We start from the raw sequence: 144,179 nt of genomic DNA, 5'->3' as shown, positions 1-144,179 counted from the left end.
TAGAAAATTTAATCTTAAAATTTCAACATGTATTAATGAGATTTCATTGTATCTGATTTGAAATATATACAAAATGTATGATTACTTCCTGTGAAGTGAAACCTTTTGTACTACACTGCTGTACCTGTGGGAAATTGTTTGTAAAATTGAAATATACATCAGGTAGCATAGTTTGGAAGCTGTCAACACGGACTATTATTGCAGAGAGAGCTTTCAGTACCTTTACCATGCAGAGAGACATCTGGCAGGTCAAGACATTGAAGTCAAGTGTGAAAGAGGGGGTTGAGGAGAAACAAAGAAAGAAACAGAGACAAATGAAGCAATGCGGAGTAAATGAGAAAGTGTAAGACTTAGAGAATGAGAGTATCAGGATGAAAGAGAGAGCGGAACAAAATGAGGGAGTAAAGGAGATAATGACAGTCCATCAATGTAGGTACTCCCAGTGCATTATGGGGTGACATGAGTAATTAATGAGCGTGTCTGAACGCTGTAGACTAGACCCTAGTATTCCCTCTGACTGCTCCAGTCATGAATGATGGTTGTTGCCTGGCTGCTCTGGGGGCAACACAGGCCTCAGAGATGGCGATGGATAAGTCTGACCTGCCACTAGGTCTTAAAGTCTACATCACCAATCCATCAGTCAGAGTGAGACGAGGCATCTAGATAGACACTCTAGGCCTGAGAGATGAAGAGATGCATTCCTCATGAGGAACGCAAATTAATGTATTCAGCAACAGTGGTGATTATAAATGACCAGTATCCAGACAGTGTGTAATTATGCTCACTTCATGAGGCTGATGAGGTTGCGGTGGGAGGAATGGGAAGAAAAGTTTTTCAGAAATAGTCAGTTGAGACAGAGGCCAGTTTCTTTGGCACTTTGCATTGGGCGGGTCATGTATGTTTGTTTGTTCATTGATTTATTTTTTTTATTCCTCAAAAACTCGTACGTAGATTTATTATGCTACTAGTACAGAGTACTATACCAATTTAGCATTGCACTCCCATACCATTGTTGGACTCACAATGGACAGTTTAAAAAACGGGATCAAAATCAATGCAACAGAACAAGAAATATTGTCTTTTATATTCCACCCATTCTTTTTCCTTGTCAAAACCTGGCGCCTACTTTATCCATAATGCAACTCGACCATTGACAGTTCCGAGTTCTGAGACTCGGGTGTACTAGTCTAGTAGCGGCTAATGTAACGTTGAGCCAATGGAGATCCCCCTTGAAACTCTTTGGTTGACCTTTGAATTGGCAAAGGCTAGAGCTTTAGTATAAAGCATGACATTTGCAGTAACCCAGATTAGAATTATAGCCCCTAATACACCTAGTCCTAAAGTTATAACAGATACAGATGGTTTGGACATGATCTGTTTGATTGATTAATTACTGGCGTCTGTTGTAAAGCCAGCCAGCCAGCCATCAAAGCCACCACCTCAACACCTGACACCTATCTCAAAACCAAGCAAAAAGTCAATAAAAAAAAATGAAAGCGTAACTTTTAAAGAAGAATAGAAAGTTAAGTGTTTATTTTACCTTAGTAGCCAATGCCAAGCTGCTGTTTTTGTAATTAAAAGAATATTTGAAAAGAATACAATATTGCTGTAATTTGTGTTTCTGAGACACATAAAAAAATAATGATGATTGAAATATTTGTTTAAATTAATGCAAGGCAATAGTTTTATTTTTCTTTGTCGTTAATTGCAGTCATATTAATACTCATATTCCTCGAAGCACCGGCCAATGATTCAATGATTGCCAATTGAATCTAATAATGAGATAAACGCAGTACTAAGGCTGAGTGTACATGAAGCCACTCACTGTTTTAACCACACCCTCAACCTTGTTCTGGTATATGGCATGAAATTAAACATTTGAACCAATCAATCAAACCATTACATGCCATTAGGCAAAAATTCTTACTCTAGATATATATTGCTGTAGCTAAATTTAAGGAAGTACTTCCATCTGCATTTAATTCAATGTTATGTCTCAATATAACAGAGGACTACTATGCAAATTGCAGCCTCTCCCAAATTGACCATTTAGTTGATAGTGCTGCAGGCTCACTGCAAACGACACTCGATTCTATCGCTCCTCTAAAAAAGAAGATAATAAAACAAAAAAGGTTAGCTCCACAGTATAACCCCCAAACCCACAAATTAAAGCAAACATCACGAAAACTTTCCAACAACCTGGAAGAATCTCATTTAGTCTGGCAAGATAGTCTTAAACATATATGAATGCCCTCCGTAATGCCAGAGCAGCTTACTACTCATCATTAATAGAGGAAAATAAAAACAACCCCAGGTTTCATTTCAGCACTGTAGCCAGGCTGACAGAGAATCACAGCTCTATTAAGCCATGTATTCCTATAGCCCTCAGTAGTAACAACTTCATGAGCTTCTTTAATGATAAAATTTTAACTATTAGAGAAAAAAATCATCAAGTCCTGCCTTCAACTGGTGCCGACTTGAAACACAGGAACCTTGGAAACAGCTGTAGAGCCTGATGTGTGTTTTGGCTGCTTTGCTCCTGTCGATCTTCTTCAGCTGACTTTGACGATTAATTCATCTAAGCCATCAACCTGTCTCTTCGATCCCATTCCAACTAGGCTGCTTAAAGACGTTTTACCCTTAGTTAGCACTTCTTTACTGGATATGATTAATCTGTCTTTATTAACAGGCTATGTACCACAATCCTTTAAAGGAGCTGTAATTAAACCGCTTCTTAAAAAGCCCACTCTTGATCCGGGGGTTTTAGCCAACTATAAACCCATATCTAACCTTCCCTTTCTTTCTAAGATCCTTGAGAAAGCAGTCGCCAATCAGTTGTGTGACTTTCTAAATATAGTTTATTTGAGTATTTTCAGTCAAGATTTAGAGTGCATCACAGCACAGAGACAGCACTGGTTTTTACAATTACAAATTACCTTTTAATTGCATCAGACAATGGACTTGTCTCTGTACTTGTCTTGTTAGATCTTAGTGATGCGTTTGACACCATTGACATTACATCCTATTACAGAGACTGGAACATGTAATTGACATTAAAGGAGCCGCACTAAGCTGGTTTAAATCCTATCTATCAGATCGATTTCAGTTTGTACATGTTAACGGTGAGTCCTGCGTGCACGCCAAAGTTAGTCACAGAGTTCCGATTCTATTCACCTTTTATATATGGCAATATTATTAGGAAACACTCCATGAACTTTCATTGCTATGCAGATGATACCCAATTATATCTATCGATCAAGCCAGATGAAACTAACCAGTTAACTAAACTTCAAGCATGCCTTAAACATAAATACCTGGATGACCTGCAACTTTCTGATGTTAAACTCGGACAAAAGGTATTGTACTTGGTCCCAAACACCTCAGAGACACATTATCTAAACATATAGTTACTCTAGATGGCATTGTCCTGGCCTCCAGCAGCACCGTAATGAACCTCGGAGTTATCTTTGATCAGGATTTATCCTTTAACTCCTACGTAAAACGAACTTTAAGGACTGCCTTTTTTTCACCTACGTAACATTGCAAAAATCAGGCACATCCTGTCCCGAAAAATGTGTGGATGCATTTGTTACTTCTAGGCTGGACTACTGCAATTCCTTATTATCCGGCTGCCTGAATAAGTCCCTTAAGATTCCAGTTGAACCAGAATGCTGCGGCACGTGTACTGACAAGAACTAGGAAAAGAGATCATATTTCTCCAATATTAGCTTCTCTGCACTGGCTCCCTATAAAATTCTGAATAGAATTTAAAATCCTTCTCCTCACCTACAAAGCTCTTAATGGTCTGGCATCATCGTATGTTAAAGATCTCATAATACCATATTATCCTACTAGAACACTGTGCTCTCAGAATGCAGGTTTACTTGTGGTTCCTAGAGTCTCCAAAAGTAGAATGGGAGCCAGAGTGTTCAGTTATCAAGCTCCTCTCCTGTGGAATTAGATCCCACTTTGGGTTTGGGAGGCAGACACCATCTCCACATTTAAGAGTGGGCTTAAGACTTTCCTCTTTGATAAAGCTTATAGTTAGGGCTGGCTTGGGTGAGCCCTGAACCATCCCTTAGTTATGCTGCTAATAGGCCTAGACTGCCGGGAGACTTCCCATAATGCACCTTCTTCCTCTCTCCTTCTCTCCCTCTCCATCTGTATGCATTTTTATCCCCTTACTGCATGCTACTAACTCAACATCTTCTCTCTCCCGTAGTTTTGTGCTTTCTCGTTTCTCTCCTCTCTCTTTCTGTCGCTTTCAGCAGGTATTTCTCCCTCCGGAGCTACAGAGACTGGATCTGCGGTTGTGGGCCACCTGCTTCCCCTGTGTTCCTGCCCGACAACTGCTACTACAGTTGTAGAAAAGGTTTCAGTCGTAGTCATCTGGACAATGTTTTCAAATTCAATACATTTCGGCTCCCATCCGAAAGTCATTCTCAATTGTGAAAATTGAATTTGAAAACATTGTCCAGATGACTACGACTGAAACCTTTTCTACAATGGAACACTCCTGGACGAATGAGGAACTACACTGTCCTGCTACTACAGTTGTTGTTATTGGCTCTGTTACTAATACTGACATTATTTTTCCTATAGCTGTCATTCCTATTATTACTAATTTATTAATATCTACGCTACAACTACTATTCTACTTTAAAAAAAAAAAATCGACGTGGTATTTTATTGTGCTCGCTCTCTCTCAAAACCTAACACGGCAGCGGCGGATGGCTGCCCACCATTGAGTCTGGCTCTGTCCAAGGTTTCTGCCTCTTAAAGGAAGTTTTTTTTCTTGCCACTGTCTCCAAATGCTTGCTCATGGTGGGATTTGTTGGGTCTCTGTAATTAATATTATACAGAGTACGGTCTAGTCCTGCTCTATAGGAAAAGTGCAATGAGATAACTTCTGTTATGAATTTTACGCTATATAAATAAAACTGAACTGAATTAATCTGCTAAATTCAATAGACCTTATTTCAGCTCCAGGTGCTGTCCATATTATGACCTTTTAGATGCATCATTCAAGTCATTTATATTGTTAGATCTACCTTTAAAATTCTGATTCTGAAACGTGCTTTAAAATTTTATGTTATCCATTTAAGGGAAATTACAGATTTATAGTAATTGGGATCAACAGCGTAGGGAAATCAAGTATTTTGCACCATATGCAAAGTGGACTTCTTAATCGCACATATGGGGTTATTCAGCTGTTCTGAAGAGGTCAGTTTTTTCAGCACAATGAAACACGTTAATCTCACAACAAAGTTGTCCTTTATACTACAAGTTTTGCTGGAGTTTTTACCTCTTCAGACTTTTTACCTTCTATGTGCACATTAAGAAATCCCTACTCTATCATTCAACTTTTCAAAATGTAAAAAATGTAAAGCAAGAGGAAGCATTAAAGAACCAAAGACAGAGGTACCCTGAACGTTCTTGTATACAGCAGAAATCGCCATCTCAGACAAGTAGGATGACTGTTTTCTATTACTGTTCAACTCACATCCCATAAGTCATTTGCCAAATACTTTTTTGAGTATTTGGCAAATGACAAATAACCTTCCTGGATACCAAATACATATATTTACCCAATATTCACTTTCTGATACAGTGCAAGAGCTCTTACACTCTCCCTCCTGCCTTTTGGCTCCTCTACCAAAATGTGCGCACACATTATGTGTCTCAGAGGGATACAGAAAGAAACTAATTCCTTATTAGAGTGTGCACAATGTGGTGATGGAGTTCCCTAATTATGTTGTTGTTTTCCTACTGAGCTCCCTAACTAATTCATAATCTAGCCTGTGGAATTGCCATGGTTAAATGCTGAAGTCTCCAAGCTGAGGCGATTAGCACCCATTTACTGAAACAGAGCTGAGGAAGAGCAGTGAGATGTATCAGACTAGAACAATGCAGCCAGATGAGTGCAAACTTCTCACCTAGGGGTAAATTATGGAGAGAGTTTGGAATTCATTTATAATCAGAGTTTAGACACTGGCAGTATTGTGTGTCATGGTGTCTATTCAAATGTGATGTAACACTCACACCGGAGGCTCGTGTTTGGAGCATCTTTGCTGCCTATGATGTTCATGTGCCAACACTCCTCTCACATTGGCTGCTGTGAACCTGTGACATGCTAGATAAGGAATGATGAAGAGGGGATACACTATGGAGTGGAGTGGTATCTTGGATACCTGGTTTTGCAGTTTAAGACTACCTATTTATTAGCTAAATGCTGCATTTAACCTTTCACAGCAAGAGCCCTAAATGTCAGAATATCAAGATGAGATTTTACCAATTTGATTCAGATTCTGGTGTAATGTGAATTTAATTTGAAACACTGCTTATCCAATATGTCCCTCCTGTACCCTGTTTCATAATACAAAACCAACATAAACCTACAATACTTCTCTGAAACCTTTAAACAAGCAATATTTAGTACAGTATATTCACCTTATGACTACCGGTAAACTCTTAAATATAATTACCTACGGACTGGGTTATTTAATGAATGGTACCAGTTCAATAAATGCTTGGTGTGCTTAATGCAAGCAAAGATTTGGCATAACAACACAACAGCCACCTTACGGTGCAAGACCCACTTCATCAGGTCAAGTGTGTGAGACCCCGACTGGTGCTTGATCATTTGCCCAGTTGCCTTCTCTTGGCAAAAAAAAAAAATGTTGTGTTTTACTTTGCTTCTGGTCAATTATGGCTGTGTGTCCAAGGAGAAAATCCTGCAGAAACATTTCAGTGTCACAGAAAACATTTTGTTGTATTGCTTTTCCTTCCTTTCTTGCCCTCTTGCCTGCTGTGTTCAGCTCAACACAAACACACATTATCTCTTTTTGTCGCTTGAGCACTTAAAGCCTGAAAGTTCTCTTCATGTCCCTCCACAGGACAAAGAAAGAAATGAATAGCAAACAAGCAGTGCTGGAAGTGGCCATATTCTACTGGCTTAACATGTTTTAGCTTGCCCTGTGTGCTGCCACTCATTTTTGACAAGGCTCTGGCTCAGTGGACACCAGAAGTGCTCCACAAAAAACTTGTCCCAGCTGAATATTACCCTTTGGTCTGCGGGAGGTAACTGATGCTGTGACAGACTGAAAGCTATTTCTTTGTGCCTGGTCTCTCCCTGGTTTACCAGTTTACTATAAGCACTGGTGTGTGCTTGTCCACTCTACTCTGTTTGCCAATAAGTGTACTTACTGACACATGGCCGTCAAACTTTCTACCACCAGACACCACTGTGGTTGGCCTCCAATAACAAACTCTCCATGCCCAGGAGAGAGGAGGACCATCTAAACTCATGTTGTGCTGCCAACAGCTTGGAGCTGACCATGCAAAAAACTGTGGAGTTGACTTCCAGAGAGGCCTTTTGGATTCCTGTGGAGTCCACAATTTCCAGCAACTTTAAATGAGGCAAGACCATCTGTTCAAACACAAACGCCAAACAATGCATGTTCTTCACACAACAGCGCAAGAATCTATTTTAAAAGGACATTTTGCTCTGTGTAGAGTATTCTCTCACGGAAAGCTTGAGTGGGCATTGAAATCTGATTTTGGTGTTTAACATCTCTACCATGAGATTAAAGAGAGGTGATGCTTGTGACCGAAAGGTTGTTGGTGTCTCGTTTGTACTACTCCTAGGCTGAAGTCCAATGTATTGTCTGCACCACTGAGCGGATAATTGGCTGCCAGCTGCCTCCTGAAATTAAATGCACTAAGCTAGATAAGGGAATCACATGTATCCATAACACACAGAAAACCAACTTCACAATTGCAGATGTGCAATTATGCTATTTAACAAGTACTACCATATGTCCACAATCTAGTCTTGCATAGCCAGACATATCTCCACACTTCGTCGTCTGGCTGAACCCATTATCATTCTGGTATAGGCGGAAAAAAATGCTCTGGCTTGTATTTGTTTAAACCAATCACAATCGTCTGGAGCGGAGCTAAGCCCAGAATGCAGCAACGGTGTCCTTGCAAAATAGTGTCGCGGGGAACTTGTTATGGTGGAACATTTGCACGTGGGGAGGCGAAAATGGCTAAAACAGGTAAAAAAAAAAAACACGACAGCCAGTTACTTCCTGTCAAGTTACTGTGACAGCAGTAACTTAAGTTAAAGGTAGTCGTGACTACTCTGGTCAGTTAGAGAGGAGCACCAGTGTTACATTTTGGTATCGTGGCGCTTACAAATTCTGAAATTCATTCGAGTAGTGGTAATAATAATAGAATTGATAGGAAGGAACCTAGTCATAGGAATAATAATGACAATAATAGTAACAAAGCCAACAACAATAACTGTAGCAGCAGTTATCGAGCAGGAACACAGGGGCAGCAGGTGGGCCACAACCAAAGATCCAGTCTCTGCAGCTCCGGAGGCAGAAATACCAGATTACTTTATCTGTTTTAAGGACTAAACTTGATAAAAATTCAGAATAAGGACCAGGAGCGCGGTACACTATAACAAATAGAACTGGCTGTCGTGTTTTCCATATTGGGTGTAAAAGACTAAAAACAAGGCTTTCGAATGGGTTATAATTTAGTTTAGGTTTAGGATTGATTAATAGGCTTGAGTCGAAGATGGCTGCAACTCCACCTCCTTGGCCGGTGCCTCGAAGAATGTGTATTGATATGACTGGGCGGAATGGATTCCTTAGGCTAACATATTCTTCATGACCCAGCCAGGTTTCAGTAAGACAAAACAAGTCAATATGATACTCTGATATTAAATTGTTCACTAGAACAGCTTTAGATGACAGAGGTCTGATGTTAAGGAGTCCACATGTAATTCTCCGATTTTGTTGTGCTATTTCAGTGTTTTTTATTAGGTTTTTATGTATAACTCCTCTTCTGTTAACTTTTGATTTTATTATTTTAAGTGGTAGGGGGCAGGCACCGTCACTAAGGAGTTTTGGGTGGGTAACTGTTCTGGAAGCGCAGAGAAGCGTGTAGGACTGAAACTACACTAATGTACTTATGCTGTATGTGTCAGCCAACCACAAAATTTTTTGGAATTTTGGTGGAATCATTTATCATTTGTTCTTGCCTGCAGGAACAATAAATCAAATGAACCCTTCCAAGCACTGTGTGTGTTTAGGAAGTAAAGATGCACATGCCATGCCTGGCACCATTATTATGCCGGCGTTACAGAACTACCCATGGAAGTCGCATAGCCTGTTTGACCTGCTGTTCGTGTTGTGGGAATCAAACTGAACATCATGTAACATTACAACTTATTTTGTCATTTTACTTGGGAGATTTTTTTCAAGAAACGAGTGCCTGCCAAAAACCCACAGCACTCAAAATCAGAATGTCAGCTGCAGCAGAAGTTGACGTTAGCAAGCAGCAACTAAACAGTTTTGGAAAGGCAGTGGTGTTCCCTCCAGCACAGATTAAAAGCCTACAGGTCTGTGCTGGGCACAAACACACTGGAACAACAGGTTGTTGTATGTGGGTTTTGGCAGCTGCACTGAATCTTTTAGTGGTACAGAGTACAGGACCGTACTGGCTTACTTTCACCCCTGTGTACTCCTGACATTGCTAGACCCTATACAATCTAAAAGGAGTCATAGAATAAAAACTACTTGTAAAACCTATGGTTAATTATTGACACCATGTTAGAGAAGTCTCAAACTTTATGGTCATTTTTGAGATTGTAATTTATTGTCTTGTATAGGTTGCATACAGTGTATTGTAAGGAGTTGTTAAGTGAATATTGTTGCTCCTCTATACAGAGGATGTAAATGGTGTGGACAGGACTTGAAACATCGTTTAATACAGCCCAATATAACACAAATTACAAGGGACAGACTCAAAATATGCCGAAGCATTGAGTCAAGTCAAACTTGAAACTAGTTTCAACAAAAGCTAGTAATTTAGTTTATTGCAGGTTATTGCATTGCATTACATCATGCAGGTGTTTCTGTTTTTCTGGTCATTCATCACATTGTTTTAATGAAGTTGGAGCAACATAGGCTGGATGTGTAACACCTGCCTTATGCAACTCTCAGGCTCTGGATATGATCTTGTGAAGAAAGAGATTCTGTTCTCTTCTTTCTTCTTCATATTTCTACCACAAACACACTCATGATTTATTGCCAGTGGATTACATTTTATTTTTCCTTTTCTTCAAAACCAACCCTTATACTGGCTCTATCACTTCCTAATTGGGTTTAGTTATTTTCATATCCTCCACTGAACAGGCTTTGAGCTCAGCGAAAAACGAGGTAGAGAGATTGTTAGTTACGTATCGTAACTCCAGATTCTATGAATAAGGCGAAGCCTATACAAAATAGAACGTTAGTTACATATCATAACTCCAGATTCTATGAATCGTAGCCCTCTAAGAGCTGTCGCTATTGGGTTTATCCCCATCGTGAAGATTTTCTTTTGCACCCCTGTGCCCTGCACAGGCCCCCCTCAGGTCCGCTCCTGCAGTATATATCAACTGCATGACCTGAGCTCTGCTCCCAAAAATCAGCATTTACTTCAGCCAATGCAAGTGGAGCAGGGGGCCTGAGTCTTAGAGGGCTACGCCTATATTCATAGAATCTGGAGTTACGTTATGTAACTAACGTTCTATTTCGTATAGGCTTCGCCTTATTCACCTCATACAGCCCACTAATCCGTGATGGTGGGATCGGCATGTGCGTAAAAGCGGCAGATCTGACAATGTGTCATCTGTCGTCTAGCACATTTCAATGAGTCAGGAAGGACTCAGACACATAGCACAGATGGAAACAGATGAAAGGGCATTGAGAAGCCCAAGATGCTACTCCGCAGATGTCTGCCACTGCCATCCCTCTGAGGAGCCAAATCGTTATCTATCAACATCTGAAGATAGGTTAACATGAGCAGCAGAGGACATGACATGGGATCTGAGCCTCTCTCTGCACACCAGTGCTGAAAAGCAGACCATCTACCCGCATAACATGCTGTAGTAGAAGGGTCTCTCGTGCCCTGGATAGTGGGCACCACTGCAGGTGGCAGTCCTTACCTTTCCAAGAGCTCCCGTTTAGCAGCCAGGCCCACATCCGCTGGTCTATCACTGGAAGGAGAATCGCACCTTTCAGCTTAGACAATGCGTCTCTGTGCCATGGGAGCTGCCACGGTTTCCATGCACACCATTACCGGGAATATTTCTCTCCAATGTGCGCTCACTGTGCAAAAAACTGGATCAACTTCAGCTACGGGTGAGGAAAAATACTTTTATTCATCTTCTGTTTTATGCTTAACAGAGACATGGTTGTGTGACTCACTCAGGACCTCAACTGGGAGCTGAACATCAGCTTCCTCACAAAAAAAGCCCAGCAGAGGATGTATTCCTCACAAAGAAAGCCCAGCAGAGGAAAATTCATCCTGAAAAAAAGACAATGATGGTGCACTTCTACACCGCCATCACTGAGTCCATCCTCACCTCCTCCATTACCACCTGGTGCACTGCTGCCACTGCCAAGGACAAGGGCAGACTGCAGCGTATCATTTGCTCCACCAAGATTGGCTGCAATCTACCTTCCCTCCAGGACCTGTAAGCCTCCAGGACCCTGAGGCAAGCAGGAAAGATTGTGGCTGACCCCTCCTACCGCGGACACAAACAGTTTCAGATACTCCTCTCTGGCAGGAGGCTGCGGTCCATCTGGACCAAACCTCACGCCGCAAAAACTGTTTCTTTCCGTCTGCAGCTGGCCTCATCAACAAGGCCGGGACCACCACTGACACTGACCCTGCTCCTGAAACTGTGAGGAAGTGACTGGGCTACGCCTGCCGCACTGTGTGTGTGTGACGGCGAGCCTCTGTGTTTGGGGAACATATGTCTGTGTACAAACAGCTGCAAAATACTCAGTGGGGGCAAAAGCGGACTGACTGAGAGGAAACTTCTCTTTAGAGGAAAAAGAGCAGTTAGAGCCCTGAAAATGGCCATTGTGTTTCTTTTGCTCAGCTAAATTGAGACGCATTCCTTGCATCACGTTATTGCCACTGATGTCGGTTTTTTTGAGGCGGCCTGGGATGACCCAGGAGCCCGCTAGTTGCTGGCTTTTACCAGGGCAGTGCAGAGCTTGTTGTGTTGCAGGGCACTTCCTCCTGAAGCGGGCATCTCTTGCAGCATGGGCTTGTGTCTGCCGAAAAAAGCTTTCGGAAGTAAGCGGGATACCGGCGCTCTCAGTCTTCCGGGGCCAGAAAACGCTGCCTCTCTGAAGGGCCAGAGCTCCTTGAAGCGAAGCCATATCAGGGGATATCTGGCTGATGGCTCCTGGTCAGAGACTTCCCCGCCTAAGAGACTGAAAATGTCCTGAAAAAAGGCCTTAGCGGCGGGCATATGGCTAGCAAATGTGTGCGGAGAAGGAGAGAGCTGCAGTAGCGGGGGCTCCTGCCCACTGTGGGGACAGAGAGAACTGCCATTGTGGAACTCCGGATTCCCCGTCATCTAACTCCAGGATTCACAACAGGAAGGTGGGAGAACCATCGGACTCGTGCCCACCATCGAGGTCGTCCTTCGGGATGTCTTGGAACTTGAGGTTGAAGAGGTCCAGCTCTGCTTCCGGTGAGACAGAGCTCCGTGAAAGTGTCCGCTCGCCGCTGCAGCTCCTCCGTATGCAAGCAAGCACAGAACTGGCAGGCAGCCTGTGGTATGCGATAGCCCAGCATGGACAACGTTAATAGCGACAGCTCTTAGAGGGCAAAGCCAATACGAAATAGAAGGGGAGAGACCCAACACAAGATACGAACTAGTTCTAACCAGTCTGGACCAGCACTTTTATAAAAAATTTAACATGTAAATGGCACACAGTAATAATCAATTCACAGGTATTAGCTAGTTCAGTTTTAGAGCAAACAATGTTCCATCTCCATCTGCATTTCTTTTGGGTTTATATGGACATGGGGTTGTGGCTAGACATCAACTTGGCTTGGGTCTTAGATATGTGTTTGTAGGAAAAAATGATGACTGGACATTGTGCAAAAATTAAATAGCATTGTTACAGTTTATTATTTATTCTTTCATATCTGTGGCTTGATTTTTATATGAATCCCTCAATTCAACATGAGACAACACGGAGAAGAGATTTCTTAGGAGTCAGCAACAATCCTCCCTCTATTCAGTTTGCATCCCAGTGTGATTTTCATCACTCCTCGTACTCCTTTTTCTTCTCCTTTGTATCCCCATCAAGTAGGCCAGTTGATGTGGGACAGCAAAACAACTCCCTCCCCTTTTTACACACCTCTCAGTGGAACGGGTAGCAAGCTCAGAACAGAGCGCCAGGAGTTCAGGAATCATCTTATCCCAGTCTCTAACCTAAACAGTTTGTGCAGTGCCGCTTGCCTTGGGGAACGGAATTTGAATATGTTTAACAACGCGCCATTTTTGCAGTGTCAGTATAATGTTGAAAGGATCGGTTTTAAAGTGAGTAGACTTCATCTTAATTGCTACTTGAATGGCCTTAAACCACATTAAAATGATCAAGTTGCAATTTAACTAGGCTAAAGATGAACAGATAATTAAACTGTTAGGTCTTTTTGGATCATTTGAAAGACACGAGAGCTAAGAGGTTACACAGTGGAATTACTTAGATGAATATGTGATCTTATAATAGCGTCACCTGTGACATTAAGTGCTTTCCTCTGATTTGAACCACGGGCAGGGGGGCAGAAAATCGATTGAAATTTGTTTTCCGGCAGTGTAAAATTTTTATGTGTGTTCTGTTGTGCTTGACCAATGACTTAGGGAACAAGCCTGTCTCCTAGAAAATACATGTATATACTTCTAATTTGAGAGAAACGTAATTCCATCCGGGTGATGTTTACTATCAACCGAATGTGGGAGCGCTTTTAAAGAAGTGTTCATATAGAATGTATATATCTGCAAATTGTTCACTGACATATTTCATTTTGTTTTTCCTACAATATCTGATCATAGCATTTTGATCAGATATTGAAACATAACCATTTTTATGGTTTCAGTCGTAGTCATCTGGACACTGTTTTCAGAATCAAGACGTTTCGGCTCCCATCCGGAAGTCATTCTTAATTGTGAAAAAATTGGACGGGAACTAGAAATTTAAGCTACTCTGTGTTACATAAGCCCTGCCCTCAGGAAGGAATCTGCCTGAGTATCTGTTAATAGCTAGTTTCACCTGAAACTGACCTAATAGTTTCCAAGATGGCCCAGTAATCAGCAATCAGGCCTATTGTTTTCTGCCTGCATCCACTTCATCACTGTTAAGTACCTGATTAGCATGTGAGTGGCATGACCAAGGTGATAATACACTCTGATAGACTTTGGGCAGATTAAATCTCAGACCACCATTTCTGTTCAAAGAGGGGTTCTCTTTCTTCACAAAAATGGCTTCCTTGACGCCCCGTTCAAACCAACTCTTCTCTCTACTTAGAATCTTCACCTCGCTGTCTTCAAGTGTGTGGTTTGTAGCTTTTAGATGCAAATGCACGGCGCTCTGTAATCCTGAGTTAGCCTGTCGTCTGTGCTGATAAAGTCTTTTGTGAAGTGGCTGTTTGGTCTCGCCTATGTACCGTTCTTTGCAGTTTTCCTCACTGCACTGAATGGAGTAGACAACATTGCTCTGTTTCTGTGTGGGTAACTTGTCCTTAGGGTGAACAAGTTTCTGTCTTAAAGTGTTGCCTGGTTTAAAGAAAACAGGAACATCGTGCTGTCTAAAGATCCTTTGTAGTTTTTCAGACAGTCCAGATACATAATGAATGGAGACACCGTTCCTCCTTGGTTCTGTTACACTTTTGTCCTGTTTTTTGGCTCTTTTAACTTTGTCGATAGCCCAAGTAGGATAACCACAGGCTGGGAGTGCATTCTGGACATGCCTTTCCTCTTTCTTCTTACCCTCTGAACCTGTTGGGCTCTGTGTTGTAATGTCCAGATAACACCCAGCTTGTGCTGTAGTGGATGGTGTGAGTCAAAGAGCAAGTATTGATCCGTATGTGTTGGTTTCCTGTACACTTCTATCTGGAGCTTTCCGTCCTCTCCTCTGAGTGTAGAACAATCAAGAAAGGCCAAGCGGTTCTCTTTGGCGTCCTCACGCGTGAACTTGATGTTGGGGTCCACAGTATTGATATGCTCTGAGAACGCTTCCGAGTCTTGTTTCTTGATTTTCATAAAGGTGTCATCCACGTAGCAGTACCAATGACTTGGTGGTGTGCCTGGGAACGAGGATAATGCCTTCTTCTCAAACTGTTCCATGTACAGGTTGGCCACGATGGGAGAGACCGGAGAGCCCATAGCACAGCCGTGAATCTGTCTGTAGAAGTGTCCCCGGAATTGGAAGTAGGTTGTGTTGAGACAGATGTCTAATAGTTTGCATGTGTTCAGGTGTAAGCTTGGTCCTTTGCTGCAAGGTGGAGTCCTCCTGCAGTCTTCTCATCACCGCTGTCACTGCTTCTGAGGTCGGGATGAAAGTGAACAAGGACACAACATCATAAGAAACCATAACGTCAACTGGGTCCAACTGGAGATGTTTCACCTGGACGAATGAGGGACTACAACGTCTTAACAACGTCTTTTTATGGTTATGTTTACGTACTCAAAGCACTTGGTTAAAGTTAGGGAAAGATTCAGTTTTAGCAATTTAATATTGAGTCAAAAGTGACATAAAGCCTGACACAGGACGTGTTTATGTTTTAACATTTAACCAAAACCATGATCTTTCCCTAACCTTAAGCAAAGTGCTTTTGTTGCCTAAATTCAAAACACGTGGGACTGTGATGCACACCCTGTCTTCCAGTGTCAAAGTTCTGCATTTTGTGCACCCACCATCCACCCTGACGACTTGTGTGCAGTACAAAAACATTGTACATAATCCAGGCAGCAGTTACGTTTCCCAAAAAAACGTATTTGTGGTATATCAATGTAATCTCTAGGAGACAGGCTTGTAGGCAATGCTATACACTGGGTGTGACAATTTCAGCAAGACACAACTTTAATGCATTCTGTTGGTAGATTTGGAAAAAAAGAGAGAGAGAGAAAGTACAGAGCAGCTTTGCTGTATAACAGCACATTTAATTTTTCCTCCTATGAGCAGTTTTTCTTGCGTACCAACATTTCTCATTTCCTCCTGGTACTCATAATATTTGTGCTCCCTTGAGCCTTTGTTCTCACTTATACAAACACAGTGGCAGAGACTCTCTTCAGCCCCACCTTCCTCTTTTCTCCTGTTTCAAGTCATGGCTGGATCTACCATTGGGGTGTCCTGTTGTGCACCCAGTAAGCCAGTGGGCTAAAAGTCCTGTTACTGACCGATCAAACCTCCAATATGTGCCCTCAGAAGAGGAGGTGTCTAATATGGTTATTTTATACAGATCTAAGGTCTGTATTCTGCTCATATCATTATTGCGCAACAGTGGGAAACTGAGTCATTTCAAAATAAGGTCCTTTGACATTAAACACCCAGTGGCCCACAGGTCTTAATCCAACCATAGCTGTAATGCCACTGCTGTCACTACAACTCAGCCCACTAATTGACTAAATTATTATACAACATTAATTAGAGCAGAAATGGTAAAGTTTCAGAAACTAATGCTGACCCACCTCCAGAAAGAAAATACCCAAATGTATGAATCATGTATGTCTTTTCTAAACCTCCATATGAACTGAATTTATTTCTTTGTAAACCTCCCCATGGTCTTCCAATTATAAAACAAATTACTAATTTAGCAACTCTTTTCTTTTAATTTTATCCTTCAGTAAGCCTTTGGGCCATTTAATTTATGTTATTTCATTCCCTGGTAATTAACAATGATTCAGCATCCTCCTTAGAGCATCACTTGGGAGATGAGTTCACACTCAGAATCCCCACATGTTTCGACTCAAGCAAGCCTAGATAAAGCACTTATAATATAATTATATAATTTGTGCTGAATGACATTTAGAATTTATGTTTAATTTTGTGTAGTTTCCCTTTATGGTTACTGACATTTTCAACATATTGGGAACATATTATTTATTTATTAACTGTTATAATGTGATTCATGTCTAGGGACACAAACCACTGAAGGAAGAAGTACAAAAAAACACCTGTTTTAGTCCTCTTCACCCATTGACACTACCCTATTAGCCATGTACAATTTAAATTTCTGTGGTATTTCCAGTTTGGTTTAGTTTCATTGCTTGAAGAATATATTTGCCAGCTGTACAGTCTGTAATGTTCAGAAGGACCACTGGACATGGTGACAGATTTTATATTTATCATACAAGATTATATGGGTACAACCTTATATAAGTGTACATATATAACAAGAAACAATGCTGGTGGGATTAAATTTAAGTCAAAGCACAGAGGTGACAGGTGAAGACATTAATGTTGGTCAATTCACTTCACTTTATTTCAGAGATACTGTTCATAGATAAAAGATATCAGATATGGAGAATATGATATGAACCCTGTAGAGAGTCATAAATTACAAAAGGACCAAGCTCTGGGTCATCCAGGTTAATTGTTGTGAAGTGCTGTTTTGTGAATACGCCAAGCCATCAAACTGCACCTCTGCTGATGTTTACACTTAACAACCACTAAATCATTTTTCATTGGTGCATGACAGCGCTAAAGCTTGTCATTATACCTCTCTCTGTTTGTGTTTGCTATCTGCTTAGTTTTTCTCCAGAACATGACTCACTATGCTTTTTTGTTTGAGCAATTTTCTTTTTATTACATATAATTACTAATCTGCTTATTAATAAGACCCTACTGTACCACTTCTCTGTATTACAGCAACTTCAGCGTCAGTATCCTTTTTAACATTCACAGTAACTGTTATTCTAATTATACATACACACAAGAAAGAACATTGGCAGTGCTGATGTGTTTAATGGTAATAACTGTTCCAACGTACTCACATGCAACGGTTCGTAGATATCTTAAGAAAAGTAATGCACCATTTTTCGTGCATAATCCTAAAAGTGTCCAGCAACCAGCAACGGTCGTAGTTTGGTTAGGTTAAAGGAAAAGCTTACGGTTAAAATAAGTAAGTTACATTACGATCAAAACCTGATCTCCCAGGTGAAAGTCCATCCATCCACCCCATCCACCTCCCTATATGGACTTTGACGCTCTTTATACTTTGTCATCTGACCTTCTCCTTTGATCCTGTCATAATCACTGAGGCCACTACAGGTCGCCTAATGATGATGTAACTGCCTCATGGTTCCCTAGTACGTGGGTTATATACGAATATTAGTGCATTGCTTTTTGGGAATTGTGATGTGAGTGTGTTATTCAGCTGACAGTGTTCAAGTTCGACTGGTACATTATCACCCGCTGAGTGGCAAGCCAATCAAATAAAGTGTAATAAAAGCCAGGAGGCCATCCACATCTTTATTTTTAAAGATGATATAGGCTTTTTTCACACCAAACATTTTGACTTGTCATAGCATGAACATTACAGGTGTAATAAGTTTAATGATTAATGATTGCTCTGTTACATTCAGGTGTTCCACGGCCAGGGTCCAGGGTTGTGGTCAAATAGTCTTTTTTGCTTAGGAAGGTTCCTAACTGAGTGAAATGACTGAATATCTAAATGGCAGCCATGATAAGAGCTGTTTGATGCTAAGGAAAGGTGCTTCAGTGCTTCCTTTCATATCTCCTTTAGCATAGGATACATTGGACTATCCTTTAAGAAAGGAATGGAGATAATGCCGTCCCACAATTCCTTGCATCGACAACATTTAAAGCGACGCACCATTCAGCCGTTCATGTAAAGCAGACTCACAGCAGAGAGAGAGGGAGCGTGTGAATATGGACAGAAGTGTTGAGGTAATATAAAAACGTTCTTTGATCATGAAGCCTAATGTTACTCTTCTGTGGTTTATCAGTGATGTGTATGAAATACACTGCCGAGTGGAGTCTCTGTTAACAGTAAACAGAGAGATAGATCCGTGTTATATCTGCTTGTCACCTCTCTGAAACATCTGTATCCTCACTGCGCTGCATTATTATAAACTCTCGCCCTGTCCGGGCACTGTCTCTAGCTCTTCATCTCCTTGCGGTTCTCATGCATTAGTTCTGTGTTGTTGACGATGTAGTTGTTGTCGCTACTTTGACATACAGGTGTTCATATTTTCTGTCTGCTGTGGTATAAAATGTTCTCAAACTGTTGTAAATTGTTGTTAAAAACTATTAGATATAATGAATTAAAAAAACATGAATTTAGCGCACCATTTAGTATGATGTCATTATATAGACTGACCTTCTCTCAGCACCCCCAACTGTGACTGACTTCCAACGTCCCTGCCTGTATTCGTTTTATTATTTCCATTTCAACCTTGTTAATGATGTAATATTTTTCCCCGGGTTGTCCACGTTTATATTGTCTGCATGAAACAACAGGGTATAACGCACAAGGTGAAATAAGATGCGCTTTTTGTAGTCCATCTTTGGAACACTGTAGTTTCAACATGGCAGACCCACGTCAATAACATCCCCCGTCGCATAATTACATCGTCTAGTGTAAGTGCAGTCGGATTCTCTTAGCACCGCGGTTGTCTTCTCATATGTCCTCATGAATTCTCCTTCACATCTTTCCTTGACCTTATGATGATTCCATTGAAGTCAAGGAAAAGTGTTTTAGGAAAAGACATAGGAGGGACTTTTCGAAAGCAGCCCTGGTATTGAGTGTACTGACTGAAGGTTTATAATATCAGTAGCTTATTGGGCTGGGACATGGACATTCGACATAGCTCATTATTTTTAATTAGCCCCACCTTTTTAGTCTGTTACAGTTGGCTTTAGACAAGACTGCTCTGTGTCAACAACCATTTGTACCTGCCGATAACATTTACCACTACAACCAAAAAAACAACACTAGATCAATGGAAGACAAGGAAACTGTGTGCATTTATAGATACATGGTGGCACGGTGACCAAACCTCTCCAGCCTGCCACAGCTGGACTGCAGAGGAAACACACCTGCACCCTGATTAGGGAACCCGAGGCTGTAGTATGCATTGTGCAGACAGATAAACGCGCCTCATTAATCCTCAGTCACAAACCAGGGTGATGCTGAAAAGCAATGCCTACACAAACGGGTACGCATCCATAAACACACTCACACACATGCAAGGCTGTATGTTCTCCCATATAGTTATGGAATCTTTCTCCCACATATTAATAAGGAGGTGAGAATGAGAGACAGTTCGATTCTGAGATTGCCTATTAAGCCCTGATAGAAAGACAGTAACACATCAAGTTGTGCACACCGATGTTCTGTTGTAGGTGAAGAATCCACCCACATACCCAATGAAAATTACCATAAAACCCCACTAAAAAGAAAACGTGACCTGCTGTTACTGACACTTTCCCCCATATTTTCAGCATTTGTAAAATCAGCAAAGAATTCTATCCATCACAGAGTAAATGACAGAGCACATTATACAGTCTCCTCTCTCAGAACAAAGCCTGTGGTAGAGCTGCTTAAAAACACTCATCCATAATGATGATAAATCTTCAAACAGAGACTGTTTACAGTGAAGTTGGTTCTAGATCTATGTTAACATTTGGTGATAGATCTCACAACTTAAGGCAGTGGCCCAAAATAATGAGGGAGGTTGTTTAAGGTAGACTTGGGCTAATGGGTGGTAATGAGACCAGCCCAAAAGAAAAAAGAACCACATTTGACTGCTTCACCCAGCTCTTTCTCAATACTTTTCATTTTTGGAAAGTCAACTTCGATTTTATTTCTACTTTAGGCTTGGAGGCATTTGTTTTCCTTTTTTAGCATGCTCACCTACCTGTAGCAATTAATATGAATTTTTTTGGGGGGGATTGTATGCTGATGCACTGATGTTTTGGGAATACAGACTGCAAAAGCTTTCATGAACTAGCTTTGTGTCATAAATCACTTTAGACAGAAGACAAATTAATATGACTGCATCACCGATTATTACTTTTTATCGTGTTACAGTTTTTTTATGAATGCCTGAGTTATGGCGATGTGCAATGATGCAGCAAAAATGTTTGCTAGCCTCAATTTAAGTAGATTTCTCATGTGTTATGGCCTTGGCCAATGCCCGACCCATGTGACTAATCTTTCCAGTGTTTTGCATGTACTGTATGTTAAGTAGAATGTGTGATCCCCTGTGTGAGATTGATCCCCATGCCAAGATGCCACCCATGTCACTTCCTGGCTGCTGGCCTGAAGACCCTGATTGGAGAGGCACCCAGTCCAGCTCTCGAATCCAAAGGAAGCAATTTCAGTAGACATGCTACAGTATAAATTCTCGGCCAAGTTATCAGTCACTGTGGCTGTGATTTGATGTGAGCAGCACGCCACTGGGCACTGGGTCTCTAGATCTGTCGATATTCGATAAGTGTTAAACACTTGTATAGTTTAGACTATTGTTTTAATGTGAAACTGAGGTACTCGCTTAACTACCTGTGGACTGGGCCAGGTTTAGTTTTTAAGTAAAAGTACACACACACACACACACACACACACACACATACACAGTCAAACTATGTTTAGAAATGCTGCTTCAAATGTTTTTGACAGGTAAGGGTAGGTCAGGTCAGATGTTTTATTTTATTTTATTTTTCGATTCTTTTGTTTAGAGTCTGGTAGACCTTGTTAGGAATCCTCTTTTGGTTGTATTTATTTGATTTAAGCAGCACCCTCAGGCCCTTTATCCTTTGTAGTTCGCCTCCATTTTTTGTTATTTGTAAATCTAAGTTACAAACGACCAATCCATGCAATGAATAACTTTATTTTACAAAATCAAACTGGTTTTATGTTTATTTCCTTTCCACTAGAGAGCTGGGTCGTAACACATGATAGAGCACATAATTGCAAGGGTGGTGGTGTGTGTGCAGCTGTCTTTGCATGTGGGTGAGAGATATGAAAGCCTGAATATATGAATAATTTTGTGCATGTGTGTACTTTCGATAAGAAGAGAATATTTTGTGAGAAAGAGCTTGTTTGTATGTTGGAATTTGCATCAAAATAAACTGCTTAGTCAGTGACTCAGCTGTGTTTCCAAAAAAAAAAAATCAACAGTCATGCAGCTTTAATCCCAAATCATTCAACTTTGTGCAGTGGGTATCAACTAAGTTCTTATCGCATATGCCCTTGTTTCATTTTTAAAGTTTTAAAAAATTGAGAATCACAGATCTACAGTGATATTATTATTTCATTTTGATGAATTTAATAAGGCACATGAGTGTGGTTAGATTGGATAGTGGACCAATGATTCTTTTATCTACATGATGTGTTATGCATGGTATTGCATTAATATGCAATTTAAGGAGGAAAAGGCCCATAATGGTTGGATTTCATAATTACAAACTTGGGGATAGTAATTATTTTCATGTTTTTCTTTGCCATTTATAAGCTGAATTAAAAATTGTCAGTGGTCAGTACATGATGACTGAAAGAAGAAAGGAGCTTTTGGTTCCTTTTTTTTTTTTTTTTTGTCCAAGGTGGATTGTCGACCCAGTATGAAGAGATAACAGTATGAAACAGAGTGTTTCAATAGGAGCCCAATGATGACCAGAACAACACACCCTGTTCTCCAGGCACATACTAATACAAGAATATATACATATGAAAATCCAAATGATACTTAGCATTATCAGTGAAAGTGATGCTGTTACCACACACCACAGGCGACCTCTCTCTCTCTTCCTCTGCTCATACCCACACAACAGAGAAAAGATGGTGCAGCAAGACAGAGTGATACAGGGAATAGCATATTTATTTTCACTCTGCTTCCTCCCTCTCTTCCTTGCTTAAACACTCAGCTGGATCCTAGTCTCTATTTCTCTGTATTTTCTTTCACTTTTGCTCTCTCCCATAGCTGCCAAGTAAAGATTCTCTTTGTTGTTTATCCTCCCACCTCCTGCTACCAACTGTGGGTATTTGCCTCTTCAAACTGTCTCCCATTCTCTCTGGACTCTCTCCCTCTGTCTCACTTTCAAACCCCTGTGAGTTTCTAGACACCCTGTCTTTATTTCTTTTACTCTCTTTCTCTCTAAACTGCTTTCTCTGGGTGTATTTACTCACCGTTACATAGCATAATGGTCGCTTAACCAATCAGTAAATTCCACAATGGGCAGAATTAGTTATGAGTTATATTTTACAGGCAAAGAACAGAAGTAGTTTCAGGTTAATTCCGGTGCATTCATGCAAATGCAGCTTTGTTCATATGCTCCATACATATGGGACCATATGAGAGCAAACATCCTGAGTTCAGAAAGGAAACTTTTTTGTATAAATTCTACACATCAAACCTGAGATATTCAGGCTACAAGGAGGAGCAGGCTAGAACTGCAGCTAGAGAGAGTGTTGACTGACTTCAGAGCAGGACAGATGTACTCTATATGTTACAGTTTGCTTGTGGTCTCTCTTGTCTTTGGAAACAGAGTTAAAAATATAAAAGCAGAGCAGGCCAGCTATGCATCCATAGGCACTGTGAATAATTCAGTGTGTGGGACGCTTGGACAAATGGCACTTTGAACACAGAAGTAATAGCGGCAAGGCCCCGGGGAATGTTGTTGTGGATGCACCATAGGAAATTAAGAATGCAGGGACAGGAAGAGCACATATACAAAACAAACACATACCACATCCAGCCCACAGAACTGGTCTGATGATCTGATTGTTTACTGCATTTTTTTATAGCAATTTTTTATAATCTACAATAAATTGTTAAGAAAAATGTCTAATTTATTATGTTTTATAAACACTATACTTGCAACTTTTTTTTCAAATAGTAGTAAAGGAAAGACCTGAATAAATTAGTGGAGAAACATAACAAATGCAGATGCCTCCTTGTTTCAATAGGAGCATGAGGGAATATGTTTTGGAAGAATCGTCCCAGAGACTTGTAGAATCTATGCCAAGGAGCACTGAAGCTGTTCTGGCAGTTGGTGGTGGCCAAACACTCTTACTAACTTGATGTTCTTCTAATTTGTTATCCATCTGTATTTGTCCTGTTTGTTCAGTTTTGCCCTGCAGCCAGTGGGAGTCAGATCTTGCATTGCTGTTTTGGCCTGGGAAAGAGCAAACTCCTGCAAATACTTGGTTGCACTAAATGGTACAAGGCCTGTGTGTTTTACTTTGCGTTGCGACTTTTTCAGATATAAAAAATAAACTGATCAAAATGATGGTAATAGATGATCCTCCTGCTGTGGTGAAGGTTAAGTTATAAAATGACCGCTGACTCCATAGTCATTTTTATGCAACTTTGGTTAACCTACTGCAAGCAGTATAATTTTTTAAAACCAAGAATTTGTCAGTATCCCTTTCAGACATTAAAACATAACTACAACATGCTCCTAATGACAATGCTAACATACTGATGCTATGTAGGTATAATGTTTACCATGGCTACTATCTTAGTTTAGCATGTTACCATGCTAACATTTGCTGATTTGCTGATTAGCCCTAAACACAAAGTACAGCTGAGCATGAGGTATAAATCAGATTTGTTTTTAAAATAAAACAAATTTAAATTACCATTTACAGTGTAAATACTGTACTCAAACCATTTATAGTTTTTTAGTAGTAGTAGTAGTAGTAGTAACTCGATGACAGAGACAAACAGATAGGTCAGGAGTGAGAGTGAGTATGTCAAGGTCAGTAATAGAAAGGCAACGGCATATTCTTATATGCTTGACTACTCAGTAATTGAATGTAATTATATGCTGTGGTCCAGCAGGGACTTAAGCTGGGTGGATCTGAATTGTGTTGGAAATGATAAGTGTGATTAAATTTGACGTGAGTATGTGTGATCTGCTGGTGTAAGAAACTCTAAGCAGTTTTCATTTTGCCAGTCAGATAGGTATTAAATCCTGTGCAGCACCTGAGTCAAGCCAAATCAATAATACATTGGCTGTCGAATAGCACTGGTTAGACTGCAAAGATTAATATTAGTGATGAGAGTGGCTTTCATTGAGATGACATCACTTCCTCCATGTGTCAAGGCTGGGGAGGAGATGCTGCAGGTCACAGTAGGTGGGCTACTTTATGCGATACAAAAGGAGAAGTTTGACAGGTCAAGGTCAGTCTTAAATATAATTTTGATGCTGCAGAAAATTATATTTCACCTGCTCTGTTTAACTCGTTTCGATCACTGAGGTTTATTTTTAGCCACGCTAGCGGCACAGCTCTAGGGGTGGCAATGTCAGTCTGTCCACCACTTTCAGATCAGATCAGATCAGATCAGAAATACTTTATTGATCCCTGTAGGGAAACTCTTTGTTACAGTAGCTCGTCTTTACGTCAGTGCACACAGGAGAAAGTACTAGAAAACGATATGATACACTATAAACACTATAAAACAGGTCAGAAATAAATTAAGTATCATGTCGGTATAAGTATAAGATAAACTAAGTGTCAAGTACCAAGTGGGTTTACTGGTTGATGATGAAAGTACAGTCTAATACAATGTAACTCCTTATGTAATAAATAATATTAATAAGCGGGGGACATGTACTGTCGAAGAGTAATTGAGGTATATAGTATCAGTAGCAATAAATAAGAAAACTAACAAGGGAAAACTAATATTGCACGTAAGTAGAACACAGAATATTGCACAATTATTATTAATTATGGCGGAGATGTAAAAGCTCAATGTCCAGTTTAGTGACCTAGGGTCAAACAGACTAACCCTTAGAGGGAGGAGTTAAATAGTTTGATGGCCACAGGCAGGAATGACTTCCTGTGGCGCTCTGTGGTGCTTTTTGGTGGGATGAGTCTTCCGCTGAAGGTGCTCCTTTGCTTGATCAGCACGTCGTGGAGCGGATGGGAGACACTGTCCAAGATGGCGTGTAGTTTGGCCAGCATCCTCCTCTCTGACACCACTGCCAGAGAGTCCAGCTCCACCCCCACAATGTCACTGGCCTTGCGGATCAGTTTATTGAGTCTGTTGGTGTCCGCTACCTTTAGCCTGCTGCCCCAGCATGCAACAGCATACAGGATAGCACTGGCCACCACAGACTCATAGAACATCTTCAGCATCGTCCGGCAGATGTTGAAGGACCTCAGCCTCCTCAGAAAATAGAGGCGGCACTGGCCCTTCCTGTAAACAGCCTGAGTGTTCTTGGTCCAGTCCAGTTTGTTGTCTAAGTGTACTCCCAGGTACTTGTAGTCCTCCACAATGTCCACACTGACCCCCTGGATGGAGACCGGGGTCACTGGTGCCTTGGCCCTCCGTAGATCTACAACCAGCTCCTTTGACTTTGTCGCATTGAGCTGCAGATGGTTCTGCTCACACCATGAAACAAAGTTACCCACCACAGCCCTGTACTCCGTCTCCTCACCACCGCTGATACATCCCACCACAGCAGAGTCATCAGAAAACTTCTGAAGGTGGCAGGGCTCTGTGTGGTAGCTGAAGTCCGTGGTGTAGATGGTGAAGAGGAAGGGAGAGAGGACTTTAATCCAGACTGAAATATCTCAACAACTATTGGATGCAGGTCAAAGTTTTCATTTATCCTGTGAATCTATTGGATGGATTGGCACAACATTTTGTACACATTCAAGGTTTCCAGATGATGTTGCCTGATGACTTTCGTGATCCCCTGACTTTTCCTCCACTGTCTGAACACCTATTGTGCAGTTGCAGTAGGTTATCCGAACAAAAATATTTCGTTCAAATACTTTCATCTTTACAATCTCTGTTCAGTGAAGAACATCAATATCAGCATTATTTGTGCTTCATGTCCTAGCCCATCCTAGGCCAAAGATTACAGGAATAGAAAATTAAGCATATTAAAGCTGAGACTTGTGGTTTTCCTGGTTGAATACCAGGAAAATATTATTTGTTTTATATTTTTTAAAATGAGAACTTGATTCATTTTCACCCACAACTACAATATAAGATAATTACGCTACAATTTAGGGGGAGAATCCTATTGTGATGTTTCAACTTTTCAGAAAGATAAATGAAAGAAACCCTGTATGTAAAAATGCATTGCTAGTCAAACAGAAGCTAACCCAGAAGTGAAGTAAAATTAACACCACATTTCTAAATCTGCAGGCTGCCTCAGTTATTGGTAAACCCATAACTGCATACCTTGGGTCTTTAGCCATCCTGGGCTATATTAAACCCTGTGTAATTTATTCATTTAATTCAATTTAAGCACTCGACTCCCTGGTATTTCTTAAACTATTTGTTTTTAACAATGATCTGGTGTCAAAATGTCAAAAATGATAGAAAGCATTGTTTTTCTAATGTTTTTCTATAAAAGGTTTATAGGGTCGCTAGAGACCCAAGTGTTACATTTTCTATTAACAGTATGCTGGATGCAAGTGATAGCGGGTAATGCTGTGTTTTCCTGTTTGGCCTCATAATGCCACTGTTGTCTCACTGTTACTATGAAGAAATACAGACAATGATGAAAATGTTTGTTTATATTAGCCTACTGTCACAGTAACATGATGGTGCAGCACCAGGGTGTAAAAATATAGTGCAGAGCAGCATTTTCTTTGATATTGGAGGGTTTTGATGACAGTAGCTCAGGAAATTAATACATACCTGCTGCCACTGATGATGAAGAATTTAGGTTTTTTTGCCATTTATGAATCAAAACAGAACTGGAGCATGAGAATGACGAAGCTAGCCCCTACGACATGAGTTTTGAATGAGACAATGGTGAAGATACCATCCAAGCACTCCCAAGAGAAGTTGGGACTGATGAGGGAACCTTATATTGTTACCTCAACTACCTCGTTCTTGCTGCTATAAACGTGGAAGTACTTTGAAAGTACTGGAAACTAGAAGATCTCACAAGCATCGCGCTTGGAAAACCTTGACCTTCAGCTGTTGAAGCCATGGCTGGAGAAAAGGAAGAGGCATCAACTTCCAACAGCTGATGGATGGATTGTTTGACCAGAAACAGAACCGTTTCAGCTGAGGACCTCCCTCAAAAATACTGGAGATGCCACATCTGTCCATCCACACTCAACCGTACAACAGTGAAACGGTGAACCACGTTGCAGTGACCACAAGCAAGTGATTGTGATTAGTGATTACTGTGCTGACTAATGAGTGTTGGGTAGGTATGTCTATGAGAAGTTACAGTAGGCTATGTAGATAGTACAGTATAAAGATGAATATAACATCTTATGCTGAAATATATTATGAAATTCAAAAAAATAAATTCTGGCATCAGGCCTTAATTGAATTACGGCAACACATCAGCTCCCACCCCATTTTCTTTTCATCACAAAGTTTTGTTTGATGAGGCACATGATTATTTCCATCTTCAAATTGCACACATAAAACACATTATCACAATCCCCAGAGACTGCACTCTCTTTTCATCCTTTCAGCCCAGTGTTTTAAAGATTTATTCAAATGATTTGTTGATCAAGCAGTGACTAAGGCCATGTCCACTCTATGTGGACACATTTTAAAGTGCCTTTTATGTGTCAAAAGCTTTCACACTAAGTGTATAAAACAGTGGTCTGATTGAGGGTCATAAATGCTACCTGTCAACAAAGAACAGTCATTTCTGGCCTATTAGTGTTAATTCTTAAGGGGAGACACTACAGGTGAATAGGGTAAAAAACTAATAGATACCACCATGAAACTTCCCCAATTGATAACTTTGATAACAAATCTTTTTTGTACTATATGTATAGTGTAGTAAAATAAACACCTAAATGTGTATTTTGGGCATTTTCTTTCCAGTAGTCTGCAAGAAAACATGTCATGGAAGCAAATTAGCCCAAAATCTCAAAATTGACCAGTGCATGAAAAAACTATGTTTTTGCCTGGGGTGTCTCCCCTTAATGAAAACTTTTTACACCTGTATTGTTAATGCAGCTACTGTATGTTGACATACAAAATAATATAACTTTAAGCTTTATTGAATTTCAAAACAAACAGTTCTGATCTATAAATTATTCTAAACAATTCAGAAATGGCAAAAAATTGTGTGTTTGTTGTTGTTGATAATATGTTCCAAAAAGTTTACAAGCAATATGATTTTAATATATGGCTTAATCTGCGTTATATAAGTGCTGGGTGCTAAAGACCCGAGGTATGTAGGAAAAAACACCCATGCATTTAAGGGTTAATGGCCAAAGCATGATAGTCAATCCCAATATTATCATATTACTGCATGTTGGATGGTGTGTTGCTGTAATTGTTTTGTTGGTTTTTTTTGTTTGTTTGTTTGTTTTTTTCTTGGCAAATGACCCTTTAACACTCATTACGGCCCCCTAACTTCTGAAACCTACAAACTTGTACTGTTCGGTACATAGGCCTACATCTCTATAGAGGAGCTTTCTTGAATGTTCTAATATACCAGTGTCTTTGAAATTCATAACATCATAGTGTTTGTCTTGATAATGTCCTTTCAGAGGACCTATAATATCATGACAAGGATCAGTTAACCCACCAAGCAACTAATAAAGGAAAGGAAAGGAAGTAAACTCAGAGTCCCATCAACACACAACACCACACTCTTTTTTTTATTTCACCTTGCCTGTTTCTCTGTCTTTCATTTCACTACTGTAATTGTGTCTTCATGTCTTTTTAGATTCTTGTGATTTCAATTTCATTTTCTCTGTTTCTCCCATTTCTTAAAAAGCACTATATACCTTGTGTTTATTTTCATATTTGTGTTCACATGGGATATGTTTGTGTGCGCTTTCAAAAATGTGTGTGTGAGTGTGTATTACTGTGTGTACATGAGCAAGCATATATCAAAGTATGCATGTCTTTGCATGTGAGATTATGTTTAACTGTCTGTGTTGTGACACCCAACCTAGGGTTTGTTATGTACTACACAGAAAGTGAAAGATGGGAGGTAAGTGAGGGCAAGTCAGTGATTTCTTTTAATTTTTCCGATGTCAGAGCCACATGCATGCAATTTGCCGAGCAAAGGATTCACACATCTTCCTTGCAGAGGTCTCTGAACTGGTTAAAAGCTCTGCTGTGGGAAGGTGCTGGACATTACTTTGCCAATATGCTGGAGACACTATATTGTTAAGCTGTTGTACTGAAGTTTGCCATCCTTTATATACCAAACCAATGTCATAAGCACGTTGCAGTTTCCCATTAATATTAGCAAAGCCATTTGGGATTAAACTCAGTAAACAAACTGGATACTCTGGAATGAATGTGGAGCACATTTGCAAAAGAAGCTGTAACTTTTTGATGTATCCTGTATATTAATGTGATTGTGTTTTCAAACATTTTGACCCGATGAGGCTTTAGCCAGGATCGAACTTGATGTTAAACTATTGAAAATAATGGGAAGGACAAAACTTTCCTCCATTTGCTAAAAAACAATTCCTTCCTTCCTTTGTGAACAATATAAACCAAAGGCAAAATAAGAATTCTGCATTGTTATCAATGATTCTGCTGCAGAGTCTACAGTCTATCACCAACTGAACAGAGATAACATAGGTGGATATTCATCCATTGAACAACCAAACTGTTCTTATTTTCTATTATTTGTATTTATGTTTTTCAGGGCAGTGCATCAGCGTGACAGAATAAATGTGTTTTAGTTTGACGGTGTAGTCCCTCATGTGTTTTAGTTTTTTTTTTTTTTTCAAAATATAGCCATTAATTTTATGAGTTTTGGCAAAGGAAATTTGTCTCCAAAAAGTCTTACATCGTAAGATTTAAATTGCCATCATAACAAGCATTTTACATATAGTTTAGTGAAGGCATCGCAGGGCAAAAAGTTAAAGATTACCTGAACATGTGGGCACACAGAAAAATGTATATCTACTGGTGTATTGCTAATTTATATCTAAGCTTTATCAAATCAATGCAACCTAAAGTAATTACATATACATTGACACTATTTAACAGTGCTCCCATATTCCATAAGTATTGTGGACGCCTTAATTGAAACATGGCAACACATCAGGTACTCCCACCCCATTTTCTTTTCATCACAAAGTTTTGTTTGATAACACATGATTATTTCCGTCTTCAAATTGCAGCCTAATTTTTAAAAACACATTATCACAATCCCCAGAGACTGCACTCTCTTTTCATCCTTTCACCCCAGTGTTTTAAAGATTTTTTCAGTTGAGATGTTAGTCAAGCAGTGACTATGTGGATACATTTTAAAGTGCCTTTTATGTGTCAAAAGCTTTCAGTTCACACTTAGTGTATAAAACAGTGGTTTGATCGAGGGTCATCAATGCTACCTGTCAACAAAGAACAGTCATTTCTGGCCTATTAGTGTTGAAACCCTTAATCAAAAAACTTTTTTTACACCTGTCTTGTGTAAAGCAGCTATGCTGACATACAAAATAAAACAACTTAAATACAATTAAAAAGAGTTAAAGAGAGAATTAGAAAATAAAAATAAGCGGCAAACATAAAAGTCTTCAGACAACAGAGTTGCAGCAGACCTGCAGTTTTCTGGGAGTGTGCCAGATATATGGTGCATAAAAACTGAACACTGCTTCTCCATGTTTAGTTTTGACTCTGGGGACAGAAAGCAGTCCTGTCCCAGATGACCTGAGAGGTCTGGATGGTTCATAACATAGCAGAAGATCATAAATGTAGTTTGGCCCTAAACCATTAAGTGCTTTCTAAACAACAATATTTTAAAATCAATTCTTTGACAGACAGGAAGCCAGTGTAAAGACCTCAGAACTGGATTGATGTGATCCACTTTCTTAGTCTTAGTGAGGACGCAAGCAGCAGCGTTCTGAATCAGCTCCAGCTGTCTGATTGATTTTTAGAGAGACCTGTAAAGACACCGTTACAGTAGTTGAGTTGACTGAAGATAAATGCATGGACAAGTTTTTCCAAATCCTGCTGAGACATAAGTCCTTTAATTCTTGATATATTCAGTTTTATCTTTGTTTGTGTGCATCCAATCGCTGATTTGTTCAATGCACTTACACAGCTTTTATATGGGATTATAGTCCCCTGGTAATATGGTTATGTATTATGTTTTCTGCATATTGTGTTGTTTTCCATAATCTGAGCTAGTGGCAGCATGTATAATTAAAAGTAGCAGTAGAATGATAAAAACGTTATCTCCACACAAAATACACAAAGGTAACTGACTTCATAGCATATTAGCAGTTCATTTTATGAAACAGTTTTTACCCAACTTGTGACCAGTGTCCTCCAAAGCTATTACACTGGCAAAGTCCTGCATTCGTAATTTGATTAAATCTCATTTATCCATTCTTATTCTGAGCAGGGTTGCAGGGGGTTGGAGCTTCTCCCAGTACACCCTGGTCTGGCAGTCAGTCTAACACAGGGACACACACACATTTCCAGTCACTCCTAGGCAAGTTATTGTAGAGTTTCCACTTCACCGTACCTGCTCTAGACTATGTGAGGAAACAAGAGCACCTGGAGGAAACTGACCAACACAGGGAGAACATGCTAATTCCAAACCTCATAAAGACCCACTCGCTCAATGGGTTTGAACCCAAGAACATCTTGTGCTAACCATTGAGCGACCCCACCACCCGCAGTGTGCACCATCTCCACACTGCAGTCTGCATCATCGTTAAGAAAAGCCGGGCCTTAATTGGTATGCTAATGGTGTTGGCTGCTTTGCTGTACGTTAGACTCAAATGGGCTGGGGTCTTCAACCCTTAAAGAACGAGAGTCTCAGGAAACCAACTTTCACATCCAGTTGTGTCAGTTCAGTTGGATCATGTTTAGAGTTGAGTAGGTGCAGGTAATAAGGATTTAATACTAAATATGTGCATCTCGGTATTCAGACTTCAGAGCTACCTGGGGACTTAAAAGTACAGTGTGCAAACCATGTTTGGTTTGCATTCAACATTTCTGACCGAATGCCGTGTGTGTCAAGGTCTAACAAATATGCTGAATGCTACAGTACATAAAATATTTGCAACGCCTTGAATGTTTTGAACCTTTAAATCACATTGTTTCTATTGCATCATCAGTCTCCTTGTGTAAGCACACATGACTCACTAGCACGGTGAGAATAATACCATTTCCATCTTTGTACAAAATCAGATCTCAGTTTTTTAGCAGGTTAGACTAAAGGCCTTTTCAGACCAAACGCAAAAAATTGGTGCGTCAACTTAAAAATTCAAGTCCATCTATCTCTATGAACCTATCCACACCGAGTCCGAATCAGCAAATTTCAGATGCCAACAAAAAGGAGACAACCAATAAAATCATGACTTTTGCTTACGCGATCAATAGATTCAGAAGTTAATGTCATAATTTAATTCACACTCATCAAGTTGGATATTGATCGGCTGGTCTCACAGCATAGTGCTCTGTTTGACAAACAACATAAAGATTACCAAGACAACGGACTCAAAGACAACATCTGGGAAAGTATAGTGGTTGAACTAGCTTGTGATGGTTGAGTAGCCTACAAAAGAGCCTCCATATTTGTTGTCAAGGTAACGCATAGAAAACCATTTTCAAGTGCATTAGATAACGTTATGCTATGGACATTAGCTATATGTGTCAGAAAATACATTGTTGTGAAAGGTATACCTTGTATATAACCTGACCATATAGGACAAATGATAATGTTACATCAATGAATGAATGAATTGTGTGCTGGTGCAAAGCTTTAATTTTTGGTGGAATGTTCCTTGGTGGAACGTCATTCCCAGTGTGAAAAGGCCTTAACCCAGATGTTTTCACTCTGTCTTTTTACTTTCTCCATGCACTTCTTCGCTTTCACCTCTCACTCACTGCTTTCACTACCCTCAGCTGTGGTGCAGAGGTCAGCCAAACAACTCCATACCAAAAAATATTCCACTGCTGCTTCCTCTGGCCAGTGCACCTCAGCAGACAGCACTATCAGACACACTGTAATTGATGTCAAGTGGGCGATCTGCAATGCATAGCAATTTTAGCACTAAACTAGAATTAAAACAAACATTATTTTATATTTTGTAGTTTGTATATTTTTTAGTTTGACACTGAGATTTTCATTGTATGGTCACAAGATGTCACAAAAGACAAAAAATTGTAATTATGAATACATGTGTGTTAACAAGCAGCCACTGATGTTCTTCCTCCAGAGACTGGCATACAATGACTGAAGTATGGTTGCCAGCACAGGAGCAAGAATGCAAGTTAAACTGAACAACTCTTCAGCCAGCACCATGCCAACCCTCATATTTTTTGTGTCTGGATTTTGTTGTGATTCCTGGCTTTACCAACCGATCTAAATCGTGGATTATGCAGCAGGAATTCTCACTGGCTCATAGTGTTTGCAGTTGTGTCTTGTAATGGCAAATTGTGGCAGCTTAAATGGAAGGCAGGCACTCAGTCTTAGATTGCAAGTTTGCAGCAGTTAATGAAGCAACTGCCATTAAAACCACTGAGCACTTAATAGCAGGATTAAAACAGGTACAAATTGGTCTGGAGTCTTAAATGCCATTGGAAACAAGAGCTTTGTGGTCACACACATCCTTATTGTCAACAGTGCTTAAAAGAAACCAAATTCAGGCTGTGTTTCTTGACATATGTAGGTGCACATCACTTGTATGTCACAGAATAGAATTCTAGTTTGGCATCCTTCCAGCTGTGTATAATTACATCAAGCATCAAACCGTTTCCTTTGATTTTTGTTTTCTGTGCAATATGCTGCTCTACTGTTGCTTTTGCTGGCAACAGCACAGAAGCACAAACACATCAAATAGCTTTGTCTGAGACACATTATGTTGTTTTCAAGAGTGGAGGTGAGATATTGCATCTGAGCTTGCATCTGTCCAGGGACATAAACAATGATAGATCCGCCCCCAGGACTGATGACAGATGGACAACAATGTGCTCACACACACTCACACACACACCTGCTTTATTCTTTTTACACTCCCTGCTTACCCACTGAGGTTTTTAACTCAGAGAACAGAGAGGGAACCATCTATGCTAAAAAGAAAAACAGCCAAATAGGCATACAGAACGTTGAACATAAATTTCCCTCTTCTTCGCACAGAATATGACAAAACGCTAATGACTGAAAGAGATCTATGTAAGTAGCCTGCTCATTAATAGATATCCTTCTCAACGACTGTTCTGTTTACTGTTGCTGGCATCAACCATGGCACCAAAGGCTATGGTAAACACAAATAAACAAGTGGGCAGTTGTCAGCGGTGCAATCTAATTTAAGAGAAAGCAGAGGATAGCTTTACCCGCTGCAGGGCAAAGCTCTCTTTAAACTTTTCGGCATATCCCAAAGTCAGCTTTAATAATTGTCCCTGAAAGTTAAGTAAAGTTTTTTTAATCTGCAGATGGTCACATTTCTTTAATGACAGGCCCAGGGTAACAGCTGTAATTACTACAGCTATTACAGTCAAAGCAGGAGGATTATATTATTGCTGTTATGATTTAAGATGGATTTCTACTTCTGCATCACGGTGTTGCAGTCTATGTGCAGAGGTTCCATTGCTCCACAGGAGGCACCACATAGCCTTTGTTCTCTCCTACATGTTCCCGGTGCTGGATATTGTTGACAGTGAAAATAACATGGCAAAAGTTAAAGAAAGGCTCGGTTTTTTTATTTTTCCAGTAATGAAAAAAAAAACACATTTTCAGTGTACTTTGTGCTTTCAAGCTAACAAGATTACTTTGAGCATATAATTATTCCACTGCCCATTAATCATCTCCTTTGCAATTACTAGAAAAAATATGTATTTTTTATTTATTTTTTTTTATTCAATTCAAATTAGAATTCAGTTCAAATTAGTATTCAAGTTAGTTTATAGTAGTTTAGCCATTTTCATTTTTTCCAACAAATTCACCTTTGACAATCATCAGGTTTTATCTACTATGGGATTTGCATCACGGCAGCATGGCAAGCAAAGTAGCCTCAATCTACTTTTTATTCCCTTTTATCGTTGCTCAAATAAGAAATACCATTCTATTCATCACCCTCCAAAGCCTGTTACAATAGGTGAAGGACTGAAGAAAGAAGGATAATTAAATCAAGACTTTTGCTTTGTGACTCAGATTTTGGTTTACCAAAATGGTCTAATTCAATGCTGGATTCCATCCATTTCAACATTTGCACCTAAATGGCAGTTTAATCTGCACCTGTGAGTAAGACCATAAAGTATTTAAGCTCCTCCACCTGGGGAAGTGTCACACCCCACCTGAAGGGTAAAGCATAACATTTATAGGACCACTCAAGATTTCAAGGTGCTTATCTTATCCCAACTGTGTCACACTATCAAGGTTACGGTTCAATCAGGCCAGGAGCGCACCATCATCATTTGCAGAAAGGCAAAATGCTACCCTAATGTTATTGAGCAATGCACTCTCCAGATATTGGAGATCTTTTTTGGAATCCAGCACTCTGAATTTGACTCCATGCCAAGAATGTTAACTGTACTCATTACGAGTGTAAGGGCCCATATGGCTCGCAGCAGCAGCAATGGCACTTCCTGTACTTCCTAAATGATACCTTTGAGGTATGCAGTCACAGTCATAGAGAACTGATCGATCAACTTTATGATGCCTGAATAATGGTACCTCAGAGAGGGTAAATAGCAGGTTGTTCAAACACAAGAAAAAAATTGTTCTCCTGATTCTGAATTTCATTTCAGTTGGCTGGAAATTATTTCACACATAAATGTTCTTGCATATATCAAATAAATGTGCATGTGCAGGTTTGTTGACAGTTAAAACACTCACCAATCAGCTCCCAGCAGCTGAACTGCTTTAATTAATCGCCTAAGAGTATATGCTGAAAGACTTACAACACCTCCCAGTGATACATTCAATTTTGCCTTGAGCATAAGTAATTGATTTCTTCCAATGAAGACATAACTCTCTTTTATGGATGTTCTGTCTAAAACTTACTTCATCTTCAGTGTTCACAAGGGGCCTTTTAAGTACACACAGAGAAGCAAATCATCACAGTAGTACCTTTCATATTGCTAATGCCTCACCACAGCTATGATAGAACTCAAAGCGAAATGTGAATTTATCATGTCTTCAGACTACAGAGCACAACAAAAGAATGTGAGCCTAAGGAACTCACTTCAATCATGTTACCATTTTTTCAACCACTGATATATAATAAGTGGCATGTATAGCATTTGTGTTATTGTATGACAGGGAACTAAGAGCTACGGTCTGTATTTTCCTTGGTTAAAGGCTTTAATTTAACAGGTTAAACCCATTTATTCAAGCTATTTTGAGTTTTATTATTTATTATTATATTTACCTTTCTGAGTTAAGTTTTTCTTGTTTCCAGGTGAACAGGTAAGTCCCCTTTGAAATTCTGTTTTTGGTTAACTGGTTAAATTCTGTTTTTGGCTCTTCAAAAGGGGCAATATGTAAGAATTGAGACTACTGTCCAGCTAGCTCAGTTAGCTGTGTGGCTAACTGTCCTATTTGCTGACTGAGTCTGGAATGGTCACCAGAACCAGAGCCAGGTGAGCGGGCAGCGGAACCGGGATCAGCAGCCTCTCAGTTAACACAACCAGACCGGGACTGAACACAGCCTCCGAGGCCAGTTTGATGACAGGGACTCTGACTCCGGGAACAGCGAAGGGCGGGTCCAGGCTCTGTGAATTAAGGATTTAATTCGACCAAACCAGAGTTAGTGATTGTTGGAACCACTGACTGTATGTAAAGATGGACGACATGACAGCTTCCCACCCTATACTGTCTAGCTGCAGTATAGGGTCATACCCCGCCGCGCTCCGACTATGGCTCCAAATGACGTCACCAGCGCAAGATGGCAACAGCCATGTCCTGGATATTTTGGCTTCATTTTTGTACAGTGGGAGGAAGTGGAGATGCGTCGTCGATCTTTATATACAGTCTATGGTTGGAACAGTGGGACGACTAACCAAGACGGCTTTGGTGAGTTTTATTTTGTCTCTGTCAAGTTTGAATTAAGTGTGTTTTACGATAAGTTAACAAGGCAGTTAAGCTGCTCTCAGCTTGGTGAAAGACAAAAACATGAATTCAGAAAGCGTACGGTTGTATTTTTCTGTTTGATAAGGAAAATAGGTGTAAGAATATTTCCTTTCTTGGCATTTTGTGAGTTTATTTTGTATATTTTTTAGACTAAAATAGCTAAGAGAGCTTGTGTAACGTAGCGAAATGAACCTTTTAGAGGAAAAACACAATCAAAATTCATCATTCAACTCAAATGTCACATTAGCAATTTAACTCCATTAAATGCAAGGTCATACTCAAGGAGGATATTCCTTTTACTTTCAGTATTTCAGTTCAGTTAGCTCAACTCTGACAGTGAGGATAAATCCCCAATCCTACTGCAACAGCAGCTCAGCGGTATTTCAATAAGTCAAACTGTATGCAGGTGATCCATTCACTGGGATGTCTTTTCAATACTTGTGGGTACGAATCCCTTGGGTGAGGCTCGCCATCTGGTGTCTTGTCCTTACGTGCTGTGTGTGAGGCAATTTTCTGGAAAACTCCCCTGTAGGGGAAAAAAACCTGGCCTGAAAACCACCATACAGAAAATGAAGTATTTTTATTAACAGCAGTCCTTGTAAAACTTCACAATTAACAAAATGGCTCTTTCATTTACACAGTTTAATCAGTTTTCAATCAATTTAGACAAAACAAACTCACTCACAAAATGTCAGAAAAGAAAATATTCTTACACACTTTTCCTTTTTAAACAGAAAATTACAACCACACACCTGAATTCAAGTTTCTCTATTTTACCGAGCTATGACGAGCTTAATTACCTTGTTAGCCCATCGGCAAAACACACTTCATTCAAACTCGACATAAACAAAGTAAAACTGTCTTGGTTAGTCTTTCCACTGTTTAAAATTCACAAAGTTAGATGTGAAAATATCCTGGCTCACACTTTTACACACTGTAAAAACGATGTCAAACCTTTTTTCTAACCTCACTTAAAACTTGCATGAAACCAACAGAATATGATTTTAACATGTTGTTTTATTGCCATAAATTATTTTATTTCATTACTACTTATGACTATTTATTGCTCTGTTTGTAACCTGGGTTACACATACTATAAAGTATTTTGTTCATTCATTTGACACTTGACCATCATTGTGCTTGCTTTTCAAGAAAACCATCAACCATGTCAGAAGAGAAACTCACACCATCTCCACTTTATATTTTAATGAAGGTTGCTCCCATAGGGAATAAAAGCTAGAGTTGAAATGGAATCACTAACTGGCATTGCAGTAATTATTTCACTCATGTTCCCATGACGAAGAAGAAAGGCCATTGTTTCTCTTCGTCTATTAATTATTGTTCATCGGGGGTCACTGGTAGTAGTGAGACAGAAGTAGCCAAACAATACGTTTCTTAAGAAAACTTATTCCACAACAACTTTTTCAGATAGTGACTTGATATGATGATATATAAATCATCATCAATACATACATTTAAGAATTTCTTCCCGGCAAAGTTCTGTTTCCACAATCTGAGGTCTGACCCACTCATGAGCCTGTTTAAATTATCTTGCTAATCACTAATTATCTATTAAGGTCTGGCACAATCAATTCATTACTCACAAAAATTAAAGTAATCTATCAAAGCCTAGGTCAGGGAAGGAGTAGGAGATTACTTATCTTCAATTAACCTATAAGGTAGAGTTGTTGCCTGCAACAGTATTCAAGTATAATTTTTTGATTGTTTTTGAATGACAATGTCGGTCTGTTGAGCTGTTGGTCAAAAGTTGGGACATTCATGTTCCCCTCAAGATGAATTGCAAAAACTTTAAGTTAAGTCCCTTACGTTTTCCTCTAGCACCATCATCAGGTCAAAGTTTTATTTTGTCCAATACTTTGGTTTATTAAAAAATACCTGCAAAAAAACAAATTGTGTTTAGTGGTAGTTCGCAAAGATTAGCATGATAACACGCCGGCGAAAATTGTAAACATTACACCTGTTAAACATCAGCATGTTAGCAATGTCATTGTGATCATGTTACCATGCTAATATTTAGCATTTAGCTAACAGCACAGCTGTGCCCAAGTACAGCATCACAGAGCTGCTATTGTGGCTGTGACTCTTAGTCTTGTATGTCTACTGTATACTGGGATTAAAGTGACTACAATAGCCTATGCTAACAAGATACAATGATCCAACAATGAGCAGTTGGCTACACTGCTACTGCTACAGTGCTTGTAGTAACAGCCCTATTATAGTCCTTCTCCAGTATTGTTCCATGCTGAGTTGTACCACATCATAAACCAGTATCTGGCAGTGTTTCCATTGCCAGCAGAAAGCTTCAGGCTGTCTACTGTCTACTGGTAGATGATTTTAATCCCTTCCCAGTCGATGCTGTGGCCAGTTTTGGTCTAGTGTTCACAAACAGCTGAGCTTGTCTGTTTCCGATAATCATTCAGTCTCTTGTCCTTAGTCCTGGACCTTGCACCAATGTGATGTTCCTTATTTGTATGTGATGTCATACAACACTCTAGTTTTACTCTCAGACGAAGTCCTATCTGTAGGATGTACCAGCAGAGATCTTAAGGTGTAATGATTTGTGGTAAGTGCTGACAAGGAGTCACTCACAAGGAGTCAGCATTTACCACAAACCACTTATTTAACACCTTAAGCAAGGAGACTATTTGAATCTGACCAGAGACCATCTTTAAACAGAGACATGGGTTACTTTCTCCTTTGACACTATAAAATACCTATATCCCTGTGCCCCCAAGCACTGTATGTGAGGCCTCCCTGTTCTTGTTCCATACCTAAAGATATAGATTACTTTCTTTGTGAATGTCATATTGAGAGTCCAACTAACCAAAACAAAATTATTGTTTTTCATTGTAACTGATAAATAAAACTTCTGCTCTGATTCTACATATTATTTGGCAAAAACATCAGTAAATCAAAAGTCTACCAGGGACTGAGGTGGTGGCGAATAAACTGAAACAAGAAAAGGCAATTTCACAACCTTAGCAGACACAGTGTCCTAATACAAGCTTAATACAAGTAGAGGCTGGAAGTAGAAAGCTAAGATACCCAGCAACAATAAGAAGAGTAAAAAGAAAACCAGAGAGGACCAGAGCAACAACATGGCATGCTCTTAAGTAATGGATTTCATTACTCGCACTACATTGGGGGACATGTCATTGTTTGAATGTGTTGAATAATTTAGATCTCTCATTGTGTTTAGGAGAGTTGTGTGATAAGGTGGGCGGGGTGTTCTGATGGGTCGTGGTCTGGGGTGGCTGATTTTGATCTCCAGGGACAACATCAACGTAAAACAGACTAGTCACTCTATGACAGTGATGAAGCGATTCTTTAAAACTGCATATGTAAGCAGATTAACATTTATTAGCATCTAAGTGGGTTGAAAAAAGGGACATCTCTTGTGGATTGATAGCTTTCACCCCACCCATGTATACTGTTGTATCTTTTATCTTAGAGCACAGATTTATCTCTTGATTACATGTGTCAGATTACTGTGTGGTATCTACAAAATAACAGGCACCCTCAATGTACAAAATCCTGTCACATTTTTTAAATTCTTTCTATATAGGTAGATTTTGAAATCAATCCCTTGTTCACTCATTCACTAATCCCTACATCGTGGACACTCAATAGTTTACTTAATAGTGAGCAATAAATTGAGATTTCAGACATTTACTTATCATCATCATCATCATCATCATCATTTCATCACTGACAGCTGTTCCTCTATCAAATAAAAGCCCTCCATTCCATTAATGACTTGCACCTGGCCAACAAACTGAATGAGTTCTACTGTCACTTGGAGAGACAATGGGACAGTCCTGACACCATCCCCTGTGACTCCATCCCCCTGCTCCAGCCTACCAGCTCCACCTCCCTCACCATAGCAGGGGCCTGGGCCTCTCCACAAGTGCCCACCCCAGAGGCCCCCCCTTCCCCTAGTGCAACAACCACTCTTTCTATCCTGGAGAAAGATGTCAACAGACTGTTCAGAAGGCAGAACCCCCGCAAAGCAGCTGGGCCAGACTCTGTCTCCCCATCCACCCTGAAGCACTGGCCTGATCAGCTGTCTCCAGTGTTCACGGACATCTTTAACTCACTGGAGACATGCCATGTGCCAGCCTGTTTCAAATCCTCCACCATCATTCCCATCCCCAAAAAAGGACCACAGGACTTAATGACTACAGACCCATTGCCCTGACCTCGGTGGTAATGAAGTCTTTTGAGCGCCTTGTGTTGTCCCACCTCAAATCCATTGCAGACCCACTGCTGGAGCCCCTGCAGTTTGCCTAGAGAGCAGGTCTGTAGATGATGCAGTAAACATTGCCCTCCACTTCATCCTCCAGCACCTGAACTCCTCAGGAACCTACGCCAGGATCCTATTTGTGGATTTCAGCTCCACCTTCAAAACTATCATCCCGGCTCTGTTGCAGAACAAGCTCACCCAGCTGATTGTGCCTGACTCCACCTGCAGGTGGATCACAGACTTCCTGTCTGACAGGAGGCAGCACGTGAGGTTGGAGAAACATGTCTCTGACTCCCAGACCATCAGCACCGATTCCACCCAATGCTGCGTTTTTTCCCCCTCTCCTCTTGTCTCTGTATACCAACAGCTGCACCTCCAGTCACCAGTCCGTCAAGCTCTTGAAGTTTGCAGATGATACCACCCTCATTGGGCTCATCTCTGATGGCGATGAGTCTGCCTACACGTGGGAGATTGACCACCTGGTGCATTCAGAACAATCTGGAGCTCAACGCTCTCAAGACAGTGGAGATGATTGTGGAGTACAGATTACTTGTCTTCCTGTGTAACTCCCCAGTCGACACTGTAGAGTCCTTCTGCTTCCTGGGCACCATTCTCACCCAGCACTCACAGGTACAAGAAATCAGGGTGCTTGACAGAGATACAATGACAAACTGACAACTGAACAAACGAAGGACACAGACTTAAATACACTTAGGTTAGGGAGACAACGAGACATAGGTGAAACTGATCAAGACACAGGTGAAAACAATCAAAGCAATCAAAGACAGGAAGCAAAACTAAAAGATACTTGAGGGAAGGAGACTATTACAAAATAAAACAGGAAATAACAGAACACAAACCCCAAAACCATAACACAAAGATCAGAGTGATACAGGCAAGGACTGTGCTGATATAAGATTCAAAATTGTATTACTTTGCATCAACCTTAAATAACATGTTATTCTAATAATTTGAATATGCTAATAATTTATGGAAATTAAAAAAGTTTTAGATGGGACCTAAAACAGTCCAGGATCAAAACTTCTCAATCCTTTTTAGCATACAAATACCCAATGGTGATTTGGTAATTAAAACTTTAATTAATTCAATATGATTGTAGGGGTCTTGTATAGAACACATTGAGCTCATTATGCAGTAATTACGTGCAATTTGAAGTCTATTTCACAGTTGAGCAGGCTACTGAACTTTGTTTCTGCTTGCAGTTAGCTGTTTACCAGCACAGTGAGGAGCAATGGACTCTGGGTAAATTCTGAGTGGGACTGGGGTGAATGTTCATTACAAGGGCCAGTTCTGGTTTAGCTGGAGAAATTAAAATGGCTTAAAGTCTAAATATGCTGTGCTTTGTTTATTACACATCAGCAGACTGTTGCAATGATTACCTGAGCAGCGGATTAATTCTGCTCTCTATTAGACTGTGTATTTTATACTATGTAAAATTATAAAGAAAACAACAGGGTATCTTTCAGGTGAAGGTGTCAGATAAAGTTCCAGTAATTATACATGATTTGAAATGGCATCTGCAATAACTTTCTACATGAGGGTGTATATGTGTGTTTTGTTTTGTATGTATACTGTGCAGATGAGAGTACATGTGTGACGAATTGATGAAAGGCGGTGCTGTCATTTTAGATTAAGTGGAGTGGCAAGCCTCAACGCTTCATCTTACAGCATATCCCATTTGATCGAAACTCCCACATACCTGCCAATTTTATAGCTCAGTACCGCTGCCTTTCAAACATTGCAGAGAAATATATGTTTTTCCAGCATTCTTTGGTTTTGCAGCCAAAATACTTCATCTATACAAGCTGATAACATGGTTTGGAAATGTTTGCCAGTGTATTGAAAGTCAAATAATGTAATAATAATGGCTTAACATCAGTCATGCTGGATAAGGAGGGCAAACAGTGGGTTCTAATTGTGTGCATCACTGTTTGCCTAGTGTTAAGGAATACATCTATGTGGACATGGACAGCAAAATACCATATTAAGGTCTTCAACCTCAAACTTTAGCTTTCTGTTATGTTGCGTTTTTCTTCCTTTACCTATCCTCTTTAAATGTTTACAAAAAATACAGTATCTTAAACAATTTTTTACCCTGATATTGGCAGCAACTGCAGATTGTGACGCAGGTCATTCCACCGTCAGACAGTGTCAGTCGGTCCGTCTGACACTGTGGTCCAAAGAAAGCTGGCAGGTCACCATTGGGATTGCAATAGTTATCTATGGTTCCCAGATGATTTTTCTCTATTGATTTGTTTGAAAAACAAAGCTGGCAGGTCACCATTGGGATTGCAATAGTTATCTATGGTTCCCAGATGATTTTTCTCTATTGATTTGTTTGATCAATTGTAGGCACACCTTTCATTTTGCGCCACCATAATGTCACAATTTGCCCTTGACCAGCATTTTAGTCCTTGACAAGGTATCTTGAAAATACTCATGGACAATTTTTTATTTCCATAAGTTTGCATGTAGTAGTTTCTCGTCTTGCTGGATCTTCACCATAAAAGTGAAAAGCCATTAAAACAGTACAATATATCACACAAAAAGCTCAAAACACACAAAATATAACACGTGGAACACCTTTATCCCCATGTTGGAATGGAAAACAGATAACAGTGAGCAGTAGCAGATTTTCTCAGTGAAATTGACAGAGGTTTCATTAGTGTACAAAAAAGGATTATTCTGGCATGAGGACTTTGTGACGTAAATTCAGTAGGGCTGCAGTTTGGCTGAAATTCCCAAACAAACCTAAATGGAACAAAGCACCACTATTAGAAAAAAGGACACTGGGAGCAGAACAAAATGAAAAGATGTACAATAACAGTTTCTAAAAGGGTGACAACCATTATAAAACATTTATTGTTCAGAGGGCAACAGATTAAGAGGCATTATTGAAAAGACATTTCCACTTGCTCATGCTTATGCATCCATCACACAGCAAAATCACTAAATGGCTGTGTCATAGTGGTGTAAAGCAGTAACCTTCTAAATGTTAAATGGACTGAACAGAACTGCAACACAACCTAAATCTAAAAAACTTTGTTTCACAATCTAAAACTTGTGTCTACAATAAGCAGGAAAGCAAAGTCATGTAAAGATCTACTTTGTTCTCTTTTAACAGTCAATGTCCTTAGACACCTTTGATTCTTTGGTGGGAAAAGTTTAAAATGTTAAAAGGTACTATGTGGAGTTTTTTTTACCTCTAGTAGCGCTATGGAGCAATGTTTTTACGAGTGTGTACCCGTTTTGTTTATATCGCATGAAGATGCACGTGCATATGTCTTCAATGATCAGATGGAACAAAGTGAAAGGGATGACAAACTGACTCCTGTTTGCAATTAATTGCTACACATGATGTCAAAGTCATGCTAAGAGATAAAAGATTTAAATTTTGCTATCAATCTACATTTAAAGACCTTTGACAATATGATCTATGACTGTTACATTTGAGGGAAGAATCCAGATATGCTATGGTATAACATATGCTTTGGCAATGGCTAGCCATTGGGAGGGAGTAATAGGATCCAAATAGTCAATTTTAATTACCTTGGTAGTACTTAGTATTTTATTTTACTGGAAGGTAGAACTAAGTGTCATCAGCGTAGCAGAGTACTGAGATGCCTTGCTTTTCAATGATGGAAGCCACAAGGAATTTACATGTAGGTGACAAATTAAAGGAAAAAACAACATAGATGAATGACGGTGGTGTGGAGAACACCTAGAACGTCTAAAATCTGCCACAGATGTTCAGTTGGGTTGAGATCTGGTGACTTAAACCAATCATTTTTATACTCAAAACTACTCAGTGAAGCCCCATGCCCTGTATGAAAGCATCTGCATTTGTTGTTTTTCTCCATTCATTTAGTCAGGTCTTTCCTTTAATTTGTGACCGGTCTGTACTGAGAGAAGAGGATCTGACATAAAATGGACACATACGTACCTAAGTTAAGTTCCGTAAGTAAAATTACGTCACGTGAATTAACTTGACTAACAGGATTTTCAACCAGGTGATCACTGTTCATGTCCCAAACCAAAAGTCAGCATTGACTTATTTTAACTTACGTACTGTGGAAAATATTTTCCTTGATATAGACAATCAAGTTCAATAATGATTCAGGTTGTGTTGCTAAGTGAAAACACCGGCCTGCCTGTATTGCACCTAGTATGGAGAAGCTCGCTACCTCTCCCATGCAATGGCACTCCTAATTGTGTATGTACTTTTGAGCACACAGGGCAGAATGACCTTCCCCTTCCCTGTGTTCCAAGTGCATAAATTAACTCACTCTTTGATTGCAAGTAATATGTTTCCTGATTAATGCATACAGTGTCATAACAAAGCCTTTATTTTAGTTATATAGTTTAGATTATACTGTAGATTATTAAAAGTGTCATTTGATGGACATACATGAGAGTTGTGAGAATATAATATGCATGCTCTCTGTACACACATAATACCAACAGTTGTGGGCTTTGATGTGTTTTGCCGAAGGTCGGAGGGTGCTCGTTTGTTGCAGAGTTATGATATGATTCATTTTAATCAAAGATTCCATTGAACAGAGCCTGGGAAGTTTTGTGATAAATTTCTGTCTGATAGAGACAAAAAATTTCCGTGTTTTGATTATGGACCAATAGGAATCCCAACAACCAGCCAGGAAGAGCATGTTTTGAAAATATAAGTGAATGTACAACTGAGTCTGTTCAGTTGCTTCGTGAACAAACTCGGTTTTACATGTACTATGTTTTGATATTACAGTAAAATCTATATTGCATTGAAGTGTTTTTTTGAAGAAGAATTAAACAGTGTGTGAGAGGACCTGAAGATATCTGGCCCAGCTGAAGGTTTTTCTCCCACAGTACGTAAGTCAAGTTACATCACGTGTCTTGCTAACAGGACTTTCACCCAGGAGCCAGCTGCTTGTGTTAAGTTTATTTTTGAAAAACCTTCAGAGAACCTTTCCCGAAACATTCCCAGACAGTTATATTTGTAAATACAGTAGTGTGAAAAAGTGTTTGCCCCCTTCCTGATTTCTTATTTTTTTGCATGATTGTCACACTTAAATGTTTCAGATCATCAAACAAGTTTAAATATTAGTCAAAGATAACACAAGTAAACACAAAATGCAGTTTTTAAATGAAGGTTGTTATAATTAAGGAAAAACAAAATCCAAACCTACATGGCCCTGTGTGAAATAGTGATTGCCCCCTAAACCGAATAACTGGTTGGGCCACCCTTAGCAGCAACAACTGCAATCAAGCGTTTCGATAACTTGCAATGAGTCTTTTACAGCTCTGTGGAGGAATTTTGGCCCACTCATCTTTGCAGAATTGTTGTAATTCAGCCACATTTTCGAGCATGAACTGCCTTTTTAAGGTCATCCCACAGCATCTCAATAGGATTCAGTTCAGGACTTTAACTAGGCCACTCCAAAGTCTTCATTTTGTTCTTCTTCAGGAAGGAATCAGGAAGGGGGCAAACATTTTTTCACACCACTGTACATACATACATACACACACACACACACACACACATTTAGGGCCGAGCACAAAAGTGCAGGGAACCTATTGTTTTGGTAGAGATTATTATTAGGGCCCCAGTACGAAAGTGCCAAGGCCAGCAATCTTGTTAAATGCTGTTGTCTGTCCCTTTTGGCACACAAAACTATTATTTCCTTTGTGTTGTATTAATGTCAAGCCAGGGAACCAAGTAGGCAGGGGTAGGACCCAAACACAGGTGAACAAGCAGAGTAGGTGCAGTTTCAAACATTTAATAAAGGAAAAAAGCTTGCACTGATTCAGGCAGGCAGTGATCAAAAACCAGGAAATCAGTCCAACTACAGCAAACGAATCCAAAAAGAGCAAACAATAAACGAAGTCCAAAAATCCAGGTGAGGTCCAAGCAAACAGAAATAAATCCTAGGCACTCAGGGGAAACACAGGAAACAAGGCTGAGACACCTGACATCGATACCAAGTGCAAGTGCAAACTGACACTGAACAAAGGAAAAACTCTGACTAAATACACTTAAGTAGGGGAGACAACGAGACAAAGGTGCAATTAATCTAAACTTGAGGGGAAATCAAACAAAGACAGGAAGTAAAACAGCAAGGCACAGGAGGAGAGGAGAACACTTCAAAATAAGACAGGAAACAGGAAAAAAAAACCACAACTATGACACTTTGTTTGCTACTAACTGGAGCAAACCCAATTAAGTTCACATTCTGAGTGATTAAAATAATTCTTAGTAAAATAATTCAGTTTTATTCTTCTAATATCAGATGTTTAACACACCAGTGACCAGTTTCTATGTTTACTTTAAAAAAAGGAACCTTTTGGTATTTCTTTACACTAATCAGAATTATTTAATATTTTATTTCTGTTTACTTTTTTATTGTGTAGTTTGTTTTTTACAAACAATGTTTGTACTGTGAATGTGATTAATTCTCCAACTGTATAGTTGTGTATAATTCAGATTATTATATTTATGCTGTCAGTCTCTCCATTTGCCTTAGTAGACCTATTTGTTTCTCTCATTTTAAATCATGAAATGTTTTTGTGCCCATTGTCAGGGAGGCTGTGGCTTGGTGGTAGAGCAGGTCGTCCACCAATCGGAAGGTCAGCAGTTCGACTGATGAGCAGTTGGCACCTGCTATCAGTGTATGAATGTGTGTGAATGGGGTGAATGTGATATGTAATGTGAAGTGCTTTGAGTAGTCTGAAAGACTAGAAAGGCACTATACAAGTACTGTCCATTTACCATTGTAGAATGCAATAGTGTATGTACTTGACTCACATTCTTAAATGCCTAGTGTACAACTGTAGACACCACCTTTAGATAAAGCATAAGTTAGTTAAGGGCAGTGCTAGCAACTGCCTGTCAGTGATCAAACCAAACAACCAATCAAAGGCCACATGGTCAGTGTTCAAAGTGACGAATCAAAGGAACAGTGACATCAGCCACTGTCTATTCCATCCTCGCCTCCAAAGTCTCAAAAGTCAATTTGTTGAGCAGTTGAGAGCGTGTAGGGAGGGTCAAGCGAGCACTCATCCCGTGCTTGCGGGACCACATTTGTGCACACTGAGCAGAAATGCTCCCTCGCAAGGATGCTTTTCCGCTTGCAGATACTGTTCAGTGCGCTCTTATCATGTGCACATACTTGATTTTTATGTGTGCTGGGTTTGAGACAAATTAAACACCATAGACAACCCCCAGACCCCCACTTAATATGTGTCCCCCAATGTTGAAATGAAACCTACACCCTTGCATCAAGGACACATGACAGGCTATTCCCATTTTAGCAGCATGTTCCCCAGTTAGTGAGAAGGGAAGGTGGGAGGATAAATAACTCCCATCTGCATGAGCTTGACCCATTCAAAACAAGCGATTGTGAAAGCTCCACACAGGCACACAAAGAGACAGTGTGGAGCGTTGATGCTCTGCTGGACCAGGCTCTGTGTGGCCCTACAGGTCTCACATGGACAACAACTGATCCCGGCCCACGGCCCCACAATGACAGGTCAGACTCAACCATTTAAAATTTGTGCATTAACCTTCATGTAATTGTGTGCAATGCCTTTACATTTTATGTTGTGGTGCTGTTTTATAGCTTGTCAATTAGTGTGTTTTGAGCAAAAATTAGATTCTTTCCTGCTTTTGTTTTTCAGTGTCTAATGTAATTCATTCTTTTTCCAATTCAATCAAAGGAGACCACCAGACAACAAGCTCCAAAGAGACTGGTGATGGTTTGGATATTAAAAATGCAGAGGTGGCCCGTGTATACGAGGCACAGAGAGGACTGCGGGTTATCAGATCTGCCCCCAACAACCCAGTGAGGGGCAACATATGCGGGCTGAGGACCCTCACCGTGTTCCTTGAAAGGCGCCTTGTGGGTCCAAAAACTCCCAACATCAACAACTGCCATGGCTCTTGTGCTTTCCCCCGGTCCATGCCAACAACATGAATGTAGATGAGTGGGCGCCGTGCTGTGTGCCTGTGGCCTACAAAGGCCTGGAAGTGGTGACCTTCAACCAACATGGGACTTACCTCTCCATTAAACCAGATGTGGTGGAATGCAGATGCTGCTAAAGCTGTGTTCTTCTTAGAGTGTACTTGTGACACAAAAGATATTTTACATGTTTGGTTTAACAGTCACTGACCATAGCCTGTTTGGCGGAGAAAAAGTTACTTAATTGTCATTTGTTTATTCACAGAGTATTAATACACTGGTAGTAAATGCACATGTTAATACACAGAGGTCTCTTTAGTATACATCATTTCACATATACAGACAATGTATTATGTGCATTAAATGCACACAGCACAATGTTTCTCACACTTAGATATTATCAAGTTTATTGAAACCAAAAATAATTGTGTTCCAAGATAGGTCTTTGTCTTTATATAAGTCAAATATGAGTATTATCATATTCCTCTGTAAGAAGTAATTTGAACAATCAATTGTGATCTTGACCTTGTAAAACATGACAATACTATTAACATTTTTAATTTGTGGTGACTTTCCATTTAATTTTCTCTAAAACTGTCCAGTGAAATTACTTATAGTCATAGTCATAGTGTGGTAGTTTTTGTGTTATCACTTCCTGTTTTATTTTGGTAGTATTCTTCTTCCCTTGTGTGTCTTGTGTTTTTACTTCCTGTCTGTGTTTTCCCTCCAGTTTTGATTGTTGGTCCTCCCTTGATTGTTTGCACCTGTGTCTCGTTATCTCACCTCCCCTAGGGTATTTAGTCTTGGTCTTTTCTTTGTTCTGTGTTGGATCATCGTTGTACACATGGTGTTGTTGCTGCCAAGCATATCTTGTGAGTTTATCTTGGATTCTTTGTTCTCCTGTGGACCATTTTTGGATTTTGGCTTTTGTCTGCTCATTACCTGTCTGCTCACCTCTGCCTGTTCTTGCTTGCATTCCACCCAACAATAAACACGGTAGTCATCCGGCTACTTCACCCTGAGACCGCTTCCTTGTCATCTGCTTCTGGGTCCACATACTTCTCTATTTAGCACCTCGCCTTACGACACATAGTCATAGTCATAACCTATTATGGAAACAGTTTCATCATACTAGGACTTCTTTGGTGACGTCAAATACTCAACAAGATTTAATATATGATGTGTAATATAATGTTGTTTGTATTTGGTATATAATATGCGAGAATTGTTTGCTGAAATACGAGTCTCATGTCCTTTTTGGCTGCTCCAAGCACTGGTACCGTAACAGCAAGAATCAATGATGATGATAATGATGACCATAATGCTTGCCGTTATTTTAATATTTAATCCGAATCAGGTTTATTGTCAAGTAGGTTTTCACATACAAGGAATTTGCCTTGGTAAATTGATGCATAACAATAAACATAGTAAGTAGTAAAATATAAAGAAAGATAAAGCAAGTACTGCAAGTCAAGAAGCATAAATTGAAAAAATAAAATATAAAATATGTACAATATGACTGTTATTTAAATGAAAGAGCTGTACAGTTTTGTGCAGGGATGTGCAAAATATTGATCAGGGAATGTGCAAAAGTTCAGATGCTTATTTTAACCCAATCCATTTCCTTGTCACGCAACTTAACTTGTTTAACTGATGTACGTATTGTAACCCAAACCATAATCTTTTCCTAAGCCTAACTAGTAGTTTTGGTGCCTAAACCCATGACGTGTTGGTCAAAATGAGTCCTCTTCAATCTTCTAGTTGATACTTGTATGAAGTAGAAAGTCATGGGATGATTCAGTATATAACCACTTTTTATTTATCTAAATCCTGTAGGCTATCACTTACTTTGTGTGTCTGTGTGTGAGCAGTGGAGGTACAAGCAGCCAATCACAAACAGATCTAAGTGTGATGATGTGAATTTGCCCACCTGGATATGGAGCACTGCAAGAGCAGAGGAGACAGCAGTGACAGGGACAATGGCGACACTAAACACACCACACATACCTGTCGCACACGGTGAACCAGGGATGACAACCACTCCATTATTGGTGAGACGACTGACAGAGTGACAGAGAGAACAAATAAAAAAATGAAGAGAAAAGAGTGAGATGGGGAGAGAAAAAGAGTGAAGAGATAGAGGTGAGGAGGGGTTGTAAACACTGGGTAAACACTTGCCTTCTGTGAAATGGAAAGCACAGAGCAGCTTCAACAGTTGCATTAGTGACCCCATGAGAGAGTGACTGTTGGCATCAGAGACACACACAGGCAGCAGTAAACACAACTTTCAGCAAACACACCCCAACTTCTGCTAGGTCACCTATCCACTCTTATCACTGAGCTATTTTGTTTTTTCAGTAAAGAGATATTCTGCATTCTTCTCTAAACCTAAAGGTACTCTGTTTTGCTGTCGGGGTTTCATACAAAAAAAATCATTATGTCTTTATATCTCTTAGTGCTGTAGTGGCATTTTGTTTTTGCACGTGCATATGTACAAGCATGTGTATTTTGTTGCTTGGAGTCGTTAGTGTCAAATGTGGCATGGTAATTAACATAATCCACAGTCTGGTAAAAGCGTATGAAGTGTGCAAAGAACAAACTAATTACTTTCTCATCTGTCAGACAGAGGGAGATGAAGAAGAGAAGAGAAGAGAACACTTACGACCAACTACAACCAAAAATAATGTAAGCAGAAAGTAGAGACAATACTGTATATGAAATAAAGCCAAATGTGCAAAAATAAAGAGACAAGGGCGATAAACAACAAGTACAGGAAACACACCAAGTGAGGCAGCAGAGCAGAGGGAGAGATAAAGAAGATGAAAAGAAAGTTAAGCTAAGTATAGCAGAATAACTCAGCTTTTTCTCAGAGGAAAGATTATAGAACAGCAAAGACATTTTTTTTCTTTCTGTCTGCCATTCACCATTTCAGCAAACCTACTTTTTAACAATGCAAATTGTCTTCTATCCCTCAATCAACACATTAATTATGAACAATGAATGTGCATTTAAGGCACATTTATAGCTATAATTACTTTAAATGCATAACACAAAAATATTGATATTGAAATATTGGATTTGTAGTGGCATACAGCCCAATGACTTGCTGCGCAGACAGAAGTCTGAGTTTCACAGTGTGATTTGATGCTGTTTTTTAACCTGTTCCTTGGTAACAACAATCAATTTTGCACCTTGTTGTAAAGCTTGCAAAGTTTTGCTTTGATTACAAGCAGAACATTTCCAAGCTGTTAATTTCTGTTAATTAGCTACTGATTAATGTACATTTTCAGCAGTAAGTGTAATGTAAAGTTCTTATTAGGTAATAATTTGTGTGGCTTCATATTAAAACTTGCCATCACTGCTACCAAATAGAATGTTTATGCTACAGCTTCCATGATACAGCTGAGTACTTTCACTACAATAATAATTACTCATAATTACCTTTCCATGACCTTTAATATGCAGTGTGCACTGCTTCTTTGTAATATAGTGATGGTTTCCACATTAAAAATGAGTACACACAGTAAATACTGAGAAATTGATTACCTTTACATGACCTGAAAGGTATTGTGTGGAAAGTTTATTTAAAGTATACTGGCAGTGTCTGCATAAAGAATAAAGACATAATAAATAGCTACAGAGAAATTTCACTATAGTTTCCTATTTTTTTGCATCAGGACTTTTCAAAAGGCATCACCCTCTGTAAGCTGTCAAAGAAAAATACATTTAAAATGCTTTTCAAATAGTTTCATGAGTTTGAACTTTTTCTTAATATTGAATTTGTCACCTGCATATAGTATGCATATGCAGTCTGCCATTTTACAATCCTGTGTGAGAATCCCAGAGAGCCAGACTATTTACATGGAAATAAACCAAGAATTGTAAATGCAATCTGACCAATACCTGGTTGTAAAAACATCAAATTCATCAAAAGTGCAAATCTTGACATTTGCACGGAAAGCACACTCTCGTAAAAGGGAGCAATGAGAGTCTTTGATAACGGTATTTATCTCAGCTGCTGACATTATAGAGTTCCCCTACACAGCAGAGATAAAGAGTTCTCAGGAGAGGTGTGAATAGGAGATTCTGCTGCTGTTTTACAGTTGAAGAGTTTAACTAAGAATTTGTGTCAAAGTTATCCTTTTGCTCTTTTGCACTTCTTCTGTCTAATTTCAGGGTGAGAAGAGAAGCGTTTGATTTTTCAAATGTATTACTCATAAGGCAATTGACAATTGTCACAATATGTCCTCTAGAACTCTTGTGACATTTTAGCAGTGCAGCTACTCATGAATCTCCTCTGTATCTACTCACATGACAAGAAGATTGAGGGGACAGCAACGAAACATGTCTGCCAAAAGTCAGTAAATTCTGTTTGTGTTTGGGAGAGAGCAGGGAGACAAAAACAATGCTTGGGCCTTGTCAATTCACCTAATGATGATAAACACAAAACACAAAATGACAGTGTGTCTTCCATCAGTGTAGCAGAATCAGACAGCCATCTGTGAGGAGCAATGCAGTCTGCCTAGTCTCTGCTCCCTGCTAGTTACTCCGATGCTTAGTTATTTATGTTTCTAAAAGTGAAGAGGAAAGTGCATAGTCATCCAGCATCTGCTCTTCTGGAAATTATATCAGCAGAGATAAGCTTGTTGGAATTTTCCTCACCCATCATAACTTAAAACACTAATTTGATTTGCGGCAGTGCATAAAGACACTATAAATTATGCATATTAAATTTCACATACTTAGGAATAGGTGGTTGCTGCTAGTTTGAGGCATACTGACGTCTCAGTGTTCCAAAAATGTATTTCATATTAATTAGCTGTTTTAAATCATTAGTAGGCTACGCTAAACATGGCCCATTGGGAATTTTAATTTAACAATATTAACAGTCAACAGCCATGCCAGCAGCTCTGCGAGGCTGTATTTAGGCACAGTGGTGGCTTAAGCTAAATGCTAACAACATTGTATTGCACCCCATTTGATATCTATCTTGAACAACTCGCTGTCAGCTGGCTGCGTCCCAGATTACTTTAAAACTGCTTGTGTCCAACCTGTCCTAAAAAAAACCTGGGCTTGATCCCACCCTCCTGGATAACTATCGTCCAATCTCTTTTATTTCCAAGGTTCTCAAAAAAATAGTTTCTAAGCAGCTTCTTGATGCTGTGGAAAATAATAATACCTTTGAAAAGTTCCAATCTGGTTTTCATCAGCACCACAGCACTGAGACAGCCCTTCTCAAAGTCACTAATAACCTTTTAATGAATGCCGACGTAGGCATGTGTTCAGTTCTTGTGCTGCTGGACGTAAGTGCTGCCTTTGACACTATTGATCATGACATTCTTCTAGATAGACTGAGGCATTAGGTGAGCATATCTGGCACTGCACTAGACTGGCTATCATCTTATCTGTCCAATAGGAAATTCTGTGTCGCCATTAATAACTTCATGTCGCCATTTTCCAATGGTGTGCCTGAAGGTTCAATTCTGGGACCAATACTATTCTCCTTATACATGCTCCCCATGGCTGATGTCATCCGTAGACATGGGATTTCTGTTCAATGTTATGTGGAACCCACACAGTTGTACCTTCCTCATTCTCTAGCATGGCTTTTAAAAAAGCATCATAAGTTCAAGGAGCAAGGAAGTGATTTTTCCTGCAAGAGATTTTCTACATCCTCCACTTGTTCTGAGGAGCCCATCCGTTTGTTCAACGAGGACTTGGGTGGACAACCTCTATAGCGTCCATAACGTGTTTTCAGTGGGGGGTGCAGGGGTGCTCTGCTCTCACCTCCTTCTCCACAAAAAAAGGAAAATTTGCATGAACAAAAACACAATTGTTACATATATCAGCAAAAAAAAAAATACAAACTCGAAAGCACCATATTACGATATGTTAGCCAAACATGTTAGTTTCAAGATAACTACACTAGCATGGCACAGAAACTGAAAACTGTATTTGGACTAAAGTACTTAATCTTCCTTCTTAAATCAAGTGAGTAACTTCCAAAGTTACAGACTTAATAGTACAACATTTCCTCTTTGTGTTACTCTCCCGCCACCACAGCTCACCAAGGAAACACTGTCTGAGGAAAACAAAAGGGGAATTCTGTTCTGTCTGTTATTTTTGTTTTATGTTCCATACTTGCTTTTTATTAGCTGTGTGGGATAAAAACCTACAATATACAGTATTTAAACATTTGGCCTACTGTGAGTATAAATTATTGAAGATTTTTAATATTAAAATGTTAATTTTTAATATATCTATTCTTTTTTGCCCTCAGAAAAAGCTTATCAGAATCAGAATCAGAAATACTTTATTGATCCCCAACAGGAAACTCTTTCATTACAGCTGCTCACTATCACGTTGATGCACACTTGAGAATAGAAGGAATAGAAGTACTAAGCAAATCAAAATATAATAAACTATAATACAGGTAAGATAAATTAAGTACAAAGTGGATATAAGTATAAAAGCTAAAATAAGTGTAAGTACCAAGTGGATTTAAAGGTTGATAAGTATGTATGGTATAATACAATGTAATAATATAAGTAATAAGTAATAGTGCAATAATGAGTACTGTCAAATTAAGTGTAGCTTATTAAAATGATTATGAGACGGTGGATATTTCACAGCAGTAATAGAAGTATGAATAAATATCAATAAATAGGGAATTTAACAGAGTATATTGCACAGGAATATTAAACAGAGAATATTGCACAATTATTTCAAGTATTGCAGTGATGTTAATGATCCAATTTCCAGTTTAGTGACCGAGGGTCATATAGACTGACACTTAGGAGGGATGAGTTAAAGAGTTTGATGGCCACAGGCAGGAATGACTTCCTGTGGCGCTCTGTGGTGCATTTTGGGGTGATGAGTCTTCTGCTGAAGGTACTCCTTTGTTTGACCAGTATGTCATGGAGTGGGTGGGAGACACTGTCCAAAATGGCATGCAGTTTGGCCAGCATCCTCCTCTCTGACAACACCGACAGAGAGTCCAGCTCCACCCCCACAGTGTCACTGGCCTTACAGATCAGTTTGTTGAGCCTGTTAGCGTCTGCTACCCTCAACTTGCTGCCCCAGCATGCAACAGCATACAGGATAGCACTGGCCACCACAGACTGATAAAACATCCTTAACAGTCCTTTTAAGCAATATTGAAATTAAATTGTAACTTAATACAGCTGGGCACACTTAGCAGTCAGCATGCCATGGTGAACTTTAAATGCTCCCTGACTTATACACAACTCCATTATACTGTACAGAAGGAGATAGTTAGACAATAGATGCACACAGTGAGTATTCAGTACATGGATGGACAAGCTTTAATTTAATTTTTAGATTTCCTTTTCCCTCATTCTTTCTTGTTCCTTCCCTCTGCACATTTCTCTACCACATACTGCCTCAACCCTCCTTATCATTCAGACGTTCGGTTTTATTGGATTTCACAGCCTTTCCATACTGTCTACTGATCTGCACGGAGCCAACACAGGTATCGATGGAGAGAAAGGAGGAACTAACATGTCTATGTTTGTGTATGTGTGAGAGAGAGAAAGACAGAGAATGGAAAAGTCAGTGAGATAGCAGCTTTCATGAAATAGAGTTCACACTCTGTGATTATGCTCCCCTAGAATAACAGCAGTGTGGATTGAATCGCTGTTGTCATTGCTTATAGCCTATTGTTTCCTGCAGAGCTGATGAAGGTAGGTAGTCAGCACCAAGCAGAGAGCCAGCCAAGAATATCAAAGAAAATACAAAAGCCTTTTTAACTTGCTATCAGTCTGTCAAATATGTAAATGGCTTTGAGACCATCTCTTTTGCGACTGTACATGCAGTGTGATTAGGAATTTATGTAAGCTACTATACAGTGTCAGTCAATATCAGTGGTCATAGAGGACTGGAGGTCTTGATGAGAAACAATTCATCAAGTCTTTGACCCTGTTACTTTCTATTTGTTTTATGAAATCTGTAATCACCACAGTTATGCAGTATCATTGTAATACGGGCACTGAAAAGCTGCAGTATTTTAAATTTATATCACAAGGCTCTCTATATTTACTTTCAACACATATTTTACCTCCCCATGGACAAAGAAAGTTTTCCATATTTAACTTTTCAGGGCTGCAAATAGTTTCCTGCCAATACTTCTCTGCAAATGTTCTGTGCTCTACTACTTCAGTGGCAACCCCAATGGAACCAGTATTACAGTGCTGTAAATTGGATAATAAAAATTTTAAAGAGATGTAGGGCTCTTAAATAGACAAGTGGGGCTGATTCACTTCCCCTGCACTATTGTACTTAAATAACTCAATAAGGAAGTGTAGCTCAATTTGGAAGAATGGCTCCTAAAGAACATGCACTCAGAAGTGAAATATTATCACAGCAGTCAACACCAACAAAACTGCAATTATTTTGTCATTTGTAATGAGTGTTGTCCTGAAATTTTGTTTCTTGTTTCCCATATCTCTGACTTTTCAGTCTCAAAATAAGGAAACCTGTAATTTCCCTGTCTGTCACCAAGAAACACCTCTGTCAAAGAAACAGATTATGTTTTATTGTCCTGTTGATTCACTACTCAAAAAATTAATACATGCATTGGGTGTAGAAGTTCTTTCTCTGTTATCAGTATAGTTTTCTAAAGGTCTCAACTTTGGCCACTGATTTTAAAGTGGAGCTTGTCTGACGGACAAGTTGAAGCTGCACATCCCAAACCTCATGTAAGTATGTATGTGCACATGAAGACACATGTACACAAAAAGCATGACTGAATATGCACACACAGGGGGAAGAAGAAGAGAAGAGGAGGATCTTGTCATCTGTTGTTGACATGAGCACGTAGACAAAACACTTCCAAAAGGAGCACGATGATGATGCCTTAGTCAAAGCATGACATTGAACAAAGCTCAGCTCTCTAGCCAGTCCCATCGCCATGGTGACAGGAATAGTGATGCAAAAAATGGACTACACTTATAGGTCTTTCAATCAGAATCCTGCAATGGACTTTCACACTACACTGACACATTAAAAGAACGAAAGTAGGTGGACACTATGGACTATAAATGTATTTAAATGTATTGGATATAGCAAGCCTTTACAAGCCAGTCAAATTGTCATCTGTTCAACTCTGTATCTACATATATGCCAAATCATACATTATATACTTAATACATAGCATGTTCAATAAAACAAGCACTGGTATTTGCTAATAACATAAAGGTAAAAGAGGGAGAAAAAAGGGACATTTTTTTAAATTTAAATATGAAGTTTTTGCCAAAATAGCTGAGATTAATGCAGCTATAATCAATATTTTTACATTTTACAATGGATCAACTGACTATGGGAAGGGTTGCTCGTAGTGACAAACACACTGCCAGCTGCTAAATGAAGCATTTAGCAGCTAAAGAGCCAGATATTTCCCTATGGAAAGATATGGGAGACCAAATACAGTGCTGAAAGGAGAGTAAATATTTTATTTAAATTCATCAGGTGTCCAAAATCACGACTCCAAATGAATGCAAATGTAGCTCTTTTAATGTTGTGTTCATTAACAGCTGAAAACTTCCTCTGTAAGGTCCATTTTATCTTTCTTCTCACTAAATGCACTTTAATACAGTATTGCTTAACAGTATCTCACAAGGAGCTCTTGAAGGCAGCAATATATACAAAAATGAACACATACATACACTTACATATCTGAACCACCTGTCTGCTTAATAATTCTCCTTGGATGTTACAGTTACAATGAAGAGCGAGTCAAGCCTGAGTTAGATGATTCCTTTGTTAGCTCTCTTATGCACACACCGCTTCTGTGATAATAATGTTTTATGCCGTTAAGTCTAAAAGACTCCCTGAGCGCAACAGGTGGAACAGTGTCTATCTGCAGATCAATTAAACTTGCTAAATCGTTACAATTGCATAACATTGCATTAGCCACATTCTCCCAATTACTAGTTGAAAACGAATCCCCCAGCTGACTCTGCATTGTGATTATATTGTCATTTGCTGCCACAGTTAGATGCTCTTTGTATACGTTTGTGGTTTGTATGGCATTGTTTGGAGTCTCTCTTCCAGACAATCCTCTGCAGACTTTGGTTTCATAATAAATGAATTTCACGCCATTCAGCATGAGAGACTCCCTAGTGAAGTAAATACCAAATCACAGTGTCTATTCATAGCTCATTAAAGCTAATATAATAGTTACATAAACAGCTCGGCCAGAGAGAGCTTGACAACATAATTTTAAATGTTCATTAGAAGAGTGTAATCAAGACAGTCAGCTAACTGGCTTGACTACTGTATTAGCATCAGTTTGCTACTGCGAATCAGCTCTTGCTTTGGTCACTAATGACCCCACATTATCAGCACAGAAAACACAATGCACACGATGTGTGTTGCTATTTGCTGAAGTGCATGTGTGTGTCTGTATGTGTGCACTGATCCCTACAAATACAGTAGGTACAATAGTGCGTGTGTATATGGGCTTGCTTTCATGCCAGCTCATTTAAATGTCTGAGTTGAGTACTAGGATCCAGACATGGTAGTGAAAGGCAAGAGTCTGAGCCAGCTTGCTTTGAAGTCTGATTTCCTGTTGCACTGATGTTTAAGCCTTGCCTTTAGGCACCTGTTCGATACATAAAGCACAAGAACACAGCTAGAAACATACAAAAAAGAAAAACTAAAATTACATAATAAATCAGAGCACCAATAAATACAAAGTAAAGACATTTGCATACTAAAGTTAACAGGATGGTGGAATTATTGTTGATTAGTAGGTGGTCACCAGCCAAGGAATTTGCATTCAAATTGTGTTTACTTACCGATTCAGTCTTGGAAGAGGTACAATATGCTTTATTAATTCCATTTTGCTCCAGGCCATTAAACGAGACAGTAATGGCGGTTTGTGTTATGTTTCCTTCAACTGTTGCTTCTTCAACTTTTAATATAAGTTCTGTCTATCATCAAAAGAAAAACCATGTAACTTCCTCTGTGTTTTCCAAATATGAGCTCCTTAGGCGTTTGCCATATTGGAAATGATGCTCTTACAAATTTAAAGTCTTGTAAAATGTTATTTTTGTGAGTGCAAAAACAAATTAATGGGTATGACCAGGTGTTAAAAATACATTCAAGGATGAGTACTACTGTATAAATCCTTACCAACAGACTACTGGGCATGACACATTTTATTGTTGCTTCTACTCTACCAATATGTTTTGGGCTTTGTCCTATTACTCCTTCTTTGGGGTTCACCCAGGGCTTAATTTGTCCCGCCAGATCCTGCCAGAACAGGATCCGGCACCTCCTTTGTAGAACAGAGAGGTTAGGTCAGCGTCTGAGTTTTGTGCATGTCACCTGAGCTAACAGGGTGGCAATAATAGCACTGTATTCTGGTATGTGGTTTAATGCTTTTTGGTGTCTAAATATTTTGTCATATGATTACTGCAAGCCCCACAACTCAGCAAGTGGGTGTTTGTGCTGTGAAATGGTGAAATGAGGCTGGCTTCATTAGGAGAGAGAGCTGTGAGTAAACAGCTGATTCTATGTGCCTCTCCCTGCTGATTTTCAATGGTGATTATTGTGAATGCTCTGATTAATAAATGTAAATAAATAATGCGTTCTGTGTGATGACAGTTTTCTTTAGTTTAGTTTAGTTTTAACAGCTAGCACCTATGCATTGTCCAATGTGCTCCAGGCACTGTGGATCTTTGATGCGTTCTGTGACTTTTTCTCTCCCCACGACCCACCGGAACAGCACCCTCTCTGTGTTCCGGGACCTCCTGATTTACAAATTAAGCACTGTGATCACCCTTGGTGTAAGGTGGCTTATGACTTGTACACATCACAATCTGACAGTAGACAGGTGATAACCACATACCTATATCTGTATAAAGACCAACAACAAACAACATGTTGATATGCTGACATCAGCATTTACCTCATCATACTGTTATGCCAACGTACAGCCTCAAAAAGCCACTAACACGGCTGTAGACTCTTAGTCTTGTTCTTCTCCAGCTTGTGATGGTTAAAGCTGAATTGTTGCTATTTACCAGGTGTTATGGGTAGTCGTTAATGATGAAAAATCTCAATTTGGAGGGGAAAAGGAGACAGTCACTTCCTGGAGTAAAGTTTTGAATTGGGACAGCCCTATGAATTGTGTGGCGGACAATCAGAACGGAGAGGGTTGAGAGCAAAGATTAAGGGAAGAAATAAAAGCACCATTAGTGTTTACTTAATAATAAACTATGTAATTGATAGACATTCATGAAGTGAATAATTGCAGGCTGATTCCAGACTGATAATGGAAGTTAATAAAATCCTGCCTCTTTCCATATTTACCATTTTGTTGTTCATGCATTTTAGCTTGTAATTCTTGTATTTCCAAGGCAGCATAAAGTTAATTTGCACGGCTGACAGTCACAGTTTATACACAACACAATCAGTCCATCATCATGAGTTAGGTGTATGAGAAGCAAAAAGTGAAGCTGGCAGAGAGAGAAAGTCAGACTCATGAGATGTGATATTTTTAAGAGCTCTTCTCCACACATACACCTGGATGGAGCCAACCAGACAGTCTACAGCAGGACTGAACAGCAGAGGACCTTTTTTTTTTATCTGATTTTATCAGTGTTGCTAGACTCTCTGCAGAGCCACGGGGTGACTGGCCCACCGGGAAAACTCCTGTCAGTCCAGATGGTCTATCCACCCCACAGTATGAAAAATGGAGGATTAGATATTGTAAGATTGTGTAGTGTGTGCATGGGGAGTGACTGGAAAGTACAAGCAAATTTGGTAGGAATGTTTTGACACTGTTTTGAATATTTGAAGACGTAATAATGATGATGATTGCAGGTGAAATGTGCTGTAGATTACATACAAAATAAAAGCTTTGAATTCTGTTTTGATCAGCAAAACTTACAATAGATATTTTCTTTATTCTCCTAAAACAGAACATAACATTACAGTGACAAATAGATTTTGTGAATTGTGGATTCACTACCGTGAAATAAAACGGTTTCCTAACCTCCAAATCAAATTCGGCTTAAAGCCCCATTCAGCCTTGGGCTGCACTGTTGTCCGTATCATTTATCAGAGGGGCCGCGTGTGTGCTAAGGGTTCACTGGAGTACAACTCCTCACAGATTTGTAAGCATCAACACTGCCACCAACAGGTCTTAATACAGAAACATTGCTTGCGCTCTTTATCCCCTACCTCGATCGATCCTCCATACCTGCGGGTGATCCGTTTTAAGCTCACACATCATGTGCTTTCTCTCATCTTTGTTTTTCTTCTGTCTCTCTCTAATGGTCTCTTTTTCTCTATATAAAGAAAAAAAAATCAAAACGAACGTTTGTCTTGATGTGCACACTGAGCATGGCAGCAGGAAATAGCTGAGAGCAAAATGAATGCAAGATGAGAAACCAGAGGTGAAAACAAGAGGCAATCAGAGAAAGGGAAGATAATAGTAGCAGAAATTAGATATGACAGCATAAAATGAACATTATCATGATCCCTCTGAGACCTCAGGGAGAGAAGACTGCATGGCAGGTAGAGAGATAAGCCAGTCAAGGAGTATAAGTCCAATGTGATTTTTTTATCCGCTTGTTACTCCTACTGTATCAAATATTAGGCGATCTCTCAGCAATAAAGCATTTTTGAAATTCTCCTATGGGCATCAGTATTAATATTTCTCTGTTGGCATCTTATGCGCTTCATTTTATATTTTATTTGTAAAAAACAAATGGTTTCCTTAGACTTTTCTAAAAACAGCTGCTGGAGTAAAGTTAAGGATCGAAGGTATGAACGAGTTGAAAGAGTTACAAAACACCTACACAGCATCCGTTTGTCAGGGAACTGCATCTAAATATCTGCAAGACTGAGAAGAAACGCCAAGGACAAGAAGAGGACAGGGAAGAATCAGATAACAAAACAACACTGGACAAAAATAAATGGGCACCGATGCTATATGCACAAGATGGTGAGCCAATTAAAAAGAAGGGAACATAAAGTAAAGTAAAAACAGTCTGTATCAGACTGTAGGAGACTATTTAAAGCATTCTTCAGCAATGAGAATGAGAGGCACAGACAATGATATTCTGTAATATTCTGTGTTGGAAGGTTAAAGTCTGCATTATCTGCATCATGATCTACAAATCAATGGTATCTCTTCACAATAATCTATTATTAATCTATTAATCATTTACTTCTGTGCTGATTTTGAATAGGCACAAATGAAAACTCATATCTGGACTTGTTGACTGGAAAAGGGCAAATTCTCTGTGAGCGCTGTCATTTCTGTGAAAACTCATAATATTTTGAATTGTAAGCAATTCCCCTTCTAATGAAATACATCCACATGAGTGCTGATGGAGAAAGGCGAATCAGTTCTTTGTTATGTTCTTCAGTCACCACCGTCCCTCCGGGGTTTCCTTCCTGATGTGCCATTACAGTTTCCATTATCAAACTCTCTGAGTTTACAATGAGGGTGTATTAAAAGTTATGCTGTTGTGAAAGTGTTTTTAATTTTCAGGTTCCAGCTCAGCCCAAATACCTTGTACTGTATCTTGTTATCATTATTTTGAAGGGTCTGTTGGATAATTGTGCCAGTGGTTTAGAGTTGACCAGGGACTTTTGAATATGAACTGCATTCAGTGTTGGAAAAAGCATGTGATTACTGTGACAGATTCTCATTTTGTCTGCCAGTTAAAAACAAATCACAGGTTTCTCCCCCTTTGTACCAAATGTGTTTGTGAACCACATTGTGTCCTATGAAAGCATCCCTAAGGTCTCTGTCAAGCCTGGATTACCAATCAGACAAAGTGGGCAACTGCTTCGAGGCCTCCAGGTTCACTGTGTCATTTGGTTTGTGGTTATTTGACTAATGCAATTTTGTTTGGAAATGTGTTCCTCTAAAGTGCAGTATCAACGGAGGTAACCCTGTCTTTTAGCCAATTTTGGTATTTTAGCTTATATTGTTTGGTATTTTAGCTTATATTGTGTTAACTTGCAGGTGCATTTTCCTAAATCAATTCTGTCAATTCAAATAAACTAACTGTATGAGAAAGGCCAGGTAGCATTCCAGCATAGGAGCACTGGTTTGTTTTGGGGATATAAGAAAATTAAAATGAAGCTGCCACTTTTAGTCTGCTGTGCACTGGATTTAATGAAAACTTGGAGGCAACAGGATACATACACAATGCACAGAGGGCAGGAGGTGGGTGGGTCAATGGCAGCCCACAAGTACATTTTTACCGTGGGCTCCCTAACAGGTTAATCCATCCATGGTCCCTGCTAACTGCTCCATTGCATTGAGATTGCAATCAGAGAAATACCAAGTTAGTCCAGAATCGTTGCAGTTTTTGGAATCAACAGCTAATAAATACCAGGTGTGAGATATGTGAGTGCTCACTTGTCACTTAGGCTGATGATGTGACCGGATGATGTCATCAGCCTGATTGATACAACTGAGCAATCAGCTGGCACACCTGGTGTTTGTTAGCTGTTGTTTTCTGACACCTCTACCCGCTCCTAATCACAGTTTTAAAGTAAACAGACATAAAGTGTGCTACACTGTATGTGGATTGGATATCTGCAGTACTAGAGTGAGAGCCTGATTGTGAGCTGTGAACCTGCGAAATTATACTTAAAATATTTTCTCCCGTTTCGAAGAAAAGCAATAAAGGAATAGAAGAGGACTGTTGGAGAGCATTTCTGACTGATTTATTTTGATATGAAAACTAAAACCTTATCACAACCTTTGAATTATAAAAACAGACATCTGTCTTGTTGCCCAAATTCCTACTTACACGTACACAAACACACACTACATACAAACTGAACTAAGTTTAATATTCCAGACAGAGATCTAGAAATCAAATTAGGCTCAGGACAATCAAAACCTGATAAGAATCTCGAGAGAGGTAAACACGGCTTCTAACAGCATCACGAAACAACAGCAATTACAGTGATTGTTACTAAATGAATTTCAGCTTTGCTATTATGCTAGCAGAAAACAATACTTCTCTGTGTCAAACTGCCATCTAGTGTTCAGATATTTCAGCTGGTGGACAGTCTACAAAGCTTTGTTGAGAGCTTCAGTTTTTCCCCTTTAACGTGTTGGAAAGTTATCATCAATTCTGAACAGAAGTAGCTATACCTGTTTCAGAGGTACTATATGTATCAGCCCTGATATGCACCTCCATATCTCCTGTTCTGGTGTCAGTCTTCTTCCTCCCTCTCCAGCGCTGTCATGGCTGTGATCAGTGATGCTTCCAGGAGTCGATGAGGTTCATCTGCTCCAGCTTTGCCTTGTCAGTGTCAGTTATCTGAGCCTCACTCTTGAATACCAGAGGAGCCTTGAGCTGTAGCACAAGCCTCACTCGTTTGCTTCACTCACTGGAGGCGATATCAGCTCTAATAAGGATGTGGTTAAGCCCACGTGGATATGCAGCAAATGATTAAGCTATTAAAAATGAGTCCTTCTGATTGATTGGCTTATCCTTGGCTCTTTTTCTGAGTCTAAAGCTGTCCAACATGAGCTGAATATTTCATAGTTAATAGTTGCTTTTTTAATGAGATTTTCAGGTCAGAACAACCTCAGAGGTTTATTCCCCTTCCTCTTAAAATTATCTCCAAGCATATTTAGGTCCCCGGACCCCAGAGTCAATCTGTCAAAGTTAGGGTTAGGGCTCAAATCCTCCAACCATTGTCATGTGAAAAGAAAATGACATAAAAATAGATAAATCACTCATTTTGTGCTCTTAAAACTTTTTGGATTATCTCATTGGTCTACTGCTAATAAGATTAGTTTCTCATATTGAACATTAACTGTGTAAGTCTTGTCATTATACAACAAAAGCAGAGAAAGCATCATTCCTCTGTAGTTGCCAGAAAAATATCCCTTTTTTGTATAAATATATTTTATTTCTGGCTATAATTTTACATTTTCATAGTAAATAATAGTTTTCACAGTTTCCTGCAGCCTTGGCATGAAAACCCATCCAGGAAAGGTCACATCTCTCCGTTTCGCTATTTGTGATCCTCCTCTGGGTTTGTTTTGGCAGCTATCTGCAAGTCGGGACTTTTAAATTGCCATGCTGCATTTAGATTTTAAAAAAAATCCCTCAACATGATATTTGGATTTCCATGAAAACATGATGAGATCTGTTCATGGTGAGCCCAGACAGACAAAAGAACTGTACTTGGAGTGTGTCCCTTTCCTGTCCTTCTGAAACCAAGTTGAAATTGCAGAAAAACAATTTTCTTTTGTGCCCAATGCATGCACGACACAACACTGTGAAATGCAATCATGAGGTATTTACATGGAGCTGTGCAGACAGCTTATTAAGCCAGGTAACAAAACCGTGGCGGTTGGTTTGATGAAAGCCTGGACACTCATTTTAAAAGAGAAGCTTTTAGTGGAAATTATTGTGAATAACTGGGACCAGAGAGCAGCTGACAGAGGAGTGTGTCATTGCAAAAACATGCATTTTGAAATCACAAAAGATAACAGGAAACTCTTCAGTGTTATGGTCATCTTTTGGGAGCTGAAACACACTTCAGAATGACAAATAACTGCATGCATTCACCTCACACACGTTCACAATGATATAAAATAAAAAGACAAAAGTAGTACCTTTTCATTTGGTGAAGAATGTCTGCCTAAGTAATGTTACACTGAAAGGCCAAGGAGGGAGATGGAGGCAGAAATTAAAGAAAAGAGTCAATAGCAGGCTTAATTTTAATTGCTGTCTCAACAGGCCAATGTCTGACAGGTAGGGAAACATCGAGACAGTTAATTTGCCCTCGAGCACTGTTTCAGAAGCTAAAGCCAACATAACATTTTGCTAAACATTTTGTTTTTGTTTACACAGTATCAGTATAATTGACCATGACAACACAATTTAGCTTATTTTTACATTGAAAAATTTAATTTCAATTTTCAATTCAGTAACAAATGCATGCCTTCACATTCTTCCAATAGCTTCGTGAATGAATCCTATTCTATGAGACCTTTCAGACCCTATATTTGAAGGTGTTTTGGGGACAGGGTGATATTTCAGAGTTTTTCGCTACTTTTTCACAGCCTCTGACTTGAAATTGATCTTGGCAGGGTGAGGAGCCAATCCCAGGTGCTTTATATTCAACAATGTTATCTCCAGTTGCTCAGAAAGAACCCAAGGTGAGGAGACAGGGAACTTGGAGAGACTTCACACTAACATTTGAGAGGTGGAATGAATGGTTAGGAATTTCAGAGAGGCTGGTAGCGCTGCCATCCGTCTTTCAAAAAGGTGATGGATTCAGCCTAAAGGAAAGAACTGAAATGTCTTGTGAAAGGCTATACTGCAGAGGTTTTAATACTTGATCCTGCAACTGGCAGTATTCTCTGCCATGTTTGTATGTGCTTCCTACTCCACAATCTAAGTCACAAAACATGCAGTTAACTGGAGTGACAGACAATTTATCGAACAGTGTTGTGTTCAACTAAAGGACTACAAAGGGTAAACTTGGAAAACATTAACTTTAGACAAGGCATTTTGTTTAATGTATCCCATCAAATCATAATACTTAGTGAAATGTAGCATGCTTAATGATTATTTGTCCAACGTGTCCAAAGTATGACTTGAGTTTGAATTAATGTACCTTATCCAAACACTTTACTTTGATTATAGGGTAGTGAGGTGGTGGGTGTTGACCAAAACTGTCCACTGTGTAGTGTTCAACAGAAAAGAAATGTCCCAATCAATACATTCATCCAATCATATTCATGTGTCAAGATATCCTTGTTACCAGGAAAATTCAAAACATTTTTAGAATTAAAGGGTGCAGTGATTCCAGTGTGCTGGCATGCCTTGTGTTGCAATTTAACTGTTTATTTCAGTGTGAGCAAATTGATGAATCAGTGTGTGGCAGTTTTGCCTTCTTCTATGGCTGTTTATATTCTGTTTCCAGGGGTTTTGAGCAAAAGGCTGCCACCCTGCAGAAAATCAATCAAGGTCATTAGTGGTAGAGTAAGTCCCATTAAAAGTGCAGGTATGAATGGGAGAAGAGTTAATCTTATCAGCTGAGACACTATTAAGATGAGCAAGGCCTTAATCCCTGTACGTGCCTCCGTGCTGCAGGGCTGTAAATATCCACTGGGTTAATGAAGTGCTCCATGTGTGGGCGCTTACATTTACCCTCCAATAAACTCCTGCCAGAGACAACATCACTCCCCATTTCTCATAATGGCATTTTAATAGATACTCATTTAAAAATACCACTGCAGCATCAGTGCAAGGGAGGGCAGCAGGTACGGGGAACAGGAGAGGCAGAGGGGCATGTATGTTTGTGTTTGTCTGTGTGTGTTTGTGTGCTGCCCAAGTGCAGCTAATGGTGGGAGGGACAAGGAGGGAAAATGACAGGAAGAGAGAGGACACAGGAGACAGATATGACATTTTAAATATCAGAAAATAAGACCAAGACAGTGTTTTCTGTTTACAGTACCTGAATTTACAGTTTCACTCCCCTGCTGCATTTACACTGACAGGTATAGATTAGGATGTTGGTAAAGCCAATCACCTTACATGTCAGGTACAAATCCCAATCATCAGTCCTGTGCTAATAGGCATTTAGCAGGTTTCAAAAAAGATTAGAAATTCGCATGTGGTGGCTGTCTGCATCTCGAGGCCTGAAAGTGACTGAAATTTTGCTATGTTTCCATCAATGGAAACCTGGATTCCTGTATGGTTTATTTTTCAGTCATGCATCAGGCAAACGGATACAGGCTAGGTGGATGAAGTATATTTTGTGATGAAATAATTTGTCACAAAATGCTGCAGATTACACGCTAACTAATTTAACTTAAATATATCTGGATAATGGATGAATTACTTGTCTTTACCTATGGAGAGTAGTGTGTTCAGAACACAGTATGGTCTTATAAGTAAATATAAGTCATTATGCTGCAGTTGTGCTAACTTGTCTCCTCCTCATCAGTTCCACTCAGAGCACCAAAGAAGGCACTGTGCAGAATATAAAGAAGGGTGTACTTTATACCAGTCATATCAGTATGATTTGGTCTTGATGAAAACAGTATCCCTTTGGTCTTATGAGTTCTAATGATTCCATTAGAACAAAAATAGACCTATCGGCTGAAGGCCTCTATTTATTAAAATAATTTTTCTCTCCCCCCAAGGTTACAGTTATTTCCTTTAAATTGGTACCAAATTTTCAAAGACTGTACTGAGAACTATACTGAATACTAGAATTTATGTTACCTAATAAAAAAAAATGTCTTCAATACCCTCTTCAAAGAAAAGATGAAAATGTAGTGATTCATGTGGAGAAATCCACTGCAGCAGTAGAAAATGAATCTAAAATTTATAAAAGAAAAATAGATAAGACAAATAAGTACTTAAAATAAGCCAAATGAATAAAACACACCTGTATCTACTGTGTTGTACCATTCAAAGCTATACTGATGACTTTTCTGCCAAGGTAAATTTTGTGAGAATACAGCAGCACTACTATCCAACAAGTCCCCCAAATTAGATGACAATTGCCCTTGCCCTCACACAGGACTCATCAGAAACAGGGCCATTGCATATTTTAATAATGATATCTAAAACATTACAAGGCATGTAAGGGTGTGATTCTGACATTCTGTCTGTTCTAACATCCTATGTGCATTAACTGTAGGATACCTCCCAAAATGTTTACAGTGCTATAGTATATTAATTCTGTTGTATTTGTTGTGCTTACCTCAAAGCATGATGACATTTTGACCCTGTCACAGCACGAAAAGCACACATGTAACAAATTACATAAATGATGGCTGCGCTCCATTCAGGTGCTCCAGTTCCAGGGCCCTGGTATTGTGCATGATGCCAAGTGAAATACAGGTAATTACCTGTTATAATATATATAATTTGTTTATAATTGTTGAGCATAGAGTAGCTTCTATGGTGATTTGTCATTGAGTGCAGGAACTGTTAACAAAATGACAAACTATTCAATATAACAGCTTTTTCAGATTCATGTGGGTCTTTGGGTTTGATGCAACCAGTGGACATATTTTTTATTGTATCCTTTGCAACAAAATGATGTAGTACTCAGTGCACTTTAGGGCCATGAACATCATGCATAATGTATAAAATGTATAATGCATGTTAATTCATCCACAGATGCAGTGGGGCCGTGGATTTATCTCCTGTGTTTCTAGCTTTATAGACCTCTAAAGGCAGCATAATCTGCGGCATGTCACACTAGTGTATCCAGTTCTTCATCTTGGTAATAAGTGCTGATTTCCCCTTTGCCACCAGGCATAAATCCACCTACTAGTTACTAAAATAGACGTGTCCAGAGTGAGTGCCTATTATAACTACAAACTAACCTGCTAAGCTATGTTTTCTTCACCATGAAGGACCAGGATTGTTATGGTCTGAAGTAGATCTGCAATATGTGGAACTTTAGATAGATTAATCATTTTTTAATTCTGTTTATAAATGTGTTATATGCAAACTGCTCATTTTGTGTATATGGATGACATGGTGCACTTAGATGTCTAAGATGGCTGAAACAGGTTGTTATTTAACTCCAGTGTGGCTGTGATATAAATATCTCCATATGATATTATGTCATCTTTGTCAGGACTTTCTTATCTGTGGAAATAAAATATGGATCATGACAATAAGAGCATTTTTCAAGATCGTAGGAAAGATGCAGCCTTTCAAGTTTTAAATGATAAACAACCACAGATCTGCACTGATTTCAAACATTCTCACCCCTGAGCACTGACATACAAAAACGTCCATGTGAAGAAAATGGTAGGCAATTACAAATATGTATAAGTAAGCTTACTTACTGCATCTTTCTGCTGAGTTTTGACTTTAACGTAAAGTCAGCATTGTCTCTGATGTATTATGACTCAGGTCTCTTTATAATAACGTGTACAGCTGGTGTTTCAAACTAACTGTTACCTCCAAAAAAATACTCAGATTTTACTAGAGTTCAGCAGAACAGTCTGTCTGTTTGAACAGCAGGCACTTTGGGAAGAAAGCCGAATCCAGTATTGCTGACACCGACTGACAGGTCCATCCCCTCAACACATCATGTCAGCTGTTTTTCCAAGCTGTGGAAAACAACAATCACTCTTTAGTCTCTGTGCTAGTGCTCCAAGGAGTTTTGACCTCTAGGTCCTGACTTTTTCCATTCCAAGTTAGTGAATCTATTGTATCTTGCAACTGTTTCCGCTAGATCATAGCCTTTATTTGATTTTACTGTTAAGATTGTTGTAAGATCATTTAATGTTATATTTCAGCATTGGTATATGTGTTATGCAGTGTAATGTAACTATGTACATTTACTCAAATACTGTACTTTAGCACAAATTTGAGGTACGGTATGTATTTAGTATTTCCATTTTATGCAACTTCATACTTCTACTCCACCACATCTCAGGAGGTAAATATTGTACTTTTTACTCCATTTACTACATTTGTCTATAGTTACTAATTTGTTACAATTTTTAAATACCTTTCTTGTCCAGTGAAAACCATGTATCTCCAAATTTGGTGGTTTTGAATTAGAAAATTCTCCCACTAAGCTAAATAAACTACTTAAAAACATGTCTTGGATTAGCTGGAAAATGCATCGTCACAAAGCTGAAAACAGGTCTGTTTTTCTGAGCTCACATGAAAAGTTGACTTTTTAGAGATACTTGGTTCTCACAGGACAGGAACGCTACAAACATACTGAATGATGATCTTATAGAATATGATGTATTGCTGGAGATTAAGCTACCCAACAGTAAATTTAGTAGTTAAAACACTACAGCAGTGAAATGCAACATGCACATTAATTCAGCTGTAATATTTATTTATTTATTCATTCATTCATTCATTCATACATACACGACAAACTGACAGAACAAGGGAAGCACACAGACTATATACACAGGTGAGGACAGGACACAGGTGACACTAATTAGGGTGGAGCAAACAATCAAAACTGGAAGGAAAAGCAAACGAAGACAGGAAGTAAAACTACACAAGACACATGAGGCAGCACACTTACAAAATAAATAAAAGAAACAACAAACACCAAGACCCAAAACCATGACATTTTCTGCATAATGAGTACTTTTACTTTTGGTACTTTAAGTAAATTCTGCTGATAATACTTACATACTTTTACCTAGGTAAGGTTTTGAATGCAGGGCTTTTTCTTGTAGTGGAGTATTTTCACCGTGTGGTATTAGTACTTTTACTTAAGTTAAGGATCTGAATACTTCTTCCACCACTGTTGTTATGTATGCTCTCATGTACAAATGTTATATACATGTGTATTTATTATTATTATTATTATTATTATTGTTATTATTATTATTGTATCCCATTATCCTCCTTTTCTTCCTTTTTGAATGTAACATTTGCTGTAAAACTAATTGGCCCTCATGGGGACAATAAAGATGAAATACACCACAAAATGTACAACATAATGGGAGCGTGAAATGCAGAAATGGAAGATAACTAGAAATAGCACTATAATAACAAGGCTTTGTGATAGCTTGCAGAATTTACTGACCCATTTAACTTTATTATTCTGTTGCCATTATTCTTTAACATGTAGAAGTCTCAGTCTTAATACTTAATAATTTTATTCTGTTTTTATATTAATTCTAATTACCTGCCCATTTTCATGTGTTCAAAAAATGCCCAAAAAATTTCTCTCTTCCTCCATCTCTTCTCTCTCCACTGGTTATGATGTATGTATGATACTCTGGCTGTGGTCCAGGATCAGTGAAATCTGTTGCCCAGAAGCCCCACAGCTGTCAAAAGCTGTACAACAAAATGCAACACAAGCTCAGGAATGAGACATGCCTGATGGGGCTGAATCACGAGGCTATCACCTGCTACCTGGCTCAGGATGTGGAGGCAGCAAGAGCTTTATCTTCTGAGGGGGTTGATGGAGAGGTGCCCATCAACTGCAGCACAGTACCTCACCTCACAGCCAGAGGGCAACATTGCTCACAATTTTATCGCAGAGCGATTTAACTTAGAAGCACAGAACTCAGTCAGCTGTAATCTGTCCCTTTATGATTTATTTGACATATCATTATGATTGGTGCAATTTGCAGTTTTCTTTCATAAAGTGGAATAAAATATAGATTTTCATCACTATACTGACTTTCAAATATTTTAATATTATGGTTCACATGCAAACATCCCCTAATCTCTTACTGCTATTACCATATTTTTCATTTAGCATATTTTTTCTTGTACTTTCTCATCGGTACTGAGGCCGTTTACATACTGTATCCTTTTATCTTAGCCTAGCAGAAAAGTATTCATATTAAAGGTAATCAATGTCATTTTCAGCGTATTTCAATTGTGCCTATCTATGTTGGAATGTGCATATTTGTACATTTGCTTATCTTCATTGTTTTACTTGACAAACTGATGCCTATTCTGTGCTGAACTGTTTGTGGAGTGACAATAAATATAATGGAACAAAAAATTAACCTAAAACCTTAAACGTGGAAACACAGAGGGGTTGTTTTTTGTTTTTGTTTTTGATAATTAAATATCATTCTTGAACACAGTTTGATCTTTTACATTTCACACTGCTCTCTGCTGTTCTGTACATGGTTGTGATACAGACGCTAACGTTTGTGCTGAACCAATAAAAATGTGCTTGTACAAAGCAAAGCAAATGTTTAAAGCAAATGTATGTAACTTTTACTGAACAGGGGCAACTGTAGCCACAAATGGAAGTTACAGGAAAATAGTTAACAGTTAACATTTATAGAAGCAACAATATCTTATTTTATCTATTTACTAACATTAGCCACCATAAGCTACTGGTCATACTAGACCATGTAGGATGTAGCAGCAACTCATGAGTGTATTAATTGAGTAAGGGTTTGTTTTATTTCTTAAAATTCAACTTTTTGAATTTATAAGCTACCAACTCTTTAAAAAGTTGGTAGCTGCCAGTCTTAGCAGTAAGAAAACAAACTCTGCAAAGCTTTAAGTGCTTACATCTGCTACTGCCACACTTTAGTGCAATATGCAAAAGGTAAACTAGGGAAAGATGTAATATAATACAAATCAATAAAATCTACTAATAACTGCATCCTAAAACATGAGTGACTGAGCGCTCTATGGCTAACTCCACTCCTTGTAGTCATCATGACCTTTTAACTTCAGCTTTCTCCCTCCCAGTGACTGTGCTGACCCTGAGCACACATTCCTGAAGCTGAATCTGAGAACCTCTGTGGGGGGTAACTTTTAGTTTGAGACTTAGAGAATATTGATGGTGAAAATGGATGTCAACCAAACCCACTCAGAACCATTATGGGTCCAGTTGGACTGTGTTAACATTTAGGCTGTGTTTGTAGGTGTGCTTGTGTCTTGTGAGTTATAGTGTGTGTGCGTGTTATGACTCCAAGTTCGAGCTCCCAGTGTGGGCTTCCTTCTATCAATAACAGGCTCGCAAAAAATCATTCCCGTGAATGGGATCCATTGACCCGGGCTGTAACTGAGTGACACCCTGTGGTGTTGCCCTGGCACACAAACGGTTCATTTGTTTATAAACTGACAATCACAGGCAGACCAACCCTGAGAGGCACTGAGAGACATAAACAATGTTTTGCTCTAAAATTCCTACTGAACTTAAAATGTGATTACTACACTATTATTAAGTGTACAAGGATTACACAACTGCTTTGACAATTCCTTTGAGCATGGAGAAGAGACCTATTTCTCTTAGATTTTGCAAAGAGAACACAACTCATACTGTAACTTAAAAATTATTTGTTCTGTTGTTAGTGTGATTAGTTGTGATTACAGTGAATTCTCTTCTGTGGGAACAAAACCCCAAAACATAAATGCCTCACGCAGTTTGATGATGGATTTAGTGACTTTTTAAAGAACAAAATCCTACCCTAGTTGCACCTCATCCCACCAACACTACCTCTTCGACTATCGACAGAGACAAAACACAAACTAACACAGCATGATACACCAACAGCGTTCATGTTTGAAAACTCAATATAAAGTACATATATGGCATGGTCACTGAACAGAAGTATTTTCATTAGCTATTCATAATGCAAGCTTGACTTTTGCATGGTAAATACTTTAGACTTTAGTCATCATAATAGAAAACTAGAAATTACTAAACTAATACTAATAATTCAGAAATATTGTAGGTGGGGTTTTTTTTATTTTAATTTTCAAGTAACCTCGCAACCCTTTCAGCAGCTAAATATTTAAGGAAGGGTCCTTGGAACCTCACTCCGTTATTTCAATAGGCCTTAAACACAGCAGACATTTTGACTTGTCATAGTAGGAACAGCACAGGTGTTACTAATGACATTAACGATGGCTCTGTTCTATTCAGGTGTTCCAATAAGCCATTACTGTGTGACAGTGAGCCAGCATGAACAATAGGACTCTGAAGGAAACTGAAGCCCACTAAGTGGAATTCAGCCATCAGTAACTGTATTGTCTACACCTGTGCTTTTCCTACTGTGATATGCCAAAATGTCTGCTGTGAAAAAGACCTGGTAATTAGGTGAGAAACTAAACTGTAATAGGAAAAAACAAAATGATGCAGGACAATATTTTATATACAAATGTTTACTGTATACAAAACAACTCAGTTATGGACACAGCATGGCTATTAGATAGTTAATTCCATTGGAGCTCTGTAATCTTTTCATTCTCCCATTGAAAGGCTTGAAGGCATGGCCTACCTAAGCACAAGCAGGTGGCAGTGTTTCATTTCTATGTCAGACTGCTTTCTGAATAATGTCAATGTGTGGCCAGCTACCATGGCATTTTGAGGTGGACTCTGTCTTGGCTCTCTGTTTGTCCATTCAATTATGTATCCATCTGTTCTTCAGAATGAAGAGCTGGTATCAGTTTTGCAATAGCTATTTACCAACTGGTCCAAGCGGTGTCGGCATCACCTTCAGGTGACAGCAGGTTTACTTATCAGCGAGTTCCCCTTTAAAGTCTTGTGTATTCTTGTCCATCTCATATTACTGCCAGTAAAATATCTGACTTTTGTATTAACTAATTTAAAATTCAAATGTATGTATGTGTGTATATATATATATGTATATATATATATATATATATATATATATATATATATATATATATATATATATGTATATGTATGTAGAAGGTTGTCCATGGATCCTCTACAGCAAGCCTTTCGTATTCTAAAATCCTAGAATTGGTTCCTTGGAACAGGTAGTTGTAAGTACCTTCTAACTATGGTAATGCCTAATTATCATTCAGAATAAAAGGTTTAATGAAAAAGTGCAGAGCACAGAGAGAGTCAAAGCCCTGAATATTTCCAATATATGCATTGTCCATTGTCCCTGCAACTGCTTCGAACTCACTGAGACTAATAGGTTCCTTACATTTTGAGTATTACTGTGGGCAGGTTCACACAGAGGAGTAACTTTTCAATCCAATTGGGAAACCCAGCAGACATGGAGGAATATTGGGACCACAGCTTGCAGCACACAAGGTGTGATGTGGCATTCACGTTTAAAGGTAATGAATAGTGTCTAAAACTCCACTTCTCATGGGCCACTGTCCTGCAGGTTTTTTCCCCCTGTGAAGGTATACCAACACTGAATGCTACAGTATAAGGAAGAAAACTAATGATTTCTAGTTGGGGATGGAGAAACCATGTGTGGAAATATGTACATTTAAGTATAGGCATAAAACTGGCTCCTTATTGAAATTAAATTAGTTTAAATATAGTATTAAATACCTATATTTATATTTGGATAACTCTTTAAGTATACACTGTATTTGTAGTATGCATTTAAATTGGCCTAAGCACATTAAGTTTATTCTGTAAAAATATTTGTTGATTGGACAAGAATAATACAATTTGAAGATGTCTCTTGAAATTTGCTATGGAATTTTTCACTTTTTTAAGTAATTGCTAATAAATATAAAATAATCATTAGCTGCAAAAATTATTGAGACAGTTGTCTATTAAGACATATGATAATTCAGAGACTGAAGAATGAAGAAAGTATAATCAGGAAGAGAGATGAGGCAGAGACTGATTGAAAGATAGAATAAAAGATGGTATAGATGAGAAAAGGAAGAAAGAAAGAGCAGTGACAAAACATACATAATTTCTCCTTTTGTTCTCCCTCGTGTTAAAATGTTGATAGACAATCCAAGAAAAGAGTGTTCTCTGATATAGAGAACACTGAGTTCCCATTGGTCAAAGCTCTAACCTGCACTGATAACATATTATATATAACCCAGGGAGATTTACTATGTAAATATACAGAGGACTCTTTTTACCATAGCTCTCAGTTAACACATTGCTATGACTCTTAGACTGATGCAGTCATAATAGCCACAGTGAGACCTACTCTACACACATAGGCTTATTTATGCAAGACAGTGAGAGATTGGCCAGTGCTATATCAGACAAACAATAACATGCTGGGCTTGTTTTAACAATGGGAAAGTGATTTGACCTTATGGCTCAAAATGCACAGAGGGACTGGCTGTATACATGGCTGGACAAAAGCAGAAATGGGTGGATGAATGTAAAAGTAAAAAAAGTAAATGTGAAAGTATTTCTAAGAATAGATGTATGCTTTGATGTAAACATTTTTATTATAGTGTCTCTTTTTAAAATGGGAAATCATCAAAGAAAACAAAATCAGCCATTCTACAGTCCACAGTTTTTCACTAAATGCAGTTAGGCATCACACGGTGTGATTTTCCAATTTTTCACAAGGGATCTGATATTTTAATGAGGACTTCAGCTATACAGGCAAGCGTCAATAAATAATGGACGATTCCAGTTTTTCCAGAATTATTAAGAGGACATAAACTACATAAGATTTTCAATGCCATGTCTTTATTTTTACCAAGTTTCCTGCTCCACAGGAAACAGACGTCTGCATGGACATCTGCTTTCAATTCCTACAGGTTTACTTTGTCCAATCTGGCAACACCACCTCCAGTCCAGCGTGGTGTGTTTTTATAAGACCCATTTTATTTGATTTGATTGTGTTTGTGTTTTAAGGAGTAGATGTCTGTCAAGAGCATATTTATTTCATATTGCAATGAATGAGGGGATAATGAGAGCAAAAATCCCACAAGCTAGTAACAGACCCCAGAAAAAGCTCTACGTTATGTGATGGAACAGATTTGAATGTCGAAGATTCACCTATTTATATAGATAACACTTTAATTACAATTTTGTGTGAGAGTGTGTTTTAATGTGCATGTAATGGACAGGTGATGTTGATCCAAATGATTCTGGTTGAAATACTATCCTTCAGCTAATTTATGACATGAATTTATCATGTTCACTGAACTCCTGGGTTTGAGCCTAGAATTAGACTCAACTCTTATCAACACACAGGCTTTACAAGCTTAAATTACACGTGGAACACAGTTAGGAGCGGGGAGGTGAAAGAACACCAAAAAAATCTCACTCAAATTGGAGTCAAAGTAATTGTCTACTGATCGGGGTTTAACCTTGTGTTCTGATCCTGGGTCCTGATCTTGGTTTCATGCAGTTAGCTCTTATGGCACTCAGTTTGACTTATGGTATTCACACCATTCTTTATGCAATATTTTTGATGGTAAATGAGCTGTAACATCTGTCAGTAGAAGCACTCAACGGGAGGCAATCAGAGGGGTGACCTGCACCTTTGTTTATTCTTTGAGAGAATGACTGATTGACTTACAAGGTCTGTTGTTTTTAAAGTTTTGTGTTACATGTAGCAGAGGAAAGATCTCGTTTAAAGTCATATTCCGCTTTTAACATAATGTGAGTTTAATGTTTTTATGCCATTTGCATTGGCTATGGTTATGACTTTAGTTATGAAATCTGCACATTTTCTTTCTAGCACACAATCACACAATGAAAGTTACAGATATGCCACATGTTGCATTGTGCATTTAGAGAGAAAATTCAGATGCTGTTGGTGTTAAATATGATCAGTCTGTGATGGCCTTTGCATTCCAGCGGTTATTTAGAGATCAAGTGAAGCAATTTAGCTTTGTATCGCGGCAACTTTCATCTTCAAACTCTGTTAATGATTTTACTTCATTTCCCAGAACTCTTTTCACCAAAGGAATTGCATGGACTCTGCATGCATCTATTAGTGGAGGAAAAATATAGAAAAATAAATACTTTTTTTTTTAAACAAACACTAAGTGTATTCCGGATTTCGAGGTACGGGGTACATGACCAGTGTTGTTCAGAAACCAAACAAAGCAGACAGTGAATATGCTCAGTTACATCTTAGCAAGTACTTTGTGGCTCGAACCATTTACCTCTCATACCTCACACCTCATTTATACCGGTAAATCTTGTGTTTCCTGTCTTAACATTGCTTGTGCACATCAGTTATACGCAGACCTCTATGACCTCCTCTAGCGCACAGTCACTCCTAAATCAAAGCACAAACTAACAAGTCAATTAGCTTTCTTTTCCTGTTGATATAACAAATCAATTAACTCTCATTTCCTGTACATCTAAAGAATCCCTTAGCTCTGGTTTCCTGTTTGTTTCCTGCAGGGTCGACATATGCTGGGAGAGCAGCAACCTTGTTTGTGGCGGACCACATGCACACATCAAACAGCTTCTAATAGTAGCCTTATCACAGCACATTAACCTCACATAAACATGGCATGAACCCTGGGTCAGGGCAGGAGAGCAGCATGTGTGTGTGTGCGTGTGTGTATACCCACCCATACATTTGTTAAGGACAGCCAGAACACATGATCAGTGTAATGATGTTGTGATCCCAAACTACTGACTTGTATCAACGATTAGTAACGTGTCTTAAAGTGTCGTGAGACATATTACATCTTTATGTGATGCGTGCATTTCATCTTCTATGATGTAGACATGTACTTTGGCAGTCAGAGATCATTTAAATACACCTGATGCCAGTATACATGTACTGGAGTGAGTTTCTTACTAAGACTTTTCTTACAAGTGCAAGGTCCAAACAGTTGCACAATAAAACAACCTGCTAGCTAACTGATAGGACAATTATCTCCTGCCATCTTGCTACCATGTGCAGTGATGCATGCATGTTTTTATGAATTTACTTTCAATTACAGGCTATGCCTGAGGATGAGAACCGAGTTCTTTATGTTATTTGCAAATGCATGTAGTTTGGCTAAAAGTTTAAAGCAGCATTAATCTATTTTTTGGCCACTTGGGGGAAGCGTAACAAGCTGTTAATACAACACTGACGTATTATCAACTTATAAAGTTGATATGGTGAATGTGTTAGTGAACAAGTTGCTTATTTACGCATCCAGCAGATACAGAGCAACATTAGCAATGATTTGAAGTCGTTTTTGTGTCCACCTGACGAAGTTGAATAGTCACTCACCTTTTGGCTCTGTTTTTGGTCTCCACCAACTCCTGAGAAAAATATCTGCCTCTTTAGCAGCTAAATGCTCCACTATGTTCACCAGCTAGTTGCTAACTTTGCCAGTGTGCCATTTCGTGCTGAGCAGGTAGTGCATAGTGGGTTTAACAAAGCTTTTTTGCTAAAAACAGTTGCCTAATGTGTCGGAAAATTGCTTTGATGAGATTGGTGAGAGTGAACAAAAACTATGTGTTAGAAGATGCTAAAATGCTATATAGAGCTGAGGGGAACTGCAGAGTCCGGAGCTAATTATCTGCAAGTTTGTCATGACAAGAGACCTCTTTCACATTGCACATATCATTTGATCCATTATTACTATGAAAATATGGATTACAGCAGCTTTAAAGCCTCTATATGTTTATGATTTGAAAAAATATCCTTTTGGCGTCTCCCAGTGGTAGTATCAACAGTGATGCCATAGTAAACAGCAATGCATGCCAATACACATTTTTCTACAAACAAAAACAAAAATTGAGTGATTCTGAAGGGCAGGTCCCACTGGTTTGTTTTGCAGCCAGGCATGAGCGGTAAAATCAGATTTTAATCTAGATAAATATTTTATTGTTGCCATGGTAATACTATTACAATCATCTCATGCCATAAGTGAAATGTGAACGACCTAAAGCACTATGCTGTATGTGGTCTATCTGTGTAGACAGCTTCATGTATTTAAAACTGAATTATTGTTACCTTCGTATTTGACATCATACTTGAAAACATTTGAAATAACACATTTGGACATCATAGTGACTGCAAAAATATATATAAAAAAACATTGGGAATGTTTCATATGGCCTACAGCAAAACTATAGTAGTTAAATAAATTAAACACATGATCTCTATTTGACAAAAAAACAGACATAATATGAATCATTTCAGCAGACACATACGGCAAAGCAAGTGATAACACTGATACATAAAATACAATACAAACATATGTCCCTTCCAAAAATGTCATTTCAGTGAGACACATGACACAGGCTATGGTGGTTAGTTCCTGATTTTCTTTTCAAAAATATACTGCATATCTATTTATATATTTATATAAACAACAACAAAACTTTTGATAATTTTCATTTTTTATAATTCTAAAATACATCTATAATATTTAGAACAATATGTACAATTTTCCCCCACAGTAGGCTTTTATGCAACATTAAACAAATTCTTCTAAAATGGAAGAATAAATTAAAGTCTGAAGAATAACACCTCTGTTTGCAAGGCTGGGGGGTTTAAGAGCTGATAGACTTTGTTTGTCTCACACACACACGCTCTCTCTCTCTCTCTCTCTCTCTCACACACACACACATATAGGACATATGGTTCCAGTTGTACTTATTGAAGGTATGTGATATTCAGCAATAGTTTCAACGATGTTGTTGTGTTCATTCACTGAACAGTCACATCAATGAGATCTCATATCCTCAGAGGTTTGAATGTTGAATGATGAGTGTCTATTGTAACACTGTAATTCATAAGGGAACTGATATGTTGTGTCTGATAATACTTCCTGCTGCGTTCTGTGTACTCGCTCCAGCTGTGTGTGTGTTTGTGTGTGTAAAATAATTGAAACCTTATGAAACCTTTATGTTCCAAGAAACCTAGCTTTATACAGTATGAACTTACATGCTCATGAAGGCCTCAATTTGTAATAGACATGCTCTATTGACGTGATTTACCACTGAGACCCAACAACACAAACTTAATCTAACCTAACATCCATGGAGTGTACTGTTACCTGACAGCTAAAGCTGATTTCACATCCGTTCTCTGAGAGTCACCACACTCTTTTGCAGCCTCCTCTAGGTATTATGATGCATGATCAGACCTCACTTCACATGAGCTGATACATGAAACCACCATATGTGAGAGTTTATACTCAAGATGGCTGACTGTTTTTATAGAGTCCCAACTAATGCTCTACTAGAGGAATACATTCCACGTCTGCACTGTAAGCAATGTGCAGAGGAAGACGAGTAACGATGGTGAGAACGAAGAGGTGCTTGATGCCGAAGATATGTGGTGGTAGTTGTAGTGGCTGTGGACTCTGTCAGGTGGCTGTACTGTGATGTAACCATTGATGATGCGAACCAGCGGGGGAGGAGGAGACTGGACCATAGTGCTGTGGAGAGAAGACAAGAGAGTAGAAAATACAAATTAGAAATTGTTTGTTTCCTAGCATTACGTTTGATTGTTGCTTATTTACACAACTATTTAATATCATAGAACAATACTGCAATTATATAATTAGCATTATAATTCACTGATTGTGATTTTTATTGCAAAAACTGGTATCCAGTTTGCATTAATATGTTTCAAAAATGGGTTGAGACAGTCCAAATAAGCTGTAATAATAAGCAGTAATAATTTTCTGAGCTCAAATCAAAACCCTCTGCATATTCTTGAGTTCAGGCAGTCTGGGTAAGACCTTATTATTTCCACACTTATTTCCATATATTTTTTTAGACATGCGGCATTCTGTTCTATCTTTGCCCTGCTATGCCACTATACTGTACTTTGGGATTGAAAGGAAAATGGTATAATCTGCAGAAGAACAGGACTCTCCATACCATCCACTATTGCCAGAGAAAATATGCAGACTGCAGGAAGAAAACAATGGAAATATTAATGGTGGTGAAGGCTGCAAAGGAAAATTTCTCGACAAAGGAATCCTCTACTACAGCACTGACCAATCAGCAGAGATCTTACAAATACAAAACTCCTGGGCATGGAACTCATTGATCAGCTCATGGCTATAAACCAACTGACAATCTGCCCGCCCTCTTCTACTCTCTTTTTCTTCCTCTACCAATATCATATATTCTGTCTGCCACTCTTTGGCTGTCTCTATTTTGTTTTATCTGTCTTTTTTTAAACAAGTCTGGCAATTAAATCATTTCTGCTCTCCTGCTTGATGCAGAGACGGCAGTGCTTGTGTGGTTTTGTGTGGGGCGAGGCCAGGCAAAACAAACACACAAGTCAGGATCTCCGCATACCAGTGGGCTTCAACAGCAATTTGACACAGCATTATAACATCTAATATTACAGAAAAGTGATTATTATTTCCATTTTACTAGATTCATGTTTTGTTGGGAAAGATATTTTGAGAAACAACATAAAGAAAAATGAAAACACTTCTATCAAAAAAAGGAATAAAATCATGCCCCAGCCCCAAATTTCTATCATCAGTCCTCATCCTGACTTTGTCTGCAGACAAACGAGGGTATGCTCAGAGGGATTATTGTGGACAAACGAGCTTCACTTTGGAAGGCCGACTGCAATCTCCTTGGCTGAAGAAGGGACACAGTTGGAAAAGTTTGGAGAGTTAAGCGGCAGTCAAAATAAGATATGCTGCAAAATATGCTTGATAGATGAGAGAACCGCCACACAAATAGGCAACAGTACATAGATCCCAGTGACAAGCTCTACCTAGTAGTTTCCTAATAGGTTGGAAGATTGTTCAGTGGCCATAATTTTTTGGGTTTTCAAAAATGGCAAAACAGAAACAGTCCTCTCCAGCTACTGGTCAGTTTGAAATGCTGACAAGTGTTTGACTATTTCCCTCACAATATCTAAATGAACCTCAATTGATAGTGTTTCCATTACTCACAGATACTCTGAGTTAATAATATTTGCTTTGTATTGATTGGTCTTGGCTTAAGGCTGTACTGCTTGTAGCTCTAGGCTTTAGTTATTAAATACATTTGAATATTGAAAATGATTTCAGACTAAGCAGGGAGCAGATAATTGAATTGGTACCTATTTATTTCTATAAAGTTTCTGTGAACTATTGAAGCAGATATTAATAATGTTCAGAGAAAACATTTTTATGAAGTTAGGTTTATTTCTGTTTGAGGCCCAGGAGAGCTGTAAGAAAAAACAGGTGTGACACGTTGCTCTGTGGCCCTGCATCAAACACAACAGAGAACTGTGGTGCTGTAGTTGCTTCTGTTTTTTGGACTCCCTCTCCCTTTCTCGCGCAGCCACCTTTTCAGACATTAAAATATACAAAGACATGCACCATGTGCACTTTGTAACATGTGTACACAAACAGAAGTTTCCTTTCAGTTCAAAATACAGGGTCTCTCAGAAAGAGAGAAAACATTTCTGCAGACATAATGTACACAAACGTTGACAAACCCTCTCTGTTCCCGTGAAGAACAGACACTACATGGGTGGATTTTACTTTCTGTCAGTAATTTGGAATAGTGTATACTGTACATGGAAAAATAGATGTTCATACAGGGAAAAATCACTACATGCTTAAAAGCAGAGTCCAGCATGGGTCCAATTTTGCAAGTCCTTAACCAGCCACAATTATTTCTAATCATTTCTGAACCCAACCTGTTGTAATGTAAAATCACAAGCATTTTTGGCACGTGATTATCAGGATTTAGAAATCACTGTAAGTGTAGACTAAGCAGGTAAAAAATAAATAAATAGACTGCAACACCTTTTTTTTACCAGACTAAAACATACAGACAAACATATTCACACCAATGGATAGTTTAGATTCTCCCATTCACCTGGCCTGCATGCCTTTGGACTGTGGGAGAAAACTGTAGCACCCAAAGGGAAATGCAACCCAATGTAAAGATAATTTCAAGCTATATATATTAACAGGAAAAGTCAGGAAAAGTTGCTGACTGTATTATCTCACAGCTTTGGGAATACATAGCTATACAAAAACATACTCAAATGTATAAATTGCAAGTAAATATGTATTCTTTGAGTTAAGCTTGTCACCTTTAACTTTAGGCTGATGATTGTGCAGTTAATTCAGTTTCCCTCATGAGACAATGAGATATGAATTTAATTGAGCTGAAGTTGTTTTAACACATAGCTGTAAATAAGTTTGCATGTTCTCCGGGTGTTTGTGTGGGTTTCCTTCAGGTGCTCCGATTTCCTCCCACAGCCCAAAGGATTGAGATGTGCAAGTCAGGTGAACTGGAAACTAACTTGCCCGCAAGTGTGAATGAATGTGGTTGTCTGACTATATGTGTTGGCCTTGTGATAGACTAAAGCCTCTCGCCTATGCATGCTGAGATTGCCTCCAACTCTGAACAGGTTAAGTGGGTGTAGAAAATTGATGAAATGGATGGAGGGTCAAATGAACCTTTTTGCTTCCTGCCCACATGCACAATCATATCCATGAAAACGTACAATTGCCCTTACAACAAACTGAGAGAAATTTCAACACAGACCACACCTGCAGATGTCTCCTTTTTTGTCTGAAAGGTGAGCTTGTCTTGTTGTCCGGTTAGTCCCTGCCTGGAGCTACTGTGAGACCAAAACCAGATACTTAGTAGGAATTCCCAGGCTGCTATTTTCACATCCAAGACACTTATACCAGCTAGGAACTAGTCTGGACTCATACCACACTGCAGGGTGTGTGTGTATATGTGCTGAAGTGTGTGCAGACTGCATGAACAGTATGGTGATGTGATATGGTGGCTGTTTGAGCCTGCGGCACCACAGCAGGAAGTGTCAGTTTTATTCTATAGACAAGTGGAAAGACTGCATTTCCAATTTCTCTCCTCTCACATCCTCTCTGTCTTTCGTCTCTGAGCTTTTACCGTCATACTCTTCTTTTGTCCCCACCTGTGACCTTTAATCTCACCTTTTCTACATTTCTCCTCATCCCTTTTTCACAGCGAAAGAGACAGACACGTTATTGATGACAGATGCATATAAGAAACAAGACACCATGTACCCTCATCTTTTCACCATCCCCCCGTCCTCTTACCTCTCCTCGATGCGAACCCAGAGGTCGTTAAAATGCCGGTGCCGCTGTTTCTTCTGCTTCCTCTTCTTTTTCTTCAGCATCTTCCTCTCTGCTTTCTCCAGCAGCTCCAGGCTATCCGGTGGCAGGAGCATATGGGGGAACAGATCCTCCTCCAGGGGACGCCCCTGATCATCCTCTTTGTGGGGGAGCTCGTGGAGGAAAGGCTCCAGGAGAGGGGACTCTTCATGGTGGTCTTCTGACTCTGGCGAGGCAGGTCTCCTAGAGGATGCACATCACAGGAACATAAGATACTTTTGAAAGAGATTTTTGTGACAGCATGTGCTGTTTACATGTGACCTTTAATGTCAGCATATGTGTGATATTACCTATCTTTCCTGCACAATATTATCAATAATTCTGGGGTAAAATGAGGGCTAGAAATCCCTTATTGTTTTTAGTTTTTCTTCTATAGAACTAGAACCTGAAGCAGTTTTGTAAGTTCAGCAAAGAGTGTAGATTTAAGATTTTTGTTGTTTGCATGCAAATTCTGGTAGACAAATGTGAGTCTCAGCAATACTTGTTTTTGCACTGCATGTTCCTGTCAGTGGGGTGCATGGTAAGTGAAAGTTTGCAAAATCCAAATTTGGGCCAAATTTATGCCAATACACAATTGAGTTTAGAGCCAAGCCACACCATGATGCAGATTTTAGGACTGTATCCCACCAGAGACAGTTCACACCTGGCTGTTAAAGGAATCCTCCACCAAAAATCTTGTAGATATCAACTGCCTGAGAGTATTAGATCCTGATCAAATGGATTAAGGGTGGAGAAACAGATGCGTTGGGAGTGGTGTGCTGTGATATGTTTTTTTTTATATGGCTGTATATGGCTTTTTTTTCTGCTGTTGGAATCCACTGTAACTGTTGTGAATCCAGCCTGACTATAAGCTGCCGTTCTTCATGAAGGGGCAAGCTACAACATTTTCAGAGCTACAGTATCTTGAGATTTTATAGTCAGTGAGTGTTTTATACTAAAATTATAGATTGGAGAGGATGTGCCACTGAAAAGGTGTCACATCCAGCCTGGAAAGGACAGGTGAAACCACGGCCAAATAAAATTAAAGGAGGAGAGGAGAGGAGAGGAGAGGAGAGGAGAGGAGAGGAGGAATTCCTGCTATTTAAGAGCAGGATGCCGTGGACCATCCAAGAACCAATATCCAGTCTAATAGAGAATATATCCAAGATTTTCTGGAAAAACAAATTAAAGCACCGGAATGGGAAGTATGAGAGCAAAACCAAAACTCATATTTTTGATTAAAAACACTCTTGCTTCTGATGAGCTGCTGGCCATCGCTAATAAGGTCAGTAACTATCTTTAACAATCGCCATTCATGCGGACACACCCACATACACGCACACACTCACTTATACCCTTTCAGACCAACACAATGACCCGGGATAAACCCATATCGATCATAAAGAGAGCAAACTTACCCCTACACCTGAACAACTTTGCTTATCCAACATATTTATACAAGGTCTGGTTAAATTCTGCAGTTTAGCAGAGATATGCATGGACCTACAGTTGCAGACCTAGGTTCATCTCAGGGTCATAATGCTGCATCAAACACAAAGTTTGTGTGAGAAAGTATATTCACTCTTTCATTCATTCATTCAACTCACACACAAGAACACAGATCTGCACTGAGATAGCCTCCCACACAGTGTGCCATGGTAGACTGCATTACATGCTTCACAGCAGGAGGTATGAGCTCTGCTTAGGTTGGCCTTTTCAACAACACTTCATTGGTGGCCGGTGGGGATTTTGTCAGATTTATCTGCAGTGCGATCTACATGGTGGAAACAGCAGAAAAAAATAAAAGGTCCCAATGAATAAGAGACATTGCTGAGCATATTTTTCCCCTAAAACTAAAAAATCCAAATATGAGCTCCCTACAGCTATTCCACCACCACACCGAACTCCTTGACTATGACTTGACATACTCAGTTACATATACAGGACTGCTGCTCAGTCTATCAGACCTCCTTTTACAAAAAGCTCAAGCTTGGTTCATGATAAATGTTTGAGTTCTGCAGGTTCATAGTCACTAATCATACATCCAAATCTTTTGACAATATCTAACAGAATAATTTTAAAATGTTTGTAACATTTTAGACAATGCAAAAGATAAACATACATTATTTTAATAAAGACGTCAGTCAATAATAATATATGTAACAATTGCAACCACCAGATTTCATGCTGTGCACGGTGCAAGTAGTTTTCCACGCAACATCAGGGTACAGTTAAGTTGCTTACTTTGCTGAGAAGTCGGAGGTGTGCACCTTGTTAGACACAGCTTTGATGAATGATCGCGGTCAGCACTAATCGCTGTGACTACAACATTGTGTTTCCTGTGACTGCTTCACAATAAAAGCCAAGTCTGTGTTTCACCAGTTGAATGCTTTTCATTTGAAGCAGCAGCAGTGAAGAGTGAACAGTGAGGCTCATATCAGTGAGATAAAATTACAAACAGCGATGCTGGATTACATGCATGCATCGTTTCTTGCGAAGGCCTTGTGCATGTGAGGGCAATTCGAAATGAGTACGGGAATGGCGGACTCCGTCACTAACAATGAAAACTAATATGTAAATACATTGAATGGCTATTGCTGAAAAAATGGCAATTAGAAATAGTATCAAAAACAGGGTTTGAATTCATGAAAATCTTGAAAAGCTTCACTGTTTCAAACTAACTGATTCAATCTAATAGTTCAAACCAATGGTAACAACCAATCAAATGGATGTAAAGCTAACTGTTGGTGAAATCTATTCTAAGTTATAAATATTAGGTAAATGATGACTGAGTAGTAGTGCAGAAAGTTTAAAGCCAATGAAGGTCCCTTTATCCCCTGTAATAACAACAGTGCTCTGAATCTGGCTATTTATTTTCTTTTCTGTGATCACTTCCACAACGAAATGAGCCTCTTATGTGATTAGTAGATTAGTGGTTGATTGTCAGTAAATAAACAAAAAGGTTAACTCTCCAGTGTCAATAGTGCTGGTAAATTAATAAAACTATGACAAACTTCAAAATGAGGTGATGAAACAAATACTCATGTTTAGGGACATCTGGAGAAACTGAGTACTCAAAAAAGGCGAATCACTCAACGAATAACTACTGAGTGCAGTTTTTGATTATTTGCAGACAACACATTTCTCTCAAGGGCTGAAGCAGAACTTGAACATCTGTTTTGGGTCTGCAAATGAACACAGACCAACTATGTCGTTGTGCTTACTTGGAAAATGATTTCCCATTTGAAATACAGTCAGTGAAAAAGTTGAGAGAAATATATATTGCTGTCAGGGCCATGAGGCAGCAGATGCCCTGTATAATGTGGCCGGGACATGAAACCTTACACCCATTTAAGTGATAAAATATGGGACTTTGAGTTTTACAGACTGATGTTTTCGGAAGAAATCACAATGTGCAACATCAATGGCGAAACATAATATTTTCTTCCCAGTTCTCTCTCTGTCATCTCTGTATTTCTCACTTTCTCTGCTATTTTCTCTGTCAGTCTTTTCTGTCTTCTCTGGTCTCAGACATTTCTTCTGCTTTTTATGGAAAATTAAAAACTCTCAAACCAGTCTCCTACACTAAAAACATCAGTTCACAAAACTTGCTGAAACAGAAAAGCTCCAGAGCAAATTACTCCTTTATCTTTGTTTCCCTGAATTACTTTACCTAATCCAACACGTCTTTCATTATAAATCATGCTAAAGTTGATTTTCAGATTTCGAATGTTTGTGTGTAAAATTTAAGGTTGGTCTCATGTCCGGATTCGTACGTAAATCAGTTTCACCAGCAAATTACAATTTCCTGTCATTAGTGCAAATAAAGTTTTTTCCTTTTTGTGGCAGACTTAGCAAGACTTAGCAAACACTACTCGCAATTTGAAGTATTAAGATTTTTGGCAGTTTAATTCATGAACAGAAAAAAAAAAACTAAAAATACAAGAAAAATATTTTGATTTCAGGAGGATAAATTGCAGTAATTTTGTAAAAATTAGAAGCTTATATAATATTAGGGGATTGGTTATATTTGCACAGTGTATTGCCATGATAAATCACAAAATCCAGTCCGTTACGAGTGTCGCTAGATGATATGTGTGTGTGTGTTTAAGAGCATTTTAGCAGTAAATTTACCTGTTTATGCTCTGCCCAGCAGGGGTGTGCTCCACCTCGTATCCCTGGCGACGAAGCACATCAATGACTGTATTGTTGCCAAGAAAGTGACCTGCAACCAAAAAAAAAAAGAAAAGAGATGACCTCCACTTCTGAATGCTAATGATGAAGCAAACTGAAACAAGGCATTTACTATCCTTCTAACTGCACTGTTTCAGAAGACTTTTCTTTTATTCTGTACTGGAAGCAGCAAGTTGTCACCTCACTAGAGTGAAGATACTGATGGACATTTTAAAAAGCTTTTGGCTTGAAGGAAAATTAAATGAAACCGTAAATGAATAGTTTGAGATTTTGGGAAATAGTCTTATTCACATTCTTAGTTAGATGAGAAGATTGATACCACTCTCGTGGCTTCCGCTCTATATTTAAACACATGAGAGTGGTTATCGATCTTCTCGTCTAAGTCTTGGCAAGAAAACGAATAAATGTTTAACTATTTCTTGTTAGTTGATAGGACAGTCCAAATGCAAGCTCCATCTTTATCATTTGTGACACCTTTTCTAAAAGGCTTTTTATTATCAGTGAGGTGAAAATCAAAAATCAGATAATGTTTTGGAGGTTGGGACCACTGTTAATCGAAGGATAGCAAATGCTCCCATACTTGCCATCAGATGCTCTTCAGCGTGCATCCTTTCATACTTGTGCTGCTGCCTAAACGCTTTAGTGCTCCACTTTTACACCTACTGTTTTCCATTTATTATTGCCTCTCCTAATCTTCTTCCCCTTCAATTTTCACTTCTACATTCCCCTTCTTCCTTATCTTCCCCTCTTCTCCCTCTTTCTCTCTTTCTCACTCTGACCCTCTCAGCTACGTGAAGTGGGGGCATTGAGGCTTCAGGTTGCCATGTCAAGAGGTCTCCATTCTTCCCCACACTCTGACAAGAGGGAGCAGGGGCTCATTGTTTGGGCCTGCTCAGCCATGGCACCACAGAGCTGTGTAAACAATGAGCCCCAGCACTTTAATCTGGCCCAGAGCCATCGATAGAGAGAGGTTGGCCTAGATGCACTGTGGGTGCCATGATGCTGCCTCATCTTCAGAACTAATAAGTGTTGGCTAAAACTATGTCCCAGTATGCAATAGCCATGGAAAAGGACTGAGGGGTACTACTGACAAGTGCAATGTCATCATTTGATCTGGTCTAGTGAGTAGTGACACAGAATTGAATTATTATTAATTAATTATTTTTTTAAACTTGTCTTCTTGGTAAATGCAAGTGAGTGAGTGAATTTCATCTGCTTAGCCTCTCTGAGAGGAACAATGCCCCACAAGAATCAAGCTTGATGGACTTTTTTTTTTGCGTTTAAATAGAAAAATATGGTCTTATGTTTTATCATTTATTAGAGTGAGGGTGCATTTACCTAATTTGGGCGCCTCTCTAAATCATCTATGAGCTCCTGTGGGTTAATAACCAACGGTTACTGTGCAAAAGAGACATGCATTTATTTTTACTTTGAGCTGAAATCATTATCAATACAGGTGGTCAGTTAAAGGAATACCCAGAAGCTATTAAACTCTCCATGGGAGTTGGAAACAGACAGAGAGACGGAGACAGAGTTTTCCAGCCTGCCCACGTTTAGAAACAACTCAGTGTGATTTATGTGAGTTTACGTCAGGGGATTAAGGTGGGACAAATGGAGCTGTTCAGCACAATGTAGGGCCACAGAAGGGTGGGTGGACTTCAAAACTTCAAAGGGACACACACACATACAAATACGTATACACACGCAAATTCTCATAGGAGGTAAACCATCAATTCTGACATGTCCCCAAAGGCTTCAATGTGTTTTGGGGGACCAAGTGAGCATTTGAAGAGTTGGGGGGGAAACAGTGTCATTATATGCTTGAGACTAAAGAGGATAATTTAAAAAGCCTGCGGCACAACAAAAAACTCAGAAAATAGTTAAAGTGACATTTCTGTACAATGTTTTATAATTTGATGTAAGTCCAAACCCCAAATCTAAAAATTAGAAGTTTTTTTTGTATGAGATCAAGCTGTCATATAAACACACAAAATCTTCTTTATAGTGGGTTTTCTCCAATTATGCTTTCCATTTTGGTGCAGCCTGTGTGTCCTTAAGCAAAATCATAGAAAATCATAGATGGAACCTACTACACTAGTCCCACAGTATGGACCAACTGTACAATTGCACACACTTTTTTGAGAGGGCCTATTCTTAGATAATTATTTATTGAAATTTGACACTTAAAAAAGATGAAGGAATTTAAAGCAAATTCCATGCTGCAAGAATTTCACATGAAGACCATTTTTATTAACAGCAGTCCACCTTAACAAGAACATGTGTCATACTTTTAAAAAAATAAAGGGCCAAACCTGTAGCCTACTCATGCGCTGAAGTCATGGAATTACAAACAAAAACGAAATTCCGACATCTTTGATTAAAAATGATTGATGCGCCGGAAAGAGGCAGAAAGTAGGAACAGAAAATTATGTTTTAGAAGGTTTCCCTGAAATTAGGCCTCATGTATGATGTAGCCTTTGGCAACTGACATGAACTTTGAGGCCTAAATATGCCAGGTGATTTGTGACAACTGCCTCTCTCTGTTTCTCTTTCATATTGCTAATAATTGGTACCAAGAAATATATTATTCTGTGGTTTCTGTCAAAAAGAAAGAAAAAAAGGGACAGTCTGACAGACTGGGTAGATGCCTCGCATAGATGAAGTGTCCTGATCATCAATAATGTAGCTCAAGCCCATAATACACCATGTAAGCAGAGTTTCGTAATTTAACCCCAATGTCACATACAATGTCTGGATTTTACAGTACAAGTGCACGTTTTTCCCCCCTTTTCTCCCAGTTTGGATTGACCAACACCTCATGCATTCCTGCTCCCTCTGTTCATGGAGGTGAAGAAATTTTCTCTGCAGAATATTTTAACAATCTAAATAGCAATTTTGGTTTTCTGAGACATTTCAATTTAAACACATCCATCCTACATGTCTTAATTCCTTGTGTCCAAACACTGGAAAGAACTGATGGTTTTATAGTTGCTGTCAAATTCTAAATGGGGGTCAGAAAACATTTAAAAGAGTTGGTGGAGAGAAAACACTTGTGCATCCTTTGCCAAAGAAAAAGTTCTACTGTGACACAACGAGCATCAACGCCTGGGTCAGAGAGGACATTTTTAGATCTTTGGGGCTCTCATAGTGAGTCACTGCAAACAGCAAAACTAATTCCATATTTACTTTTCTACTTTAATACTTCCATATTTGCTTCAAAAGAAAACACATATGATCATTGTAAAAATGCCTATGTTGTGGAACACATAAACATGATAGCATTCTTCTGCACTGTATTAAGTTTGTTTCTGCCACACTGGTTCCACAGATGTTTTCATTGCATAGTTTTGTTAAACACATTGACTCACAGAATCACAATCAGTTTTTCTGGTTTTTGGTTGTATTTTGCAAATCAAAATAAAAACATTTCTTTGTAGCACAGCTCTTAACAGTTGGAATTTTTGTTCTTTGATAATTTGCCGTTCTTACTGAGTGTAATTTTACTTTCCACAATGTCACTTCACTGTTGCTTTAGGTTCCCGACATAAGAAATAGTAGTAGGCATATTCATTTAGGCTCCTACTAAACAGGCCAGGAGTCCATTTTAGGGCCCAACCCACAGTTTAAAAGGCACACTTCTGGAGTGACATCTCTGACATCTGACATATATTTCCACAGATTATTTATTTAGGCCAATTTCATACATTTTAAATCTATGAAATGGGCCAAAAATATGTACATCAATGCACAATATGTTGACTGTATGTCTTTCCAGCAGCAATGAGAGAGGGGAGATGGTAGAGATAAAGACCAGGGACAGACCTTAAAGCTCTCATTCACAGCTAATGCTCTACATGCAGCAACATTCATACATGGGACCACTGAGTTAGAGGGTCATTACCTCATGTCATGGTTATAGAAACTTACAGAGTTTTTATATGTTTACTGAACCTTTCTATGAAGAGACAGCTTTTATAGTCTATAACAGTGTCTAATGATCAGGTAGCATAATTTGGTGCTCTATGATAAATGAGTAAGGATTTTGAGTATGGCTAACTATATATTGTGTAATAAAACACAACACTAAAAACACTGTTTAAAAAAATGCTCTTGTAGTCCAACCCTGTCTCCTACAAAATAAGTTTATATACTACTAATTTGCTTGGCTAAATATATTTTGGAGGAAACACAATTGCTGTCTGGATCTAGGAAGTGGAACGTTCTTATACTGCACAGAAGTGGTAGGCGGAGGAGGAGGTAAGGCTGTATGGCTGGATGTACAAACTGGGGTTCACGTCCCACGCATCCCACGTGTTGTTAGGTTATGGCTCCTAAAACATTTGGTTAAAGTTAGGGAAAGATTGTTAATTGTTTTTGGTTTTGTTTTTTGTTGTTAAAATTGAAAAAAAATCAAAATCTTCAAGTCAGTGTTGAATTTTCCAATATTTAAGACCACAGGCTTTCCCTAACATTGACCAAGCCCTTTAAGTTGACATAACATAACCACAAAATCATTACAACAGAAATATGTTGACCACAAACATTTTGCAGATACTGTACATTTAATACAAATGTTCTTTGTTATGCTGTTAAAAAATGTAATCTAGCTGCATTATGTTTCCCACGAAACATATTTGCTAATGCAAAGTTGTTGTATATGAATGAGTCATTTTTGGAGACAGGGTTGGATAATTCAAATAATGCAGCTGTTCTCAATATTCCTCCTTGAAGCCCAAAGATGCTACTTCTGTATCCCACCATGTAATTGATGATGCTTGCTTGTTTATTTATAAATGTTGTTTATTATAGTGAAATTCTTTATTCTTTATTTGGATCCCCATTAGCTTTCTCAAAGTGGTTGCTAGTCTTTCTGGGGTCCACACAAAATAATTTCACTTACCTGGATGCCACTCATTCCAAAGGTATTACAGTCTTGCCTGTAATCAGCATGAGGAACACTGATTTTTGGATTATTGTTTCCAATTTGTAAACAAAAGTGCTAAATGTAAAAGACCGCTTGAAATAAACTGAGTTGTGAGTTTGGAAAAAAAAAGAAAAATACATCTATCTTTCCGAAAACAGTCTATTGTATTTAACTTATTTATTTAACTAAACCTTTCTGCACACCTGTACTCAGTCAGAGGAACACCAGATGAGAACCACGGCGACATCCGTCCCTTAGAAGACATCCAGTCTCCACAATCAGTGGCTCAAATTATTAGACCATATGGTAAGCCTTAAATAGGCTCCTTTTCCATACACATTAATATTTACATTACAACTAGGGCCCAAGCAGCAGTTCTCATAACATTACAGCATGTTAGATAAACAAAGGCTACAGGCAGCACTGAGGCCATTCTGCCCCATATAGCCTTTGCTAGCTGTTTATGTACACATGTTCTCTGCTAGTCAGCTAGGCCCAGCAGCACATGATCACTACTACTAAGAACTGAATGAAGCCTTGTATTGAAGAAGATGACAATGAGGTGTCTGGTACTTTCTTTAGTCTGTAGTATGCAGTGTGTTACTTCCTGGAAGTAACTTTTATTGCCCATGACATAAAGCCACAAACTTTTGGCTTGAATATACCTCGCAACTGGACAATTATTTAGGCTATTAAATTCTTGTGTAGATATCTGACACTACCGTGGTTTCAGGAACATCAATCATCCATAAATTGCAGTACACACAGGTAGAAAGAGATATTAAAAAGAGAGTGTAAAGCTATTCAAACTATCGTCAAAACGGAATAATAGACTGAATTTTAGGATTTGACATTTCTAGGACATCGGAAGTACTAACCAGCCAAAGATTTTACTGTAAAATCATTGTTTTGGCTCACCAAGCTGCTTACAGTCAAGTAAAACCTCGGTGTCTTCAACAGTCAAGGAGACGCAGCCATCCATAAAAGTGACAGTCATGTCAAAGACAAATAACAGGAAAATTATTGGTTATCCACTGGCATAAAGATCACACAGTCATCCTGGTGTTTTGCAAACAATGCCAGCTCTATATTAACACACATATCAAGTGTCTGGAAAAACAGTCTTTGCTTGCATAGCACTTCTTTTTATCCCTGGTTAAATCATACTGTTTTATATCTTTGATGGACAGTCAATTCCTCCCTGTATTAAATTTAAACCTCATCTATTATCAGTCAAGTGCAATTTGTTTGAAAAGAACAGGACACTGTTGGCAATAGTCTCACAACAGAGACAATATGATTAAATACTGTCAAGCTTGTTGAGAATAATTACATGTGCTAGCAGTCTATTAGAGAGTTCATCATTCTTTAATCATTTGTGGTAAGATAAATTTAAATTTCCATAGCATCCAGTTGAACATACTGTATTTTTGGACATTTTATTTATGTTTTGTTTTATTAATTTTAAGAAAAGCAGGTGACCTATGGAGACCTATTTTTTGGAAATCCATCTAGCATATCCATCCAATTGTTGTGGACATTTTATTTAAAAACAAAAATGTCAACCTCGTGGCAGCACTAGAGGAAATGTCAGGGGATCACCAATGTCAGTATGAGTCATCCTCTCGGGACCATGAACGCCTGTACAAATCCATCAAATAGTTGTTGACATATTTCAGTCTGGACCAAAGTGGTGAACCTACCGACCAGCCAACACTGGCATCCATAGAACCACATTGCTAGCGCAGCTAAAAATGCTAGAAGGCGACAAGACAGGAATGCAACACAGAAGCACTGAGTGTTTTATGTAAAGAGAACTTAACCACAATTCAATTACTCGACAGCAGCAGTTAATGTTGTTTTTTTAAGTGAAACTTTCATAATTTATGTAACGTAGCCAACTTGCGGTGTTGAGACCTATAAGAGTCTCTTAATGTTAATATAATATTCATCCCAGCAGGCACCATGATTCTTTACCACTGGATGGGCCATGGAAAAATAGCTTCAAAAATGAAGATGGGCCGTGGAAAAATAGTTTCAAAAATGAATGTTTTTGCCTGGAAGCAATTTAGTATGATGTTACTTGCAACTATATGTTGTCATTTTGATCCAAACTCCCTGCAGGATAAGGATACTCTTAATATAATAGCTTGGGAGAGAAAGTCAGTAGCCAAAACCAAGATATGTTTGGTTGTCTGCATACAAGCTCACAAAACCTTGCAGTCATCTGTCCTTGGTTCAAACCGGTCCAAAACCTATAGCAAATTAAATTTTAGCTCCAATCTGTGGCATCTCTTAATTTTCCCTCCTCTGTACTCTACCTCATAAAAATAAATGGTACACTTTAAAAACTAAATATGATTTAGTCCATTTATGTGTATAAGAATATATTTTAAAAAAACAGATTGACGTAGAATCTGAGAAATCCAGTCTAAGGGTGAAACCACTGACTGAGCCAAACTAAACCTCCACATGTTTTTTTAGTGCTTCTGCTGCTCAGTCATTAATGATCTACTGTATGGGCCTTGTTCCTGATGATGATGTCATAATTACCTTCAAAACTATGTCAAAGTCAATGAAAATTTAAAATCTTTTATTAGATCCTGGATGAAAAGTATTTACAGTATCTGCAAAGGATTCATCCTCTGGGCACCATGAATGCCTGCACAAAATTTCATGGCAATCCGTTGGTGAGACATTTCATTATAGACAAAAGTGATGAACTGACCAACCAACTGAGCTACGCTGCTAGCATGGCTAAGTAAATAACCTATAGATTTGTTTTAACCTTCTGCAGTCCAGGTTCATTTTGGTTCATTTTTGATGACCTGTGCATTAATTTTTGTCTTTGTTTACCACCTTACCCCATATGCATGGTAGCCTTATTGTACAGCACAAACTCAGCTATAAGTCTAACTTTTTGTTAATTTAATAAAGCATAAAGCTCCCAGGAACCAAAAATACAAGGAAAATGACAGACGGCCATAAACATGTACACAATTTTAGTAAAAATCACTCCAAGGTTGTAAAAATTATTGTTTCACTATTTATACACACAAATATAGCAGAAACATGTAAGAAATTAAATTGTAATAAAATCTATTTGTTCAGGCATATCTATCTTTATTTGAGATACTGCGAGTTTTATTGATGCTATGTTCAAGAAATTATGTTTCAGTATAGGTGATGGCTTGCATTTTGTCTTTCGTCTATATACTAAAGCCTTGAACAAACAGAAAAATGTATCAAATGCTCATAAATGTGTATGTATCATTTCTCAAAAATTGACAAAAGAAACGCTATTGTTTTTGAAATCCATATCACTAGTGATGAATAGTATAGTTATACTGTAGTTATTGGCGTGAATAGTGAAGATATTCTTGTATCGGACAGCTTTTTGATTCAAATTCCAGTGACATGAGAACACTGTGATAAAAGACAGCTGTGATATGGCTGTGTGAATTTGAAAGACACAAAACAAGCAAGCCGAAGGCACAAATACACCTCTGTTCCATGAAATAAGTCTTTTTTATATCAAACCAAAGAATGCTAACACCTCAACCACCACCAAAATATTTTTCTTTCTATTTCTCTCAGCCATAGTGAGACGCATAGTTCAGAAACAGACTGAATTCAATAGGTCATTATTTTATTGTAAAATTGATACCGATCACCTCTTTCAGAAACACACACACACAGGCTGTTGAAGGAGAAGAGGAGAGAAGAAGAGACAAGCAGATGCAGAAACAACAGACAGGACGTAGACGCAGACGAAAAACAAGACAATTCAAGACAGACAGACAGCAGAGACGTAGGAGCAGAAAAAGTCAATTGCTGAATTTAACATGGAAAGAAAACAGGAATAGAGACAAAGGGAAAAGGCACGCAAAACAACAAAGGAATGTTAAGTCGTCAGATGCCAGACTGTGATAGCTGAGGATAAGAGCATCCTGTAAGTCCTTCAGTTTAGGACTAAAACATTTCTTTATTGAGACTACGTAGACTGTATCTTGACATGGTGCCCATGTAAAGTCTGCTATACAGAACAGGAGTGGAGCCAGGGCTGCTTGAAGTGGTATCTCAGTTTGGCATGCAGGTTCTCCAACCAGTTTTATTTCTGAATCTCTTTATCCAAAGCTAAACATGGGCAAGTGGGTGTAGAAAATGTTAATCTTTGAAGAAATGTAAGCAAAAAGAGGGAAGCAAGATATGAACTTCTCATCTCTAAAAAATACTATATCAGAAAACTTTAAACATACAGTAGTTCCTACTGAAGCAGAAGAAAAGTGAGTTGTGGCTTTCTTCAATTTCACCTCATCTGTAACACTCACATATCAGGACACCTTGTTGTTTATCTGAGCTAATTTATTATCACAAAGTAGACACATCAAAGGCTTCTAGGACTAATGTCACTGCCCAAGAGAATGTTTGAGACTGATGTTCGGTTAAAAAGCATCTAAGTGAAATTTGTTTGGGGGAATGTGACAGGAATGATGGGAGAGGTGGTGTGTTGATCTTACAAAGAAAGCTTTATGAGTAAAATTGCATGCAAAATGTATCATCTGCCACGGCTTTATGTTCACTAGTGAAAATTAAAAAGATGGATCATTAAACATGCCCACATTTTAATTACTTTGTCTTGCTCTTGGCCTTATCTTTTATATGAATTATGCTTCGCTGTGTTTATCATTAGAGTAAAAATGGCTAAATTGTCTGCACAAGTTTTCTTGAGATCATGCTGAGCAATTTCAGCTTTGAATTTATGCTGAGAATAAATGGGAAACAGCACATAAGAGGCCTGTGGTGTGAGGTTGTTTTTTAAATAAACCCTCACTCAAAATTTGTGGTGGCACACAGCACTTTGGAGCCGTGTTAGGGATTACATCTGTCAGGCTGCAATAGTCTCTACACTCCCTCCCAGTGCAGTCCTCAGTTTTGCTCTTTCTGCCAAGAAATTATGGTGCTTGAGCACACACACCAGCTCATTCACTGTGGTCGTATGAAAGAGTGATCAAAGTTAGAAAATTCTGTAAAAGTGAGCAGTTTTGACAAAGTAAACCAGAGCACTGCCAGCTCTGAATGTCCCTGCTACTGAATGACTTGTTTTACTTTCAAATACTGTCTCAGAGTATAATCTATTCTATTCTATAAAATAAACTATAGAAGCAAGTCAAAAAAGATTTTGCGGTTTAAGAGGGGTGGGGTGGGGGGATACCTGCCCACCTGACCTCAGGTTATTGGAAAAGAGTTTTTCATGTTAACCATAAAAGTATATAATTTGTGTATTAAATCTTAATTTGCGTAATAACTGTCAAATAAATGTAGTGGAGTAAAAAACACAGTATTACACTCTGAAATTTAGTGGAGTAGAATTATAAAGTAGTATAAAAGTAAAGCTCCTCAAAATTGTACTTAAGTACAGTACTTGAGTAAATGTACATACTTTCCACCAGGAGCCATTTTACTAATTGTTTGAATGTCCACAATCATGCTGCCTTGATCTCTGTCCCACTCTCTTTTCCCAGTCTATTTTTTCTGCTTGTGAAGCAGTAAAGCATGGGATAGATGTTTTTGATATGAAAAAAGTTATATTAATGTAATATCAATGTACAATGATGAAATATACATTAGCAAAAGAGTGTAGTTTTTCTCCTGCAATTTTCTATTACCACATAGAAATCTACTATTGGAATATAAGAAGTGCATTGTTGTGACAGTTGTGAGGGTAACTAGCAGAAATACAGCCAGTTAAATTCCTAAAATATTTTGCAATATTGTACCATTATTATTATTAGCCTTTGATTAAATCTCAATAACTGGATAATTTCACATCTTTAGGCCCTAAAAAACAATCTAATTATTTATTTGAAATGGCCACCACACATAGACATACCGTAATGCAAACTGTGATAAGGGGCTACAAACAAAGCTTTGTTTAAAGGAGTCACAAGCCAAAAAGGTTGGGAACCCATGTGAGTGATCATACGGACTGAATGAGACCATATAGGCTCCACATACTCCAGAGCTGACGGATGAATTGTTGGTTCAAAAGGACTAGATTGGCAGCAGTAAAGCCATTATTCTAAAATCACCAAAAGGTTTCAAAAGGTCAAAGACAAATTCATCCAAAGTGAACTGAAGTAGGAAATTGAGGTTGGTTTCGACCAAACAACACAACCAGCCATGTTATACTTCAGATCAATTGTAGACTGTCATTCAGCTCATTCAACCAGCAGGAGTTCTGAAGCTCTAACAGTGTTTCTTTTTTGGTTTTCTTTTCTACAAACGTGTGCTTTTGCTCGTCCAAACCTTCCAAAATGTATTCCTGCAGTTTGCATACTGCGGCCTCAAGACTGCTTCCTCTGAAAGCACACATACCCCTGCCAGCCTCGCATCCTGCTGCGAGTCTCTGCTCTGCCTTTCAACTGTCTCAGTCCACAAAAAGGATACCGAGGGGAGTCGGATGCCCGCTCACTTTTTAAAATGCATTCCACATCGTAGTTTTTCTTAGATGTTTTCTCACAGAGCTTCCATCTAAAACATGTGGCTTAGAGTGCAATTTTGTGCCTATTAAGTTTGAGTAATCTGCAAGAGATCTTGTAGATGTCAAATGAGGCCTGCGTATCATCTATGATTTAGGTCTAGGTTGTAACTAACAGCAGATCCACAGGATAGAAGCCTGTAAATTCACACAGGCTCTGTTTTTGGCTGTCTTATCTCACTGTATCCCCCCTTATGTCACCGTCAAAGTCTTTGTTTTTCTTTTTATCTCCCTTTTTTGCCAGATTTTGTTACTATAACACCATGTTTGTCTCTCTCTGTCAATTACAAAACATCTGTTCATCCCATTTCACCCCTAATCATTCTTTCCTCTATCCCTCACAAACTAGTTAACCAGAGTGTTTTGCCGATAGAACCATGGGCTTAGTTTTCCAGAAAGTCTCCTGCCTCCCTGCAAATACTTCAGCGTCACAACGAAACATGGCCAACTTTTACATCTGCACCTACTAAAGCATCTGAAACAGCCTCAACAAAAACAGAAAATCGTGTTTTTATGATTACAATCTCTCATTTGCTCCAGACCTTTAGTGACGTAAAACAGAAGTTACAAAACCTAAACGAGTTAATTAAAATTAGCCCTGTTTATGTTGAGTCCAGAAATAAATTTTTGTTATTGCTGCATCACTAGTAAGAAAATGACATCACACAATTTCACAAAGCTTTTTTCCCCATTTGCTTAATATCTATATTTAGGACCGGAGAAACACATTGTGAAAGATATATGAATAAAGACATTGACTGGGTGACAGATTCTTACAGTTAAATATTTAATTTCAGGATTCTTATAAAATATGAAACAATCATATCAATAACTATAAACAAGAACTTCATCGAAAGAGCATTTTTCTTCATGTTTTGGCCTCATATCCTCACAAAAACAATGTTTTTCAGCCACTTGATAAGGCAACTTTTGAAAACACCAGAGTGAGATTTTTCATGACAGCAGTGACTTTGGGTTCTTTTTTTGGGTTCTTTGCAAATGCTCATAGCCAAGATGTAGATATAGTCAAGATACAGACATAGACCAAGAAACCCTAAATCTTAAGAAATGATTCTTGGACTGGCAACAATTTAAGGTTTAGATATATAAATATAACAAAGCTAGTTTGAGTGGTGCTCCATGGCATCCCAGAAACCTGCATGTACTCACACGGCTTGTGTGACGATGTACATACAGTGTGTAATGCCAACAACACAGGCTCATGCATAACAGTGAACCAGAAAACTCCCCACTCCAGCAAAACAAAAAAATATTCAATTACACCACAGTGAGAGAGAGAGAGAGAGAGAGAGAGAAAGGAGAGAGTGGAAGCCACAAATCACACAAGTCATGTTTTCCTCTGTCTCTTCATATCTTCATCCCCTGTGTTGCTCTCCTTTATGTTTTAGCCCCAAAATGAAAAGGGACAGCTCCATCATAACAATTCCCACTCAGAATCATCAATCGATGCACTGCTGTTCGCTGGCTACATATATAATTTTCCTTTGCCTTTCCCTTTCATATAGGAGTGAGGTATTTCTGGTCCAAATGAAAGTTTAGCCCCTGGGCAGGCATGTTAGGAGCCCGTTCCAGGTGCATACGGAAATACTGCTGAATTTGAATGGGGTCAGAGGTGAGGAGTTCAACTCTTTCAATAAATCACAACAAGCTGTTGTGACAAGCGTTCACTGCTACGACTGGGAGAGAAGTGTGGGCTATATGAAATATGTCTTTCAAGTACAGAGACTGAGGCCTTTGACCCGATGAGTGCAACAAAATGTATATGTTTAGGTGCTTTTCACTCAGCAGATAGTTAGTTATTCAGAGTAGCTGACAGGTTTATCCTCCCATTTAAGAAGAGACAGAGATGTACCAGGTGATACATTACAGACGCTCCTGACATGTTAACATCCCACTGGTTAAATGTTTTTCATGTTTATCTGGGTTGTTTGAAGAATTGCACTGTCACTGATAAGACACCAATACAGGTAAATGAACTGGCCAATATGGCAAAATCAAGATATGAATGAGAACATTTTTTGGATATCAATATATATATATATATATATATATATATATATATATATATATATATATATATATATATATATATATATATATATATATATAATGATATGGCAAATGTGGGCAAAATCACTAATGATCAAACTCATGTTCAATAAAATAAACTGTTATGCAAATCAGTCATTTGTTAGTTTAATTACAGTTTATCCAAAAATACTCATTTACACAAGATCATTTTGTTAAATGATTATATCACCAAGATATAATTCCATGGGAAAGTTTTAAAGATATAAACCTTAAGATCTGCGGTAAGGACTCTGCCTTGTACTTGGGGCATGCACTCTAGCAGGTGAGCAACCAGGGCGCCCCCAGCCTATCGCACTAATATCACAATTTACTTTCAATTTACTGCTGTTACTACCAGTAACCATGAGTGTCGCTAAATCAACCAGGACTGAAATCTTAAAGTACCCCTCCACTCAAAAATTTGACTTTACTGACTATCTGTGCAAAATTTGTCACTAGAGAGGTGTTTTCACTTTCCTCTACTGAAGGGGGAGATGGCTGTACACTTTCCTAAAATGTGAGATTCAAACGTACGGTAAGCTAGATTTGGTACGTCACAAATTCGAAAGCCAATCGCAATGCCACTGGCAAAGAAAGCTGAAACCTCCAGCACAGAGCAGACTTGTCAGTACAGAGCGAGAGTTTGCACCAAGTTAGCTTAGGATTGTAACTTTAAAAGACCAATCTGATGAAATAAATAGTTTAGTGGAGTAGTATAGAGTGGGAGAAAAACATCAGCAAGTTCTCCAAACTAATAATAAAATACAGTATGTTGTTTGTCATTGCTCGTGGCCATGGTTAAATGAAAACAATGTTGACTGTTGCTAGGAAATGGGATGTGAACAGAGGTCTTCCATGTCAACCAAGTCACGTACTTTGTTGAACCATCCATCCACCCTGACCTCCGCCCTATAACATTTTGCAGTGCAACAACTTCACGCTACTTCCACCTTAGCTTCTGACAGATGACGGTCATAATTCACGTGACCACTAGAGGTCCTTGTAAGGAAAACATAAACATGTGTGATATTAGGCATTAAACCTTAAAAAAAATTTGTAGCATAAAGGTGTCATTCAAACTTAAATTCGGGACATAATCCAGGTTTGGCAGACGTTTCGCCGCTGCCTGCCCGCTTCCATAACAAGTGTGTGGTAGGTCTGGTCTGGATTTTAATGGTGCTATATGACATGTGTGTACTCATGTCAGCGACTGCCCCAAACAGTTGTAAACTGGCTGTTTATGAGGGTGAGGTGCTGTGAAAAAGCACCACATTTTTGACTTTCACACCATCTGGGGAAGAAAAAAAGTCAAAAGAGGGTAGCGACCGCAGTGACGTAGTGCTCAGTGTGAAAACACACTGGAGAAATTTGGGCCAGGTTTGTGTAAGGTTTGGATTTAGAATTAAATTTGAATAGGAATGTCCAGTCTAAAATATTTCGCGCGCATGGGTAGTTCAAGCACAGTTTATATACAAAAGGCAATAGAGAGAAATCTGATTAATGTTTTTACAAATTCCCCAAATTCTCTTAAGTCTGCTTGCTAAATAAGGTTAAAATTATCTTATTCCACAATGTCTGACAGTATCACATACTGTATATTCTGTATCAGTTTGTTCCAACTCTTTATTGACGCTATATGATGTTTACACTGAGATATACTCCATACACCAATGGTGCCGCCATTAAAAAATGGCTCCATTAAAAAATGTCTGCACCTTTCAATCCAATGGAAATATTCTAGATGGCTTCTGCATCATTTTAGACACATTTCCCACATTCATCATAAAGTTCTGTGGGTTTGAACAAAGTTTGGTTGCACAGCATGAGTTTGTAATGATGATATACAGTATTTTGTGATAATGAGTTTAACTTGGTAAGTTTTGCAGTTGTTTTACTTTTAGCACGGTTTACCATGGTCACTAATAAAATCTAATTTATTGTATTTATTTTTATGTATTTTAATGTTAATTTATCTGCGGCAATGCACAACGCATTTATTGCACCACAAGGCTCAAAGCTAATTTTCACCTGTGGTTCCTTCACCAGTGAAGCACAGTGTGACGCAGTAAATTAAAACATGAAAAACTGCTGTTTTTGTTTTTGGTTTGTTATTTTTCCAATTTACATATTCTTATTTGCAGATAACATATTAGATCAAACGCTAAAACTGACTGTGCACCAGAAAGCACTTAAAAATATACCACCTTTAGCACTCATTGAGTCATATTCCTTCTTTACTATTATAAACTTGGCTCCATCAGCACACGGTGCTGATTCTTAAGCTGCAGTGGACTCAGTAAGTACAGTGTATTAAGTGACTATTTCCCTGCTCCAGTACCGAGAGCTACCCACATACTGACAAGTCAAGGTGCTCTGTGTGAGTTATAAGTTCATGTCAACCTCTGTCATGAGCCGCAGCTCACGGGCCAAGCCATTCATTTATTACAGCCTACCCACCGCACTAAGCAGCTCACTACCCGAGGGTATTCACTTTAGCGTGGCCCTACCAACCTAAATAGCAAAAGATCCGAAGGCAAACCTTAATTGTCTGTGAAAAGAGTCAAACATTTCAAAGTACAGTAACCGTTAGAGCCTGTCAACCACACTGGCAATTACACCACCGCAAATATTTAAATTTGTGGTTTTGGAGCGAAGTTTGAGGGGAATCATGATGTGCTAAGCAGCTTGGGGCTGAGACTGAAACATGGATGTATTCAAGTTCAGCCTGGAAAAAAAAGAGACAAGAATTAGTGAGAGCCGGCAGAAATGGAGCCCTCAGCCTTCAGCGATATGTAAACACATAATTTTATCAAGTCAAGAGTGCCAGGGTATATGGCAGAGATTATAAAGGGAACACAGGTTCAGATTGTATACATGGATTGGGTTACTGTACCTATGGAGCACAGCAATAACCGCTTCCATATGTCTGTCTGAACATATGGCACTTTTTCGATCATTTACGTTGAGTGATGGCCGTGGTATTTCAGACAAACAGATGGGGGGAAAAGACACATTTCTAGGAGGTATTTACTTACAGTACAGTAAAGCATAGCGAGGCATGACAATACCCTAAACTCAAAGCAGGGTGAGACGGGGCAGCGGTTTAGTTATACATCAAAAAACTGGAAAAACCTTCATATTTCTAACTTAATGGATATGACAAGAGTGCTTTATTTTAAGAAAATACTGCAGGGCTGCTGAGATTCAAATGCTTCCTAACAGAGTGTAAGAACTGGCAAATTGTATCTGTCAAAAATACTACTCCAGCCAGTAAGCAAGTTCTGGAGTAATGTTGCTTAACAAAAATAAGGAGCCAAATTCCAAAATTGCCATCAAAGCCTTTTTATTAACAACTTTGTGGATGTAGATGTCAGTAAAGGTTGCGGCAGTGGTTCTGTTACACTACTGACCCCTTTTTTGTTTAATTTAGCACAGAGAAGCTGAAAGCTAGTAAGCAAAATCAGAAAAAAAATCTGATATGATGAGGAACGTTGTTTTACATGTTAAGTTCTTTCTTCTTATTCCATAAATCAACACCCCCATTATATCAAACAGACTCCTGGGTGGTCATTGTGGGTGTGCGCTGCATAAATGTGACATTGTTGTAAGCAGCTCTTATCATCTCTCTTTCTCTTTGCTCATGTCTGGACCCGCTAAAAATGAAGTCTGCAAAAGTCTCTGGACAAGACAACTTGGTGAGATGAAGACAGATCTCAGACAGACACACCAAAATGAAACTGAGTGTATGGTGGGGGGAGAGGGTCAAAGAGAGAGAGAGATCAAGTGTGCAGAGAGAGAGAGAAGGATGTGTGTGTTCCTCTTGGCTGACCAGTGACCACGTCTGTTTGTTTGACTGTTGCCTTCCTGACCACTACTCTGACCAGACCGCTGGAAAAAAAAAGTTTCTCCAACAGCAGAAACGTGAATGCAAAGTTGGTCACAGGCCTCATTCTGGTGAGTCTGGACACAAAATCAACATCTCAGAATTGGTGTGAAAGTAGTTTTCTATAGGAGGTCTACAACTCTTATGACAAGTAGTTAAGATTTTGATGACTGTTGGCTAATTAGACATACTAATTCAAAAGAAAGTGGATTTATTGTTTTTATATTTTTAGAACTTTTTACATAATATGAAAATAACTGATGTAAAAACAAAGCTTATTATCTTTGTTTATACATCTCTCAATCTAATGATGGCTCAAGACTTGGTCCACAAAGTGCCAACACTCATAGAAAACAAGACGAGAGAGAGAGAGAGAGAGAGAGAGAGAGAGAGAGAGAGAGAGAGAGAGAGGATATGCGTGCATGGCCGTGTGCTGTAAGCACATGAGAAATCATTTAGGGTAAGAAAACGTTAGCTCTGGTTTGGCAGCCTGTGACTGTCAACCATTAATGCTTTCTCCATAAACAATTTCCAAAACCCCAAAAAATCACTAAATATTTCTTCCCCATAGACACGGATAACAATGAAAAGCAGCACATGTATCCATTTTTCTTCACTACTGTTTCACTTTTAACTACTACATTATCTTATTGTTGCAGCCTCAGTTCAGCTTCTTTCAATTATGATTTCATAACATTTCTGCTTCATGTGACATTAAGACATTATTGAACTACAGATCAAGATTGATGAACTTCTAGTTTGTTTTACTGCAGCAGCAACGAATAGCAAAATATATTTCATTTAAAAAAATGATTAATGATGCATGATTGTCATCATGTTATATGATGGTCTTGCAAAGAAGTTTACAGCATTTGCCTTATCGGATTAAGTTAAGATTAAGTTGTTGCAATGTACTTTTTCAGATGCTTACTGTCATCAATCCTGACAAACAAACATGAACGAGGCTTCCATAAACATAAATCACCAGGATACCCAAACACTTTTCTACTTAACTCTTGTGATATCTTAAGTTTCCTTTGGCAAAGCACAATCTGCATCCAACCAGGCAATTTGACAGGGAAGAAATCATCATGTATAAACTGTTTTGTTAACTTGTTGTGGCAATAAAGCTTATTATAGGGAAAAATGAAAACCCTCAACAATTTTCCACATAGGTCAGTCAGGAATCTGCAGGCCAACCCCTGCAGGCTAATGGGATCATTACTCGGGAAGAGAAATATGCTAAATATGTGATTGCTCTTTCAAAAAAAAACACAAAGCTAATTTCTCTGAATCCGATTTAGTTTGAAGTCAAGTCTGGATGAATTACAAGTAATCATCATTTACCTAAAGCTTGCAGCGTTACAATTGAAGGGTACAGTTCTTTCCGAGTTTCTGATCACTGCAACACGTCACACTGACAGTTCAGTAAATTATTAGCTAAAAAATACACAAACACAAAATGCAAAATAGACAATAATCATATCCTGGATCTGTTGAGACGTCCTTTTGTACAGATTCAGAGAGACGTGAGATGGTCACTGATAAGACTGGTCTTACACCTGATTGTAACAGGGAAGTTGAGTACGGCAACATAATGGGCTCCATTGTAGTATGTGTGCCTATGTGTGTGTGTGTTGTGTGTGTGTGTCCTCTGACCCCTCCAGGGATAATTAAGGACACATTTTACCCAGGTCTGTCTTGGGTGTCTTGGGGATTGCTTGGGGGCTGGGGAGCGTGTGTGTGTGTGTGTGTGTGTGTGTGTGCGTGTGCACATTTTGTGTGTGTGTGTTCACGCATATGCACATGTGCATGCACCGTAATGTGCCCCATCCCGTTCCTTGTATACACCGACCAAACCTGCCCTCCGTATGTCTAAGACTAGTGCTTCTGGGCTGATTGCCCGTATCACTTTCACTCACCAGCTCATACATACACACACACACACACACGTAAATACACACAGAGGCACACACCTTTTTAGACCAAGCCCTTGTAAAGGCAGCTCCTTAGGGACACGCCGTGAAATGTACTCCTTGTTAGGGTTTGAGTGTGCATGTGTGTGTGTGTGTGTGTGTGTGTGTGTGTGTGTGTGTGTGTGTGTCTGCTTTTCCTCAGCTGTTTCCTGCCAGCTTGGAGACCAACAGACTGTGAAGGCCTCTCTCTCTGCTCAACGTTTGCTGCTTTTCTGCTTCTAACTGACCAAAGAAACTTTGGATGAGGACGTTTCAGGCGATGTCATCACAAGGAAAATCTGACTGTGAAATTGATGGCACTAAAATTTGATCCTCTTTCCTTCATACATATCCCATAATGAACAAAATCAAATTTTGGGGTGAACAGATTCTTTCCAAAGTGTATGTGGCCTTCACTGTAAAAATATCATAAACTTTGTTAAGGTTTTTACAGTTTCAATGATGTAAAATTGACTTAGTTAACTTAAATCCATATTGTGCCATTTATGTGTGATGAACTACAAATTCATGACATTCAAAATGGACAACATATATATATATATATATATATATATATATATATATATATATATATATATATATATATATATATATGTTACAACATTTTCATTAAATGATAATGTTTACATCTGATGATATATGTATGACTAATGGTAACATTTGCTGTGGATCTATTTAATTTTAGGTTACTGTGCTCTTCCATTACCTCCCTTTTTAAGTTCACTGTATAAAATGAAGAAATTAGTATTTAATTTTTTTTTTAATCGAAAGTGTTAATAAAGTTTGATTTAAATTGATGTATGAATGATTGATTACCTTAAGTGGAGTGATTTTAAGAAATAATTTACAACACAGGCACAAATACACAAATACAAAAACAAATGAATCAATAAATGAAAAATAATTAGAGCTGCAACGAATAGTCTACTAGTCACTCGACAGTAAATTAATTAGCAACTATTTTGATAATCAGAATTGATTAATCATTTGGGCATTTTTCACAATTTTCTGACATTTTATAGACAAAATGATTAATCAATCAATCGAGAAAATAATCATAAAAAATAGAAAATAATCATAAAATGATAAAAGGTTTCCTGGACCATGTTCCTCCGTGGGAAAAAAAGAACATATTTCCTGTCCAAGTACCCTGCTAGAAACAAAATAAAATAAAGTTTGGCAACATCTGGCCACAACTAAAACTACTTATTCAAGGAAATGGTCATTTTCATGCAGATGTTGTTTACACTTACGTATATCTTTAGGCTTGTAGCATTTTTATCCTTTCTTCTGCTATTCGTTGCATAATTAATTAACACATATTACTTGAAAGTATGTAAATATAGTGTTATGGTTGATAGTTTTTCTCTTGTTTTGTATGTGATCGAAAGATGTCTTGTTATATTTTTGATGTTAGGTATCTAGCGCTGTCTTGTGTGGGAAGGGCTAAATGTTTGGCATGACATAAAAAACTAACTAACTAACTTTATCTAGAGTGAAAATACACCTGAGTAAATGATTACAGAATAGCCTTGTCTTTATTAGGTGTGAACAATGCTTTGATTAAACAACCAGATGTCAGGCAAACCAATACGACTCCAACATGACAAAGACTGTCTGCCTTAGATACACATCGCCCAACCACGAAACACGAATACACACACACATGCACAGAGGCATCCACGTTTAAGTAGACAACTTTGTGGAATCTTCTTTGCTGTTATCTGGTCTCTTTATCCTCCCTGTTTTAAGTCAAGTCTCTTATCAGGTGGGTGTTACTTATGAGGCTGCAGCATTGTTATAAAGGAATTCAAAGAATTGAACTGACATGTCTAAAACTATGTGAAAGGACTTCACCAGACCACATGTCTGTTTCTGGTCAGTCCCAAACTGATAAAAGGATGTTTTTATTGAGCCTCTGCTTTAGAGAAAGACCTGACAATTTATTTGGAACCTATGCTGATAAAGCTCTAGAGCAATGGTTTAGTCTAGTCCAGTTTAGCTTAGTCAGCTAAGGCACTGATTGATTGCAGGGCTGCTTATCAACACCAGTTTCCCAAACAGAATCAACAAACAATGGTGTGTCTTTGGGAACAAATCCTCAAAGACAGAACATCAGATTTGTCACAAAGTGTTTTTACATATATATATTTATATTATATATGATATGTCTATATCTGAAAAGAGCTGTATTGCCTTGTAGATTAAAAAGAGTAAGCAAGTTCCACCTCTCTGATCAGCTGGGATTTCTGTCCCCACTTTCTGAAGTCTTTGTTTTCTATTTCTATCCATGAGTTTGTTAAGCTGCTCAGACTAAGACGCCTTCTATCTCCTTTGCAGAAGTGCACTCCTAACAAAGAGAGGAATTTAAGTCATTTTGTTGTAGGTACAAAAGTAATCTTATTGAGTGCTCTGATGAACGGAGACATGAGCACAGACTAATAAAGACCTAAGTGTTATCTTTTTGTCTGACATTTTAGCCTGAAACACTAGCATCTGTGGAGTTGATGCTTTAATATTACAGAAATTGTGGTACTTTGTTTCTTTATCCCATTTTATTCCTATATAGTGTGTATTTAACACCAACCTGCTCCAAAGGCAAAGAAGAAGCTCTTGTCAGGGTGTTCCTCCAGCAGTGCCTTGACCCTCTTCCCCATCCTCTCATTCCTCTTGTAGATGAGTTCCTGTCGAAAGTAGCTGTCTATTTCCTGGGCGGTCACCTGCTCGCTGGGTGGCAGTGTCACGTTTTTGAAGTTAGGGACCTAGGGTTGCAGGGGTGATGGTTCAGTCAAGCCATGAAGGTGAAAAGGAGAAGAGGGAGAGGAGATTGCTTTTCCAGAGCTTTCATTCAGATTTCACGAAAGAAAAAGCAGGAATTCTAAAAACACATCACACAAAATTTGCTCCACGTTCTTGTCCAATTAAAATATTGACAATAGAGCTGACAAATAAAGTCAAAAGAATAAATGTTAGACAAGTCTTTGGACTCCCCAAGGTGCGCAGGGATTGCTAGGAGGAAGGATAGAAAATAATAGAGAGAAAGACATGGCAAGGATGATGGAGGGGCAACGAAGAGGACAGAACAGAAGAACTACATTAGCAATAGTATACAGAAGCTGGTAGAAGGGAGGGTATAAGAGTAGGTGTGGGGGATGAAAGGTCAGTCAGAGGGTTAGGGTCGAAGGTAGAAGGTCATGGGTCGTGTCACTGGGACAAAGTCAAGGGGTCAAAATGACTCCTAGCTTATTAACTAGAGTGAAAGCAGTTAAAGCCCACCGCTAGAAAAGATAAGACTGACCTGTGAGGTGTCATGATTGAAGATGATGGAATTGAGATCTCCACAGTTGTAGTGCCTGATGAGGTCTTCAGTGGTGTACGGGACCTGTAGGCTTCCTGCCCTTAAAGACTCCTGCTGTAATAACGTCTGGTTGAGGGCAAATATCACCTAGAATGAGACAAAGACAACCAGTTACTGATCGATTTATTTCTACCCTGATGGAAGATAATAGTTAGTGCTGATTCAGCAAGTAAATGTAGAAACATTTGACTTGATAGTGTTGATGCAACAAATGCATAATACAGTATGATGAGGTACACTGAAATAAATTAAGCTACAGCATTAAACATTCACACATATCACATGTACCACAAGAGAAACAGTCGTGTTATTGGGACAACACACAAACTGATATATTAGGATTAGGCAAGAAATTCTAAATTGGTGAAATGTATCTTGTCCTAATCCTGGTCATTTTGATTTCATTACACCTTATTGAATGACAGAAACACAGATGTGATCCAAATAGGTAGTTAACTGAGTAAAATGCTTGGGTTTACTGAACTATCTATTATAGCAAAGAAGACAGTTTGAGTTTTTCCTGCCAAAACACTCTGTGCTCTGCTGCAGGGATTCAGCTATTGTCCGAGCGTGAAATCAGCCAGTGTTTGGTGAGAGGGCCCTGGTGAGCCTGCCGCCTATGATCAGTACCGCAAGGGCACACATACATGCACACAAATACACTTAAACGCACACACACACACTGAAGGTCCTACGGTCTACACACAGCAACACTGACACACACAGAAACCACTGCCACTCACCTCAGCACATGGTCTCCCTCTGATCTCTCCACCATACACACGCACACAAACACACACACACACCTTTCATCCTGCAAGCCATTGATGTTGATTCCCATAATGGAGGAAAGTTTGTATGGTTTATTTGTTTCTCAATGGGGACGATCAGTCAAAGTGAAGATGTGTTTTGTCAGCTGTGGAAGTATGTAAATGCGTCTACAGTATGTCTGTATGTTTTTACAATTCAGTGTGCAACCGTGTACGCATATGTGTGTATGCGTGTGTGTGTGTGTGAGCATGCGTGTACTCTCAGATCTTTGTCAAATGAATTCTGTATTGATATGCATACCCGTACGCCAACCAGGCCAACCCAAGCGGCTGTTTTTTGGGGGGGTTTTTTCATGTTCTGCTTTCTAAGGTGCTCTGATGACACTTTTCTCTCTGGGCTGGCCCATTGTGGGAGCCTCGGTATAGCAGAGGAGAGGAGGAGAGGAGGGCAGCGTGGAGCAGATGCCTTCTTGTCAGGGGACAAAGAACCCCTCCGTCACCCTCTCTTCTCCTCTCCTCTGCGCTCCCTCCAGCTTTCATCGGCCGCGCATCAAAGTGGCGCTCTGCATATGAAAAGGGCCCCGTCTTTATGCCACGCAAATTAGCCTATCGCCGCCCCTCCCCGACTTATTTCACAAAAACACCCTCACATCTGTGCCACGTCCGTGAAGGAAGGCCCTCATCTGCAGGGTCTCCCCTTTTTCTCAGCTCTCTCTTCTCCTCTTTCTCCACTCGCCGTGCCTTTCAGCCCCTTAAATTATGGCTGTGAAGGGAGGAGGGGGGAATCAGTCATAGCCAGATAAAAAAGAAAGAGAGTAAAAAAAGGGGGAGGTTTAGGGAAGGAAAGAGACAGACAGGAAGAAAACACAAGCAAGAAAGTGAGGAAGGATACAGAAAACAGGAGCAAAAAGAGGAGGGAAAGAAAGAAAGGCTTAATGAATGATTTCTTTCTTTCTTCTGTGATCCTCCTCTTCTGTTAGTGCACTGTGGGTCAGTGGGTGCATTTTCCCACTCAGCTCCTTTCATCAGGTCCCCCTGTTTCTTCTTCTCCTCCACTGCTGCCCCCTATCCCGCCCCCTCCAGCACGCACACACAGACACACAGACACACCCCTTGCTGATATCAAAGCAAGCGGAGCCAATGAAAGTCAATAATTGTCCTTTGTCATGGAAATGTCCCCTCTTGTTGAGATGGAGTGGGGTGGGTGTGTGCATCCAGAGCAAACATCATCACAGTCAGATTCCCACATGTGGAGATCTGGAGTGTTCTGAAAAAGGCTGAAAAAACTCTTGCTGCTCTCGCTCTGGAGTGTGTTGGCTTGGTTTAAGGATTTGCAAGAAAAGTGGGAAGCATGCTTAGTAGAGTATCTTTGAGGAGAGGTTACATTAATTGCATTTATGAAATGGTGGATCTCTTTCCAACAGTCATAAACAGACATTAGACATTAGTCTGTTGAGAACTGTAACAAAGAAAGATGGCAGCAATTATGTTTTAAACACTGTACGCACAAGAACCAAATATGAATTTGCCAGCATCATTAGAAGTTCCAAAAAAGCAGACAACACGCTGAACACAAGCACCTACACCATACAACTACAGCAATGATGCAGCATAGTGAGTAGCAGGGCTGTCACTTTTTATTTGAAATCATTTGAACGTGGCAAAAAAGGTGAATATTCAATCTGTAATGATTTCAATTAATTTGTCTTTTACTCAGACATAGTGCACACTCTAAGGCTCTATCAGCAAACAAGGCTATTTTTGTTCTCTTCAAAAATGTAAAAAGGAAAAAACTAGGGAACTTTTCTGAATGGGTAATCACAACCCCAAAGGATCTGAGAAACAATGTGAAATGTGAAACTGTCTAATGCAAGGATCAGACTACACAATATTCAAGTCTTTAGAGTTGGATTAGGTGATTGTCAAGTCATAAATTCTTGCCATGACTTGCCATTCTTGCCAAGAGACATGGCAACGTTGAACCCTGACCAATCATAGCTTGCATGAGGTACCATAGGTTGATCGGGCAGGAGGTGCCAGAGATCGACTTCATCGTTCACTTGACAGCACCATTAACATCATTTCTCTTTCAGCATGTAGTTGTGTGCAGTAGAGCGCACTGTGGTCTCACGCATCAATGTCAAGGAATACATCGCAGAAGATGTCAGACTATATGAGAAAGGGCAAACAAAATTCTGAAAAGCTAGTCTTTTTGTCAGATTGCAATGCTGCATCGGTTGTCTTTCGCTATCATACAGGCGCCATCGGGCCATTATGGAGCTGATATCATGTAGTCCGATCCCGGCGTGACATTTTCATTGCCACGGCAACAAATCTGAGGAGTCACCTGCTAGCATAGTCACCAAGTGAGGCAGAGGGTGCACCATTAAGGAGCAGAACAACGTCAATTTGGTAACGTATCTTAGAAATCTATGGGATGAAATGTGAGCTATTCACTGTATGTTTTAGTTCTAATTCATTCAAACTAGTTTGCTTTGTAACTGACAGCCCTAGTGAGGCAGCAGGACAGGATGACGGCACAACAGCCTGCAACGTTCAAACGCAAACATCATGACTGCTTTCATGCTAATTCAGTTTCATCTCCAGTACATATTTCAACCTTAGCACTCCAACAAGTAAGATAATTTGAAGTATTTAATCTCAGCAACAATGTGTCAGCAACACATTTTTTGCCTGTATATAAATGTATATAAACTGTATGTGAGGTCCTGTCACAGTATGAATCTGCTGCAATGTGAGCAAGCTTGTAAACACCAAGATAAACTCCTTGTATGGTAAAGCCTCTGGCTAATTGATGTTATTCTGTTTGTAAGTGCTGGCACTGGGGTTGGGAAGTGTTTCAGTAACTTCATTTCCAATTGCATTTTGATAAGAAACTAAAAGCATGTTGAGAAGCACGTGTGTGTCTGTATGCGACTATCTTTCTCTTGGTGTGTGTTTTTTTCTTGTTTTTCTAGGTGATTGTGTGTGTGTGCACGCGCGCCTATGTGTGTGTGTGTGTGTGAGAGAGAGAGAGAGGAGAAAAGCATGTCTCTGAGTTGAAACAAGCGTTTTAAAAGTAGCCTGTCCACACTGTTGACAAATCATGTGCTCAGACCACCACACACACAAACACACTCACAGCACTTGCAGCCAATTCGACGAGCCTTGGCCATCTCCCAAGTACAAATGAAGACTTCCAACAGCTCTTCTGTTTCCTCCTGATGTTATCAGAGTAACACAACTCTCTCTCTTTCTCCCTCTCTCTCTGTCACACACACAGAGAGGGGTAGGAGAGAGAGAGGGGAGAGTAGTCTATGATTTCTACCAGAAATCAGCAGAAAAAGAAACACGAGCCAAACCAATAAGAGAGAGGAAAGACAGAAAGAAAGAGAGAATGAGAGGAATGGACTCTCAGTACTGCTGTTATCAGTGAGATCTCAGAGGAGGAGAGCACAGACAGAGATGAAGGCAGACAGAAATAGTCAGATAGGGATTCTGAGTTACTTATGAGTGATGTGAAACGTTAGTCAGAGCAGTCAGCCCTAAAACAAGACCTATCAGGAGCACAGCAGCACTGCCAGGGGTTCACGGAGCAGTGACTAGTATGGTCCTACATTTACACACCAACACCTGGTTATTCGACTACATTGTTTACTTAGAAGTGCAGGAAGTCACCTGTGCTTTATTTTATCTTGCAGACAAGTTGTCATATAAGTAGCAGATACAGATACACAACTGATATTGTTTAGGACAGATTTTAGCAGCACATTTCAGGGCTGACTGTAACAAACTGCATTGGACACAGTAAATGATAAGGTTTGGGGTCATAATTTTACATGTTACAAGTTTCCATTACTCTTTCAGTACCCAGCCCTAATCTCTTCTTCTTCCTCCTTGTTTAGTTTTTATAGCATCTGGCAAACAATGAAATGAGCTGTTTATGTACATTTTTGTTGTTGTTGTTGTTTTTTATTTCACACTTGCTTTGGCAATATAAACATCTGTTTCCCATGCCAATAAAGCTCGTGAATTTGAAAAAAATATTCCTGCAACTATCTGGTTTGGAGTGTTTTGGGAAGGATGGCCACTTCTGACAAATAAGATGATTTCGTGGCTGTTCACCTTGTCAGAAAATTGCACAAATAGGTATAAAATAATATTAAATAAGACACCTGCTAAGGCAAGGCTAATGGCAGTTCCTAGTTTTCTGCATTGAGACCCTGTTCTACTATTTCTCAAATGAATATTCCACTGATAATTGGAGGACAGCAGCTGTAGTCAGTTTGGATTTAAGCAGTGTATTTAGCTTGAACCATAGTGAACATACAGATAAAGAGCAGAGAAGTTGTTTATGCTGCACAAGTGATTTGAGTAGTTTCTATTGACATTTCTATACATTTAGACATTGGAAACCATTGTGCCTGCTGTGAATCTAAGCTGACTACAGCCGTCCTCTGAAAGAAGTGAGCTCCAAAATCTTTGACCTGTGAAGCCTACAAGTGGTGACTATTTGAAATTCAAAAGACATTTCTGGTAGAGTATACCCTTAATATAACTGACGCAGAATAATATTGGACTTTTTTAGTTCTTTTTGATTGTTTGTTTGTTTGTTTGTTTGTTTTCCCCACACTGCAATGCAAGATGAGATGTTGGGGCATTATCAAAATTTTTCAATAATCTTATTTTTGGTGTCTGAAAATGCAGCTTATTGTGGACTTCCACATTTATAAAGAAATGACTGTCAAGAGTAGCTAATGGATACTGCAGCTGCAAAAAAATGGCCTCAGCTTCATTCAGCAGGTATTTACTGACACTCCCCATTCACACACACACATACACACACACACATCTCCACATTCATAAATCTTTCACCACTGCACAAGTGAGCTTTCACTTTCTGGCTGGAAACCCACCATTTAAACAGAGACACACACACACCTGTCACTATGAGTTATCTATATTGTTTTTACACTTTGTCCCTCTATCCTACCTCTACCTCTTCTTTTTCCTCCTCTGTCTCCCCCTTTTCTCTCTTCGGTCCCTCCTGCCAACTCCCTCTGACCACATTTCCTCTTACTTTTCTCCCCCCTTGCCTACACCTCCACTCTCACTCCTCCATTCATCCTCCCATCATTTCATTCCTCCCTTCCTCTCTTGTTTGATCTGGTACATTCCCTCCCTCCCTCTCCTCTTTCCATCCATCTCTCCCTCCCTCTCTCTCTCTCTCCCCTTTGATCCTATACATCCACTCTATCAGCCAGGTCTTTAAAGATTTGACCCCTGCATTCCTCAGGTCACTCCTCGCTGCGTGTGTGTGTTTTTGTGCATGTATGTGTGTATACACCTGTACAAGATTAGGTCTTTTGTCTGTGTGTTTGTATGTATATGTACATATATACATGTATATGTGTGTGTGTTTAAATACTTCATCATCGTGGATTACTGCAGCCTCTGCAGAGCTCAAAGCAAACCTTTGAACATAGCTTTATTAATTTTCCAATACGGCAAAAAAAAAGGAAATATGGGGCCTAGAAGAGAAAGAGGGGAGAGAGTTAAAAAGACAAAAAGAAAGATGGTGATTTTTTTGCCAAGCCACACAGAGAAAAATCCCCAGGCCTGTATCTTTGACAATAATGATGACCAAAAATTGTTTTCCCCCTCTTTTTGAAAGGAAAATCCATCCTCCGGTATAATTGATATGTCCTATTTCTTTTGATCATGAACAGTTCAATCAATGAATGTTGACATGAACAACTCTCTCATGGAGCCAGACAGCGAGATCTGTGTGCACACAGAAAGTTTCTTTCTCTTCAAAATGTGCATGAAAAAAATGGGTTTTCACTGGACATGATATATTTAAGCAGGGTTCATTCTTAAACGGACAATGTTTTTTCAGCTCTGCAATGGCACTGATATAGAGCTGCAGCTGATGATTATTTTCATTGATTACTCAGTCAGTTATTTTTCCCATAATTCAGTAAATCTTAAAATCTATAAAATGTTAGAAAACAGTATCAACATCTCCCAGAGCCCACTGTGATGTCATTATATTGCTTGTTTTGGGTGATCAACAGACCAAAACCCAAAGAAAATCAATTTGCGCTGATAAAAAAGTAACAACCCTTCATTTGAGAAGCTTGAACCACTGCATGTTGCTATATGCTATGACTACATGGCATATGTTTACTTTTTAACATACATAATTTTAACCCTCATCCCATCAAATTGTTGATGCTCATGATGTCTCAGATAATGATTTTTATTATTTTATCCAGTGTTCAAGTCTGTGTGCTTTCTATTTCATGTTTCACAATGTCTGCAAGACAAATGTCCCTTTGGAGACAGTAGTTAAAGTTTACAGCAAGTTTAAGTTAAATGATTAATCTATTATCAGATGTATTGTTGATTAATTTTCAGTCTACCAACAGGGTAATACCTTACTTCAATCCCACCATAAAGCATTTATAAGCACTAATAAATAATTATTATTCATTATTTATATAAGAATTTAGGGACGTTTTAAGTGTTGATTAACTGAAAGTATTTGTTAACAATTAGAACTTGTCCTACAAAGACATATTTTATAAAATTACAGCTGTATTTTACTATATCATCATTCATTATCTGTTTATAAACCAGCCTAAATGTTGACAAAATGCATTAATAAATGCTAATAAATGTGCTTACAACTATTATAGTGTATACTGCCTATATATGCAACAAAGTCTCTTACAGTCAACACACAAACCACATTTATATGAAGCCGAGGATACAGTTCTCCTTCTCTTTCTTTCTGTGAGTTCTCTGTTTCTCTCTCTTTATCTCTGTCCAAAACCTCTCTGCCACCCCTTCTCTCTCTCCTTCTCTCTCTCTCTCTCTCTCTCTCTCTCTCTCTCTCTCTCTCTCTCTCTCTCTCTCACCCTATAAAAACATTCTTGTGGGGTGCATTTACCTTGGTGCCCGGACGCAGCCAAATATTTAGGCTGTCACAGGGAATCAGCCTCAAACCAAATGGCTGGAGGTCTGTGTCTGTGTGTGTGTGTGTGTGTGTGTGTGTGTGTGTGTGTGTGTGTGTGTGTGTGTGTGTGTGTGTGTGTGTGTGTACTGGGGATTGTGGTGATTGAAATGTCAACTTCTCAAACCCCCCTCTCAATCCTGTTTCACTACACCCTGAACAAGCTGTACATGAGTCCCAACCAACACACCCTTAGATGTATGCCAACCTTACATTTGTACACATCTGTCATGATAAAACATTGAAAGAAATAATAATAATGAATAATTATCATACTCAGTGATTAGCCAATCAATCAACTGACAAAACATTAATTGTCACAGTTCTGATAATTGATTAATCATTAAGCAAAAATGCCAAATATTTGGTGGTTCAAGCTTCTCAAATGTGAGGATTTGCTGTTTTACATCATTGTAAACTGAATGTCTTGGACAAAACAAGAAGTTTTAAGATGTCACCTCAGGTTTTCGGACATTTTATAGACTAAACCATTGATCAAAGAAAAGTTACAGGTAGATTAATAGGTAATCAAAAAATTAGTTGGTTGTAGCCCGAGCCATGACATGGTCTCGTCATAGAAGATTTTGTATTGGTGGTTAGGGTTAGGTTAAAAGAGAGGCGGTCTATAGGGTTAGGGTTATTATAATTTGATTACTATGGTGTAATTAATAGACACTAAAATACTATATTCAAGTTTCAACCTATTTCTTAAACGACTCTCAGTCGAAAGAATCATCTGATTATCAATTGAAAAAAAAGTGTAAACATGACAAAAGTAACTCTTCTAAGCATAATAACATACAAAATTATGCAAATAATTGTAAACAAGCATTCACACACACACACACACACACACACACACACACACACACACTATGGTGGCACCACACACTCCGACAGTGACCAAGAGTGAAGAGTTTGTCATCGTTGGCAACCTAATACATCCACTGTTCACAGACTTCCCTGCCTCTGTCTTTCTGTCTGTCACTCTTCCTTTCTGTCTCTCTCTTACACAAATACACACACACACACACACATTCACATACAAAACCCCACAGAGCAGCGGGCCAGCCACTCAGTCCATCAGTTCACTAAGAAACAACACGAGGGTCTTGAAAACACAGCAAGCCACAAGGAAAACAGCCATCAATCTCTACGACTTGTCTGTCGACTGAAGGAACACTGTTAATCTTCAGGACAGCGCGAGTCAAGAACAACACTGCCGAGCTGTTTCATGCTGTGATTCAACCCGATACAGCTGCGAGCACTTAGATCATCACATTGTGCGTGTGTTATCATGCAAACTAGGCTTGGGCCTTGTCAGTTTAATTGAGAATTGACGATGCATTGAATCTAGCTAGTTGCCAATGCTTTTTTTGGGGGTGCCATAAAAACAAGTTGTCAGTATGGCAGTAAATGTACAGTGTGGGTTACAGAGTCAGTTAATAAATTCTGCAGCTTCTCAAGACCAAGAAAAGTCTCGTCTGTTGTTTTCCAGCTGCTGGAAAAGTGAAGGGGGTTTGCCCCAGATAGCCCCGGTTAGCCCCGGTTAGCCCTGAAGCCCCGGTAACAACCCAGCCTCCATTTTAAGAGTACTGTCTGTGGTGGAAACACAAAACAGATCAATGATAATAATATTAAAATAATATTAGTAAAGTTATTAAGTAATTCAATAGCACACTAGGGGGCTCGATGGGTCGATGCAGCTGTGTACATGATGACACAAGCCTAATGCAAACAGGGAAAGACGAGTAAATTTGATTTTCTGCTTTCACACAGGGAAAAGGTGGCCATGTTTAACTCAAACTGGTCTTTATTGTCACTATATTAGTTATGTTCACTGTGGCTTTATAGTAGCACATAAACAGATGTACCAATATCATCTTACTGTATGTTAACCTATTGTTTGTTGACACATCAGTTTCTATTGTTTTGTTTTTTACTTTGTATCACACACACTTCCAAAAACACACAAAAATATACAGTTTGAGGCTCTATTTCAATCCCTCAGCTGTCAATCTCAGACATGCAATACTTAAAGGCTTTTGGCATGCTTCATATTTCAGGACAAGACGAATCACAAATGCACATACATATACACAGCTTCAGGTGAGGTCAGACAGTTTGACCTCTCCACCGCCTCAAGACTCTAAAGGTCACTAATGGACTTCCTACACTGAGCGCTCCATTACTAAGGTCACATAAATAACACTGCTAAAACCTCATCATTTTAGATGTTGTTTGGAAAGACTTCATTATGTGTGTCCAAAATGGAGGAAAATACTTCATTTATCCTTTATATATTTTGTGAAGGGCAGAAACTTATAATATTGTGACTCTTTCCGTTGTGATAATGTATCAATTAGCAACCAGCACCTTTGGGCTAACTCAGTGTGGTAAGAGTAACTTTGTAAAGTAGTAATATTTTGAGAAATGTATGTAATATTTCAATAAAGTAGGTTGCTTCAAGAGCCAAATGTTGTATATTATGCTTTGATTATGTTGATTGGATTACATGTGTACATTTGCTTCAACAATCCAGTTTGTACAAACATAAGACACAGCAAAGGACTTCAAATTAAAAGCCCAGCATACAGTATATATGTCAGTGTTACAGCAGTTTTTAGTTTTTTCACATAATCTGAAGGATGACGTGCCCTTTCTGGGTTGATGCATTGCCAAAAAAGGGCTGTTTTTCTTAGCTCATAAAAAGTTGATGTTTTGCAGGTAAATGGTTTTCACGGGACATGGACAGTTTGGCAGTTTGAAAGAATTGTATGAATTAAAACATCAACTGAATTAATTTGCATTGGTGGCTTATTATTACATAATATTTGTTGGATTAACATTTCATGCCTTAAATTGCTTTGTTTTAGATTTTTTAATGGTATAGCTGCAGTTCAGGAGTCACAACACTATTACAATAAGGTGTTCAGATATCAGGATTACAATTTATCTGAAGACCTGTTTTGAACTGATACAGCTCCTTTAAAAAACACTGCCTCTGGGCTTAAAGACACAAAATCTCCTACTGCACAGGATGATGGGTACAATTTTGTTAAGACAACATGTTCTCAGCACTGGACAACAAAAACAACATACAGTAGTGCCAGAAAAAAATCCCCAACTTTTGACTCTGCAGAAGTTAGATTGAGAGAGACAGCAGGAATCAAAAAACCCACACAACGCTATTTAGGAGTATCTGCAATTCCTTTAAACCACTGGCCCAGACTCAGAACCAAAGCACAGTTGGCAACCCAAGCTGAACAAGCCACGCACACAGCCAGGCACGTTCACATTAATATGCACGTAAACACTTTCTGTCAGCTTGCATCAATTCCCTTGTTCAAAACAAAAACACTGACTCAAAGCAACTCAATAGGCTCAACCTCGACCTTTAAAGCCATCACCAGTACAAACCCTAAACCTCACACACACATATAGAATGAGTCTATGTCATGGAAAATAGGACCTTGTATCCAAACCATCTGAGAAATGTATTTATTTATTGTGGTGAAAGACTGATCAATAAAGGAGACAAAGGGATGGAGAGAGATAAACAGAAGGCGAAAAACAATATTGAGAGACAGATGGTGGGAGGAAAAGAGAGAACCATGCCTGTAGGGAAGAAAAAAAATGACAAAGTGATAAAGAGACATAAGTGGAAAGACAGAGAGAGAGCGAGACACAGGGAAGAGAGAGATGGTTGTTGTTGTGCAGACGTCTGCCACGACCCACAGCCTCACAACCACAGACTTATAAACAGCCAACAAAATATGAAAAACATCCAAACATCTCAAATGTGTTGGGAGTTAAGTTTTCACAAACTGAAGTGTCCCTTTGCATTCACTGAGGATGGTACACACATAAACACACTCCTGTCATGTGAGGTTATGACCAAAATAACGACTGTCAAAGCTACACAAACTATACGAGATACACACAAAAAATAGAGATTTCCACTCATTTTAGATCAGGGGAAGAAGTGCTGTGGGGAGCGAGTGAAGGACACACACTGAGAGATACAGGGACAGAGAGCAGTTTGCATCTGATTTTAGATCACGATTTAGGGATTCAGCTGCAAAGTATTTTTAAGAACCAAACCAGGTTTCATATGTAGTGTCTCTATGGTGACACATGCTCAGTAAAACACTTCATTCAACATATTTGACCATGAAGCAATTCATAAGTAATAAGTGATCAAATCAATTAGTCTGTAAAATGTGAAAATGGTGACGTCTTGCTTGTTTTGTCCAACCGCCTGTTTAATTTACAATGATACAAAAGCACCAAAACTGCACATTTGAGAAGCTGGAATGAGAATATGCTTTGCTGTTTCTTTTTGATCATGCTGCTTTTATGAGTGATGCAGCTGCAGATGATTCAGCTTCTGTAGAGCTTTGCTAGTTGTCTCAAGTTGCGTTGAAAATTCACATATCAAAGTGGTGACTGTCCTGAGCTCTTTAAAAGCTGAAAATTCCTGTTGATTTGCATTACACTTGACATGATCGACCTTTGTGGCAGTAAATGTAATTGTATTTATAGGAAAATTAAAGTTTTAGTATATTCCAAGTGATACTGGACTTGTTTAAAACCTGTAAGATCACTCATGTTTCCATGTAATCCACGCTAAAACTGAATGAAGTGTGACCCTGTATCTTCTGAATAACAAGATTAAGAGTCTACAGTCATGCTAGCAGCTCTGTGAGGCTGTACTTAGGTACAGCAGTGCTTTGAGCTAAATGCTAATATCCACATGCTAACATGCTCACAATGACAATGCTAACATGCTGATGTTAAGCATGTATAATCTTTACCGTGTTGACAATCTTAGTTTACAGTGTTAGCATGCTAACATTTGCTTAGTAGCACTTAACACAAAGTACATCTGAGGCTGATGTTTTGCAGGTATTTGGTCATAAACCAAAGTATTGGACAAAGTTATTATAATTGAACCAAATTTCATGGCAATACATTGAATAGTTGTCAAGACATTTCTCTCTGAACCACAAGTGTCAACCTCATGGTGGCGCTACAGGAAAAGTCAGGGGATCACCAAAGTCATCAGGATTCATCCTCTGGGAACCATGAATGTCCATACCAAATTTCGTGCCAATCAATAATGTAAAACTTGAGATATTTCACTGAATATGTGAAACCTCTGACCTGCTGGTAGTGCTAGAGTCATTAGGTTTCATCCTCTGAAGACCATGAAGGCCATGAAAAGTTTAATGGCAATCCATCTAAAAATTGTTGAGATATTTCATTCTGAAAAAAAAAAAAAAGTTATTATATCCAGAATTGTGCCCAAAGCTATGAAAATAACACCACGGTTGTAAAACCCTTGTAAAGGGACTGAAACATAGAGAAGACACACACAGAAACAGTATGGTGAAATGAGCTGGGAGGCCAAACAGTGGCGTTGCTGTTAAACTCTCTCAGGTTTTATGATCTCAGCTACTGCAGGCAGACAACCCCCCCCCCCAAAAAAAAAAAAAAAAAAAAAAAAAAACAGTGTTTGGGTCAACAACCCCTGAAATCCTTCATCCACAGCTTGGAACTGACTTTGGGTGGTGGGAGGAATGTGATACACATGTTTATGTATGTGTTGGTCTGACGTGTGTGGACGCTTGCACGAATGCCTAAAAGCATGTCTGCATATAATAGCTTACATACACCTCTGTGTGCTCTTCATTATGTATCTGTGTGTTTGTGTGCATGTATGTGTGTGTGTGTGTGTGTGTGTGTGTGTACCTGCACCATCATCACTTTTATCTCTGCAGATTCCCTTGCTTTGGTTTCATGCTGCACATGGCTATTGGCATCAAATTACCAGGTGCCAACACTGTGTTTTGATACTAACAATGGTATTAATGTGTTTTTGACCACTTATTAAAATCATATTTATGTATTATTTAATTTAACACAATATAGTTAATTGTATGCATATATGCAGTGGAGGGAAGGAAGAAAGAAAATAAAGAGAAATAGAAATGTGTCTCCATTAGAAGTCAGAAACATTATTTGCTTCACAGATAAAAAAATACAAACACACACATATAGTGCCAGAGAGAGACATGCAGACAGAAATGCACCCCACACAAAAACAACCCCACACCACAGGTTTATACAATATCTCTCCCTTTCTCTCCTTTACGGATGCAAGACAAGTCAGAGCAGCGGACCATCACATTTCCAGTTGTGTTCAGACCAATATCTGTCATTCATCCAAGAAGCAACAACTATAAATCAAAATGAAATGCGTTCGGCTGAAAAGATCTTATCTAGAAGCTACAACTACAGCTGGAAACACTGTTTTCACCCCGTTTTTTACATGCTGGTGGGAAACAATGTATAATGTGTAGACAATGTGATACTAAAATCCCCAATTAACTCAACTGCTGTTTGCAAGGTGGCAAATACTGGTATACTCTGAATAGGAATCGTATCTGTTCTCAGTCACAAAGCACAGAAAAAGATAAATGTTCACCTCCATTCAGCTCTACTTTCCATTTGAGAAAAAAAAGAGGCAACAGCTAGTAAAAGATACAAAACTGATGTAAGAATTACTTTGTTAGTGTTTCACTTTGTGAGTTGCTAACTTCTCTAAAGAAATAACATCTGATCACTAAAAAAATTTTGCCAGAAAGAGATTACACAACATCAGCCCTATAATGGCCTGATCCGGCAGATGTGGAGCGTCGAAAACCAGTTCTACATCCAGGACGCCTTACGAGACCCCCAAGGACAGACTAACATGTCAAAAATGTTTTTTGCCTTCTTTTGATAGTTTGACAACATCTATGATGTGCTCCCTGAGGCTTCAGGCGTTGTTGACATCCCTGATACTGGACATCTGTCTGTGTTCCTTCTGGCTGATCACCTTTGCACATCATGAAAGCTGTGATTGGTTGGGGTTCAACCATTCCATTGGAATTACTTGATTTTGCCGCAAAATTGTGTTATGTTTTAAATCCACTGCAGTACATTACATTGTACTTTTTAGCCAATTTGTAGAAATTGATATCCAGTGAAATATCAAGCACTTATGGATGATTCAAGCAACCTGTGATTATTAAGACAGTGAACACTAACTTAACAAGTTACAGACAGGCAATCACATTAACGTCTGAGAGCAATTTTGCAGTGTTGGTAGAAAAATGTAACAGCGTCAAGATATTTGCTTGTCTGAGTCTGGTCAAAACATCTGTGGAGAACAGCAAACTCAGTACGTCTCATTCTCACAAAACCCTCCTATGTGGTGTGAAATTCCACGAAAGCCACCAAAAATGTGGACTGAAGCCAGAAAGACACAAGTGGATTTATGGTGAGGTTAGCTCAAAACCTATGTGGTCCTTCTGACTGTAGTTCAACTCTTAAATATGTATATTCTGTATTCTGCATCTGTATCTTCATTAGCCTAATTTTTACTGCAGATACCACTTTTGTCAATTTTATACAATTTTACATTAACACAGTAGTTTTTTTATATCACTTGGGTTTAGCCTCTGCATTCGTTAGTTAGTAATAGCATTGTTGGGTAAACTCTAATGTATATTCCTATTGATTAACTAACCAGCCAAAGAGTCTCAGGTTTTGAAAAGGGAATACATGCAAACGTAACATCAACATTTATATGCAAAAGTAAGATTACCTCAAAGCAAATAATGTAAAAATTAATCCTTTCTCATTTTTGCAATCACAAATAAGAAATTAATGTAATCCCAAATCATAAAGTGGCTGCTGCATGAAACCTTTCCACAAGTTCCAGGTGATACTTTGTGAGGAAGCAGAAACTATTAATCCTCTGTATTGGAGCTTGTAGACAGCTTTGGCCTTGTATTGCTGACTGAAGTCCAGCCAGGTTTGGCTCATTTCTACCGGCGGTGGAGAAGCTTGATTTAATTCAGACCAGCCACAAACCTGGCCGGTACACAGAAAGCATACGCATACCAGGAGCAATTTATAATACTTACTGTCAAACTGTGACAGGTAAATGCTCATTTGAAAACGATCCCCTATCTTAAAAAGCATCTTTATCTTTAATTTCTTTGCATTTGAACAGTGCAGATATAGTTTTCCTTTATACATTTCAGTTTGATACTATTTAGAATATGAAAGTGAATCTAAAAACAACAAGTTTAGCTGGTTTACTGCATGCCTGCTCAGAGGTCACTGTACATCAACTGAGATGATCTGAGAACTGAGAAGATCACAGTCGTCTGATTCATTTAACATTAGACTCTGAACAGAGGCATCAAGCTTTTCACAACTGATGTGTATCTACATGTAAATAAGATCATTATTCCCATTTTATCTGATAGTTATCATGTTAGCGACCACCTTTTTCTATTAGCATTTAGCCATGAGTTTCTTTTCTTTTCTATTAGTCAAGTAAATGCTAATAATTGTTCCAGCCTGCAAAAAAATGTATAGATTCTGTATTATTTATGGGAAAAGTCTGAATCTCACATCAAAATGGTTATTAAAAGTTATGCCCTCTGGGTTAAGACATGTTAAAACAATGAAAGCTTCACAGAAGGTGTTTTATGTGTGTTTTGAATGAAGGTTTAACAGGAATCTGCAGTGTTTATATGTAACTGGAGACATCTGCTAACCTGAAACAGAAACTGAACTAATCTTGTTTTTCACAACTGCTATATCTTGATACTGTAGCTTACAAAATTTTCATTGTCATTTCTGCAAATTCAAGTCATATTTTTTTTCAATACACAGGAATTAATAAAATCACTTTTCCCCCCAAAAAACATGTATGGCATTTCTTATTTTTTATCAGTCACATGCTAATGTAGTGCTGATGGTCATAGCAATGACCCTGGGGTCTCAGCCACATTTAGCCTGCAAAAATCTTAACTTAAATAACAACAGAGGGAATGATGGGCACCAAACAAATTGAAATTAGCATCGTAATGACTCTGATGGCTCTTACATATAACTTACATTAGCTTTAAATAGCTTTAGTGAGTGTTAAGTATATTTGTAGATGCTGAGCTTTTCTTACTTAAATTAAGGAGGAGGCACACTGCGAGATAGCAGAACCACAAATGTGTTTCAGTGTTTCTCCATGAGCTGTTTTCCCTCTGCAGGGTTTCACAATCAAGTTGGAACAGTGAATGGAAAACTGCCTGCTAAAACAAAGCAGTGGCAGAGATATCTGTTATTTCATCTGTAATTACATTCAGAGGTATTATAACTTGTTTAATTTGAGTTATTATACATTAATCTTTGTAGCAGATCGAGTCATTGATTAATTAAGTGTATTGAACTTGAGTGTTACCTTGGACACATTTGGCCAACTAAAGCATTACTGTGAGTTGTATTTTGTGTTATCAGAATCTATTTTAACACACTGAGCATTTACAGTAATATACATAAAAAAACAGGATGTGATACAAAATATTGTATCATGGCGGAGGTGTATTTTAGAAAAATCTGCACTGAGCAAGAATGCCAAAGGACCGAGTCCTATGTCAAGTGGGATCAAAAGTATGTTCTCTGGTCTATTTTAAAATAATGATCAAATAATAGGAATTAAACAGGATCATGTATAAATTGTATGGATGCCTTGTTCATGCCTCACTGAACTGTGATGATGCCAAAGCCAGCAAGGTATATTATTTACTGCCAAGTGGCTGTAAAGGCCTCAAGATGGAGGTTTTTATGTCCTTGCAAAAGTGCAGATGAATCATGGTAATAAGCATTAAGTAACAGGCACTACCGATTAGTTTGAGGAATCAAACATTAGCAGGGGTGCAGAGCAATGATCGTGCTACGAGGCTCCTCAGCCTGCACAAGTTTTCATGACCCGGTGTTAAGTCAGGGGAGACAAGCTATGAAATCCCTATTTGAGCCGAAGAAGCCTGCGTTACACAACCAGGAAAAGCCTGCAGCAGTCTCCAGAAGTCAGACTCTCCTCCACTGGAGTGTATTACTGTATATACTTTCAAGGATCTAAGCTCTTTTTCTTGGCACACAGTTGGCACCATCCAGCTGCATCCGATCCACTTTCAATCAAATGCACTTGAAAAACAAAACGTTGCAAAAGGGTGGACATACACAGGAATGGAAAATTGAATTTGTGAACTTATTCTACCTTGATATGGCAGCAGCAAAGAGGAGGATTTGCTCATTATCATACGAAAGGTGTTTAGTGGTTCTAAACAGGAACTTTCAAAGGAACTTTTATAAATGCAAAAAATTAATAAACACAAGCAAACATACCCTCTCCTTTTCATGTTTTTGCTCTAAAATTGAAGTAAGATTATAATCAATACAAACTCATTGGCATTAACCTTTATCAGTAGTTCATACAGCAAACAAATCACGCTGATGTCCTCTGGGGCTTCTTTGTTCAGTAGCTTTTCTACATGATGACTTGTTGACAGACTTTACGCTTCAATTTCTGTGTATAAAGCTTTTGGAAAAAAGGGGTTTTGAAAGTGAGAAGAGCTCTGCATCTTTGTCTCCGGTATCATGTATCCAGACAGATGGACAGATACTGTCTGAGGGAATGTCAGACATCTAATATGGAACTGTTTGGTCAACAGTGGGGAGGAAATCAAGCACCGCAGTGCCATATGAAACCAGGGACTCAAAGGAAGCCGTGAGGACATGTTGGAAATTCAAGCATATAACTGTATACACACATACAAACGCTTATTCATACACGAATATTAAGTCTTGCACAGAAATGCACATATGCACACAAACATTCATGCACACACAGACACAAACAATAATAAACAGATACAAGCAATTATGTGAACAAATATGCACCACACTGCAGCTAAACATGCAAAGTTTACTCCAGTTGATCAAAGCAGAGCAAAGTAAAATGAATTGACCAAAAAAAATAACTTAAGAAACAATCATACCTTACTTGCTACAATATGAGTGAGAATAGATTTGCAGCTTTACTGCAAAAAGTGAGCAGCTTAGCAGGTGTATTTATTTTACGGGAAGTGGAATTTAAGTGAATGTTAATATATTTGACTTTATTTTACTGCTCAAACTTTTTCTGGTTTTAAGAAATGACATTGCATGTTTCCTGTTAATATCTCATATGATGACATTTACTTGGAATAACTGTTTCATCAGTTATTTAAAAACGTCCCCATGATTCATCATTTGTCTAAATAAATTAATATTCTTTAAGCCATGACAATCATCTGGCAGAGCATTAAAGTCACATTTGAAATACTTTAATGAGCTTAATAAATTTGAGTACAGGTTAAGATTTATTGCTGTTCTTGTCATTCTTTTGGCTGTGTCTACCCATGTGAGTATATGTATACATTTCATCACTGCAGGCCATTCTGCTCTGATGATCACTGAATCATTTGACCGGATACTTGTGGTTCTTTCCAGTGGGACAAATGAGATTTAATCAGATTTGCTGTCATCCTGCCAGCATATTCTCCCTTACACACACACACACACACACACACACATACTGTACATACGCATACAGCCACCCAGCATGTGCAGCAACCAAAACTATTTAATCATTCAGAAAGACATTTTTGGAAATGCGCTTATTTGCTTTCTTGCCAAGAAGATTGATACCACTCCTACTGTACAGTAAATATGAAGCAACAGCTTCCATCTATTTAATAACTTAATAATAATTAGCTTTGCATGACGAAAGTGAAGTATTTTGTGGATACTTTGTACCCCATCACCAAGAGACTAGCTAACGTTGGTGGAGTGGAGCACATAACTCCAGGACTAACAAACAAGACCAGCTGACCAACTCACACTGCTGCACTTTACAAAACTCCCTGCCAACTCTGGTCAGGTGAAGAAAATAACTCCATCAACAGTGCGTTTCATTTCAAAAGACCTGCGCCTGTACAGCGTTTTAGATAACAATGACTTTTCCCAGTACTAACGTTGCAGCAGCAGAGAGGCTGTTCTCCACTGCTGGAACATTAATAACAGCACAGCAGAGCGCTCTGCTGAGCCCAAGAATCGGAATCGAATCATTGGATTCCCAAAGATTCCCACCCTTAGTCATCATCATTATCATCATCACCATTCTCATTTTGCCATCTAGTTTCATTACCGAGGGGATTGAGACAGATTTTCCTCTGTGGGCAAACTCTGGAAATCAGTGGCAGCTTGCCCAAAGCATTGCCCATGTTTCTGGAAAATAAGGACAGCCATTGTACTGTCAAGGATGTCAAGCTGCACTTTTCATAGAATCTACATAACCAACACTTAGCAGTCATTACGATCAGGACAACACAGGGTGTGGGAGTTTTGAGATGCTCACACTTTGTGACAGCGTCTGTCCCATCCAATGAGTTTTGGTACAGAGTGAGCATCTGTTCTCGACCTCTCAGATCGGAGTTATGGTACTAGACATTTTCCCACAATTCTGCTGATTCAAGAACAAACTGTACTTTGATTTATTCAATGTTAAAGTTTAAATCCACTAACCAAGAGAGCTTTGGCTTTTTGCTGTAATTGAGAACAGACTTCACTCCCTGTGTGCAGAGAATATTTCTTGACCAATGGGTCAAGATGATCTGTTAAAAAAACTGTAACTAAACCGTTTAATCCCACATATTGAAAGGTGGTATGTAAGGAGTATATCAGATGTAAAAGTTTGATATGGGCCTGTTGTTACAGCCACATTTAAGGAAGAGCATTTTTCTGAAATTGGGTATGTACATGTCTAAATTACAGACAGGCAGGAATTTTATAATTGATAATTGGGTTAAAATCGCCAGTGCTATTGAGCCTGGCTCATGCTCAGTTACACATCGGGCAGAAGTTATGTTTGGTTTTGGTTAGTGAAATACCTTTCTCGTATCTTATGATTCTCCTCAGGCAAAGAGACATGAAGAGAGGGAAGAAAGATGAGAATTGAAAATGTAACGAGAACTGAATTGCTCCATCAAATGAGAAAACAACGTTATTTTCAGGCTGAAAACCTTGCATTTCTCTTAGGTTATAAAAGGGGGTTCTGTTTGGATTTCATCTGATGTGAAACCCTGCAGATCCAGAGACCCTGTATCAGTTCAAGTGGAAAGAAAACACCACAACTGAAGTTACAAGGTTGTCAAACAGAGGTAATGTCATGATACCTTTAATGGAGAAGGAGTCACGCCTTCCTTCCTTAATGGCTCCTCTACTGATCTCAGTCTGCATCTCAACTCTCCTTGTTCCAGTCCCTCCTCATCATGAATGAACCAAATGGGCTTCAAACATTCCTTCCCTGTTCTCATAGACGTACACTGAGACCTGCATTCATCACCTCTCCATGCACCATTACTCCCAGTGATGGGAGGAAAGAAACAACACTTTCATTAGCAGGTCTGCTCCACTGAGGTGTGGAATGTCCTGCGGGTTTCCAACAACAGTGACAAAGAAAGCCGGCCTTCATACGGCTATTGTTGTCCTCAACAAGCTCACTTAGTGTAATGGGCAAGGCTGAGCCCGCTCTTCAAAAGATGAGGGGCACCGTGCAAGAATAAGAGCAGTCATGCTTAGCCAGATTAGAGATCTGAGCAAAGAAAGTATAATTCATTGTGCTTTGAAAATAATGAGTTCAATGGGCTTAATTTATAATGGCAGGCAAACGTAAAAATGGACACATCACTTGTAAAATGATATGAAAAAGAACCATATTTTTTAAATGCATTAAGCTACACTATAGCCTAAGTCTAACAGATGTTAAGCACTTTAACACAGCTGCACAAAGCCAGAACTTAAGTACCAACATGTTACAGGAATCGCTTCTGCTAATCTTTCTTTAACTGCATCTGAAGAATCACTGTGAACGTGAACATACTGAATATTTTCAATGATTTGACAGTCAACATAATGACAAAGAGAAACTCAAACAGACGTCAGCAGGTTTTCATTTTATGGTGAAGGTGCCCTGCCTTGCCTGAAATACGGTCTACATCACACAGGAAAGGTCACATATTGAATGAGCAGGGCGACTGTTTTAACCGTCAAACCACTATATTGATAAGATGTGATGCTTCAGGATCTGTCTGATTCAGCTCAGCAGGTGATACGGTCACATCGTGGGTTTGCTTTGCAGTAATCAATCAGTGCAGCATCTCACAATGTTGGGGAAAAAAGAGACAAACAGCCCAGTCAGTCACAATCAGGTGGTCATGCTGCGCTGCAGGTCAGGCACCAAGCTGAGGTTAGTTTGACAAACACGAGTTGGACACACATTTTCCCCAAGAGTCTGAATCGAGTCAAAGTTAGTTTAAAGTTTGCACTGACAAGCTGGATTTGAGTCCTCAATGGCTGTGATTACACTTACGTGCTTATCAACTCTACTAACAAATTTCTCCAATGCCTCACTGAAAGTAAAAATGTCCTGGCCAAGACAGCAGATGATGGTGTGATTCACCACCTCTTGAAAACCCCCAAACCTCATAAACAACTATTTAAACTGTCCTGTAGAGGTACAATGAAGCATGATTGCAAGGCCTATTCTCACCTCAAACATCTCCAGAACTAGATTTTGGTCCAAAGCAACTACCATGATTTTCCAGTGAATTTAATAGTGAAAGTAAGCAAGCAGGTAGGATGCCATTCCGTTTAACAAAGGCACGAGGAGAGACATTTTCACTACTTCAATACATGAAATATTTTGCTTTCCATTTGCCTTTCCCTTTCCTTTAAGGTCTGTTTCATGCCAGATGTAAATGGCCAGTGAAAACATTACAGAGACTATTACAGACCGTAAATATGGTTCTCTAGCTGTAGCCTGATTAAACAGTACTTTCAGTCAAGAATGGCGTCCGAGGGCAGTATGGTTTCACCAGCGTATATCTCACTCATCACACTCTATCTGGACATTTTACAGTTGAGTTGAGCTAAATGGAATTGCCCTTTTCAACTACACTGCAAAACTGTAAAAAAAAAAAAAAAAAAAAAAAAAAAAAAAAGCAGCAGGGATAAGGTGTCCATCAAGCTGCAGTTGATTAGATTGAAACTGTGTGGAAATGATGGAGTGCCAAGCTGTGTGCTGTGTTGGTGCAGTGTCAGGGTTGTTTCTGGGACACTAGAATTCATTGTTGAGCCTTCTGGAGGCTTTGTGGACCTAATTCAATGAAAGCTGTGATGATGGGTGGTTTTCTCTCTATATAGCCCTGTTGACAAACCCATTTTCAGCCACCCACTTTCTTTCTTTGATATCCATAACAACAAGTCCCCATGTCTAAACGACAAAATAAGTTGTTTGCCAATGCCTTCCAAAAGAGACCAACATTACGAAACTGATCTGCCGACTCCTTTAGGTTAATAAACTACTTAGTTAAGGTTTGAGGAAGATGATGGTCATGGTTAGACTGCATTGATACTTCTGTGTTAAGTGGTCACGCCATACCTGTGGCAGCTAAGTGCATAGGCTCTGTAGGTACGCCCTCAAAAATAAAACTACAGGGCGCCCCGGTAGCTCACCTGGTAGCGCGCATACGTCGTATCAAGGCTGAGTCCTTACTGCAGCGGGCCAGGTTCGATTCCTGGGTTCGATGCATGTCATCCCCTCTATCTCTCCCCTCCCCTTCCTGTCTCTCTCCAGTTATCACTATCACACAATAAAGCAGAAAGGTCAAAAAAATTATTTAAAAACAAATGTAACTACACGTTGGTGCTAAGAAGATACCACATGGGGACAACAAGAAATCTGACTGGTTGCTTGTGTTTTCTCCTATAAGTTTCTCATGTTAGTGGAGATTGTTGATAGTGAAGACAACACTGATGACCAAGAAAGACTCGAGAATTTTCTCCTTTTCAGGAAGAGACATCTCGCAAAGACATCTCCACTGCAAAACTGCAAAAGCTTTTTTAACCAGATGTGTTAACACAAGCTAAATTTAATCATCTCATCTCAGTCAGAGAAAAAAATGTTCACTCCTAGCAATTCTTAACTCTTACTCACGTGTTTATCAAGACATAAACATTGCCATGGGAAATTGATTTCTATTTAACTGCCTATGCAAACAAGTGACAAAAATCATCAGTCATTTTAATTTGACTGGTTGTATATGCTGTATGATTTGAACTGACATCCCCCCCATTCCTCCTCTACGACTCAAGAGGATGCTAATAAAAGTTGCTGCTGGGTGGTTTGGGCAGAGACTTATAGTCTGAGGGGCCACACAAGCCCTGCTTTAAAATAACAACACTTTAAGCTTCTGGGTGTTAGGGTAAATGGTCAAGTGTAATCCCCTTAGCTCCTGACCAGCATTAGCAGAAATTCCTCAGTAATACGCAACATAGAGATATGTTTGTAATGCTGAAAGGGTCACAGAGGTGCACATACAGACAGATAGACAGACATACAGGCAGACAAGGAGACTTAAGTGCACTGGTTTGCGGAATAAGGTTCCTTTTTTCTGGTGATTTCAGACTTGAGTCATTAGAATCCATTTTTCTTTAATAACAAAGAAGGTGGTAGAGCACGGCCGAATGTTTGTACAGCTGATTATTAACACCACGCCTTTCTCCACTCCACTAAGCTATGGGAAAAAGGGGAATAGATAAAACGACAGGCCAAAAATACACATACATAATGAATCTGAATCTATACATCTTTGCCTTTTGTATGCCACATTTCAGTCTCTTGCGCTGGTGTATTTTAGGAGATGTGAGGCATCATCAGCAGAGCAGATCTGACAATGAGTTTATTGAAACAAACCTAAAAAGTCTGAACGGTAAACCCACCAGCTGTGTCACGTAGCACGTATCATTTGACACCCATAGACAATGAATGTAACGTTCAGACAGAAGAAGTAGTTGTGGTTCAGTAACCAGGATGTGCTGATCTGTGGAATGAATTAGGGATGCACCAGTCTTTTCTCCCCTGTTAGCGATTCCGCTTACCAAACTCCAATGCTCTTTTTTTAAATCCCAAATGTAAAATCTGTTAACCTCTCCATGTGGAAGTCATTCAGATATGAGTAAGCGAACGTAAAGCTGTAGCTGCACATAAACTCTTAACTTACGGAGACGTTCATACATCAAGTTCCTTTTCAGGCTTGTGTAAATTTTAATTATAGCCTAAGGTTTAGAAAAATTGTGTCGCTGCAATGCATCAACCTCATAATGACAAACACACCATCATGTTCAGCTTGTCTAATACACGTAACACACAGTTCCTGCTGTAGGATTACTAGTGTTAGATACAGACCTTACAAACTTGGCAAAGGCTTCTCCTGGATGTAATTAAATGCTTCTGTGTCTCTTCACCAAACCACTTCTTTTCTCTCACAAACTAAACCAAAACTGACCTGCTAAACAATGTATCTCCTAAAAGTGTTTTTAACTCCAGTTGCTAAAACTTTGTTGTTAATTTGATATAACATCAGTCCTCGTTCTCTGAGCTGTTCTTCTCATCGAGCTTTATTAAAACACGTAAAAAAATGTGTTTCGTTTCAAAAACGACCTTTTGTCAAAAGTGTAGAGAATGTCTAAATCTATTTTGAGAAAAGATAGAGTAAATATTAGCTAACGTTAGCTAACTGTGAATGTCACTGTCAAACTTACAGTTTCAGAGCAAAGGCCTACCACTGCATTCACATTAAAATGTGTTTATTCTGAAGCACATGCAGGAAGTGGCACAGTCAAAGCAGTAGCTTTACTAGATGTGTTCAGTTCATGTAAGAACAAATATTGAAACTGCACTGACTACACCAAATCACCATTGTCACTGAACCAATCAGCAAACGAATGGATTATCCCTAGAATGAATGCGATAAAACTGTGACAATGGCTGTGTGTGGGCTGACATAGAAAAAAATAGTCGCAAGTGTTTTGAGGGGTGTTTTTGAGTGGCTCTTTTTAGAGCGTGTGCACCACACAAATTTCCACAGCAAATTTCAACAAAAGCCATAAGTTTTCAAGTCATATAAAGACAGAATCGTGAGTTCTTGACAGGGCATTTCTGTTTTTTATGTGACTGATATCTTGATTGAAGGTCACACAGAAACACAGAGACGATTCCAAACATTGCTGAGAGGGTGCAATGGACAAACAAGCAAAGCTGAAGGCCTGAGCACCAATCAGTACAGTTTCAAACATACCTGGGAGAAGTTGAGCCCATTGAGTGGATGGCACTGTTCCTCCACCTTCTCGACAGCCCCCGTCCTCTTCCTCATCCTCTCCGCCTCCTGGGCCAGGTACAAATCCAGCACCGGCACCCCTCGTGTCTTAATATCTGCCTCGGTTAACGAATTCACCATCAGCATCACCCAAACGGGCCGCTTCCTCTCCCAGTTCCCAGCGATGGCGTTGAAGAGGTAGTCCGCGTAGAGTCCCTTCCCTCTCTGATCCGGGGTCATCCATGAGGGCATCATGAGCTTTACATACTCAAGGTGTCTTTTAAGTCTCCGATAGATGTCTCTGGGCAGGACATCCTGCAGGTTCTCGCCCTGAGGAAGCAGCTGGCAGCTGGTCAGGGCTGAGATGGTGTAAGGGTCCGTCAGGTCCAGCTCAAAGTAGACGATGTTGCTCTCCTGGAAGGCCTGCTTGGAGTTTTCGGGGATGAAGTCCCAAACACGCGTGTAGGGAACGTGGATTGTACCATAGAAATATGAGGGAGGGTCCCGTTTGATCGTCCACAGGAAAGAGTTTAGGTCAGTTTGCTGGGGGGAAAAGATAAGAAGATTAAGAGAAGAATATTTTCAGTATTGATTCATATGTTGATTGTTTTCTGATGACTTCATAGATGTCAGGAAATTGTTAAAAATACCAAGTTCACACGGCCCAAGCTGTTTTAGACCCAAAGTCATTCGATTTACAGTGATATAAAACACTGAACAGTGAATGTTTGCCATATGTGATTAGCAAAATTGTTTGTTGTTTCTTAATTTTCTGTTAATTGATTTGATATTTCAGCAGTAAATATCAGCAAGTCAGAACCAAATGATAAGCATATTGGGGAAAGAGAAATCAAGAAACAGACAGAAAGAAGAGCAATGAATTCACAAAAACAGCGAGATAGCGTTTTTTTGTTGTTGTTGTTGTTGTTTTTTTGTTTTTTTTGCCATTTACCTTACATAAACCAACACTGGGCAAGTCTGACATCAACCAGCACTTTGTCTGTGAGACGCTGTTTATTAGACAGACTGCTAACAGACTGATAATGACTTATTAACAGGCCACTTAGGACCTTAGTGCCAAACAAACAATACACATGTCAGTGATTGTCAGACTGTGAGCTGAAAGTTTCCTGCTGGATCCGACCTGAAATGGTCTGTGTGAGTTTAAAGAACATGACTGACAAAGAGAGCTAGAAAGGTAACCAATAAACGGGAGGTTAAGAAATCTCATTCATTTGTAAAATACAATACAAAAGGACAGAATGAGTCTTGAATTGATGGCATTTTCCTAAATACACACACCTGTATGGTCAGTGTGTAAAGACTTGCATGTTACTCAAAGCCAATACACAAAACTGAAATGATTAGATGATTCATCGATCAGTCAATTGCCAGAAAATGGATTATCAATAATTTTTATAACTGATTAATCTTGTGTTATTTATCAAGCAAAAAGAACATTCATCACCAGCTTTTTATATCATTATTAATAATCATTATAGTATGATTATTAATTGAATTTCTTTGGGTTTTGGACTGTTGGTCAGAAAAAAAAACTAGCCATTTGGAGACAACTCCTTGAGCTATGGGACATTGTGATGGGAATTTGAATCTGTTTTTCCACATTTTATGGACTAAAAAATAAATGGATTAATTGTAAAAATAAAAAACAGATCAATACTGAAAATGATCATTAGTAAAAAGGGTTCAAAGGCTTAAAGGTTCAAACATTAGACAAGTAGTCCACAAAGAGTTGCAATTGAACATTGAGAAGTTGGACCAAATATTCTGTCTGTTGTAGAAAAGGTGGTGAACTGTATGTCAGGGACATGAGGGAAGTGGCACTTTAGGGTTCCTTTACTGACACTTCATACTACAAAATGACATTTAAAAAGATGCTGTGGCAGTTGTGAGACGTCCAGGTAAGAAATGATAGTTGATATAACCATTATAGTTACTTAAGCAGTGCAATTCCTCATTTATTTTCGCATCATAATGACTTACTTTCCTGTTGAGCTCGCAGTTGGCGGAGTCCTTCAACCTCCACTGGTCTGCTCTGACCAGGAGTATCAGGCAGGACTGAATGAAAGCGCCCAAAGTGCCCCGCATCGTAGCTCTCTCCAAAGTGTGCACGGTAGCTTGTGTTTGCTTCACAACGTGTTGCAACAACTATTCCCCAGAACGCATGGATCAAGTCCTATTTCCACAGCTCCGGCTCCATGCGGTCGCGTAAAATGAGCTGACAAGTATCCGACAAACCGCCGGACAGAGTCATGCTGGCTGGAGCCAGGACATGGACGCGCTGCTGCTGTTTCACTTGTGTTTGAGAAGAGAGAGAGAGGTGGTCATTGGAGTTTACGCAGGGTCACATCATCCTCTCATTGCTGCTCAGGCTGCTTTCTCCACACCTCCTTCCATGCATTGCCTTCTCCGCGGTGTTTTGCAAAGTTTGCGCGAGTTTATCCAAAAGTCTGAAGGTTTCAAGCCAAAGTGAACCAACAGGTCCGCGCCGCGTCAACGCACCTGAAGCCAAAAAGGAGTAAAAGTCGGGGTTGTTTTCCTAGCTGTTTGGCTGCTGAGTATGAGCCTGGTATGAATGGGCAAACTGCACCGACGAGTTGCACTTTCCAAAGAAAGGTCTTAAACCCCAAACTTCTCTGCTCTGTCTGTCTGCCAAGACTGCACTGTTTATCTGCGACTCTCTCTCTCTCTCTCTCTCTCTCTCTCTCTCTCTCTCTCCGACGTGTGTGTGTGTAAGCATCTCAGTCGGACAACTCCACTCTACCTACCCCCTAGGTTGCCTGCATGCCCCTCCCTTCATCTCTCTCCCTCACACACACACACACACACACACACACAAACACACAGCAGTAATCTGATTAAACATCACCCCGCCCGCGACACGTAAAGTCACCATTCACATCATGCATGTCAATAAACAAGGTGTGGAAGCCTGCAGACCATTAGGGCCATTAAGGTTTACATAGGTGAAAAAATGGAAATAAAAGCCATAACTAATGCCAATATTTTATCAGTATTTTGAGTAAAATCCCGATATTACGCTTGTGATCTTGATTTCAATTCACAGTATCTTTACCTTTTTTATTTTCAGTGTCAGACTGATGAAGTCTCTTGTTGTCTCCCTACAGGAGGCCTGCAGGCAATCAAGGGTAGATCCCGTGGATAGATTATCATGCCCTGGTAGACTAGTTAATGCCTTACAAACTGGAGGCATTAACATGAGAAAAACCGCAATGACAGCGATTTACTCAAATCAGCAGTCTTCATGGGGCAGCCCAGACAAGCTCACTCACCATATGTTAACCAAAGGTAGCCTATTCCATAACCTGATAATGTTGTAATTGTATCCCATACATTTATAAGGAAGCATATACCTCAATAGTTTGGTGACTTTCATGGAGCCGAATCACACCGCCATGAAAATAATGAGCATTGATCATTCCTGTTTAGGCTCCATGTAGAAAATGTGTTTGTAGAATATAAATATTACTGTTATACTGGCAAATATCTATTAAAATGATTATTGTTTGCATAGTAATTAAGTAAAATATTGTGTTAAAAAGAACTTAGTTCTGGCTGGGTGTTTTGTTTGAAAATGGGGTGTTAAACATGGGGGAGGAAAAAGTATTCTGTTCATGAGATATGATCATTGATTGCTGTATTCTTGTTCTGTATATTATAGGTGCTGTGTTATAAGCTCATGTCTGGACACTGGTGCATGACACAAGAATGAATAAATCAAATATGCACTTAAGTACAAAAAGTAGATCTTGTGAAAGTTGCCTCTGTGGAAGGTTCCAAAATATTTGAGAGACTGATGATCTTTTCTTTGTCAGAGAGATTTCTAAAAAGAAAAACAGGTTCAAAATCTTAAACTGTGGAATGGAAATTTTACCAGATAACAGCTACTGTAACTCATGCCCCTTCAAAAGTCGTTGAGTAGCCTACAGAGTCAGAGTTGCAGATTGTGGACTGCACCTAGAATGTACAGGTGGGATCTTTTGCCTCATGTGTAG

At 38.9% G+C, this 144,179-nt stretch overlaps 1 protein-coding gene across 1 annotated transcript; it reads right to left on the bottom strand.

Annotated features, from left to right (window-relative positions):
* Nucleotides 1-82,030: 82,030 nt before the first annotated feature.
* On the bottom strand, nt 82,031-142,894 carry trabd2a (TraB domain containing 2A). Its single transcript, XM_044174736.1, has 7 exons — nt 142,147-142,894; nt 140,125-140,685; nt 114,200-114,346; nt 113,489-113,663; nt 91,427-91,517; nt 87,239-87,496; nt 82,031-83,614 (listed from the first exon to the last, which is right to left on the bottom strand). Exons 1-7 carry the CDS (start codon nt 142,249-142,251, stop codon nt 83,416-83,418), a joined length of 1,536 nt encoding a protein of 511 aa, XP_044030671.1. The 5' UTR covers nt 142,252-142,894; the 3' UTR covers nt 82,031-83,415.
* Nucleotides 142,895-144,179: the final 1,285 nt, after the last annotated feature.

The sequence above is a fragment of the Siniperca chuatsi genome, linkage group LG18 (assembly GCF_020085105.1).
Source record: "Siniperca chuatsi isolate FFG_IHB_CAS linkage group LG18, ASM2008510v1, whole genome shotgun sequence".
In the NCBI taxonomy this organism is placed as follows: domain Eukaryota; kingdom Metazoa; phylum Chordata; class Actinopteri; order Centrarchiformes; family Sinipercidae; genus Siniperca; species Siniperca chuatsi.
The sequence above is the reverse complement of the archived record's forward strand: the minus strand, read 5'-3'. Positions and strand labels throughout refer to the sequence as shown.

Excerpts from the sequence above, each read along its gene's own strand:
- trabd2a (XM_044174736.1), bottom strand. The coding sequence starts at position 142,251 with ATGCGGGGCACTTTGGGCGCTTTCATTCAGTCCTGCCTGATACTCCTG. Across the intron at positions 113,664-114,199 it reads TCAATCATGACACCTCACAG|GTCCCTAACTTCAAAAACGT; the intron begins GTCAGTCTTATC and ends CTGCAACCCTAG. Across the intron at positions 87,497-91,426 it reads GCTGGGCAGAGCATAAACAG|GAGACCTGCCTCGCCAGAGT; the intron begins GTAAATTTACTG and ends TGCATCCTCTAG.